Source organism: Phoca vitulina, unplaced genomic scaffold (assembly GCF_004348235.1).
Source record: "Phoca vitulina isolate PV1807 unplaced genomic scaffold, GSC_HSeal_1.0 scaffold67, whole genome shotgun sequence".
NCBI classification, from domain to species: Eukaryota; Metazoa; Chordata; class Mammalia; order Carnivora; family Phocidae; genus Phoca; species Phoca vitulina.
In genome coordinates this window covers 7,411,130-7,515,391 of record NW_022589770.1, presented here as the reverse complement: position 1 = coordinate 7,515,391, position 104,262 = coordinate 7,411,130, and the positions used below count along the sequence as shown (strand labels likewise).

General features: G+C 37.4%; 1 protein-coding gene across 1 annotated transcript; it reads left to right on the top strand.

The window, feature by feature from the left end:
- The first annotated feature begins 40,583 nt into the window (after positions 1–40,583).
- Positions 40,584–90,393, top strand: LURAP1L (leucine rich adaptor protein 1 like). Its single transcript, XM_032392437.1, has 2 exons — positions 40,584–41,855; positions 89,403–90,393. The coding sequence occupies exons 1-2, from the start codon at positions 41,553–41,555 to the stop codon at positions 89,775–89,777; spliced, it is 678 nt and encodes a 225-aa protein (XP_032248328.1). The 5' UTR covers positions 40,584–41,552; the 3' UTR covers positions 89,778–90,393.
- The last annotated feature ends 13,869 nt before the right edge of the window (positions 90,394–104,262 follow it).

Here is a 104,262-nt window from a genome sequence, read left to right as displayed (position 1 = left end):
GTTAAAAGATAAGCTGAAGCGTATTCAAAATTTTAAGAGTTTGACCAAAAATCTATTGTATTCAGGGAGTGCCAGACCCGAAGTGGTTAAGAGCACTCTGCAGGCAGGAACCAGGGAAAGGACTTACGTAAACAAAGTATGGAAGCAAAGAAAGGAAATTATTTGATTGGTTACGGCCTAAAGCTTAGTTGGCTGTGAATGATCGGTTGTCCTTAGTGCTTTGATTTCACCACCTTGAGGCATTTAAGGGCCTCGGTAAATGTGTATATATAGACCACCACAGCACCGGAGCTACAGCAAGCCTCCTAGTTTAATCAATTTAACAAGTTGAAAGAATCAAAGTGCTTTTGTGTTTCAGCAGACTGCCTGGGCTGGAATCTATTTTAACCACTTTTTTGATGTGTAGTCACCTAAGCCTCATTTTTCTCAGCTATAAAATGGACCTTAAGGAACTCTCTGCCTTGTTTGATTCTTAGGGGGATTGACTTAGTTGCTAGTCTAATCCTAAACCAAGAGTCAGTTACTCAACAGACTGAGCCACCCAGGTGCCCCCCATATGATATTTATAGATATTTTCTCAAGGGCTGCCTGCCTGGCTTGGTCAGCAGAGCATGTGACTCCTTTGTTTTTGTTTATTTATTTTTAATTTATTTATTTGACAGAGACACAGCAAGAGAGGGAACACAAGCAGGGGGAGTGGGAGAGGGAGAAGCAGGTTTCCTGCAGAGCAGGGAGCCCGATGTGGGGCTCGATCCCAGGACCCTGGGATCATGACCTGAGCCGAAGGCAGACGCTTAACCACTGAGCCACCCAGGCGCCCTTTTACTAGCCTAATCCTAAGAGTGGAACAAGAGTCGTAGAAGCATAGGATGTGGCAAGAGCTCTATTTATTTGCCCAAAGCTCTACCCATTAGTCCCAAATCAGGATCCAAACCTCACCTTTCAGTTCAGAATGCTGATCCCACTAATGGTTCTGGATTCAAAAATAATGTTTAGGATCTTTCAATGGGGTTTAAAAATAAAACAATGTATATTTTGTAACCTCTCTTATCTGCAAGGTGTCCTTTCTCTTTAAGGAAGCAAAGCCCTTTTGCCTCATCTGTATATTTACATGGCAAATGGCAAATGCCATCCCACAGATGCTGTCTTAATTCCTATCTGGTGCCTCCACTCCTTGAGTGTGATAACAATGTCATTGTCACCGATAATATTTTATTTGGGAGTTCTGCCCTTCCTTAACCAAGTTTAGGCACTTATTTCTTAAATATCAGGCAGCCACAGAAGGAACAGAAGAAACCTGGCATCTAAAATAAAAACACAGGAAATTAATTTTAAAACTTTTAAACATGTTAATATTTAACATTTAATGTTATTTTAAATAATATTTTTAATATCCCTAATTAGTCACCAGTGCCCACTTGGCTGTTGGCGAGGCTAAGCATACAGACTGCCTACCATTTCCATGATTGGAACACAAAAGCCTGGGGAAGTGACTATTGGAGTGAATATCTCCCTCAGTAACTAGTTAATTCCTAAAATTCCATAGTTAAGATTCATTCTTTGGACTTAAAACCTTTGACCGCTGGTAAACACATCCAAGGGCAGATGACTCTTGAAGTCTTATCAAATATTTGCATCTAAATATGAGTGATCTTATCAGATCCCTTCTGCCTTGAGCAAGCTTTGAAAAGGTAAAGGTTGAGGAAGCATAAAGGCTCCAAAACCTGGAGGGCAAGGGGGTGGCTGTTTGGGGTACACTAACTCCGTGATTTTAAATACTCCTAACCGTGCGGTGAAGTTTGTATTTTTAAGATATTTATTGACATTTTACAGATAAAATGAAGCTCAGAGAAGCCATGTAACATCAAGTAGCAGAACTTGTATTCAGATGAAAATCTGTATCTCTAAATTATAAATATCCAAAGTTCAGACTATGAGACCGAGACAAGACTGACTTTATCGATGCCAACAGTTCTGTGTTGGATTCACTGCCTCTCCCATCTCATTTTGCCAGAAGGCTGCTAGGGTATGGACTGTTCAAGGAAAAGGAACTCTCTAAATAAGGAACCTTTGTTAAAATAGCAATCTCAGGAGTGCCTGGGTGGCTCAGTCAGTTAAGCGTGATTTCAGCTCAGATCGTATCTGAGGGTCATGAGATGGAGCCAACCCCCTCCTCCATCAGGCTCCACACTGAGCAAGGAATCTGAGATTCTCTTTCATTCTCTCTCTCTCTCTCTCTCTCTCTCTCTGTCTCTGCCCCTCCCCCCTTTACGCACCCTCTCTCTCTCAAAATTAATAAATAAAATCCATAAAAAAAATGGCAACCTCAACTTTACAGATCTTACCCATACATCTAGATCTTTCTCCCTTGTCCTTCCACATACATTATTAAGTTTAATTTAATATATGTAAGAAACTTGAAGAATATGTTTCAAGTTCTAGGCTGTCTTCCGGTCACTATGAGGGTTCACAGAAAATGTCATAACTAGAAGTTACTTTATGAACTATTCTCCACAACCAAAAATTATTTCACTTGCTCTCCATCTTTTTCTTCCCCAACCTAAAACAACTACAATTATACGAGATGTTGTAAGGGAACCTAAAATGATACTACACTGCCTTCCTTCACAAAATTAAATATAGATGTTGACACTGACCTCTGTTAAGACTCTTTCCACAGGTGACTATCACAGCTTGACAGAACTAAACGGCATTCGGCAAAAGTGATGGTGCTATTCTCAGGTTGTCAGCATTTCGGTCACTGTCTTGTTTTACACATGGTAACATATTTCTACCAGTAAAAGAACAAAAGTGAATTCACCAAAACTTGTGTAAGTAAATAATATTTATTAGTACAATGTGAGATCAGATCTCATATAACACCTTTAAAAACCAACCACTTGGGGCGCCTGGGTGGCTCAGTCGTTAAGCGTCTGCCTTCGGCTCAGGTCATAATCCCAGGGTCCTGGGATCGATCCCCGCATCGGGCTCCCAGCTCTGCGGGGAGCCTGCTTCTCCCTCTCCCACACCCCCTGCTTGTGTTCCCTCTCTTGTTGTGTCTCTTTCTGTCAAATAAATAAATAAAATCTTAAAAGAAAAAAAATCACTTTGTTGAAATTCAACAATGATACAAGGCATATTTAATAATCATGATCCATGGTGCAATTTTCTTATTTTTCTATGAATGTGGTTTCCTAACATGCTTTCTTCAGTTGACTAATCAAAGCAACTGGAAAAAAGTTTTTCCAATTAAAGAATCTATAAGATGTGGCAAAGATTTCATTTATTTGCTCATTGGTTCATTCAACAAGTAATGAATTGCAAGCCTACTGGTCATATAGCACTGAGTTTACAAATATGTGTAAGGCAAGTATCAGTTTGATGTATTCAGTCAAAAGAGGAGATCCAATTTAAATAGCTTAAACAACATTAGGTGGGTTATTAAAGTTTACATAATTGGTTAAAATCCACAGGTAGGACACTGTTCAGCTGTGGTTCAATCAAAGCTAAGGCTCCATTTCTCTGAGATCCTTTTGGCCCTGGTTTTCTCAAAGGATCTGCTTAGTCCTTTGGCTGGTGAAGAAATGACAGCAGCAGTTCTGAGCCTGACGTCAAAACATAACAACAACCAGAAGCACAGAAACTACCTCTTTTAGTGCCCCCAGCAAATGTCCTATTATGTCCCATATACTGATTTATGAACCATTTCTTGTGGTGGGTGGAAAACCATTGATAGGTTAGTATAGCGCAGTGTTTCTGAATTAACCACTGGAAATAGAAAGTGGATTTATCCTAAGACTAACAAGGCTCAACTTCAGGACAGGAGTAGGAAAGTATTAGCCCTGAAGCCATAGAGCAGAGGTGGATAATGAAATGCAAATCAAAAATTGTTGAGAACGGGAAAATAGACTAGATAAGCAACCAATGATCTTCACTACAATAAATAACAATGCAACAAACACTTTTAGAAAAGGAAAGGTAGAGAGGTGGAAAGGTGGTTGGATGTAAAAATTATGTCCTTAGAATTCATTCCAAGCAAAGGAGATATTTCTGAATGTGGGTTTTTTTGTTTTTTGTTTTTTTTTTTTTTTTTTGGTTTGTGTTTTTTATGCAATGCCGAGTGGCTAACTAGAATTGCAAAACCAATTTATACTCCTTCTATCACTGTCTCAGTTCCAGAAAGAAAGGGTTATTTGCTTGTCACAAAAGTGACTGATACTTGGATAGATTAGAAACTTAGGCTGGGCTGAACTATGGATATCCTTAAAATGTAAGAATGAGGAATTTTTTTTTTTACATGCTATTTTTTTTCTTAAAAGAGTTTTGAAAGGGCTTAAAGGACAAATGTACAATAACTTTAATTAACTAGTTAATTAATTAATGTAGGAGAATGAGAAGACAAGCCACAAACTGGGAGAAAATATTTGCAAAAAAAACACATCTGATAAAGGACAGTTATCCAAAATATACAAAGAACTCTTAAAACAACAAGCAACCTGATTGAAAAATGGAAAAAATGACTTTAACAGACATTTCACCAAAGCAGATATACAGACGGCAAGTAAGCACATGAAAAGATGTTTAACACCATGTCATTAGGGGACTGAAAATTAAAACAAAATACCACTACATACCTAATAGAATGGCCAAATCCAGAGCACTGACAACATCAAATGCTAATAAGGTTGTAGAGCAACGGGAACTCACATTCATTGCTGATAGGAATGCAAAATGGTACAGCCATTTTGGAAGACAGTCTGGTGGTTTCTTACAAAACTAAATATAAATATACTCTTACCATACAATCCAGCAATGGTGCTCCTTGGCATTTACACGAATGAGTCTGTATATGGATGTTTATATCAGCTTATTTATAAACACCAAAATTTGGAAGCAACCAAGATATCTTTCAATAAGTGAATGACTAAATAAACTGTGGTCTATGCAGAAAATGAAATACTATTCAGCTAAAAAGAAATGAGGTGTAAAGACATGGAGGAAACTTAAATGTATCTTACTAAGTGAAGGAAGCCAATCTGAAAAGGCTACATACTGTATGATTCCAACTGTATGACATTTTGGAAAAGGCAAAACTACAGAGACAATAAAAGAGATTAATGGTTGCCCGGGGCTTTGGGGTAGGGAGGGATGACTAGGCAGAGCACAGAGGATTTTTAGATCAGTGAAAATACTATGTATGATGGTATAATGGTGGATACAGGATCATTATATGTTTGTCAAAACCCATAGCCAGTGAGTACAACACCAAGAATGAACCCTAATAAAACTATGGACTTTGGATGACAATGATGTTTCAACATAGGTTCAGTTGTAACAAATGTACCACTAGTGGTTTGATAATTGGGGAAGTTACCTATGTGTGGTGACGGGGGGTATATGGGAACTCCCTCTACTTTCTGCTCAATTTTGCTATGAATTTAAAACTGCTCTAAAAAATAAAGTATTATACACACACACACTCACACAGCTTTTTCTGCAACAGGGAATGGCACATGCTTTTGAAGATTAAACCTGCAGTATTGTTGAGGAAGAACTGAAAAGTAAATGAAACTGGTGGAGAGAGACAGGTAGAAAGCTGTTGTAATTGTCCAGACAAGAAGTCATAAAATTCTAAAGTAGGATAGTGTCAGTAGACTACGATAGGCTACACATGGGAAGTAGAAGAAACAATGAGATTTGCCACCTGATTGCATGCTGACCTGTTTGGGGCAAGTTCCAACTAAATATTCGTGGAGTTTGAGGAAAACTGAATCTGATTCCATAATCATCTGTTGGTGGAAAGTCACTTGGAGCTAACCTTTGTCTACCTTTTCTTCCTCATATCCTGTAACTTCTCATTTATATTTTTACTCAAGCACACTGAATTATGTATAATTCCCAAACAATACCATATTCTTTCATGCCTCCGTACCTTGCACAATCTATTCCACGAGACTGAAGTATCCTGTCCTGACAGAGTGAGGTTAAAATATCTGCCATGTATTGGTTGTGTGACCTTGGGCAAGTTAATTCTGTTTTTGAGTCTCCCTTGCTTTATCCATGAAATTGAGGTAAGAAAATAAAAATACGTACCTTACAGGATTGTCGAGGTAATTAATTAAGATAATACAATATGCCAAGCTGAGTGACAGGAACATACTCAATGTAAAATATTTTTTCTTCTTCTCCCTTTTCAGTAACTCCTCAGAGCACACACACACAAGCTGGCCCCAATAACTTCATTTACTCTCTATCCAGCTCCTTTTAAACACACACACACACACACACACACACACGTGCGTGCACATACACACACGCTGACTCCAATAACCTCATTTACTCTTTGTCAGCTCCTTTACATGCTATCAGGTAAAGACCTGATAAAGTGATTTACCGAGTTACAGAAGCTTTAAGCCCCCCAAAAATCTTTGTGAAATTTAAGCATCAGATGATAACTGCAAAAGATATATTCTCAGACAGGGGATCTTTTCTAAAGTTCTTTAAATGCTCTCCACTCCCTGCTATTCACCTCCTCCCAAAGTCACTCCAACAGCAAATTCTTCCTTTTTTTATTTTATTTATTTACTTATTTAACAGAGAGAGACACAGCGAGAGAGGGAACACAAGCAGGGGGAGTGGGAGAGAGAGAAACAGGCCTCCCACTGAGCAGGGAGCCCGACTAGGGGCTCGATCCCAGGACCCTGGGATCATGACCTGAGCCGAAGGTAGACGCTTAACGACTGAGCCACCCAGGCGCCCCAGCAAATTCTTCCTTAATACCATGAAGCTTTCAAGCACTCACTGCCTGGTGTGTGTGGCAGAAATCATTGCTATTGTTTGTATGTATTTCTTCCCTACCAGCCTGTGAGCTACTTGAAGGAAAAGACTTAGTTTCTAAATTTGCAACCTGGAGCCTTGTGGGGAAACTAGAAACCTATAGAATTAATATTTATTGAATGAATGATAAAGAAAATATCGATAGCAAAGCAGTGGTCATTTTATGGATTTAGTGCAAGAGATTTCTGACTCCTTCTCTCCTGGAGGCCCTAACTGTGAACATAAACGTTCAGGGACTACATTGGAATTGCCATGGATACTTTCTGAACGATTTCATGGCTTCTTTCTCGAGATGAGACATGATCCTCTTTCTTTCCCCAAGCACATTACACCCCAACTTTTATCTTCAAACTTGAGAGTGAGAAGGTGGTGCTGCTTGTGGACTACTGAGTGAGACCCAAGTTTCTCTTTTATCTATCTTTATTCTATACATTTCATTTCATATTTTTTTCTTTTACATATATTTTATTTTATATTTTTACTTCATTTCCTTTCTGTTCATTTCATTCATGTTATTGTTTCTGAAGATCTACTCTGTCAGAGGCAGGTCTCCCTCAGAGAAACGAACTTTGTCGTAAAGAGTCAAATGGGTAATATAGTGAAATAAGAATGGCTCCCAACAATACGTCTGTATACTTATCCCAAGAATATGTGAACATTGTCTTATTTGGGGAAAATAAAAAGGCTTTTACAGATATAATAAGTTAGGGATTTTAAGGTGAGGAGACTCTCCTGGATTATCTGGGTGGCTCTAAATGCCATGACAAGGCTCCCTATAAGACAGGCAGAAGGAGATTAGACACACACAGAAGAGAAGGTGATGTGAAGATGGAGGCAGAAATTGGAGTGATGTCTACAACCACCAGAAGATGAAAGAGGCATGGCATGGAATCTTCCCCAGAGCCTTTAGAGGGACCATGACCCTGCTGACACCCCTGACTCTGGCCTCCTGAATTGTGAGATAATAAGCTTCTTTGGTTTTAAGCCCCCAAGTTTGTGGTCATTTCTTACAGCAGCTACAGGAAACTAATATTAATAGGAACGGACCTGAAGCAGCCAAGCGATCAATGATCTGGGCAGCTTCAGAGATTGCTAACTTCCCTCTATTTTTCTTATGCAAGTGCCCTGATTTTTCTAATTCCTGCTCTCCTCTTTTTGTCAATGGAGTTTTTCTCCTCTATCTAGTCTCCACTTACTCTGAGCTTGTGTTACCTCATAATTTTAGCTTCCCATTATTTCTCATGTAATTGACTCTACATCATGGAATCACTCTTTTCATCTTTCTGTGTTAATTCCTGTCCCCAGCTGCCAAGTAATTTCATCAATTTCTAGTTCAAATCCTAAAAGGGTGAAAATAATTGGCCCAGCATATCATAGGTTCCTTTGGATTTGTTTCTCTTGGGTCAGATCTCAGCTCTAGCTTGGGTCTCATGGTACCAACATGGCTGCCTATGGCTAGTCCTTCAGTAAGGATCCCATAAGTATATAATTACTCTTAAATATGGCTGTGGGTGTGACCTTCTGTAACAGACAACCTACCATATTTCTTATGTTCGGAAAGTTATAAGCATGGGGAAGGATGTATAATCCAGCCACCATCATGAGCACTCTACATGACCTTTCTCTTACTACTGGGAAAGCCAAATGGATATTTTGTAGCCTCATGCTATCATAATGAAGTACATTTTCTTCGACCTTAGGGCAAGAATTTTGCATGTGCATCACTGCAGTAGTTTTAACGATAAAATAACATTGCTTTGGCAAATCTGTTCTGAGTAGCTTTGAGCATCCTTAAAAAGTAAACGGACATATCTGGTCAGCTTACAAACAGACTTAAGTGTGATACATGAAAGACTCATAGTTACTGTGAAAATAAAACGGCTGAATACCTATTGGTAGCTACATATTTAATCACAATCTTACATTGTTAAGCTTTCATGAGGCCATTTTAAAGACTGAACAAGCAGCAAACCTATCTGGGTCAGGACAGGATAAGAAGAGGTCCTAAGGATTCTTCTTTTCTCAAGATAGCCTAAGTAAAATTGCACTCAGGATGTAGGAAGTTACAAAAATACTTTTGGGGGATTTCCTGAAGACGGTTATTGAGACCCAATTTTAATTTAAAAAGCAGAGCCTTTGGCACAGGAGGACGAGAGCAACAGGATATAATGCTATACACAAAAGCTCAGGCACATTCAATAGCACTAAATATGGGCAATGGAACAAAGACCATTGTTCTTCCTTTCCAACTCCATCTGCTTATGCTCAGAAGGTCATTTGAAATGCCTTACATATGATACCTGCCGGCAACAAAGACAATGAAGCAAGGATGGAAAATATAAGATTATTTAAAATTTAATTTCCCCAGTGTTTTGGTCACATTCCCAAACCTGCACATTTAATCACCAGTTGTTAAATATGTAAACACATCTTTTCCTGTGACATATCATTCATTGCTGTTTAACTTTGTCATAAATAAATCGTGCATCAGAAAAGCTATAAGCACCATAGTAAATTATTTTTAAAATCTATCAACATAAGAATAGATGATCAGAAATTATATACAAATAATGAAATATTAATGGTTTCTTTGAAAAAATATTAACATTTCCCTTCCATATTTACTCTGCTAAACTAAGTTAATCCAAGTTGTCTTTTTTGTGTGGGCATGTGGGTGTGAGGCTACTCTGGATCTTTGTTAACCTTTAGGTAGGTGGTCTGGTCATGAGGTTGAACTTTGATTTGATGTAAGTACATCTGCAGCTCCAAAGTGTAGAAACAAGCTCTGTGCAGCCCTGGAACTTTAGAATCACAGGAGCTGATCTGACCTCCCAGTCTCCTTATTAAGGGAATGAAATTAGACACTCACCTCCCAAGAAGCTTTCTTCTAGACATCTTGGCACCTCCACGGTTAAGACTGAGAATTAGACATTCCCCTAGAACTCCCATTAGAGCTTTCCATCTCACATCTGGTTTCCCATCTGAATAAACCATTCCTACCAGGTGATTGTCCCAGCAAGGACCTCATTTTGAAGGTGAGCCCCCAACACTTTCATAGGCGGGCATCACATTGTGATTCAGGCATAATCTTATATATTTGCAGCCTAACTCAGCACACCTGTGGTCTCACTCATTCAGGTGGCAGAGCAGCTGGAAGTGATGGATATTTTAACAATACTCCACAGAACATTTATACATGGTTAAAATAAGCAAATGTATTGTTTCACTCTAAATGAGTTGCAACCTCGCAACAGATATGTGGTAGCAGACGTTAAAGGTCTGAAAAACTCAGGAGAAAAATCCAAAGTTAAGAAAAATCTATACATGAATTTACTATATTATTTCCCTGAGTATAAGACTCCTGTTGCAGAATTTTATTTCAAGGAACACAAGTACTAAATGTGAACACAGAGTGTGAATAACTACAATTCAATAAACACAGTGTGACACACATGGTAATGTGGGCTGAAAGTGTGGCATCTGTGAGATTCACTGAGATATTACAGAAGAGAAAGTTGTCTTTTGTCCATAAGGACACTGAATATGGATCTATCTTACAAAACATTTTTTTTTTCCTCAGCCTCAAAGTTGGACCCCAAATCTACTACCCAATGAAATCTAGTTCATCTGTTTGGCTTTCGTAAAATGAGGCCCTACCACCCTATTTAGAGACATTACACAATGGTGCCATGCAGAAAATGTGTGGTAATTAGGATAATAGGAACTGTTGAGTCTCAAGATACAAAGCCTCTTCAGTTCAGTTGAAGCCATAGAGCTTGACGGGATTTTGAAGGAAAGGTGTGGCCAGGGTAAATCAGTTTGATAATTCTGATAATGGAAACATTACAACTAGTTTTATTATATTATTATTAGGATGAAATGTATTAGTCCGCATTAATGCGCTCATTTTTTTTTATTTTTTTAACATTTTTAAAAAGATTTTATTTATTTATTTGATAGAGAGAAATAGCGAGAGCAGGAACACGAGCAGGGGGAGTGGGAGAGGGAGAAGCAGGCTTCCTGCCGAGCAGGGAGCCCGATGTGGGGCTCGATCCCAGGACGCTGGGGTCATGACCTGAGCTGAAGACAGACGCTTAATGACTGAGCCACCCAGGCACCCCTAATGCGCTCATTTTTAAGTGAATCTGGACTCTCTTCCCCCTAGAGATCCTTTAAGAATCTTAACCATGTGGTTACACATAGGTAAGTGGCACCTGCTGCTCATTTTTACATCTTTGTAATGGGGTTTTTCCAGCTCTTAACAATAGAATAAGATCATTTCTGGGCACCTAGCTGGCTCAGTCAGCTGAGTCTGACTCTTGGTTTTGGCTCAGGTCATGATCTCAGAGTTGTGAGATTAAGCCATGCGTCAGGCCCAGCCTGGAGCCTGCTAAAGATTCTCTCTCTCCCTATGCCTTTCCCTTCCCCCAGTTCCTCTCTTTAAAAAAGAAAAAAAAAAAAAAGATCATCTCATTTGTAGCTTTGGTCTTCAATAAGACTCTTTAAAAAAGAATGTTTGAAAGTATTCTTGGGGCACCCACTCTGGGTGGCTCAGTCGGATAAGCATCTGCCTTCAGCTCAGGTCATGTTCCCAGGGTCCTGGGATCAAGTCCTGCTTCGGGCTCCTTGCTCAGCGGGGAGTCTGCTTCTCCCTCTCCCTCTGCCCCTCCCTCCACTTGTGCTGTCTCATTCTTACTCTCTCTCTCTCCAATAAATAAATAAAATCTTCTTTTAAAAAGTACTCGAACTATTTGTTTTATTTAAAAAAAAGACTGCCGCTCTGCCTCATATTCAGGTATGAGCTGAATGAGGAATGTCATGAACCAATTTGGGGATAATGTCATTGTCTTTTCAGGTAGTAGTTTGGGGGTTCATCTTCTCACAAAGTCTGTGAAGAAAGAGGAGAGCCCTTTTATTTCAGGACTGCCATAGGTCTTTTTAAAATTACGTTTATCACAGGGAGAATATTCTGAAGCAAGACCAACTTGCTGGAAAGCTGTGCTCCCCCCAGGTCACTGCCCTGTCTCTGGCCACCCTGGCCTCACACACACCTGGATGAGGAAAGGCTGGTGCCGCATGACCGTTATTGCTGGGCTTGCAATGTTTCCTGCAAGTGTGGTCCACAGAAACCTGCATCAGAATCACTTGGGGGTGCTTGCTAAAAATATAAAGTATTGGCTTTCAACCAATTCAGTTCTCCTGAGTCAGTCTCTGAGAGTGCTTCCCAGGAATCTACTTTTTGCAAGGCTCCCAAGTGAATCTTACAAGCATTCATTTGAGAACAGTGGAGAAAAAGTAGGTTGATAATATTACAGCCCAGAGATACACTAGTTATCTAAACGTGGTGTCTAGTGGTCCTTAGGAGACAAACTTGGAGTGAAAATAAATTTAAATGGAGAGGGTTTTATATTTCTCTCTGTGGGTTTAGAAACTCTCTACCTCAATGAAAGCCATGTCTTCATAGTAGATTTAAATCTAGCAGACTGAGTACCGGTCCATCTGAGTTTTATGATTTCAGTGCTCCCATTTAAAAATGACATCAGTTCAACTGCATCAGAAATCTATGAGAGCATTCAATGTCCAACTATAACATTAAATCTGTTGTGTAACAGGACAGCCAATAGGAACATCTGGGATCGAAGCTCTATTACAAGTCAAGTTTTAAGTCTGTTGGCATTGGCATCAAGGAACTAGTTTTATGCTGCTCTAGGAGGCTATGAGAAAAACGTGAGTAGAAAGGATGCTTTAGTGGTGATACATGATTATGTGCGTGTTTTATAGCTTTCAGTACAATTACTTGATTATTTGTGGGGAATGACACTACTTTTGCTTAGCAACCATTTTTCTTGTTTGGTCATTTTCATGTTAATAAAATGCAGCTGGTTAAATATTTCTTTAACTACCAGTAAAAAATAAACACTTGATACAGTGAGATTATAGCCTGGATAAATTAAAGAGAGAGCAGGAAGGCATGAGAAAGAGAATGAATGGACTAGACCTCTCTTTGGACACTTGGCTCGGAAATCTGGTCTCCCACCCCATTTCAAAGGCACTGGACCACAGGACAAGACACTAGTCCATTAAAACTACTCTGCTACTATTTGTGTGATTAGATAAATAGTTTAAACCTCTCACTTACCATTTCCTTTTCTATAATATAAAGGAATTAAACCAAAGTACCTCAAGGATTCCTTTAATTTCTAACTTTCCAGTACTAAATATAAAAAATTTTATCCTCTTCAGTAGAAAGGTAAAATATATGACAAGAATGAATTAAGTTAATTTTATTAATTTGTAACAATATGGAACAGTGGTTTAAAACTTTTAATGGATGGGAAGCTCTTTTGTTAAAGATAACACTATGAATCCCATGTGATAGTATTTTTATTTGGGTTATAGATTGATTAAAAACAATTTCAAGTTCTACTAGAAATCCAGGAATATACTTAAATGAATTTTTATTTTATTAGTCATAACATCATCTACATACTCTTGAAAAACAGCAGCCACATACACAAAATAGAACCGATTGGATGTAAAAGCAATTTTTAGTTTATATAAAGATTCTGGGATCCCTTGCAATAACTCCAAAAATAACTCCCAAAATATTTGGGAAACTACTGAAATAAGAGTATGAAAAGAGAAACTTGAGCATCCCTAAATAGAAGCTAGATCTTATTCATCTAAAGGAGATAACATAAAGCATTAGAACAGAAAAAAACTGGGCACACATTGCTGGGGAGAGAGCATTCCAGAGAGCATGGCCTGTGAAAGCCTGAAAGGCAGAGCAGGCTGGACTTGGGTGGCATGGCTTCAGCAAGGTTAGATGTGTGCTGGAGACTCTTCCAATTGATCTAAAGAGTGTGGATTAAGGCTAAGCACAAGGAGAGAACAATGAAAGATTTTAAGCAAGGTAGGGACATAATGCAGCTACATTTTGAGAAAAATCACTGCTGCTGTTACATAGGTAACAGACTGGAATAGGGAGAGAAACAATAATAAGACAAGTAAAGAGACTTGTGCAGTGGTCCAGGCACAAGATGATGATGGACTGGAATAAAGGCAAAGACAGTAGATGGAGATGGAAGAATGTGAGAACATTTAGAATTACCAAGACAACGATGGGTTGAATACCTGGGGTAAGGGAAATTGGGCAGCTAGAAATTAGTCCAAGTTTTCTGGCTTGTATAACTGTGTAGCTGATAATTCTGAGATACAGGAGACTATGAATTAGGAAATAAGTGGGATGGGGGAAAATACATGAATGATACTGACAATTTTCTAAAAAGTTGTCTACGCAATCTATTACTTGGGAAATAAGAGAATGAGTGGGAAATACTAGATGTTAAAGGAAATTTGACTGCAATATCTTTTCTTTTTTCAGGTTAAAAGCATTCTGTAACATTTCTATTAGCTTTCTATTAACTTGGCCATGTTAGTCTTTAGTGAAAACCTTCTTCCTACGGTTTGTTAGCAGAATCTTCAACTTTAACTGTCCATACTGGCCTGATTCTTGTCCTTCCACTTGAAGTCTGTGTTCCCAGTGGGGACTTGTGTTTTGCTTAACTGCCAGTCCTAAGCCCTGAGGCAGCATGCTGGAATGTGGAGTGACAAGAGGCTGCTTATTAACTAGTCATGACAATATCCACCCACCCTGTGACTTCATTTCTGGGTAAGGAAGGGTAAGTGGGTGGATATGGCTCTAGAGCTGTCTGCCTAAGAATTGTGAGACTCAATTAGTATTCTCAACCTACCATATGCTGGAAAAATGTGCGAAGTAATATTTTCCACATTTTTATTATGAAAATGTTCAGTATACAGCAAAATTGAAAAAATTTACAGTGAACACCTATACATCATTCACCACCTAAATTCTATCAGTAATATTTTAGAAAAGGTGCTTTATAATGTATCTATCCACTTATGCATCCCTCTATCCATCCCTTAATTCATCTTAATTTTGGATGCATTTCAAACTAAGCTGTCAATAGTACACTTCCCACCATGCATACTTTGGCATGCATATCATTAAATAGGATTAATATTTGGGTTTTTTTCATTTGTGAAAAAGAATTATATGTGTAATGTGCAATTCTTAAGGGAGCATTCACTGAATTTTGACAAATCTTTGCATCTATGGAAGCCAAAACCTCTTAAAATAGATATTATCATCATCCCAGAAATATTTTCATATTTCTTTCCATATAATCTATTTCCACTTCCCCAGAGTCAACCAATATTCTGATTTCTTCCATTCTAGAACTTAATAGAAATGAATTTATATAGCACATACTCTTCTGTGTGCATTTTAACTCAGCTAAGTGTTTTTGAAATTCATCCATATTGCTGTGTGTATCAGTATTTCATTCCTTTTTTATTGATGAGTAGTATTCCAACGTATGGATGCACCATTATTTTTTTACCCATTCTTGTGCTGATGGATTCCTGAACTGTTCCAGTTTTTGCTATTATGAATAAAATTGCTATGAATATTCTTAAACATCTTTTATAGATATATATTTTTTTTATTCTCTTGGGTACATATCTAAGAGTAGAATCACAGGGTCATAATGTAGGTTCCTGTTTAGATTTATTAGTAACTTCCAGAAGTTTTTCCAAATTAGTTGTACCATTTTATCTTCCAACCAGTAAGAGTTCCAGTTGCTCCACTCTCTTACCAACATTAGGTTTATCTGTTTAAAAAATTCTGGACTTATCAGTGAGTGTATAATTGTATTTCATTGTAGTTTTAGTTTGAATTTCCCTGATGACTAATGATGTTGATTATTTTTTCCTGTGTTTATTACTTTCTTGTAACTTCGTTTTATAAAACATCTGTTCAAATATTGTGCCTATTTTCAAATTGAGTTGTTTGTGTTTTTATTATTGAGTTGTAAGAGTTTCTTATACATTTTTAACACCAGTCCTTTGTCAGATATATGTCTTACAGATACTTTTTTCAAACCGGTGACTATTTTTCTAATGATGTCTGCTAATAACCAGAAGTTTTACATTTCAACAAAGTCTAATTTATCTTGTTTTTTCTTTCCTGGTTATTATTTTCTATGACACAAATAACCTTTGCTTACCACTGAATCAAAAATATTCCTCTGTGTTTTCCTCCAAAAGTTCTATAGTTTTAGCTTTAGATTGTGAATTTATTTGGGGGCATGGAGTAAGGCAAAGATCAAGGTTCTTTCTTCAAAAAAAAAAAAATGGATATCCAGTTTTTTGTTACCATTTGTTGAAAAGATTTTCCTTCCCTGAGCAAGCAATTACCTTCCCACTATGTATTGCTTACTTAGAACTGTACTTCTTTAAGATATATATATATATATTTTTGGTGGCCAATTTTATGCACCTATTTATTTTTTTATTTATTTTTAAAGTAGGCTCCGTGCCCAGCATGGAGCCCAAACTGGGCTCAAACTTACAACCATGAGATCAAGACCTGAGCTGAGATCAAGAGCCCAACACTCAACCTGCTAAGCCTCTGAGACACCCTTGCACTTATTTATTTTTAAGAGAAATGTAGAGTAAGCAGTTTTTACTTTGTATCGATGCTATAAAACCTGCCTCATCCTCCACAGCAAAAGCCAGTCATAATAAACTGGGTGAGTCTGGCCCAAGTTTGCATTTCCCTCTCATTGACAAAGGCTGTTTATTACGTGGAATAAGGAAACTCTGTAACACTCGGATGATTCAGAGGTCCAGGAAAATGATGAGTTAGCTTTGATTCATATGGCAATTCCTTTAGTGCTGCTTACTAGATGTGGTCTGTGGCTCCTCTCCTACATAATTTCTTGACAGACACTCTGTCCTCGACAATTCTGAAATACCTATTCCCAGAAAAGCCCAGGCTTTCCTCACTTCCATAGATCTGCATATGCTATGATCCTTGCTCATAATGCCCTTCTCCTGATGTCTGAGAAACTATTCATCTCAGAGGAGACTTGACTCGGTCTCCTCATAGGTGTTTAATATCCCCTCCTAAATGTTCCCATGGCACATTGGTCATAAATGTATTACATCACTATCCGTATTCCTCTAATTATTCAACCTATATTTTTCTCTCCTCCTTGCACACAGGCTCCTTAACATAAGCCTCTGGAAAGCATCAATATAGTCTTTCTCTGCACCTCAGTAAGGTAAAACAACAAACACAACAATAGATTTTCTGAATGAAAGAATTTGAATTTTATGATGTAGTTCAAATTTCAAATCTCTTCCACCTTATGCAGAAGTATATTTATATTTTATTATTTTATGTTTTTTACAAGATCTCACAGCCTAATCATTTGCTTTGGAAACTTCAACCTTCTTCCTATATCATATAATGGAGGAAAACAACTCCCTTGAAAGAATGACAAACATCTGTAATTTCACCTAGTGTATATGCTGAAGTTTCCTTTTATACGGAGATTGAAATAATGATTGTACTAGGACATTTGAGGTATATCATCTCAAAGAAGTTTATTATGTGTTTTCTAAATTAAATTTCTTCTAGCATGCTATTTGAGATTCTGGAAAGAAAGTAAACTAATAAGTCAGTGGAGTCCCAATTCTGCGAATTAGTAGCTGTGTGAAAGTATCAGGGAGGACAGGCTGGAGTAATAGTGATCTTGAAAATTGCAGTGGTCTTACTCACATTACAAGACTCATCCTGGATCGGCCACAGCCCTATTTGATGTTGTCATCGTTCTGGGAATCAGGTTAGTGAAATAGCCTGTATTTGGAACATTGCCAATCATTGAGACAAAGAGAAAAGAGACGTGTCAAACCATACCCTGACTCTTGAAGCTTCTTCCTCTGAATATTACCCACATTACTGATGGTCACTCCTGAGTTTATCAGAGCAGAATGCATAATCTTCAATTAGGAAGAGAATCTGGAATAGTGTTTGGCAAAAGTAATTCGATCTACCAAATAAGGGGTAATCTTGAGGAAAACATATAGTCTGTCTGTATCTCAGTTTCCTCATCTATAAAATGATAATGCAGTGATAATAGTGATTACTACAGAGGGTTATATGGATTAATGGAAATAATGATACAAAACACTTAGCATAGTACCTGGCATATAATTATTACTCAACAAATGTTTGTTTATAAAATTGAAAAGAAAGAACCTCAGTTTCTCTGTAAAATAAGTAATAGACTAATAGAGCTCCATGATATCTGGAGTTTTACCTGGATGGTTTGAATAGCTAGAGATGACTGGGATGATGGCTTAATTTGGGACATATGCTTAGGGTCCTAGTGGAGTTTTCGGGCTAAAATATGCAAGATAACTCCTTCACTCACATGTCTAAACCTAGGCTAGGACAGCTGTAACTTCTCGGGGCTGGTCACCATCACCCTCTAGCCACACATGGTAAACTCAAGTAGCCTTACAAGTTAGGTGACAGCTGGCTTCTCACTGAACAAAAATGACAAAAGTGTATATTTTAGATTCAGTTTATCTAAAGGTACAAAAACCATGTTGGTATTTTGATTTGTATTGCGTTAAAACTATAAATCAATCTGGGAAGAATTGGTATCTTAACTATGTTGAATATTCTAATCCATGAACCATAAATGTCTCCCTATTTATTTGGGTGGGGTTTTTTTCTTCTTTTTAAAAATCAGTATTTTGTAGTTTTTGGCATACAGGTCCTGCACATTTTGTTAGATTTATCCTTGAGTATTTTCCTACTTGGAGATACCACATAAGGTATTTTTTATTGTAATTGTCAATTATTCATTGACAGTTATAAAGAAATATGATTGATTTTTTTATGTTGACAGTGCATAATAAGACTTGTTAAATTTGGGGCACCTGGGTGGCTCAGATGGTTAAGGGTCTGCCTTTGGCTCAGGTCATGATCTCAGGGTCCTGGGATCGAGTCCCGCATCAGGGTCCCTGCTCCTTGGGAGCCTGCTTCTCCCTCTGCCTCTCTCTCTCTCTCTCTGTCTCTCATGAATAAATAAATAAAATCTTTAAAAAAAAAGACTTGTTAAATTCACTTATTAGTTCCAGGAGTTTTATTGTGGATTCTTTGGGATTTTCTATGTAGACCATCATGAAAAGAAGAACTATTTTAATTTTCCCTTCCTGTGTGCATCTTTCTTTTTCTTTTTCTTTTTTTCTTTCTTTCTTTCTTTCTTTTTTCTTTCTTTCTTTCTTTCTTTCTTTCTTTCTTTCTTTCTTTCTTTCTTCCTCTCTTTGTTTCTTGTCCCAATGCACTAGCTAAGACTTCTGGCACAATGCTAAACAGCCACGGAAAGGGTGGACATCCTACCTTGTTCAATATCTAAGTAATTTGGCCTTTCATCATGAAGTTAGCCAAGGGCTTTTTTTAATAGATGCCCTTTATTAGCTTAAAGAAGTTCCTTTCTGGGGCACCTGGGTGGCTCATTCAGTTGAGAGTCAACTCTTGATTTCAGATCAGGTCATGATCTTGGAGTCCTGAGATTGAGCCCCATATCAAGCTCCGTGCCTAGGGGGGGTCTGTTTCAGATTCTCTTTCTCCCTCTCCCTCTGCCCCCTCCTGCTCCAGAGCTTGCTCTTTCTCTCTAAAGTAGGTAATAAATCTTTTTTAAAAAAAAGAAGTTCCAGGGGCACCTGGCTGGCTCAGATGGTTAAGTGTTTGCCTTCACCTCAGGTCATGATCTCAGGGTCCTGGGATTGAGCCCTGCATTGGGCTCCCTGCTCAGCAGGGAGCCCCCTTCTCCATCTCCCTCTGCCCTTCCCCTCGCTCCTGCCTTCTCTCTCTCTCAAATAAGTAAGTAATCTTAAAAAAAAAAGTTCCCTTCTTTTCCTAGTTTCCTCAGTTTTTTTCATGAATACATGTTAAATTTTGTCAAATGCTGTTTCTGCATGACAAATAGTTATAAACGTGTGGTTTACCTCTTTAGTCTATTAATATGGTTAATTACATAAAATGTTTTTCAAATGTTGAATTAGTCTTAGATCCCAGGATAAAGCTCACTTGGTTGTTACCTACTATTCTTTTTATATGTGCTAAATTTGAATTGCTAATATTGTAAGGATTTTTGTGACTAAGTTCAAGAGGGAAATGGGTCTCTAGTTTTCTTTTTTTATACTGTCTTTTGGCGTCAGGGTAATTCTGTCCTCATAAAATAAGTTGGGAAGTATTTCCTCTTCCTTAATTTCCTAGAAAATACTGTTGTAGAATTGGTGCTATTCTTTCTTCAGAAGTTTGGTAGAATTCACCACTGAAACCATCCGGGACTGGAGATTTCCCTTTTGGAAAATGTTATACCATAAATTCAATTTCTCTAATAGACATAGATTTATTCGTGTTATCTACTTTGTTGGTGAATTCAGTGTTTTCTGGCTTTCAAGGAATTGATCCACTTCATCCTCATTGTTGAATGTATGTTCTTGGTATTTCCTTATTACCATTTTAATGTCTGTAATAACATTCCTCTTTTTGTTGCTGATAGTGATAATTTTGTCTCTTTTCTTACTGGGTCATTTCAGATGGAGGTTTAACAACTTTCTTAATCCTTTATAAGAAACAGCTTTTGATTTCATTGATCTTCCTCTATATTTTTTTGTTTTCTATTTATTTATTTCTGACCTTACCTTTATTATTTATTTCTTTATGATTTCTTTGGACTAATATTGCTCTTCATTTTCTACTTTTTTAAGGTTAAACTTAAATTGTTGACTAAAGACTTTTCTTCTTTTTTAATATAAGCATTTATTGCTATAAATTTCCTTCAGAGTACTTGATATAGCTTCATTCCATACATTTTCACCTATAATATTTACATTTTAGTTCAGGCCAAAACATTTTCTAATTTCCGTTAAGCCTTCATCTTTGATCTCATGAATTATTTATAAGAATGTTTTTGTTTGGGGATTTTCCAGATTTTCTGTTATTGATCTCTAGTTTAATCATATTGTCAGAGTATATACCCTGTATGAATTCAATCCTTTAACATTTGTTAAGGTTTATTTTATGACATGGGCTTTGGTCTACCTTGATGAATGTTTCATGGACACTTAAAAAAAGAACGTATATTCTAATGTTGGGTAGAACATCATGACTATCGAGTACCTCCAACTGGATGATTGCATTGTTCAGTTTTTTATACTTGCTGATTTACTGTTAACTTTTTTCATCAAACACTGAGAAAAGTATTGAAATCTTGGATTTGTCTATTTCTTGTTTCAGTTCTATCAGTTTTTGCCTCGTGTATCTGTAAGTTTTATTAAGACCATACACATTTAGAACTGTTAGGCCTTCTTGGTGAATTGACCCTTTTATCATTACATCATACCCCTCTTTATTCTTGGCACTTTTCCTTGCTCTGAAGCCTATTTCGTCTGATATAATATATCCCCTCCAGCTTTTTTTATTGGTGTTTGAATTGCATCTTTCTCTCTCCTTTTACTTTTAACCTATATTATCTGCTTAAGTCCGCTGGAGAATGTTGATTTGTTGCAGTTGTTTGTGCTGTTGTTTAATAGACCAGCTAGATTCTTTGCATATTTTTACTCACATTCTGTGGACTATGGTTCCAATATCAGTTCACCATCCAAAACCTTTACCATGCCATCTATACTTTTCCTGTGACACCATCACCCAGGAGCCACTCTGGGACCTGGGTTATTGTCTACCCTGTAAGTTTAGTTCTCAAAGTATTTGATATGCTGTTTAGGATCAAATCCATGCCTGGTTTAGGATTGAACCCAAGAGTTCATATCCATTTTATGGGATTGTTTTCACAGGCTGTCTCCTCCATTCAGTCTCTGCACTGCTCTCCTGCTCTCAGAGGCACTCCTCTCTGGTCTTGTGCCTACAGAGTCAGGGCTGGACTTCCCCTGCTCTACTGCACACTTCCCACGACTGAGTCAGTTGTCAGGACCTGGTTCTTTGAAATACACACACACACACACACACACACACACACACACACATTACATCATTTTCTTTTTTCTTTCTTTGTATTTTTTTTTTTTTTTGGATGAGTGCCCCCTTATAATCATCAACTTTGTGTCACCAGGGATCCAAAGAGTATTAAGAATCTTCTATCAGAGACAACATAGAATAGAGGCAGGAACACAGACAGAGACTTCTTCCTGGCTCAACTGTCCATGTAGCTTTAGACAAGTTGTCTTTCTAGGCTCCCCGTTTCTCTTCTGGAAGACCTGAAAATCTCCGATTCTGTGGTTCCGATACTTTACCTATTTTCAGTCTTCTCTGTCCAAACTAGGACCTGTAGCCAATCCTTTGAACCTTACTTTTGCCAATACTCCTAACTTCTTTACTTATTTCTTGAAATTTAATCCCACCAAACAGGCAAAACATCAAACTAACCATCCTTGTTCCTCACTCAACTTTACTTCTACCGAGGCTGTTAGATAAAGTCACCCAAACTCCTAGATCTGTGCTTCATGGTCTCCCACTCAATTCCACCCTCACTGTCTCTTCGGGATTTATTAAATGTTTCCTCTTTCCATTTCTCACTCCAGAAATGTCCAAACAAGACAAGACATTTCTCTCCTGGCCCAGTGACTATTCTTTATCTATTATCTATCTATCTTCTGACAATAGTGATTATTGTCTAACTATGCTTTGATCTTGCTTTCTAAATCAAGTTCATCAGAGGAAAATGACTTAAACACTCAACTGGACAGCCTTTCACCTTTTCATAAACAGTGAGCTATGTTATTCTTTGTCCACATTATAACTGAAGAGCCCACCATCTGAATACTAGAACTGGTCTGGTCCTAAATCAGTGTTTAAGTAGAAGATGTATCTTCAGTTGCCTGGCTCACTCTGCCTCTGAGGGCAGGTCCTCTTCCTGTCCTCTTCAACACTTAGTTCAAGCTATTTAACTGACCAGAATTCTCAGATCCTCGGGTTGTGGGCTCTCTTGCATTAGTGGGTGGGGGGTCATTAGGAAAAATGAAATCATACTGAACTGCTAAAGTCATTCTCCTTCAGGGAGCATTCGCATTTAAATAAGCTTGTCAAAACAGGTTGCTCCTTTATCTTAATTCTAGATTTTCTAGCATGCTGACACTTGAAAGGAAGGACTAGTATGAGGCAGAGGCACCCCTAAGAAAATCCCTTCTGCTAATATAAAGGACTGAAAGTGAGACAGTATTTTGTCTTAATTGGGGAAGGGGCCTGCATGAGTGTGTGACAGACAAAATTTGTACATTTTGTTGCTGTCCACATATTTTAAGCTTCAAGCTGCTTATAAAATCAGAGAAATGAGTGACAAAAGATTTATTACAAAAAAAGATTTATTACATTTCCTTAAAATGCATCTCTGATTTACCTACTCAAACTGAATACACAGAAACTCTACACAAACTGTGTGTAATGATAATATAATAATGATATTCAATATTTTGTAAAACATTTCCTATTCTTCAGTCATATTAATAGTCTTACAAGTACACAGAAAAGATCCATTTCACCCACATATAGCAATCATAACTGATTACATATGAGTGTTATACATTTTTACTTCAACTTTAGAAAAGTATTTCACAAAGTGTTTTATGTACAATAATAGTCTTACAAAGGTTTCTTTTATTTAATTTTTTGTTGTTATGTTAATCACCATACATTACATCATTAGTTTTTGATGTAGTGTTCCATGATTCATTGTTTGTGCAGAACACCCAGTGCTCCATGCAGAACGTGCCCTCTTTAATACCCATCACCAGGCTAACCCATCCCCCCAACCCCCTCCCCTCAAGAACCCTCAGTTTGTTTTTCAGAAAAGAGAGCCCATGGTGATATAAGTTTAGGAAAAGCTATAAACTATATCCCCCTTGGAAATTTAAAATGTATTTAACCACATAAAAGGCTCTGAGTAGCTCTGCAGTAAGGAAATCTAACTATTTTAAGCAAAATTTTCCCCAAATTGAGTAGACTACTAAACTCTTCTTTTCACATAATACCCATTAATATTGTGAGCTAGTGTACTGCACAGCATATTTTGGGAAACATTTTAGTGGATTCTTGTCAGTTGGGAGAGATATATTCTGTAGCTTTTATAAATCCTCACATACACGAATACCATTGTATCATATAATTTCTGTCATAAAATGCACAAACATTGATCCTTATTGTAAAAGGCACTGGAAGAGTTTGTTGAATCATTTTTCCTGTTCCTGTGAGGAGTACATGGTAAATTCATTTGTGTCATAAATTCCAAATACCTTCCACAGAATTAGGCTTTAAACTGCATTTACCTCAAACTTTTTTTGTTTAAAAACACCACTTTTTAAAACTCCTTTATTCTTTTCTTCACTTCTATCACAAGGATAGCAGAGGATAATTTTGGGGACAATTTCTGTCTCTCTCCATCCTCTGTTCACACACATACATACACACAATTTTTGTGTTTTTATTTTGTTTTGTATTCTGTGGAGTAATAAAGAGTGGAATAAACTGTGGCCTTACATACTACATGTATATAAGCAGAAAAAATATGTAAGCAAATATATATAATCAGCCTTACTCTTTAAGCAATATGACCTACCCATAAAACAGGAATTTGGGGGAACCATTTGTGTCATATTTGAGATGGTTTTGGATTCAAACAGAACTGGTTGGATTCTAGGTGACCCTCTTCAAGTTACTTTATCTCTCTGGGATGTGCTGTTCCCATTTGTTAAACGGTATTATAATAACTATTTGAAGAACAATTGGGATAAGATATGTAAATGTCTGGAACCTTGTAAGTTATCATAAGGCAGTAGCAATCATGTGAGGAAAAGCCTCATGGCAGAAATGTCATTAAAATCTAAGTCTTTAAAAAATACACGTATGCCGTGTATATAGAAATCAAGGCTAAGAGCACATTTGATTTTTTTTAAGATCTTTTTTTTTATTATTATGTTATGTTAATCACCATACATTACATCATTAGTTTTTGACATAGTGTTCCATGATTCATTGTTTGCGTATAACACCCAGTGCTCCATGCAGAACGTGCCCTCTTTAATACCCATCACCAGGCTAACCCATCCCCCACCCCCCTCCCCTCTAGAACCCTCAGTTTGTTTCTCAGAGTCCATAGTCTCTCATGGTTCGTCTCCCCCTCCGATTTCCCCCTCTTCATTCTTCCCCTCCTGCTATCTTCTTCTTTTTTTTTTTTTTGTACCTCTGAAACAAATAATACGTTAAATGTTAAAAAAAAAAAAGCACGTTTGATTTTGTCAATATGTTTTGCAAGCTAGTTCAGATTTATGCTTATTGAAGATTCAATAAAAATCTACTGGAACACTCTTTTCCATCCCTAAATAGAGAAGATTATATTCTTTGACACAAATTCTGGAAGCAAATAACCTCCCATACCAGTCTTCCTTTCTGAAACATGACTTTTCTGAGTAGCTGCAAATTGGACACTAATTTTATTTATTTATTATTTATTGATTTATTTACTTTATCTATCTATCTTTCTATCTAATTGAGAGACAGAGAGGGAGAGAGTACGAGTGGTGGGGGTGGGGAGGCAGAGGGAGAAGGAGAGAGAATCTTAAGCAGGCTCCACACTGAGGGCAGACCTGAGATCATGACCTGAGCTGAAATCAAGAATAGGATGCTTAACCGAATGAGCCACTCAGACCCACTGGACACTGATTTTACATACATCTCCGTAGCTTGTATTTCTCCAGGATTTAGTAATCTTTTTCTTTGCAAAGATACTCAGATGCCAACTTTTCTACCTATTCCTCTTCAGGTCAGCACTCAGTATATTTTTAGTAAAGAAATGAATAATAGATAAAATTACTAACTATAAAGAGCAAGGATGACTGACTGAGGAAGAAAAAAATCATACCCATATACCCATTTTCCTAAATACAAGTTATTCTTTTTTTTTTCTTTTCATATCCTCTATTTTACCTCTCAAACACTCTCTATATAACCTGAAACAAAACAAGGTGTGAATTAAAGCATGATAGTAGAAAACCTTCATATTTAATCTCCTTCTGTTTAATTTCCCAATCCTGTGGCAGTGAAATGGGACGGAATCTCTCTGACGCAGTGTCACAAACGGCCGAAATATAATGCTTAATGCACTATCATTTCTCTCAGTCTTACACACACATACACACGGAAACTCATCACATGGTAGATAGTGGTTCGTCTGACTGAAATCAAACAAAACACAAACAGTGGCTAGATTACTATGACAACAGAGTTCATGCCATGGTTTCTGAGAACCTTTGGCAACTGTCTTCAATTTTAAGTATTTGCTCTGCTACCTTATATCATGTTATCAGCTCTATGGGACTCAGACTGTGTGCCTTGCCCATTTAAAGAAGTTTCATTCATTCTGTGTGTTTCTAAAAATACAGAAATAAGACCAGAGCAAATGAGTCATATTATGAGCGAGCCACTTCCCAAACCTCACTCAAAGAGAACCTAGAAGTTCTTCTTATTGTCCTTTACATTGTGGAAAAACTGCAGTGGTGAGACTGTGTTTGTCATATTTTTTTTAAAATTAATTACCACAGAATTCCTAATTTCAGAGGGGTACAGTGGGGGTTTTACGTGTTATTATCTTTTCTTTCATGGAGAAAAAACATTCTGATATGACATAAGAAGTCACCTTTCTTAAACAAGATCATTAAGTAAAATCAATTTAACTCTCCAAACAATCCTATAAGGTAGGTATTATTAGCTTGATTTTATGAATAATGAAAATTGGATTCAGAGATGTTAAAAAATTTGTAACAAACCCACAGTTTAAAAACAAGAGAGCCTAAGTTAAAACACAGTTACTCTGAAATCCTATTCGATTCTTTCCAATTTGGATCTTTCTCTTCCTTTTACTGTGTTCGTGAGCATTGCTCAGACAATAACGTTTCAGGACCATCTTTGCCTAAGAAATATTTAATGAAGGCAAACAGTGCAACCAAGAATAGCGCTATTGTTTTCAGCCTCCACTAGGTCTGCGTGTATATGTGAGGAGGAAAAAAAAAAAATTCAGTGAATGCTTTTGAAAGCTGATAGATGTATTTAAAAAACAAATAATAATCTTTTTTCACAGACATCTCCAAAGAATCTTAATGGAAAATAGGAAGATGTGAGTGTTTTGATCCTAGGTCACATTGAGAATTCTTCTAACATTACCAAATGATAGTTGATAGGTTATTTTATTCATTTACCCATTGGTCGTCCCAACTGTACACTCAAAATTGTACAACTTGGGTGAGATGTAAAAAGAATGAGTAACTCGGTGGTGATAAACTTAATTTCACAATATTATTGCCTGTATAATACAATGCTTATACACAATCTACTTTCAATCCTTTATTGCCCAAGTTATTCTATATGCTGTAGGAGATATTAACAAACACAGGACACACACACCATCCTGGAGGAGCCTACCAGGAAGTTGGTGAGTCAGAATTCACAGACATAAAGGAATTAGAATGCCCTGGAAGACAATACAGAATCAAATGATATGAAACATCTTGCTCCCATCGAGCTACTATTGTCCGTCGCATTTTTTTTTTCAAAACAAACAAACAAACTGAAGCCCCATTTATTCTGTGAAGTCTTCCCTGAATTTTCTTTTTTTTAATTTTTTAATTTTTTAAAAAACAATTTTTAAAGATTTTATTTATTTACTTGACAGAGAGAGAGAGAGAACACAAGCAGGGGGAGGAGCAGAGAGAGAGGGAGAAGTAGGCTTCCCACTGAGCAGGGAGCGCAACCATGCAGGGCTCGATCCCAGGACCCCAGGATCATGACTCCAGCCAAAGACAGACACTCAACCGACTGAGCCACCCAGGCACCCCCTTCCCGAATTTTCTAGCCCATAGTTTCCTCCCTTGATCACTTTTAATTTGAGTCACATTTTGTCAATTATCATATATATGTTTGAATTTCAAAATTTGTTAAGATATTACCTGCTTTCCCAAATAAATTGTCAGTGATCAGGAATGATCAGGAATCATATGTGATTCTCTCTTAGATTTTCAAAGCCAGACACTTTGTTTTGCACAAATGGACAATCAGTTTAGATTCAGCTGTGATAATGTAACCATGGAATGATTTGTTTTCCTGATTATCATTAAAATTATGACAATCGTTAGTGGAGTATGAATTCACAGAATGGAGCAACCACAGGGCAACACTTGTATGAGGCTATGGTGCAGGCATTCTGGATGCACTTGACTATGAGTTCCTTAAGCACAAGGATTATGTCTTTTTCACATATGCCCCTTGTGTTTGTCCTAGCATGATACCTAACACAGAAATAGCAATGTTTGATGAAGGAAAGTAGAAAAGGAAGGTGAATTGAAAGGAGGGAGGGATGGCTCTAGATATTGAAGAATGGACTCATATATAAGAAAAAAGTGGGGAATTCTAGACAAGAAGGGCATCATCAGCAAAGGCAGAGTGGTTGAAATTGGTGGTGTGTGAGTATGTGTATGTGTGTGAAACTATGTGGAAGCTATTCTAACTGGAACAAGAAATTTGCTTTACGATGGCACAAGACATTATGTTGAATAGGAAAGATATTTTTCATGCTGTGGAGGTCATAGTGTGAAAAGTTAGAATGAATAATTTAGAATCGGGATGGAAGCAATGGAGCCATTTCAGGTTCCTAAGATGATGAAAAGCATTTTTAGGAAAACTACTTGGAAAGAGCATCATGCAAGGCAGATGAGAAAGGAAACATAAGGAAAATCAGTTTAGATTCAACTGTGATAATGTAACCATGGAATGATGAATCCTAACAATATAGCAGTTTTACCAAAATACAACATATTTTTATTGAAAAAAAAAATCGGTGGGCTTTGATGATTAACTTAACTTAGAAGTGAAAAAGATAGAGGCATAGTAAATATTCCTAAACTTCTAACTAGTGAGGGAGGTTGACCTTACAAGTTGTGGTGCCATAAATTAAAATAAGGAAGTACGGAAAATAGCTATTTGAGGAAAATGTCAAATTTAATTTTAGACATGATTTTATGTAGCATGAAGTTGTAAAAAGAACCTTATATTGGAGATAAGCAAACCTTGAGTTCTATTCAGAGCATAGGAAAGGTACTTAAGATGTTGAATTATTATTTTCTTTTTTCTTTTAAGATTTTATTTATTTATTTGACAGAGAGAGACACAGCGAGAGAGGGAACACAAGCAGGGGGAGTGGGAGGGGTAGAAGCAGGCTTCCCACCGAGCAGGGAGCCCGATGCGGGGCTCGATTCCAGGACCCTAGGACCATGGCCTGAGCCGAAGGCAGACGCTTAATGACTGAGCCACCTAGGCGCCCGAATTATTATTTTCATTAAGTCCCTTAACATCTTTAGGTACTTAGGTTTCCTAAATGCTAAAAGGGCACATAAACTCCTGGTATAATTACTACCACATTGTGAGAATAAAATAAGATGGTGGTTGTTAGAATTTTTGGTTATTGTCAAATCTTACATTAAGTTATAAATTGGCGATCAGAGGCAGAGGTATACATTTTTGCCTGATCCATATAGAGGTGGTTTATCTGCTCGTTTTAGGATCTTACAGAAGACTAGGGGAAGATTACCTATATCCACTTTCACATGGATGGAAGATAACAAAACTGGAGAGAACAGAGGATTTAATTTCTGAAAAATAAATCCTAGGATTGGCTGAGCTTTCTTCTGTCAATGAAGAACCTCTATTTTCCTTACTATAAAATAAGAATAAGACATCCCCTATTTGATTTAACTGATTTGTTCTACAAGCTTCAGCAAACACAAGAGCAGGACTCTGAATAGGTAGAAAAGGGAGAAAGTCATGCTGAGTGACAAGGATATATGGCTCTCTGGATTATAGCAGATCAGCAAAGAGCTAGAACCAAGTAGAAGGAAAGGACCTGATCACAGGGACTTTAATTGGGGGCGGGGGGGAGAAAATATTTGATAATGATTAAGCATCTGGACTCCAGGGTCAGACAGAAAAGTGTTTATCTTGAGATAAAACACAACTCCTAGCTGTGTGGCCATGGGAAAATTGCTGAAGTTAGCTAAGCCACAAATTGTAATATGAGCACGTTGAGAGGACCCACCTCCTAGAGTTGTGAAGACATGATGACATGCAGAGTAAGTACTCAGTGAGCGCTAGCTAACATTATTTTATTTTATTTTATTTTAGCTAACATTATTAAAAGGAAGCAGCGTTAAATCTACTTTAGTCAGCACAAGGACACCACTCATTTCTAGAACAAAAAAAAGAGAGAGATAGAAAATGGAGGAAGGGAAGGGAAGAGAGAAAATGGAGGAAGGGAAGCAGCAAAAATAGTTCAAGAAGGAGAAATGGGACAAAAATGAAGGGAAAAAGTGATAGGAAAAAATTTGTTAGAAGAGTGATGGCAAAGGGAACAGGGAAAGGATTCTTAAAATTAATACTTACGTCTGAAATTTCCATATATTGTTCCTTTATCATTGAAATAGAAGCAGAACAAAATAAAATACAATTCTGAATGGAACTGGAAACAAATGTGCACAGGAAACTCATTGGAAAGCTTAGTTGGAGAGCAGAAGTGTAAGGAAGGAAGGAGCCCTGGTGTTGGACAGAGAGAGATGGAATAAAAGCATGAAATATGACTTTATCTAATCCTTTTCTGTGTCTTGTTTTTCTTATTTCTGTAGCTATATATAAAAATGCTCGTTTAAATGACGTGCAACGTCAGCCTTCTTAGTCAAATATGGCTTGGCCTTTATACACTGTTTTAAACAAATTACGCTTATATAATTAGGAATGGTGCTATAATACAAAGCAAAGATACTGCATTACACGAGGTAACTTAAGTTCTATAAAACGGAGGCTACATTCCAGCCAACTAGCAAACCTTTTTTTATAATCCCTATTCATACCCAGTTCAGAATGATGTAATGCCAGGTAATATCAACTAAACCTTTCTTTTACTGAATCTCTGACCCCAAATGCCTGAAAAATCTGTCTGGCATTATGGCATGTTGAAGAAATGAATTAACTCTGTGGTCTATCTATTATATATCACTATAGTTCTTACACAAGGACCAAAAATAATCCAATTTAAGATGCTCTTATAATGCTTAGGAAATGAATATTAACAAGGGATACAAGTTCACTGAGTTAGGACTTAATGCAATTTTCTTGTGGGTTAAGAAATCCTTCATACAAACTGGAATATCGAGATTTAGTCACCAAGAGATTTTTGGCAAAATTTTCATGTGTAAGACATGTACATTTAGGGTTGACCACAGGGAAAATTATGTAGTACCTGCAGTTATATTTAATGATCCACCACCTCTAAACCTTGTCTCCCTCCCACACATACACAAGCCCAGATACACATAGCCAGAGACTCGTCTCTCCCTACACAGGGCTTCCAACTGAGTCCCTACACTCTAGCTTTGGCTTTGACCCCTTCCCATAATACTGTCTTTTATCTCAGTACCCCTACCCAGTTATTTGCGATCCAACATGGCATAACACAAATCAGGCTAAAGTGTTCCTGAACATTCATCTATTGAATTCTTTTCTAGTTAATATATTTGAAATTGAAAGGTAAAGTTTAAAAAATAAAGAAGTTCAGCAGTAGTGCTGTGGAGAAGATAATTTTGCTAGATCATTTATGAAAAATATAGAGGACTCATTTCATAAAAGTCACATGTAGTTTGCTTTGACTATTTTATTCCACGTTGCATCAAGCAATAATTCTGCCCAGTCTTTAGAGTTAGTCTTTGCTCTCTGCTTAAAGGCATTATTCTAAAATTATATGTGCCACATACTTCATTATGGGGGAAGTATAACACAAATCTGCCACAAGTTAGCCAGAGAATGATAATATTATGGGCATTATATAGAGATTATATAGGTTTTAATATTTAGTATTCACAAAGGCTCCTTAGAAAATTCCCTATAATGAAGATACAGACATACTCAGTAAATGACGTTTTTACTTCTTAAAACATCCAGGATTCTGCTTCAAAAATATTCTTAATTTCTTTCTTTAGGGTTAAAAAGACCCTACTTGTTATAAATAGTTTGCATAAACAGTTAAGAATAAAATGGAAAGTACTGAAATTTTAAAAGCAATATTCTGAGTTATTTTTATAATTAATTAAGGTTAATAGAAATGCATAGACATTAAATTAAAACCCCTCACAATCTCATTCCACAGTATAGCTTCATCATTTGATAATTATACATATATATTTTATAACTAGTATATATATATATCTATACATGTATATGCATGCATATGTATATACATATATGTGTATATACAAATATTTTTTTGCTGAAACCTGCATTTTTTAGCTTATTTTTTTCAGTTAACAATATATTGGCAATATTACCCTCTCCACTAAGTATTCTTCTATCACCTCTCTTTTATTGATTGCGGAGTTGTCCAAGCATGGCTATACATAATTTATTTAACTAGTTCCTTATCACCAGACTTTTATGTAGCATCTTTTGCTTGCTTGGTTGTTTTCTCTTTGGATTTTGTATTGAACATAATTATAAATAAATCTTTCCACATATTGCTGATTACCTTTTTAGAGATAAATTCCTAGAAAATTAATTGCTGAGTCTAATGTATGCCTAATTTTAAAACGTCATCACTGGCCCTCTAAAATGTTACCAATTCACAGATACGCCAACAGGATATTGAATTCACCCCAGATGTAATCACATCAGGTGTTTTGAAATTTGAGGTAAGTTAGTAAAGGAACACTTTGCTTTCTGTTTTTCTTGCAAAGGAGTTGTAACAACCTGCATAGAAATGATCAAAATTCATCTTTTCAGGATCCCACTATTCCCACAAATCATCACTAGCACAAAACCAAAATGGACCGAGAAAATGAGAATGAGAATAAGAGGTGTTTCTGCTCCAAATTTCTACACAGCTGTCAAGTGAAATTGCTGTTTAGCAGTGACCACACCCGTCTGGGTATGCTCTTGCATCTCAGATATTTACGATCACATCTCTTCAACTGACCCCTCAGAGCCAGCATCGACTCACAAACTCAAAACAAACATGGAAGGTTTCTCATAGAACATGATGAAATTTAAGTAGAATTAGCAATGTCCTTAAAACACACACTGAAGTGTTTGAACTACCACAGCCAAAGGTTATTATGGAACTGCGGGTCAGCTACCATGAAATCAGCTCTCACACATGCTTGGGTATAGGAAAATCACAAAAAGAGAGAAGAGGTTGCGCAATTGCACTTTCAGCCCAGCTGCTTTTTATCTTCTGGAATGGCAGGTTGCGTTGGGCTTTTTGCCCCAGTGAATTTGCCATGCCCTTGGCACTGGCATGGAGCAGTCTCACTGGCCAAGAGGTCATAAACCTTTCTGCCCAGCCCTGATTATTGCACAAACTTTCATACAGCCCCCTTTCGTGACTGCTTTGCTCCCCCATTTCCACTATGTTTTTTAGAACCATCACCTTGTGAACCAAAGAATAAATTTCCACTTCTTTTCAGATCTGGGCTCCACCAAGGGCCAGATTCGGTCTCAAATACCGGCCCCATGCTGGAGGGGAGTGATAATTCACACGAAACCAAAGGCAGAGAATGGGACCTGCCTTCTAGAACATCCTAATGTCCCTTGATGATTTATTGTGAATGAATCCTCCTTGAATGCATTTATCTTCTTTTTTTAAAAAAAGAAAAACCTCTATTTTATTTTTTTATCACTACCTCACTTGCAGTTGAATTTCCCAAAAACATCAGAAGCAGTAACTCAGTGTTGGCTTATCAAAAATATATGTTCTTCAGTGAAAACTCTTAACAGCCCATCTATAAGTATGAAACAATAGGACTTGGGGGCAAAATATAACTCCCTCTCTCTCTATATCATATATATATATAATATAATATATATAACATATAACATATAACATATATAATATATAATATATAACACATGTAATATGTAATATATAACATATATAATATATGATATTATAATGTTATATAACTGTATAACTATAACTATATGAATATATATGTGAATATATAACTATAACTGGCAAACCCCAGGTTCCCCACTTGATGCCAGCAGAACATTAGGCAAACAGCTTCACTTCTTGGAGCTTCAAATTAATCCCGTGAGAGCAGGACCAGTAACATTTGTTTCTCTGGGCTGTTATGAGGATTCAGTGATATAAAACATGTAAAGAATCCGTCATAAAATAATGTTTAATACATAACAGGTCCCCTTGTAGCCAGCGTTTTCAGAGTTTCCCCCACTTTATTTTATCACTCTGATTTGTGCTGTTCTGATTTAAAAGTGTTTTTCTGTTTCAAAAGTGTTCTTGCTGATTCATCAAATGGATATAATAACCAGTAACTATCTGCCTTAATATTCTGAGGACATCATTATAGTATTTATCTTTTATATAAGGTGCACATACTCAATATGTCTCATTATGGTCACAAAAGTATTCTTATGGAGTCATACCTACTTCTGAAAGAAAATCACATTCTCAATCTCTCTCTTCCACTCTCTCTCTCTCCAATGCAGCAATGCTAGTTATTAGCTTAAGAAGGCTAACTTTCAACTGTACAGTAATGCTCTTAAGTCATAAGATTAAGATCTACAATTCTAATAAGGGCAGTTCTTGAGTTTTAATGCCCAAATAATGCTAACTAATTCATGTGTGCCTTTACATAGAATCTTTGTGATCTTTTTAAAATTAAAAAACATATAAAAACTTTCCTTCCTCATTCTCTGCCTCCCAAGACTTCTGAAAGGCAGTTCAACCTTTCCTTCTATACCTATAACACCAAGAATAAGGAGGAATTAGAAGCCTAACATATGGACAGGAAAGGAGCTATTCATAAGACATCACCAGAAATGGGCATTGATCACGAAGCCATGATATTCAGGTGGGAATCCTACAGCATATGCTATATCTGTCTGTCAAAACCCTTGTGGAAAATCACAGTTCTCTCTATCCTCCTTAGGTACTATCTTCTCTGTGAGTCTTCAACCTTGCTTTCCCCTACCCTCACTGGGGTTATAGTTCAATATGCTTGGTTTCCACGCTGTCTAAAAACTAATACTTCAAGTAAAATCTGTCAGATCCTCTTCAAAGCAAATTCTAAGATTACCTCTAAACCAAGACATAGAAATAGCATATTCCTTTGGGCTTTTCATGTTTGTCTTAATGTTATATATAGATAGATAGATAGATAGATAGATAGATAGATAGACAGATAGATAGATAGATAGACAGGGCAATCTACATGGCATACACATGTAAAAGTTTCTCTAGTTGGTAACAAACTAGATGATTTTACTTAGTAAAATAGATCCAACCCACCTACAAAATTATAGGTGAATTAAATGACTATAAACAGTATATATATATATATACACACTATATATCATTAGAACCCACCACAAATTCAATTTTAGAAATCATCAGGATATTTGGTGAAAGATATCAAAGGTTGATTATATGAATTATGTCCATGACTATGCCCCTGGATTGCAGGATAAGGGTGTTTCTGTGATCAAAGTTTTCTAGGCTATAAAAACATACTTTAAAAAAAAAAAAAGCTAACATCTAGTATCATATAACTCACAGGTGATTATTAATAAAGGGGTAAACTAGACTGTCATTTTTAATACATGTTGTCTGATTGAGACAGTCTGTTGTCTATTTCTTCCCTGTGGCTTTAAGCCTTCAAGCTTACCTCTATAGCTCACTGTTAAATATAAAAAGAGTAACAACCAAAAAGAAGATGCCAATTCTCTCCTTTTATTCACAGCCTCATGTCTGGGTGAGCCCCCAAGACCGAACACCAGTCCACAATGTTATGAGTTGAATTGTCCCTATGCAGAAAGATATGTTGAAATCCTAACTCTATGCTCCCTCAGAATGTGACTTCATTTGGGAATGGGGTTCTTGTTGTTTTAATATGTTAAGTTAAACTATATTGGAGTAGGGATGGCCTTAACATAATACGACTACTGTCCTTAGGAGAAGAGGAAAATCTGAACTCAGACACAGAGGGAAGACAGCCATGTGAGGACACAAGCAGAGGCTGGAACTATGCTGCCACAAGCCAAGGAACACTTGGGCAACGAAAGCTGGAAGGGGTAAGGCAGGATCCTTCCCTAAGGCTTTCGAGAGAGCTTGGCCCTGTCAACATCTTGATTTTGGACTTCTCATCTTCAGAACTGCATTTCTGTTGTTTTAAGTCACTCAGTTTGTGGTATTTTGTTATGACGGCCCCCAGAAAATGACCACACACTTTCATGAGTTCCCTAATCTTCCTGCTTCTGACTTTGGAACTCATTTCCCCAAGCATCACTTTGCCCAACCTTTAGACCTTAACCTGCATGCTTTTTCTGACTTTGAATTTTTTGTTTCCTTTCTTAACTATAATTAATGATCATCCTCCAATATTTTATGAACCAGACATGCACTGGAAGCATCCCATACCAGTTTGCAGGAGCAGATTGTTAAATTCTTAGGAATTTCGCAACTTGATTGCTAGACACAGCCATTATTTCAAAAACTACACTGTATAAGCTTTAAATTAGGTAACTTACTCTAAAACAAAGGCAATAAGTAATCAAAATGCATCACTCCCTAATTATTTGACTACATTTTACTACGATCTGTGCTCTTGAAGCTACTTATGTCTAATGTATCTATATGGTGGGAATACTGTTATAATGCTGGGCTAGTGCCCATCCTTTCTCAACTCATACTGGAAATTTGAAATCAGCCATGGTGGGAATATTTACACCATGAAAACTGTCAAAAGCTATAAATCAGTTATTTTTATGTTTTCAGAGAGGCAGTTGCAAACAAGTACCAGCACACCATTGAAATAACCTCTAAGTCCATTCCATGAGCCAAACTGGAATGGCTACAGAGGAACTGACCAAGGTTAACTTCACCTAAGAGATCACTTTTCTGAGCCTTGCTCTGCACCTTTCAGTAGGAATTCAGAAAAGCAAGTAAAAGCAAATAAAGGACTCTATTACAAATAATGAAGACAGAGAGATTTGACAGGGATTGTGAAGAGGGGATAAGGCAGACTTAGATGCTGGTGACCTACTTTTAGTATTGTCTACTAAATCTCCCAGGGAAGTGTTTAGCTGTGATTATAAATATTAATTAGATTCCAATCAGGGTACTATTTAAAGGATCTGTGCTCCTTAGGGAGAGACATTTCAGATAGATAGATGATAGATGAATAGATAGATAGATAGATAGATAGATAGATAGATAGATAGACAGATAGATAGATAGGGCAATCTACACGGCATACACATGTAAATGTTTCTCTAGTTGGTAACAAACTAGATGATTTTACTTAGTAAAACAGATCCAACCCACCTACAAAATTATGGGTGAATTAAATGACTATACACAGGCAGGGTAAAGTCTTCCTAGCTTTAGCACATCTATAATTCTACTCTGTATGGATAGGATCAACATTCTTTAGTTTTGCGATGACATCGTTCTTGTCAAGCAGTTCATCAGATGAACAAAAACATTTATAGGAACAGCAGCTCTACACATTTAAAACGCAAATTCAAAGAATCTGATACCCATGAAATAGTTACTTCCTAAAATTCTTAGGCGTAATTTGAGGCTGTGAGCTGCTTGCTATTATTCTGCACTGTGGGAAGTGCAGTCTCAGATTAGAGACTCTGCCCTCGTGCTTGAACTCTCTGCCCGCCAGAGTTGGGAATGCTGCAAACTTTCAACCAGGGCCAGAGGGAAGGTGGAAGGCCTTTCTTCTTTTAACCACAATGCCAGCAGCAGATTAAGCAGTGGCATGACTCACGCCACACAGAGTCTTGCTGAGTCTACTTTTGCTGAAAGTACTGTATCTCATACCAGGAAGCGTTCTAAGGGTGGAATGTGTGAAGTGTGCATCACATCAACTGTTTCTGCGACTGAGGCATTCTTTTCAAACCTGTCATCTGAGTCCAACCATGTTCCTGTTTAATTAGCCACTATGTTTCTTTTTTAGTTTTGTTTTGTTTTTTGTAATGATAAGTAAGAGGCTCTCTTGCCTTTTCTGTGAACACAGTCCAACTGGGAAGGAAAATCAGTCTCTTATTCTCCATAGTTGAACACTCATGCTTAGATTTCTTAGGCATTCTAAATAGAAAAATAAAAGGCAAATCCAGTTCACAGTTGAGGCAGTCAGAAAAGGAAGCAGATAATAAAGTAGTCTGGATCTAAAAAGTTATAGCACAAACAAATAATATAAGAACTATTTTTTATAGTTTTACTTTTCAATAGGTTAGTCTTGGGGAAACAGGAGGTGTTTGGAGATGGACAAGAAGGGTAGGAGCAGGGAGGGAATGCTGTTAAGAGTGAGAGCTGGGGAAATAGGAAAAGGTTATTGAGAAGAGTTTTTCCCTATTTCTCTCTGTTCTTCCTCTTTCTTATTTGTGATGACCTCACTCTCACCCCAGACCCCCATCTTAAACCCACTACTACAAGTTCTTGACAGCTAATTTCCCAAATCAAGATGTGTAATTAATATAAAGGCTAACATACAAGGTTAGCAAGCGGTTAAATCTCTCACACTTTTTTTTTTTTTTTTTAAATGACAGGAGAAGTATTCTCAAGACTCAAAGGTAAAAAACAATAGACCCTTATTTTTTAACATTTTGGGTAAGGAATGTCCTAGACCAGACCATATAAAGCATTAATGACAGAGTTAACACAATCTATAAGAAGCCTAATAACAGTTCTGTGATTCTAATATGTTTTGAAAATTAACATTTGGCATTCAAAATGTCTCTACTTTATTTTTTAAAGATTTTATTGATTGATTGATTGACTGATTGATTTGAGAGAGAGAGAGAGAAATAGCATGAGCAGGTCCAGGGGGTGGGGGGTGGGGATGGGCAGAGGGAGAGGGAGAAGCCATGTCGGGCTCAATCCCAGGACCCTGAGATCATGACCTGAGCCGAAGGCAGAACTTAACCAAACTGAGCCACCCAGGTGCCCCCAAATGTCTCTACTTTTAAATGACATAAACCATTAAACTGAGAAATTTTGAAAGGCTCAACATAACAGTTTTTCTTAAAATTTTTGCATTTGTTTTATATTGCACTGGCACAAAGTGTTACTTTACATACAGGCCTTTTTCTTAATGAGACCAGATCTATTTTGTAAACAAGAATCAAAAAGGAGGGTGACTAAGGAAAGAAATTTCATGTTTTATAAACTATAGGAAATATTTATGTTTCATAAATTACAAGAAAACTCCAGCCTACCTTTGTGAGTTATCAGATTCTGGTCCTGCTCTTCGTCTTTGAGGGTTTTTATCTATCTGTAAACTGGATCCTGCTGCCTTTCATATTTTGTCGGTCCTTACCAAAGTTTCAATTCTTCCAGTTCCTCCAGTATCTGGCTCTAACTCTCCAAATCAATGTTTTCAATTTTTCTCCCACCCTCCTGCCTTCAAGGTACTGAGAACAAAAAGCTGACCACCCAGATCCTTAAGGGCATTCTAGGTTATCTTGAATCTAACAAAGCCCTGTAAGCTGACGCTGGATACATTGGGGCTTTATTTTTATTTTCTGAGGAGTTTTCTCAGCAGACATTCAAAATGAAAAAAAAAAAAAACTTTTATATTTTTGAGTTCTCAACTTCAGTATCAAGTACTAACTTTACTGTCTGTGACTCACAGCAAAGGAGGTATTCCCTTTTTAGACATTTATACTGATAATTTGACAATACGCTTTTTTTTTATTGACCAAGTGCAAGCCAGCTATTGTGTTTGTGAGCTCCTCTTCTCAGCCAGCCCTATGCTGAACTTTGTAAGGGTTTAAAACACACACACACACACACACACACACACACACACACACACACAACCTGCTCTTGACTGAAATGCAAGCCTTCCATGTTATATGTCACAGAGTGATTCTTATCCAATGAGTTTGTGGTTTTTCCAAATTTAGGACAAAGCATGTTTTATCAGTGAGTTGAGATTAAAATGGGCCACTTAATTTACAACTATTTTCTTCATTAATTTCTAAGAGTGAGAAATAACACACAAATTTCTGGCATGTTGATAAGAGAACTTTAGCAATTTTCTCCCTGACATGAAACATTTCATTCTGAAGGCCTATATTCTCTATCCTTATAATTCTTAGATGAGGCTATACTAAGAACAGACTCTGAAATGTATTTGCCCATGTGCTCAGTATAAAACCTGAGTGATGTTTGGGAATGGAGCCGAGGAAGGAACAAGAACACAAATATTTATTTGTCCCAAAAATAGAGGAGCCCGTATTTTCAAACATTACAATGGAACCCCAAAATGAGAGTTTACTGAATTGAAAACAGTATCCTCTACTTGAAGATTATTAACACAAATTCAATGTTGAGTCAAACCTATAATCCGTGTAGCTCATAGTAACTTACTTGGTAAAAGTATCTCATAAATTGTATGCTTTAAGTCTCTTCCAAATAGTTAAAAAATATATAGATAAATTATCAAAGACAACTTTTTCACTAGCTCCGTTCAATATTTTTTCTCCATAATGAAAAGTAGTTCAGCAACTTCCTTCCTTTAAAACCCACTCCTACCTCAGTAGTCATATAAATTATTCTGACTATATAATTCTTCACTTCTTGCAGTGAAGTACTGTAACATTTGGTAAGATAATTCATTCTAGCTATACATTACTACTGAACTTTTGGTGAAATAATTTCATTTTTTACTAGTGTAAAAGTTGGAAAGCCTTCTAAAGCTAGACTTTTGCTTTATAGGAAGATAGGGGGTGGGGAATGACACTACATTTAAAGTCAATCTTCTTCCTCCAACTTCTGTTCACTGTTTTAAAGGTTGTGGCTATCATTGGGCAATTTCGCTGGGAAAACTGAAACTCTATCACCCATATTAGCGTACTTCCAACTAAAGCAGTTCGCCGAACTGGGCTAGCAACAGGGTGGGAAAATTTCTGTTGCTCTTCTTTCCTATGACATACGGTAGAAGGGTTGGCCCTGGTTTGGTCCACCTGCCAGCGGAGTTTAAAGTTTCCAAGGCTCGGAGGAACACAATGACTTGGATCAAACTGCCTAAATGAGAAGAAGGGCATTTCTGCTACAACAAGGAAGCCGTTAAACTCCTGCTAAGCTAACCATCTCTTTTATGCGTCCATGCACACGACCGACCTCCTCTATCACTGACCAGGGATTATTTTTGACAATCCAGAATATTCCGAAAGCTTGGAGACATATGGCTGGAAAATGAAACGACCCTGGAGTGTGGCCACATCATTACTTTGTGTGGCGTGGTACCAGATGGGCAACCAGTGAATGATGCAGAGATGTGAACGGACAGTTTTATAGTGTGAATTTTCCCCCCATAAAGCCAAAGCAGACTTCATTTCCCTCTCTTTTCTTTTGGTTTGTAATACTCGGATTTTGTCCTCTCTGCAGTATCAATTAACTCCGTTTGGCAGTGGGGTAGCCAAAAAGGAAGAGGATGAAGCGATCTCTAAAATCTTAATAAGTGTCGAAGGAGCCACAGCACCCAGGAAACTGCGGCTGTGAGCCGCCTCGTCCTGCGCGGATTTCAGGGTTGAGAACAGCGCAAGCGGTAATGGAGCGGACGGTGCACTCCATCCGCCGAGAATAGAGACCCCGGCGCCGGGAGGGGTCCGCTCATTTCGCCGCAGCCTTGGAGGCCGCGGCTGCCTCTCATCCGCTGCGTCTCATTACCATTATCCTCGTTCTTGAAAAGTCATGGAAGACGGCCCGCTGCCAGACCTCAGAGACATCGAGCTGAAGCTGGGGCGCAAAGTACCCGAAAGCCTAGTGCGCTCGCTCCGTGGGGAGGAGCCGGTTCCCCTGGAAAGGGACAGGGACCCCTGCGGGGGGAGCGGCGGCGGTGGAGGCGGCTGCAGTGGTAGCAGCAGCAGCTGCAGCTTCCCTCCCTCCTTGTCGTCCTCCTCTTCGTCCTCTCCAACCTCAGGCTCCCCACGTCGTAGCCACTGCAGCGCCCTGGAGAGGCTGGAAACCAAGCTGCACTTCCTCAGGCAAGAAATGGTGAGTGCGGTGCGCCCGCTGTGGGAATGAGGGCCCTGCCGAAAGGTGGGGCGATCGGAAGATGGTCCCGCAGAGACAGGGCGGCTGAGGCTGCAGAGCTGAGAGCGGGGCGCGTGGGAAATGCGGGGTAGGGAAAGCGCGCGTCTGGAGGCTGCTTTACCCCGGACTTTGCTCGGTCAGGGTTTGCCAGGATAGCAGAGCCTGTTTTACTCTGTGTACTTTCTGATAGCGCCGACTCGGTGCTTCCGACTCTGACCATTTAGCTGCCAGCCCGCAGCCCCCCCCTCCCCCCCCGCCCGGGCACCCTGTCCGCCGAGGGTTTGCAGTCAGTAAGCCCATCTGGGGCCTGCTGTGTGCCGTTCACACTTTCGGTTCAAAAGGCGGCTCAGTCCTTTGCACTTAAGCAGAACTACTTCCTGGTTTGCCGAGAGGTGGCGAGGCAGGGTCCCTGCCAGCGATCCTTCCTAGCTCACTCTTCCACCACTACCGCCCCCGCCCCTTGGTGCAGCCGCCGCAGCTGTTCCGAGGCCACTCTTAGGCTGATTCTCCACAGCTGGTTCTGAAAACAATGGCCCACTCGTCCTTGAGGTCCTTAGGAATAGCTGGTTTCAGTATTTTGATCCTAGCGAGCAGGTGACCCCCAGGCCCAGGGATTTGCTAATGACCACTTCCTACCCTTCCCCCCTCAGTCCTCAATCTGCAATTGTTTTCTGTGTCGCTGGTAAACATTACCTTAAGGGTAGGACAATGAGACTAGTACAGGGTCTGAGAATCCTTGTTATTCCGGATGTACTTAAACGGAAAAACTTATTTACTGGCCATGAGTTCTGGGGCAAGTCACTTGGCCTCTGTGAACCTCAGTTTATTTGCACAGTGAACTAGGGGGAGGAAATAATTCCTTCCTAAATCCTTTGAAGAAACTCACCACAAAGCACCAGGATTTTCAACCGCCTGGAGCAGAGGAAAGTTGCAACGGTGGTCTCAGACAACCCAGAGGATGGTGAGGATTTTCTACATACTAAAGGACCCTGTCTACTAGGGTTTTGCATTAAAAAGAAGTAACCAGAGGTGTTTCCCTAGTTCCCCTCTTTCTGCATTTGGAACACTTGGGAGGTAAATTCCACAGCATAATCTTGGCAAATATGTAAGTGTAAAAAACCGGTCTTCAGTGATCATGTCCTGTGTTCAGAATTTTCACTGTGTTATCTACATAAAGGTCCCAGGATATCACCCTAAAAAACCTATCTCAAGATCTTTAAAGTTGGTCTACCTAAGGACTTTAGTTTTATATCTCAAGGATCTATTTTCTTCCTACTTGGAATGTTCAGATGTTAAAAGCAAATTACACACACATAGCACCTCTACATGTATGGGTCTATATATACGTGTGCACATGTGCATTTGTGTGTATATATTCATGCACCGTGTATATTGCAAATTATTTTATTCATGTTTCACTGTCTAAATACACACAGGTTATATATCTTAGTTATTCAAAAAGTACTTATTAAGCATTTACTATGGGTGCTGAAAATACAAAATGAAAAAGGCAAGAAGTTTGTCTGTTTAGGGCTCTCCAGTCTCTTGCACTCATTTGCCATTTATTATTTGTAGTAAATCAAACCAAGTGTGTTGAAGAACTCCATGGCGGGGGGTGGAAACTGGTTCTTTTCAACTAAGGACACTTTCTAGACTTATCTGTTTTTCTTAATGAAAATATCATAGACGTAATAAAACTCTGTCTCCCCTAGCCAGATCTTGCTGTGTGTGATTAGGGCATATTAATAAATACATTTTTAAAAAACAAACAGAAACCCCAACAACAGCAGCCGCAAATTGCTAAATTGACTGTTTGTTATATCTTCTATATGAAGCATCAGTAGCTCCAGGAGAATTTATGCCAGAACAGATGTTTTGTATTACAACTTTGTGCTCCACTGAAGGTCTCCAGGAAGAAAATAAGAACATTAGCCATGAGACATTAGAGAAGAGATGAAGACAGGTATATTCCCCTGCCAGTGAGACCCGTTTACCCCATTTTACACAACTCTTTCGGGTGCTAAAACCCCCAGCTTCAGCATGACTGGGAAGCAACAGATTTGTTTTTATGTAGACTTGGCAGTTTTGTTATAAACACTGAACAGATGCAGTTCTTCCTGTCCCCTCCTCGGCTCCCCATGTAGAGAAGTAAGAGAACCAGAGTGGAATAGGACTTCTTCATTGTGAGTTTCCTGTTCTTCTCTGCCCTATACTATGGGCACTGAGTTAACCTCCTCTGTATTATGCATGACCCCACATTTCATGTTTATTACTTTTAGTTGTCCACAGATTGTTCTTCTGGATTGTCTGGAATTACCAGGCTTTGGGCCTGCCCTCGGAACTCCTTCCTAAGAAACACCTGAGCCAGGCACAAACCTTTCTAGAGACTTCCAGGAATTAAGCCTCCCTTCTTTTCCTCTGAGATGGATGTGTATACCATTGACACAGGATTGCATAGACTTGCAGGGAGGCAGTCTTAACACAAACTTCTTTACATACACACGATTTCATCATTGTCTCTCATCTCCTTTTATGCCTTCATGGAGAATTCCCTTCACTCTTTTTTTTTTCCCCCTCCCTACTATCTTCTTCTTTTTTTTTTTTTTTTAACATATAATGTATTATTTGTTTCAGAGGCACAGGTCTGTGATTCATCAGTCTTACACAATTCACAGCACTCACCATAGCACATACCCTCCCCAATGTCTATCACCCTGCCACCCCATCCCTCCCACCCCTTCACTCTTATTTGTGATGTTACAATCAGTGCTCTTAGAGGTCTGAGAGATGCAGTTGTAAAAAAGGCAACTTGAAAGAGATTGAAGAGTGGGGAGAAACTGTTTCTGTTGCCAGACGTCTTAATGGTGAAACCCTTATTAACAACATAAATAGCACCACGCATAATAAAGCTTGTGGGAGGGAAAATATTAGAAAAGACAATTTGCAGGCATGCATTTGGTACAGGAGGCCAATTTAAGGTAATGATCAGGATGTTTGGGGGAGGAGGCCGATTTTCCCAGTATGTAAGCATTTTTATTTTGAATTTAGAGATAAGGAAATTTGATAATACAATAAACAGACACAGAGATGTACATATGAAATTTATAATGAAATCAGAAAGAGATGTCAGGCCTTTTGTGCAAAGTCTGCCCAGTACGTGTTCACTACTTTTCTGTTCAGAGTGTTTTAATAACTGTCATCATTTGAGTCTAAAGTCACACTGGGAAAGAGGAAGTATTTTCATCTACGTTTTGCAAATGAGATCATTGTGGCTTAGCCGGCCAAGGTCACGCAGCTAATTAGTGAATAGAATCACAACTTGAACTCTTATCTGACTCCCTGTACTGTATTTTCCCCCTCATTCCAGTCTGCATATGAGCTGTGATAGCTCAGCACCCCCTAGAGTACTAAGGGATGAAGAAAGGAAGTCCTCAGGATGCATGTGAGGGGTTGTTTCAGATATAGGTTCGTTCAATAATCAGTGATATATTGAGTACCTACAATATGCCAGATCTATCTCCAGACCTTGGTAATATACAACAAAATGGCTACTTTAAAAGTCAATTTTTTTATCCCATGTTCCCAATAGCTTTCATCCATGCAAAGACTCCTTTTACAAATGTTCTTAAGAATGGGACTTTCAGCATTGCTTATGAAAAATTACTCTAAGTTTTCTAATATCTCCAAAATATATCCAAAATATCCAAATATTTTCCAATAAATGTAAATAATCTCTGTCAAAACCATTTAGTAATAGTTTTACACTGCACTTTTACAAGATGTTCAAAGAGTTTTACTGTTATATCAGTATATCTGTGAAAATTATTTTCATCAGTTTTTCTCTGAGAGAAATTTCAAACTTGCCTAAGACAGAAGCAATCACTAAAGAATCAAAATCTGGAATTGGAAGGGGTCTAATGCACCCTCTCTAGTTTGCCTTCCCAGATAATTATTGTTCAAAAAATCAAAGAGTAGTTTGGAATGAAGTACATACTACCTGTCGATGCCACATTGTGGTTCCAATCAGTTCTGTATTATGTCGGGATGATTACTAATCTTTAGGTAATACAATGCCATTATGAAAACTACCATGGAAATACTATGTTCTGATTTCCATATTTTTGGCAATTGTTTGCACAGAAGCTGTATAATATATCTAATAGAATAAACAATCTCAAGCTAGTTACTCATCCTTTCTTACTATTAATGCATTCAAATACCCCACCCTGTTCCTCAACTCTTGCTTTAAAAAAGTTTTCTAGGCAATTCCCAAGATGAGACACAAACACACATACCCTCAGACAAGTACGTATATGACACTAACAACATAAATCAAAATGTCACAGTTTTATGAGTGGTAGATTTATACTTGGTTTTTGGTACTTTCTCTCATTGATCTTTTCTATATTTTGCCCCCATGTTAAATGGCTTGCTGACTTTGTAATAAAAATAAAAGTTATTTTAAATTCCCTCAAAAAATAATTTTAACTTCATAGTTGCTTTGGATATGCTTCAGAATAGGCTAGGAGATTTCTATCACTTGTTCTATCATTCATTCATTTTTCATAACTAGATATACTAGAATATATACTAGAATAATATTTTTACTATTTTATCATTTAGCGATTTCTTTTTAAGTTGGACAAAAATCTAAGAAAAACCCTTAGGCATATAATTGAGAAGCTATAAAGCGGAAAGTACCTTCTTTGATGAGTTCACAAGATAGTGGAAAAGATAAAATGGGAATATAATTTGGCCAGAGAAAGATTACAAACTAACACATCAGCAGGTGCGCAATGTCGTAGCAGAGATCAGACATCAGTGTTGAGACGAACAGGTAAAGCTGAGGAAATTTTTGACAGCGCCCTGGACAAGGACTTAAAAGTGCTGATAATGATGCAAAGTAAGAGCTTAATATTAGTGATAAAGACATCAAGGAGATGAGGAAACGGATTCCTAATAATGGTTTCTTCTGTTATTACACACATGGAGTGTTATTATGCTTACTTAAATCTGACAAAAATCTTGTTGAAACAGGTTTCCTTGCACAGTGGCTCAAGAATTGGGGGTAGTGCACACAAAGGTAGTAATGTCATTTTGCTAGAAGCACAGAGACACAATTTAAGAATTTATACCTAACTTGAAAACAGTGACATTTCCAAAACCTTATGGAGCCCTGCCCTGTACCTAGGAATGTACATTGAACTATCGTATCGGTACATACTTGAAGAACACTTCTTGACCAAAAAGAATTCCCTTCCATTCCAGTCAAGTTGCACAACCATGCTGGCCTGATCTTGAGAGGCCACAAATATTGTGAGACTTTTTTAGACTGATTATGTTCATTTCCATGACAGCACAAAAAAACATATCTTTAACCTTCCATTTTGTAGATAATAAATCACAATTAAACGAATTTGTCACATGTTAAGACTTTAGGTTTTGTTTGTTTGTTTGTTTTTAATACTACTTCTGAAACTGGGATTTATGGCTAGAGTCTCTGGAGTCCCTGAGAACTTGTTATTTTTTGTTGTTGTTGTTTTTCTTTGAAGGATGGTCCTTTTGTTCTTCTTTAAAGGTTATTCTTCACTACTCAAGGGGCAGGCTTCTGGTTTGGTGGAACCTTCATGGGTTTGGAGCTAGACAAGCTGAGATTCCAGTCAGGTCTAGAGCAAGTCAAGATACAAACCAGCAGGGCCCGGTGCCCCCTCCCTATGGAGACTCTTAGCCCACCTTCCTGACAGGAGGCCTACCTGGCTCTCAGTGGCCCTCTTTCTAATCTTGGCTCCTTCACTCCCCACTGTCTGGCATTGAGCAAGTTATATAACTGCTCTAGGACTCAGCTTTCTTGTTAACATAGGGATACAAGCATCTCTATTAAGGCATTGTAAGCATTCAGTGAAATTATATAAGAAAATCGACTATTACATGGGCATTCAGAAATAGTAAGGACAATGGCAATAAGAGGTGTTATGTCAATGACATGGCTGTTCTTTGATCTTACACGAGTAGCCACAGATGGGCAATGTGGTTTTGGGACTGATTCAGATTTAAGCATTTCCTCTTCTTGACTATCCTAGCACCTCCCGTGTGATCACATGTTCTACAGAGACTATGTTTCTATACAAAAGTAAAAAAGAAATATTCATGGGCTTTGCCTAGCTTCAGTGCAACTGGAAATCTTGATTTTGATTTCAGGCTTCGCATTTATGAAGCAGATACTATGAGCTAAGCATTCTGCAGAGTATAGTAGCCTAGATTAAAGAGCTGTGGAACCAAATTTTGGGTTTAGCCTAGGAAGTCTGCCAACTGAGACTAGTATTTAGGTGTCTTTTTTTTTTTTTTTTTTTTTTTTACAATGAAAGATTTCTATGGGAAAAGCACTATGTTAGTTAAACATTTCAGTGCATTATCCTACTGAAACCTTAAAATAATCTTAACTAAATATAATTTTAATATCTCCTTTATAGATAAAACATTGCAGGTTATTGTTAATGCTCAAGACTACCTACACAGTAAGGGCATGAGCGAAGTTGAAGTCAGAATCTGAGCTTTCAACCATGACTGTACAATTACTTCTCATGCTTTAGAATATCTTGATGCACATGTTGACACCCAAGATTAAAGGTATATATCTGCTCTTCCAGATTTTCAAAACATTAAACATGTTAAACTGTATGTTTATTTACTATAAACCCTCCAGGAGGAAAAGTATCTAAAGACAATCTCTGTCTTAGGAACACTCAAGATGTGAATGAACGTATCCAAAAGTCACCTGGTCCCCAGCAACTGTACCCTTTCTTTTTTGCCACTGTCATCAAGATCTTCATAAATACTGGCCGCCTGGGTGGCTCAGTCATTAAGTGTCTGCCTTCAGCTCAGGTCATGATCCCGGGGTCCTGGGATCAAGCCCCGCTCCCCGCTCAGCGGGAAGCCTGCTTCTCCCTCTCCCACTCCCCCTGCTTGTGTTCCTTCTCTCGCTTTGTCTCTCTCTGTCAAATAAAAAATAATAATAAAGATCTTCATAAATACTTTTTCCCACTCCACAAAAGCTGCTGATGAAGGATTCTCTGCCCAGACCGGCTCAAGGCTCAGAACTCAGTACTGGAGCTCAGTAGTGTTCATGACCCAGAGTTTTACAAGCTTGCAACTGGTAGCATTTTGTTCCCTGAGAAATTCTGTTCCAGATAAGCTTGGAACTTAGATAACTCATAGAACTGGAAAACTGGGAATCTGACACCATCTTGTATCCATTTTAACAGCACCTTCAAGTTGCCGTTCTTCTAACAAAAGCTCTATTATCTTATTTTTCGGTGCTGATACCAGTTGCATAGTACTGTGCTGGGACTTCCCAGATTGTGTGGTTGAAACACATTGATTCAAATTGAGCCCAATGTAAATTGTATTTCTCGAATTCACAAAAAAATTTAAATTTTCAAACATACATTTCAAACATCTCAGTCTAAGCATTAAAAATAAAATCTCAATAATTCATTATTTTTAAAGATTTTATTTATTTGACAGAGAGAGAGAGAGACAGAGAGGGAACACAAGCAGGGGGAGTGGGAGAGGGAGAAGCAGGCTTCCCGCTGAGCAGGGAGCCCGATGTGAGGCTCGATCCCAGGACCCTGGGATCGTGACCTGAGCCAAAGGCAGACGCTCAACGACTGAGCCACCCAGGCACCCCTAATTCATTTTTTAAAGGGATTAAACAAGGGCGCCTGGGTGGCTCAGTTGTTAAGCGTCTGCCTTTGGCTCAGGTCATGATCCCGGGGTCCTGGGATCAAGCCCCGCATCGGGCTCCCTTCTTCTCCCTCTCCCACTCCCCCTGCTTGTGTTCCCTCTCTCACTGTCTCTCTCTGTCAAATAAATAAATAAAATCTTTAAAAAAAATAAAATAAAGGAATTAAACATTGAGCTAGATTTTTATACATAGCTATTATTTTGTTCATCTTACAGATAAGAAAACTATGGCTTATAGGGGTTAGATAATTTGACTGTCTCTGTAAGTGGTTTCCCAACTATTCATTCAAACAACAACTTCTGTGAGCCTGGCTATATGCTGGATCCAATTCACTCCCAAACCGTACTACATGGACATACCATGGGGCATACCCAGTTATTATGAATGAACATTTTTACAGTAATTTCATCACACTTACCAATGGATCTTTTGGTATTCCTTTAAAAACGTTATTGTTTTCTTTTTAGAAGTTAAACATATGCTTTCTCATTATAAAACTTGCAGAAATGTAGACCTACTATAAAAAGAAAAACAAAAGTCCCCCTTCACCTACTCCTGACACCACCCCTGCTCCATATTACTCCGTACCCCAAAGGACTCATTTGCTGACAGTTTGGTGTGAATCCTGTGAGGTCTTTTGCTGCATTTTGCTGGCCTATATATGGCACATACACATTTACGTAAATTGGGCATGTTTGGATTTCATTTTCCTTATTTTACACAATAACATTTTATTTGTTACCTGACAATTATTAGATTGTCATGCCAGTTAGTATCCTAAACAGTTTTCATGTATTACTTCTTTCTCCCTCCTCACCCACTTATGACATAGGCGCTATGGGATGTTGGGTTATATAAACAGATTCCTGATATATCTTGAGAAATGTTTACCTAGTCCATTTTTATCTTATTCTGTCACTTTTCCTATGTGCAGCCTAATTAGTTACCAATTAAAAAGAAAGGTGATTACTTCACTTTTCATAATAAGAGATTGTCCAACTTTTAACAGTTCTTTTAGAAAGTAAATTCTGTTCATAAATATTGGACTTAATCAGACCATTCTTCAATTCAAGAAATAACTAAGTCTTCAAATTGGAATATGCTCTTCCTCATTCACATACCACTTTAACATAATCTTCTTATTGAGTTTTTTTTTTTTCTGGTAATAATAATATAAATAAAAACGGAAAGTTGGACCAAAAGGCTAACATGGCACAAGGTGATCCATGCCATGTGGAGAAGGCAGAATGGCACCCCACGGATTTAGTGTGCCTTCAGTCTTCATGGCTCAAAAACATCTTAGATTTTCAGATTTTGGAATGCTCATGATAACAAAACAGCTTCTGTTCCTAGAGATTAGATGTAATCAGATTGTTTGAGCTTTCAATTAAAGAAATATTATCTTCCAAATCGACTCGTACAAGAAAACGATGTATAAAAGTAGAACTATAATATATCACTGACGAATAAGCCCTCTCTCTGTGGGTCTATGCAGTGGGAAGCTAGAAGACTGGAGAAGCAAGGAATCAGGACAGGAGTGAGATGAGAATTTGATTGTGTCGTGGTTCTGCTGGACCCAGCGCTTCATTTGGCAGCTTCCGGACAGCGTCCTCTTTTAACTGCCTTAGTTGCGTCGACCAGCATGGCCATTGCAGTTCAGCCTATGTTCTGATACATTTTATTATTCAAAATGTTAATTCCTTTCAATCAGGAGGGAGTCATATTGGACTGATTTTAGGGTATGAGTTCTCAACCTGACCTCTGATGTCTTATAATTGACTTCAGATTTTTAGAGAATGATCATTTCCCTCATTTCTAAGTTCTAGGTGGCATGTCACATTCACAGGCATGTCCCCACCCCTCTACCATCAGCGTAGCATTGCTTTTGTAGAATAATTTTTATTTATTTATTTTTAAAGATTTTATTTATTTGAGAGTGAGAGAGAGAGGGAGCATGAGCGGGTGTGGGGGGGTGGGCAGAGGGAGAAGCAGGGAGCCTGACATGGGACTTGAACCCAGGACCCCGGGATCATGATCTGAGCCAAAGGCAGGCACTTAACCCACTGAGCCACCCAGGTGCCCTGTAGAATTATTTTGAATTAAAACATTTTTGCTAGATAATATGGCTTGCTCATGTGTGAACTAAAACTTACTAGCATTACTACTTTTTTTTAAGATTGATTGATTGATTGATTGATTGATTGATTTAACAGACAGAGAGAGATAGCACAGGCAGGGGGAGCGGCAGAAGAAGAAGCACGCTCCCCATGGAGCAGGGAGCCAGATGCGGGACTTGATCCCAGGACCCTGTGATCACGACCTGAGCCAAAAGCAGACCCTTAACCGACTGAGCCACCCAGGCGCCCCAGCATTACTACTTGTAATTAAAATTATGGAATGTTCTTTTTTTCCTTTGTATTTTAAATTAGGCCACCTGAAGTGAGCTAGAATTAAGTCTTTGACTTTCCATATATTTGATGAGCAGAATAAAATTATTGCTATATTAATACCCAACCATCAGTAAATTCATAAAAATATTGTAATACCAGCATCCCAAACAGTGAGCTATGTCTGTTACAACTCTGATTTCTGGCACAGGCTATTATTCTAACAGGTTCCCTGATCTTCTTCTGTTGCAAAACTTGTCTACATCATTGTTGTTTTAGTGTCAACTAAACAAAGCTTGAGATCAAAGTTGAGAAGGAAATTTCTCTCCTCATGGTGATGAAGTTCAACTTTCAAGGCTGCTTAATTCAGAGAGCTACCTCCCCTTTGCCAATTTTCACTCCCTAAAGATGACTACTATGAATATTTTATGTATCCTAAGAATTTTCTCAACATATGCGAGCATACCTAGAGTTTCTTTAATACCTTTAGCTGTAACTATAGACATATATTTGGAAAATGTGTGTAGAATTTTAAAATTGAGACTCTTAGGAGCTCATGTTGCAGCTAGTTTTCTAGATACAGCATTGGTATATATATATATATATGTACTATATATGATACATTGATATATCTATGTACTATATATGATATATATATAATATATATGTATACACACAAACACACACACACACACACACACACACTGCTTGAAAGGACAATTTACTGTGCTGCCACTTTGGACGGATTACTGGCAAAGACAGAAGTTAGAGTTACTCTATTTGTATAAAAAGATGGCTGTTGATGAGGTAGAGGCAAAGTCAATAATCTCTAGAAATAGAAGAGAGCATCGTAGCATCCTAGGGTGGGAAGAAACTTCAGAGGTCCTCTGGACCAATTCCAGATGTCCTCCTAGCTAGCTGATCATGCATCCTTTGCTTAAATTTCCTCAGCGGTGCGTCCTTCACTGGATCCCAAGGCAGAACATTCCATTTTCAGACATGTCTATTCATTTATATTTGTTAATTGACAATTCCAGTTATTCATCAAAAGACACACTCTATAATCATTCACCATGGGGAGAAATGCACCAGCATGTCTGCCTACAAGCCATGGATTTATAATTTAAGATGAAAGCTCTATCAGGTATGAAGTACAATAAAAGGTCAGTGGATTTCTCATAGGTTTATATGCATGTGGCTAAAATAAAAGACTTTCTTGCCTTTCTTGCAAAATGAAAAATCAGCAATGCAGAGCATTGGTGAGGCAGGAGAGAAACGGGACTCTCTTGCATGGCAGGTGGGAGTGGATGTTGAAGGAACCTTTAGAGGTAAACTTGATGCCATATTAAAAGAAGAAGAAAACAGATTCTTCTTGACATGGCAGTTCTGATGCCGGTAATACTTAGGATAGATATAGAAATCTACTGCAAGGAAACAATGAATTTGTACAAAAATTTAAGTTTATACATTTGGTATTATGTATGACTGAAAAAACTGGAATAATCAGAATGACAAATAATGACGGGTTATTTATGTGCGAATGATAGAACTTTTTGTAGCTTCAAAATTATGTTGCAAAAATATTTACGGAAGAGAGAAAATGGTTATGGATATATTCACGTATGGAACAAAAGGCTGAAATAAAAAAAAATAACACAGTGTTAACAGTGGTATCATATGATAGTAGGGTTATACGTGGCTTTTTCTGTTTCTCTGTTGAGATCTTTTGTTTTATCCAGTTTCTCTGCACGAAGTATATATTGTGTTTTGATAAGAAAAAAATTATAGGTAGATTGAACTTTTTAAAAACTAAAAGTCAAAGAGTATGGGCTTTAGAATAAGGTAGAGCTGAATTCAAGGAATCACAGATCTTCCTTTAACCAGCATTGTGTCTTTAAGCACATAATAAGTTTAATATATGGAAACTAGTTGGGATTCTGCCTGCTAAATAGTAGGCACTTGTTAAACATTGATTTTTTTTTTTGTCCTTCCATTTGATTAATGACTTAACTCTTTGATTCTTTGAGGAAAGGATGAGACTAGAATTTTTCCTGCTATTCATCATTCTTTTTCTTCCTTTTATTCTATTTCATAGAAGAAGGAACATGGCAATATGTAAAATATCTTCTTATCTTGCATATACTATATCCGAGTTGCTAAATTTGGCATTAGCCATCCCTGCACAGAAATAATACTCAGAATGATTAGTGCCCATGTAAGAACCGGCCACTTCAAACTCTGGAACATCCTCTCTGCAGAGTAAGGTGAATTACTAACCAACTGATGGCTAATCATGGACAAGTCCACATTAAGAAGGTAATGGAATTGACAGCTCCTTTCAGAAATATTCGCAAAGCATTCCACAGTCTCTTCATATGAGCTTACAGGAATTTTATGCTTCTTGCCAGAAATAAGTGGGTAGCACTCAGATGTTCACATAGGTTTTCAGAGAGCCAAATTGTCCAGAATGCAGAAAAGGATGAGAAATAACTGATTATAGACAAAGACCTTTTTAGGATTTCACAGGAACCACAGGCAAGAACCTGAAACCATACTTTAATCTTCTACCATTCAAAAATCTGATGAGGGGACCTGGGTGGCTCAGTCGATTTAAGTGTCTGCCTTCGGCTCAGGTTATAATCCTGGGGTCCTGGGATCTAGTCCCGTATCGGGCTCCCTGCTCTGCAGGGAGCCGCTTCTCCCTCTCCCTCTGCCTGCCTCTTTCTCTGTCTCTCATGAATAAATGAGGGAAATCTTTAAAAAAAAATCTGATGATAAAATTGTGAGGAAATAATACAAAAGGAGCCACCAAGTATAACTTAATTTAATCACTTAGATCAGTGATTTTTAGGCATACTATAAAACTTAATGATTTAATGGTAGACTAAATATTGTGCATTGACAAAAATCTTTCTGTAGTGAAAGCACACTATTATTTAAAATGTATTTATACAAAATAAAATATATTTCTAAGTCTCTGGGGCTAAAGATTTCCAAGGGTGAAAGTTTTGACAAAATTCTATATACATGACTTCACTTGTCACTTTCCTAAACTTTAGGCTTTATATTTCAACTTGGTTAATACTATTGTTCACTGTCTTTTTCCCCCTCACTATAATCACCATGTGAACAGAGACTCTGACTCATCAATGCTTGTATTTCCCTAATGTCCAGCCAATTATTTAGGGACCCCCATTTGTTAAATGTGTGAATTAAAGTACACTTTAGGCCTGCTTCTAATTTTTGTGTTTGGAATGCACTAGCAACCTTTCCTTCTTGGACTTGAACATAGGACCTCAATCCCTCCTCTGCATCCCAACAGCCAAACCCAGTCACATGGAATGTAGGTTCTTGGTTAAAAAAAAAAGATTAAAATACTTTTCTTCAATCTGTTATTGTGACACTTGACTAAAAAAAAGAATTTTCTGCCTGCTTAGAGATGGAACAGCAAAATTTCTTCTTGGTTGCAGGAAGATATCTTAGATATAGTCAGTCTCAGGAAACATTGTTCCCAGGAGTGCCAGCAGAACATAAAAATAAAAAGAGTTGTTTTTCTTCTCTGATAAGTTAACAAAGGACGTACGCATTTTAGGTTTTGTCATCCTCTTTTCCTGCTCTAGAGTGAGATTTTGAAGTTTCAGAGTGAAAAGAAAGAACTTAAAAAAAAAGACATTATCATAACATTGTAGTATAGTATTTTATGTATACTGTATTGATATATGGTATGGTCCTATATGGTTTTGGTTGAAAATAATAATCTTTGAATTTGGCAGCCTAATTTAGTACATGGATAGCATTAATCACTAGGGCATTAACTCTCTATCCTTGGCGCAGCCCTTCATATAGCCTCGAAAACTTATGAGTACAATGTGACTTGTATCTACGGTGTTTAATCCAGATTGGTACTGTCCAGATGGATAAACTGGATGAACAGAATGAGGAAGACTAGGTTTCTTGAGTATCCTTATAAGATTCTAGAATTGAAAGGAATTTCAAGGAACCGACCCATTTTTCTATTTTTAATTTGGAACTAGAATCAAAAGATAAAAAATGGCCACCAAATATTCTGGCATTGCTACTAAATCAGCAACTAGATGGATGGGTTTTCTTTTGGATTGTTGTGTCCTTACAAGAACTTTTCAAATATTCTCGTCCTGGGGCACCTGGGTGGCTCCGTCAGTTAAGTATCTGCCTTCCCCTCAGGTCATGATCTCAGGGTCCTGGGATTGAGCCTGGTGGTGGTGGTGGTGGTGGTGGCAGCGGGCGGAGTCAGCTCCCTCTTCCTCGGCCCTCTGCCTCTCTGCACCCCCCCCCCGCCCACCGCCACCCCTGCTTGGGCTCTCTCTCACTCACTTTCTCTCTCAAATAAATAAAATCTTTAAAAAATAAAAAAAATAATTAAATAAAATACTCTCCCCAAAGGTATTCGTTTTATCACCTTCCAAGAAGCTACACTACATGAGCTTTTGCTGCTTTTAAGCTTGGTCTTTCTTATTTATATCATCCACAGCAGGAGTTCCAAATATGTGGCAAGCATTTTTTAAAAACTTTTTATTTCAAAATAATTGGAGGGGTGCCTGGGTGTCTCAATCCTTAAGTGTCTGCCTTGGACTCAGGTCATGATCCCGGGTCCTGGGATTGAACCCCACATTGGGCTCCCTGCTCCGCGGGAAGCCTGCTTCTCCCTCTCCCACTCCCCCTACTTGCATTCCCTCTCTCGCTGTGTCTCTCTCTTTCAAATAAATAAATAAAATCTTTAAAAAAATAAAACAAATAAAATAATTGGAGACTTTGCATAAAAGCTACAAAAATCACTATATACCCCTCACCCAGATTCTCCCACATGTTAATATCTTACATGTCTTTTCATTCACTCTTCCTCCCCTCTCCTTCTTCTTCCCCTCCCCTCCCTGCTGTCTCTCCACACACATATTCTTAAACATTCTTAATTTAGAAGTTGCAGAAATGATATTACTTTACTTCTAAATACTTCAGTGACCATTTCTCAAAATCAAGAACAGTTGTGGGGCTTAAGTGGTAGCCTTCCTCCCTCCTGTATACGGTGTAGTCATAATAACTGACATCACTGCTGAGTTCAGACATGTCCTGAGAATATTTTCCAACAGAACCCTGTAAGTGGCCACTCCGCATCAGTCGGAAACCTGCCAGAGGCTAGCACTCAGTTAGACCATAGAAGTGGCTTTACCAGAAGCAGAGCAGGAGCAATCAGAAGAGCATGCCCTCAATTTCTCACTTTCCTATTGACTTAATGCTAGAAATCCTGTTCTCACAAAATCGTCTTTCAGCCAGAGCTCTGGATCCATATGAAAATATGAAGTAATAAGCGGAAGATTTGGGACTAGAGGTGGTATTTAGTAAATATATTTTAAATGTTGGATGTAGTTATAATACGATTGCCTTTTATTTAAACTGTGTGCAAGTAAGGATTTGAGAGCCAGGTTTTTTAAGTAAGGAAAAAGAGAAGGACACAGGAGAAGGAGATAATATTTGGGCATTTTTGTCTAAGAAGATATTTCTCCTGTGAGTGATTATCTTGCACTGTACACCATTGTTTACAAAGCATTTGCATATATGCTATCCTCAGGACTGGGGTTATGAGGTTACGGTGATAACGCGTCGGTATAGCATTTGCCGTATATGTTTCAATACAGTGTTTATAGTAATATTTTCTAGAATACAGTATTTGCCCAATAAATGTGACTATTAATAGTAGCCACCTGGGGCGCCTGGGTGGCTCAGTCGTTAAGCGTCTGCCTTCGGCTCAGGTCATGATCCCAGAGTCCTGGGATCGAGTCCCACATCGGGCTCCTTGCTCAGTGGGGAGCCTGCTTCTCCCTCTCCCACTCCTCCTGCTTGTGCTCTCTCTCTCTCTCTCTCTGACAAATAAATAAATAAAAATCTTTAAAAAAAAAAAATAGTAGCCTCCTGCCTGATATTATAGTTACTCGGCCAAGGACGTAATGAATCAAGCTATACTATTACCATGTGCTGTATTAAATTCAGTTTAAAAAACTCAGACAAACTCCTTTTGGGGATTATATTTAATAGTAAAATCCATATGTTGAATTAACTCGTGAAAAATACCCACTTCTTTTCTTTTAGTCTGGCTATGTTCAGAATTTGCCAGGATCTATGACCTGGACAACCCTGATGAAATGAAGTAGAATTTTAACTTTTCTATTCTGCCTCTAAACTTTGAGTTTATTTACTTCATTTTTAAAATTCATTGTGTGTGTGTGTGTGTGTGTGTGTGTGTGTGTGTGTATGTTTTGGTAATGTAATACTTGTTTCAATTATTCCTTATTTGGAAGTTTCAAAAATTAGTTTGGAAATGCCAGAGTAAATATGGGAGAGGAAAGTCTGGATAAGTAAGAGATTTATGGTGTTCTCTATATGTGTGTTTTTGTCAGAGGGGGAAAATGAACTAGTATGTGACAAGGATTATTTTAGTATACATTGGACGCATGATGAATCCAGATTACATGTTATTTTATTTTATTTTATTTTAAAGATTTTATTCATTTGTCAGAGAGAGAGCACAAGCAGGGGGAGCAGAGGCAGAGGGAGAAGCAGGCTTCCCACCGAGCAAGGAGCCCAATGTGGGACTCGATCCCAGGACCCTGGGATCATGACCTGAGCTGAAGGCAGACGCTTAACTGGCTGAGCCACCCAGGCGTCCCTATGTGTTATTTTAATAAGGAACAAATTTAAGGACTTAGAAATGGATCTTGAAATTTCCCCCACTCTGTCTAGTTCCCCTTCCTCTTATCACCATCCACCAGTAGGCTGGAAATTATATAAATTACCACTGTGTGTACCAGCATGCATCCTGCTGGAAGGTTAGTCTAGTGCCATGGGGAAATAAAATCTGGATTCTCCACACAGTATGCTTAATAAAAAATGAAACAGTTTTCTTAGATGTTCATTTTGGTATCATTTCTTTGGGTTGTCAATCAAGTTGATTTTTATCAGCATATGTATTTGCTGTCTATGACCTTGATCTGTACTTTGGAGGAGAGTTAGACTGATGAACATCCTATATGTTCTGCTAGACAGTTTTTAAACGTGTTTGGTTACTCAATGACAGTACTTTTTAATTGCCTTTCTTTTCCAACCATGTTATAATTAACATAAGTTGGATTTAGAGATTAATTTTATAGAAGCAACTACTTCCACTCTGTGAAATTGAAATCTTAAATGGATTCATATATGATAAGATCAGGAATTTTGAGATGCTCTTAATGGTTGTCATGTATTGTATTGATATATACTATAACTTTAAAAGACAGTTTAAAAGACAGAGTGAAAAAGCTTCTTCAAGCAGTGTTCCTTCCAGTTATGATACAAAGCAATCTTTAGTGAACCATATCTTTACTTGGCACCAAACATAGAAAATCAATATGCTTTGAAGGGCAGTACCAGAACAAGGAGCTGCCCAAACATTTTGACTTAATTAGTAAATAAAATGAGTTCGGAATATGGTTATTAGCCATCAGTAAATAAATAACAAGGCTGAACTCATAAGTGGATACTACTTTCTGTGTTGGAGACTTTTAAATAATCGTAGCTAACCATCTTACCTTATTGGCATTAGTAAGCAAGTGGGTTGAAACGATTATTGTTGGAGTCTGTATACTGTTTTATTCAAAACCCTAACCATTAATTAGGCCTCCTAGGAGCACTATCAAATGCTCACAGTGCTGAGTTGGAAATGGAGATATAGAGACTGAATGATTTACAGTAGATCAAGACAAGGCCAGATTTACCCCTTTCCAAACTGGTTGTTCAGGATACCATGGAGCGGCCACTGTAAACAGGGGAAATGCATTTCCAGTTCAACTTTAATTCCAAACTTTAAAAATCCAGACATCATTACTGAGAATGCTCAGCAATTTCATAACATTAAGTGTTAGGTTATTTTTGTTTGCTTTCAGTCTTAAGACAAATTGATTCTATTTCAATTTCACCCAAAATTCTTTAAGGAGAAAAACACTTTTACTTTTTTTTTTTTAACATCATTGAGTTGATTTTGTGCAATAGGATCAAATAACTTGAAAAACTTATCCTCTACATGGAAATAACCCAATGCCTTTTTGTAAGCAGAATTCGGTGCTGCTCAAATGTTCTAACTCTTTTGAGAACAAATAAAATAAGTTAAATATACACTAAGAATGTCACATTGATTCACACACTTGGAAATGAGTCTAATAAGAATCTATTTGCCATCTCTTGACCTTACACATAAATTAAATTTGCTTTATCAAAAGTCTTGGTTGCTTGAATTAAATACTGATGATGAATAAATACAAGCGTCCAAATCCTCACTCCTTGTTGGGCCTTAAAGACAAATGGAAACTCTCAGCTGCACACTATTTGACTATGTAAATATCCACCCTGGACAGTGCTTCAGGGGAGCACTGTCCTTCATTCTTCAAGAAATATTTCTTTCAAAGGAATGAAGTAAATGCAACACATAATTTTAAGAATCATCTATATCCCATTCCTGTATAAGCTCCAGAAGAAATACAGATGAAGTTGAAGACATGGATCTCAGGTTATTGACAAACACATCAGGTAAGGCATGAGATTACTACTAAAACAGTAATACGTAACCTCCATGGTATTGAAAATTGTGGTTTAATCCCAAAGTTCCATAACCTTAATAAAATGTAATTTTTATAAGAAACAAATTATATCATAACTATTTAATACTGTGCCTAGGAACTGCTCATCTACATCTTGATGTACAAACCCAGCCCCATTTCAGATGTGTCTTGTATGTATTATTGACTCTCAACATGTATACATGCTATTCCTTTTGCCTCTATCTTTCTTCCTTTCCCACCCCTATGCCTCACATCTCATCCAGTTAGCTCTACCTTGAGATCCTTCAAGTCATCCATTGATAACATAGTATTTTGTTTTCGCTTTTTATTGTTTACTCTTTTATATCCCTCACTAGACTATATGTTCTCTCCTGGGTAGAATCATGTCCAACATATATCCTCTCTAGAATTTAGCAGAGTGTAAGCGCTCGGTATTGGAGGAATAAATTAATAAAGCTATCTAGGAAGTGACCTTCAAAGAAGTGATTAGAGAGGGGGGAAACAGTAGGTAGAGATAATAGCTTGAGCAAATTTGGGGATACTGTAAGCACTTACTGCCTAGGAAACCATAATGAGAATGATTGAAGTAGATGGAGGGTTATGTTGGAGTTAATGAAAATAAGATTGAAAAGGTAAAATAATCCCAATTAATGAGAATACTAAGCTGAGAAATTTGAGTATGGTTTGATAGGCAATAAGGACCAATTGTAGTTATTATTTTAGGGAAGTTATGTAATGAAAGCTGTTATATTTTCATACACTTAACATATTTTTTTCTTACAATTCTCTTCTTGAGAACTAAACAGTTTCCATGTGTTTTATATTATGGGATCCTTAAAGTATGTTGTACTTTTGAAATGCTTATAAACAAGAAAGCTCACTGAAAACTCACTGATTGCTGAGGAGTGAAAGTTTGCAATAGAATAAAAATGATAAAAATATTTTTGGAACAAGGAATGAAAGATTATACTGGTACAAGATATAAATATTTCAATAATGTTTGTTTTCTTCCTATCAGGTATAATTCCATAATTACATAGGTATTATTGATTACAAAATATGCCCTCAATAAATTTAGGTTGCCTTTGTTAGTATGGTGACATTTTCTAAATGAAAAAAATTTAAATGTTTTAATCATCCAAATGACATTTATCCATGATTGGCTATTTATATAATTCTGTTTATGACTCTTTGATTTATTTTGTAATTAATGGTTTTCTGATTATAACATACGCTCCTGAATGATATTTTAGAAAGTACATAAAATATAAGGAAGGAGGGGGACAAAAAACATGATTACATCACTCTGAGGCTATTATTATAACATTTTTGTCTTATTTTATTCAAATATTTTTCTTCTGTAATTTTTCCTTTACATTGTTGAAGTTATAATACATACTTTATATCTTTTTGTAGTATCTTTTTGCTTGACACTATATCATAAATCTTTTCCTATATGATTTTCCTAAACCTAATTTGCACTGCATGAGAAATACTCTTTTATGTTCATTTCCTTAATATTGGGTAACTTGTTTCTTATATTTTTGTTGTGATGTTATAGTATTTAAGGTTATTTCTTTAATAATTCTTAAGTTGGGGGGATAAGTGTCTTTCCTTTTGCAACATGATTTTCCAACTCTTGATCTCTTTTTCCTTTGTCACACTGAATATTTGAGTAGTTTGGGTTTTTTTAAAGAGGTGCATGAATGCTGGGTTTTTGAGCTCTTGCATAGGGAAAAGGAAGCAGGTAAGCACGTGGGCTTCAGAGCCAGAGAGATCTAAGTCTGAATCCCAGCTCCATCACTTTCTAATTGTATGATGCTGGGAAGTTATAGATCCTCTCTGGGTTGCAATTTGAAGATAGTAATATTTGCCATTTAGAGTTTTTATGAAGACTAGGTGAAAAAATACATATAGGATACTTATCATGGTATCTGGAACTAGTGCTTTATTAAAGGCTAGCTCTTACCATTTTTGTTATCATTATTGTTGGTATTCTTTGTTGTCACTTTGGAAGTTAACAAGTTAATGGGTTTAAATTTCTATGTGGGATTACAAAAATAATAAGAAAATATTCAAAATAACAAATGCATTATCAACAACAAAAACCTACACTACCTTGAAACTACATTGCTCCCGGGACTCTTCCTATTTCTGCCTTCAACCAGAGGGCTTTACTTAAGGGTACCATGCTTATTTCCCAGAATTCAACATACTACCTCCACCTGCTCTTTATCCTACTTCCTGAGCAATGAATTCTGATAATTGCAAAACTAGCCTAAAAAGATGCTATTGCTACTACTGAAGAGTGGCAATGGGAATCACACTCAGATTAATTCATAAAAGCAGCACATATAGAGTGTTAGGAGGGACCCATTACAAGTTTCAGTTGATTGCAAAAATTACGTTTCTGAATGAGGAAATAGACAGTGGGGAAGGAAAACAGCCCTTTTTTCATGACTTTTAGAGGAGCCTAGGTACAACATAGATTATATCTTTAAGTTGCATCTTTGAGGATTTTAGTTAGTAGAAAATAATCTCAAATTCTAGTGATAGTTTGAAAGTTTAAGCTTTTATTGTGGTAATGTTGTCTTTTTTTCTGTATAACAATTTAGGATGAGGTTTTGAGTTTTGTATGAATTTCAGAAAATTCCTTAGGGATTTTATTTGAATGAGAACTATATATTTTCTTTAATATATTTCAAATCCAATCCAAACATAGCCTTATTTAGAAAATTCACACTCAAAGAAAAATATGACTTGGCATCATCTTTGCTACTTATACAGCAAACAGCTATATCTATTAAAATCCATCTATTTTTTGGTATAACCTGCATGAATATACTTTTTTTCTTTTTTAACATTGGAGTTCATGAATTATATTTATGAAACCAACTCCAAAAGGATAAAGGAATATCAAAGTTTTATCATAAGCATCATTCTTATTTCTAATTTATAATGAAAAGCATGCATAATTATAAAATTATAAATTATTCACATGAAATTTTTAGTGTAATGTTAGGATAAAGTGTCATGTGAGCAAAAATAGTAAAAAAAAAAAAAAAACCTGGTATGATTATGAAACTGAGTGCTGGGACATATCCTGATGAATTCATCATGTACCATCTGCTCCAATAATTCTTGCCACTAGCAGCCATATTTTGCCAGTGGGTATTGTAGGTCCTTACTATATTTGCTTGACTCTCTATTATGGATTTTTCTACATGGTTATTATAACAGTACTATGACATGAAACTTACTAGCAAACTGCAAGTCCTGTATTTTAATAGGACACTAAAAAACCATAGGAAAATTAGGACCTAATTAAGTCTATATTGTTTTGATTATTTCTTCTCCATCCTTTTTACCTTATGTGATAAGAATTGAGAAAAGTGAACCATCCTATTCCCAGTAGCTCTTTTTAAATGTTGTGACCCATCTGTTGCCATATGCCAGGCATCTGCTTTTATCACTCTCATTTGTGGTCCTTCGGTGCTAGAAGTGATGAATTAACTTTGAATTTATGCTAATTTTTACTACAAGAGAACAGCTTATTTGCAAACCGTTTAATCTGGCAGCAGTGATTTTCAGATGTAAGTGAATACAAGAAGATAAAAATAGGAATCAGCAATGTATACTTATTCCCAGCTACCTTTTTTGAATAGGTGTATAACTTTTAGGTAATTGTAATACCTCTAGAGCTCCATTTCTTTAATAAAAAATGTGAGGAGTGATCCTTGATTATAAAATATGTATTGCATTTACATCAAAGAAAATATGACATCAGATATAACAGGTTAGAATTGTTCATGGATGCTTATTCAGTTCAGTGCGTGTTTAATCCAAGTTGTTGAATTCTTTCTTTTTTTTCTTTTTTAAAGATTATTTACTTTTATCCAATCCTAAACTATTATCAGAAAATGGTGATGTAATATTAAAGGCTGATACCACACTGATAGATCTTAATGTAATATTTCTCAATTCTTTAGTTTTGTGGAAATATCAGTGAATTGGAATCAGACAAGGTGTCAGTCCTCTTTCTTCCACTAAGTAGTGATAAACTTGGGGCAAGTCATCAATCCTGAGTCTGCATGTCTCATAGAATGGTCACCTGACTTGGTTATTAACTATGTTATCTTTTAGCACTAACAATTCTTATGCCTGTCTTTAGGACATATATTTCTTTATTGAATGGAATTAATCACATATGAATTCATCCATCTAGTTTTTCATGTATACACTTAATTCTGAATGCAATAGATAGGATATCAATGATATTAGATATTTAGATTAAAATGGCATTATCTTTAAAAGATGAAAATAAATAGGTTGGCTGGGTGGCTCAGTCAGTTAAGCATCCAAGTCTTGATTTTGACTCAGGTCACAATCTCAGGGTCATGAGATTGAGCCACGCCCAGCATGGAGCCTGCTTAGGATTCTCTCTCTCCCTTTCCCTCTGTCCCTCCCTGGCCACCCTCCCCACCGCCATCACCACTCATGCACTCTCTCTCTCTCTCTCTCTCTCAAATAAAAATGACTTAACTAATGTGTATTGTGCAGGTTTTCTAAGCAGAATCCAACATATAAATAATCTTTTTAAACAAGGGAACAACCAGACTTACTAGAAACCAATTCAGTTTCATTGGTCTGCTTAATTACATTGAATTTTAGAATCATCTAATGGGGCAGGCGTTTTTTTTGTTGTTGTTGTTTTTCTTTTAATTTAGGTTATTTATTTATTTTTTTTTACTTTGTATTTTTTTTGTTGTTGAGAAATAATTGACATACACCGCTGTATAAGTCATACAGCATGATTGTTTGATTCACATAATATATTATGAAATGGTTACCACAATAGGTTCAGCTAATAACCATCTTCTCGTATAGATACAATAAAAAAAAGAAAAGAAAGGAGGAAGGAAAAAAGGAAAAACATTTTCTCCTTGTGATAAGAACTCTTAGGATTTACTCTAGCAACTTCCTATATATTATACAGCAGTGTTCACTCTAGTCATCAGCTTATACATTATTCCCTAGCATTTATTTATCTTATGACTGGAAGTTTGTACCATCTTTGGGCCACCTTCCTCCAGTTCCCCTTCCTACCACCCTCCAACTCTGGTAACATAACTCTGATCTCTTTTTCTGTGAGTTTGGGGTTTTTTGTTTGTTTGGTTATTTATTTGTTTAAGATTCCACATCGAAGTAAGATCATACAGTATTTTTCTTTCTCTCTCTGATTTATTTCACTTAGCATTATGCCTTCAAGTTCCATTCATGTTGTTGCAAATGGCAGGATTTCCTTGTTTATTTTTATGGCTTATTCACAGCATATTATAATATTCTAATATATATATTTCAACTTCTTTATCCACTCATCCATCAGTGGACACTTAGGTTGTTTCCAAGTCTTGGCTAAGTTATACTGCTGTGAATAAGGGGGTTAAATATCTTTTGAGTTGGTGTATTCATTATTTTGGGATATATTTATTTCCAAAAGTGGAAATGCTGGATCATATGGTAGTTCTATTTTTGATTTTTCAAGGATCCTCCATACTATTTTCCATAGTGGCTATACTAATTTGCATTCCCACCAATAGTGAACAAGGGTTCTCTTTTCTCCCCATCCACACTAGCATTTGTTATCTCTTGTCGTTTTGATAATGGCCATTCCAGATGGCCAGATGTGAAGTGATATCTCATTGTAGTTTAATTTGCCTTTCCGTAATGACTAGTGATATATTTCATCTTTTCATGTGCTTGTTGCACTGTCATATTTCTTTTTTGGAGAAATGTCTCTTCAGATCCTTTGTTCATTTTTTTTTTAATTGGGTCATTTTATTTTATTTGCTAATGAGTTGTATGAGTTCTTTATATGTTTTGGACATTAACCCCTTATCAGATACATGGTTTGCAAATACTTTTTTTCCCATTCCATAGATTGTCTTTGTTGTTGTCTTCCTTTGCTCTGTAGGTTTTTAGTTTCATTTAGTCTCACCTTCAGTTTTTTATTTTGTTGCTTGTGCTCACGGTGTCATAGCCAAGAAATCATTACCAGGACCCATGTCAGGGAGCTTTGTTCCTTTGTTTTCTTCTAGGAGTTTCATGTTTTCAGGCCTTATGTTTAAGTCTTTAATCCATTTCAAGTTACTTTCCATGAGCGTTATAAGATATGGGTGGGTCCAGTTTCATTCTTTTATATGTGAATATCCAATATACCAACACCATTTATTGAAAAGACTGTCCTTTCTCCATGAGTATTCTTGGCTCTCTTGTCAAATAGTAGTTGACTCTATATGCTTGGGTTTATTTCTGGTCCCTCAATTCTGTTCCATTGATCTATTTCTCTGTTTTTATGCCAGTACTATACTGTTTGATTGCTATAGTTTTATTGTATAGTTTAAAATCAGGAAGTGTGATACCTCCTGCTTGTTCTTTCTCAGGATTTCTTCGGCTTTTTGGGGTCTTTTGTGGTTCCATATAAATTTTAGGAGTGTTTTTTTCTATTTCTGTAAAAAATGCCATCGAAATGTGGATTGCATTGAATCTATAGATGGCTTTTGGTAATATTGATACTTTAACAATATTAATTCTTTTGTTCCTTAAACATGGGGTGTCTTTCCATTTAGTTATTTTCTTTGGTTTCTTTCACTGATGTCTTACAGTTTTCAATGTAGTGATCATTCACCTCCTTAGTTAAGTTTATTCCTAAGTATTGTTTTTAATGCTATTGTAGAGGGATCTATTTCTTTATTTCTTTTTCAGAATATTTGTCATTAGTGTATTGAAACGCTACTGATTTTTTGTGTTAATTTTGTATCTCACGACTTTCTGAATTTATTGATTAGATCTAACAACCTTTTAGTTGAGTCCTTAGGAATATATATATAAAATCATGGGTATTTTAACATTAGTAAGTCTTGCAATCCATAAACACAGACTGTCTTTTCATTTATTTGTTTCTTCTTCAATTTCTTCCAACCTTTTTTAAGGTTTTCAGTGTACAAGTCTTTTACCTCTTTGGTTAAGTTTATTCCTAAGTATTTTATCCTTTTTCATGCCACTATAAATGGAGTTGTTTTTTTAGTTTCATTTCAGATTGTTCATTGTTACTGTATAAAAATGCAACTGATTTTTGCATGTTGATTTTGTATCCTTTGACTTTGCTGAATTTATTAGTTCTAACAGGATTTTATTTTTGTAGAATTTTTAGAGTTTTCTACATGTAAGATTATGTCATCTGTGAGTGGAGATATTTTACTTCTTCCTTTCCAATTGAGATGTCTTTTCTTTCTTTTAATTGCTCTGGCTAGAACCTTCAGTACTGTGCTGAATAGAAATGGTGATACAGAAGGCATCCTCCCCTTGTTCTTGATCTGAAAGGGAAAGCTTTCAGCTTTTTAGTACTATGAGGTGGGCTTTTCATTTATAGCCTTTATTACATTGAGGTAATTTTCTTCTCATCCTAGTTTGTTGAGTGTTTTTATCATGAAACGGTGTTAAATTTTGTCAAATGCCTTTTCTGCATCAATTGAGATGATCAAGTGGTTTTTGACCTTCAATCTGTAATGTGGTATATTTGATTGGTTTTCCTGTCAAACTATCCTTGCATTCCAGGAATAATTCCTACTTGGTCCTTTTGAATGCATTTTTGAATCTATTTGATAGTATTTAATTGAGGATTTTTGCATCAGTAATCAGAGTTAGTAGTTTATAATTTTATTTTCCTGTAGTATCTTTGATTTTGGTATCAGGGTAATGCTGTCTCATAAAATGACTCTGGAAGTGTTCCCTCCTCTTCAATTTTTTGGAAGAGTTGAAAAGAATTGGTGTTAATTCTTTTTCAAATGTTTGGGACAATTCTTCAGTGAAGCCATTTATTCCTGGACTTTCTTGTTTTGGGGAGGTTTCTGATCGCTGATTGAAATTTTCTAATAGTTCTAGGTATAGGGGAAGAAAAAGTTTTCCTCAACACTCTTACATCCCCAGCTGTGTCTGAAAATTATATTGACAAAAACATATTTACAGGAGTAAAGCATACAAATTTATCTACCATAAGCTTTGCATGACATGGGAGCCTACATAAAGAAATGGGAAGAGCTGAAGAAATGGCTAAACCTGAGTATTTTTATTGTTAGGTTTGATGAAGAGTGGACAGTCATGGAGAAATATGACAGGTCAAAGGGTATGACCTAAGTGTAATAAACTGGGGAAACCTAACAAGGCCTGTTTGTTCAGATTCTTCTCAGCGTTCCCTTGTCTTTGGAGATAAGAATGCTTTCCTCTGGAGACAGGGAGGGCACCTCTCACATGAAAGTTTATGACCTGTTTCAGGAGAAGAATGAAGGAAGGTGAACAGAGTGACCTTTCTGCTTCTGCTGTTTTCTCAAACTAACTTCTTCAGCTTAAAATATTCAATAAACCAAGGTGCCGGGTTGGGGGGCAGCCTGTCCTAAATGCCATCATAGGTCTGTTCACATTTTTTCTTTCTTTTTTTTTTTAAATTTTATTGTATTATGTTATGTTAATCACCATACATTACATCATTAGTTTTTGATGTAGTGTTCCCTACTTCATTGTTTGCGTATAACACCCAGTCCTACATTCAATATGTGCCCTCTTTAATACCCATCACCAGGCTAACCCATCCCCCCACCCCCTCCCCTCTAGAACCCTCAGTTTGTTTCTCAGAGTCCATAGTCTCTCATGGTTCATCTCCCCCTCTGATTCCGCCCCCCTTCATTTTTCCCTTATTTCATTATGATCCAGTCTTGGTGGGTTTTGTGTTTCTAGAAGTTTGCCCATTCCATGCAGATTATCCAATTTGTTGGTATCTAATTATTCACAGTAGCCTCTTACAATCCTTTTTATTTCTGCAGTATCAGTTGTAATATCACCTCTTTAATATCTGATTTTTGATATTTAAGTTTTTTTTCTTTTTTCCTTAGCCCTGCCAATGGTTTGTTACCTTTTTTTTTTTTATCTTTTCAGAAAACCAACTATTAGTTTCATTGATTTTATTTTCTATTCTCTATTTCATATATTTCTGTTCTTTTTTCAAATGCCCTCTTTTCTGCTAACTTTTGATTTGTTTTTCTTTTTCTAGTTCCTTGAGTTATACAATTAGGTTGTTGATTTGAAATCCTTTTTCCTCCTCTGATGTAGGTGTTTTTACTGCTATAAACCTCAGGGGTAAACTGAATTTTATTGAGCACCTTTGAGCCAGGCTTTATGCTATACGTATATACTTTATCTCATACAGTTGTTCCAACCATACTACCCTACTAATTGAGTAGATAATAAACACTATTTTATGGATTCGAAAATTGATGTAGAGAAAATATTAAGTTATATGTCCAACTGATCAAAATACAAATTAAGGGAAGAATTATATTTTATCCCTTGTCTTTTTTTTTTTAAGATTTTATTTATTTGACAGAGGGAGAGAGAGGGAGAGTGCACAAGCTGGGAGAGCACCAGGCAGAGGGAGAGAGAGAAGCAGCCTCCCTGCTGAGCAAGGAGCAGATGTGGGACTTGATCCCAGGACTCTGGGATCATGACCTGAGCCGAAGGCAGACACTTAACTGACTGAGACACCCAGGCACCCCTTATCCCTTGTCTTTCAAGATGAAACCCATGTTCTCTCTAGGGTACCAATCTGTCTGGGAGACCATTTTCCTACAGTGTGTCATTTGGAACTTCATAAGGATATAACAAAGAAATTCCCAAACATGCCCAAAGGAAAAAAAATACACAAAATAAAACAAAATCTATTGTTCCTTAGTTGATTTTAGAGAAAGCATATAGGTAAAATCTTTCTATAAAGTGGTGTAATCAATGTGTGAGCAACAATCTGTTAAAATCATCTGAATGGCTGATTCTTTGTAATTTTTACAATGGAAAAGAAATAGTGTCTCTCTTCACAAGCTAAAACAGAAACTGGTACCACTAATTTTCTTTTAGACTAGGCATAAAATTAATTGGGAAACTTAAGGGGTGAAGGGAACTGAAAATATTTAGGGCTTTTACATAATAAGAATCACATTCTTATTCTTGGTACAAAAATATTCTCCCCAGGAGTTGCATAAGCTGAGATGTGATGTCCTAATTATAATAATCACATGGTAGTTCCACATAGCCCCTTTCATCCAAGAATATCTTTGATCCAAGAACATCTAATCACTCCACAGTCTATAACTAATTGAGTTTAGCTACATCTCTCTGAAGTAGAATCAGGATGTTATTTTAAAGGTGGTTAAGTATATTAATGATGGCTAAAGCTGTTAAGAAACCTGCTTCTGGTGAAGTGAATTAGGAATTATTGGAAGTATTTCTTAGAAATCTGTGTTCTTGTTCCTTAGAATGGAGCAGCAGGCTTTTTTTTTTTTTTTTTTCGAAAAGGAAACATGAGATTTTCAAATCATCTATCATTTTAAGAAATTTTTACTACATTAACTTCATTAAACTGATAATAAGGATATAATTTAAAAAGGAAATCCTGCTTTAACATTTTTGAATAGACTCATTCAAAACAAAGTGTGTTCAGTAATTAAGTTAGGAACATTTAATGTTACTGCCCTGGAAAGGCATGTAACAAATTTCCTTTGTGTCCATCTAAAAAAAAAGGCAGAATAAACACACACTTTAGAAAAACTTAAGTATGTCCCCAGATAGGGAGAACAAGTCAAAACTCAAGAGGAAAAACATATTTGTCATGAGAATTTTAAAAACAGTAAGACTGAGTTTATGGGTGGAAATGAGAGATCAGAAGAAGAATTTGGAGTCAAGACCTCTGGGCCTTTCTGTGTCATATACTTGAAAAGCACTTCACTCTATCTTTGCTTCTGATTGAAAAAAATGCAAAGCAGCCTTGCTTCACATATACAGATGAACTCTGAATTCTCATCCCGATTCCCCCTAAAACTGAATCTATCACTTTGGATTCAGGAGAATGAAATAGTACTTCAGCCAAATTAATCCATTCCACGAAGAGCTGAACATAAAGTTGGCCTGATGTCAAGAACATGTACTCCTTATCTAACTTCACTATACAGTCAAGTTATGTTTTCTTTAATATTCTTTGCTGTTTGCAATTAATAAATTTTTGCCCACACTAAAGAACAGGCCCAAGATGCTCATGAAACCCCTTCAGGTTCTTTGGAGGGCAGCTCAAAGTCAGTACCCACAGCACAGCAATGAGGTAACCGTCTCATCAAGAGCTTCCGTTCAAGACTATGGGATGGACTGTCACAGCATTTCTCAGACTTATCCTTGCTCAGCATTCCAACCAGAATTTGCCTCCAAATTACCTCTCCACCTTCACCTCCCACCACATTCTAGGCCCTCAGCCCTTCTGATTGGTTTGCCACTTCCTGAGCATGAAATGAACTTTTACATCTCTAGATCTTTCCTTATTTTTCCCCATCACAGGCTCAGATTATAACATCCTTCTTGGTATAGCCCACCTATACCCATCTCTCTATATCCAAACTATCTTATTTTTTTGTTATTTAACTGGCATATCTTCCCAAAAGCAAATTAATCCATACTCATTCTCTGCCACATTATCATATATGTACGTCCCTGTTTTTTTTCCCTTTCATAAATTTTCTCATTCAATGTGTTCATTGATTTGCCACATACTGATAAGCAGTTAGAAATTAGGATTAATGGACAGGATAGACCCATTGCACTGGAGGAGTTCATGCTTACTACTTCTTTGTTATTTTTCTATTCTGTTGCCACGGATGTGTTTGTTTCTCCCATATCTTGAAAAATTCTCTATCTTGAAAAATCCACTTGTTAATGTGTAAACTCTTTCTACCAATGCAGCCATCTCCCAGACTCAAACTGAGATCATTCCAACAGTACTCTATTGGGCATCATGGAGGAGCCTTCACCTTTCCTTGCAAACTGTATACTCATCATACACTATATTGGAGGGACGCCTGGATGGCTCAGTCAGTTGAGTATCTGACTCTTGATTTCAGCTCAGGTGTTGATCTCAGGGTCCTGAGTTCAAGCCCCATGTTGGGCTCCACGCTGGGCATAGAGGCTACTTTAAAAAAAAAAAAAAAATGCACTGTATGGAGAATCAGGACATTTTAGGGCTGGAAGGAATTTTAAAGATAGTCTCCAATATTCTCATCTAACAGACAGGAAAATGGAGACATGGGAAGGCTAGGTTACTTGTTACAAATCACAGGTTATTAAGGGAACCAAGACTTGAACAGAAGTTTTAGGGATCCTTGCCATTGTCACTAACACATGCCATCAATGGGTAATTAGGTCAGAGGGCATCATAGATGTGAATAAAAAACAAATCAGCCATCACCTCTTTGTTAAATTTTTTTGTATATAATTTTTGCTGGAAATGGATCGGTGTAGATATAAACATGACAAATTACATCACATTCAAAGGAGAACAAAGTCTCAAATATCCAGGTGAAATCATCCACATTAATTAGCGTAAAATTCTAGGAGAAGCCTACATTGGATAAATGAGCACATTTTAGGCGACATTATTTCAATGACTGTAACTAATCTCATTTAAAATAAATGAAACAATTTTTCAGAGTGGTATCATGCAAAGGGACAATTTAAATCCTATAATTTCTGAAAGACTAAAGTTAGAAGTACATAAATTTAGTTACTGGTAATCTGCTGTGCCAGAGATATCATTAAACTAATTGTAGAAAATAAAATGAACAGCTCAGTAAGATTCTGAGCACTAAATCATCACAATACTTGGTGCATGCTGAATCAAAGATAATCAGATAATTCCATTGGAAATAAAGAGCAAATCCATTCCTTCTTCATGGAATTCACCTTGGTTCACACTGAAAAGACAAAGATTATTTAGTCTAATTTGAAGTATTAAATTCAGGGTATGAGTGTTCTCTTATGCAATAAGGGTAACTTTTTTCCTAATAAATAGGAGATAAGAAGTGATTAAATAAAAGTAAAAAGGAGTTGAAAACCTAGGGATGGATATTTAACAGAAACTTGCTCACACAGAGTCACATTTTTAAGTTGCTTTGCATTTATCTGCATTATCTGTACTGTTTGGGACCCATCTGTATTTATGCCAGTTCTAACAAGATTTCTGTCTGTGGCGCTGTTATTTGATTCTTTCCAAGTACACTTTTCAGGAAAAAAAGTAAAAAAAAAAAAAAAAATGACTCATACCAATACAAAACAAGCATATGGCAAAGATTTATTTAACTCTTTAATGAGGAGAACCATCACGATGGATAAGGTGGATAAACAGAGGAGCAGAAAAGGCAAATAGTCCATTCGGAAAGATATGCTGAGTTAGATTCACCAGGAATTGTCTTTTTTTTTTTTTTTTTACTACCTGTAATACTGGGACCCTGACCACCCACTGCCTAAATTCAGCTTGCCTGTTTTTGTAAAACTGACTGGAACCCAGGCACGCCCACTCACTTATATGGCTACTGTCCAACGGGCTTTATTTAAGGCAACGGCCCCGGGGCCTCTGCAGAGACCCCCCAAGAATAGCTTGGGTATAAAATACATCTCAAATTTTTCCCTTTGAATTTAGGTTCTTCTTTTGGGAAGGCAAAATTAAAAGGGTTTAAGTTTCATTAGAATAGATTATTTGATTAAAACACTATCACCTGTGCCTAGAAACAATAAATGGTTATAGTTTGGAATAAGAATACAACACAATTCTAAGTAACTCCCTTGTTATTGGGTCAAGGACGTGCCAAAGTCAACACAAAGTACAGAAATTTTTCAGGTTAGATAAGGAATCTCTACTATCTGAGCAGATTACATAGAAGAATAACCTTTTACAATTTCTTGGTAAGAGCAAACTAAATTCCTTCCTACTAATTTTTCATTCCAACAGAGGAAAAAAAAACAAAATTAGTTCTAGCTTTGCATTAATATGATAAGCAGTAATTTATTTACAAGCTCTTTCCAAAATTTATCTTCTAATGAATCCATTCAAAACTCAGCAAAGTTTACCAACATTTTACACATTTTACTGCTTTTCGGAATCATTCTTTGTAGATGATATAATTCAGGGCAAATAAAGAGGGTTTTTTTTGTTGTTGTTGTTTTTGTATTTGACATCAGTTTTCTATATCAAGGTAAGTTCTATCCTTCACTATTTCCTGTCACATTCTGGAACAAATAATTTTGACAAGAAAAATATTCCCCTCTTTAAAAAACAAAACCACATTTTAGTTACAGTTCTTTGCCATGATTATTTCTAGAGTAGTCTCAACCATCCATATAAGCCATAATTTTTAATCAAATTTACTAATCTTTTAGAGAAAACTGGAAAGAGAGTGATCACTGCTTGCCATAAACAAGCATTTTAGTAGATGAGCAAAGCTTACACAACTACATTATAAAATCTCCACAGCAAAAAACATAACCTTTCACACCTTTGTAGGATCGCAAAATTAATACGTTCATTAAAATGACACCAAAATATAGTCGCTTTATTACTGTTAAAATGAAAAGCAGATGGGGCGCCTGGGTGGCTCAGATGTTTAAGCGTCTTGCCTTCGGCTCAGGTCATGATCCCTGGAGCCTGGGATCGAGTCCCACATCGGGATCCCTGCTCAGCGGGGAAGCCTGCTTCTCCCTCTCCCTCTACTGTGCCCCCTGCTTGTGCTGTCTCTCTCTGTCAAATAAATATAGAAAATCTTAATAAATAAATAAAAAGCAGATATTCATAACAATTGGTGACCCATCTTTCATTTTCTGTCTTCCTTACAAATTATACAGATGTTAAAATTTTTATTAATTTGATTTAATATTAGTCTAAGTTCTAAAATTAGTAAATATCTTGCAAATTATGTTCAAGATGACGCAGAAGGAATATAATTACAGTTGAATTAAAACTATTAAGAATTCTAGGGGTGCCTGGGTTGCTCAGTCGGTTAAATGTCTGACCCTTGATTTCGACTCAGGTCATGATCTCAGGGTCCTGAGATTGAGCCGAACATCAGGCTCCATGCTAGGCATGGAGCCTGCTTAAGATTCTCTCTCCCTTTCCCTCTGCCCCTTCGTGTCCCCCATTGTGTCCACTCTCTCTCTCTTTCTTTCTCTCAAAAAAAAAAAAAAATCAAGAATTCTAATTTAATATAGAAAATATACAATATTTTCTTAAACAATATATGGAAGAAACATTAGCCTATCTCATCAATAAACCAGTACAACAGATTTAGGAAGTTATTAACCTAGTCTCTTTGACTAGAAAATAATTCAAATCTTAAAAAATTAAATTAAATTACAGTTGACCCTTGAACAACACAGATTTGAACTGCAGAGGTCTATTTAATATGCAGAGTTTTTACAGGACAGTACTGTAAATGTATTTTGTCTTCCTTATCATTTTCCTAATAACATTTTCTTTTCTCTAGCTGACTTTATTGTAAGAATACGGTATATATTACATACGTATAATATGTGTTAATTGTGTTACCAACAAGGCTTCTCAATAGTAGGCTATGCATAGTTAAGTTTTTGGGGAGTCAATGTATACATGAATTTCCAACTGTGCAGGAGTCAACACCCCCAAACCCCCGCACTGTTCGGGGGTCAACTATATATGTTTATTCTCCGTACTGACAAAAGCAAGGAAAAGAAATTTATCTATTTATGACCTAAAATTACCAAACCAGTTAGTGTCTAAATCACTTGGATTCTGCTATAAATATGCTCCTGAGTTAGCAGTATCTATGAGAGATGTTTTTGTTTGGTGGTTTTTCTCCCTTAAAAAGGTCAGTACAGGGGCACCTGGGTGGCTCAGTTGTTGGGCGTCTGCCTTCGGCTCGGGTCATGGTCCTGGGGTCCTGGGATCGAGCCCCGTGTCGGGCTCCCTGCACGGTGGGGGGCCTGCTTCTCCCTCTCCCACTCACACACTGTTCCCTCTCTAGCTGTCTCTCTCTGTCAAATGAATAAATAAAAAAAAAAATCTAAAAAAAAAAAAAAAGGTCAGTACATTCAGTGTATCAGAGTTCAGTTTCTTTATTTCCCTGAAATTCTGGGAATATTAAATTTTTGCAAGTATTTATTAGCCTCTGTATTTAGAAAAGTCTCCTTTTTCTTAAGGGACTTTAAAATAATCAATATACTCTAGAAATGGGAAAATACATTATTTTCTTATCAACAAGCAGTAAAATGGTTTTTTCTCAATTAGATGCACAGCCTCCCACAGGACTTGAAACTTCAATTCTACCACCTCAGGCACAGAGCATGTTTTAGAAAACACAGAACACCCATTCTCAAAGGGTTATCTTTCTCTTCAGTGGAAATGGAGTATCTTCTACATGGATTTGAGCACACCAATAGACAAACAATATAGCCCAGCCATATTCTGTGTTGTCTCTCATCCAACAGAGAACAGATTCACATCATCCTAATAGAGATCACCTAGTGATCCCATCATGAAATCAGGTTGCCCATTATTGCCACCCCAAATGGGGAATAACTTATAGATTATGTGACCTTGACTGACCTAGTGGTTCAGTACCCATCAGTCCCTGGAACTGGCTGTTTGCACACATTTTATACATGAGGATTCAGTATCCAGTTGTGGAAATGGACATGACTTAAGCAATGAATTAAACAAAACTCATAACTATTGGCTAAGGATCTGAAACAACAGCAACAACAAAGCAAACAAACCAGAGCAGAAAGTACCAAATCAGAAGAAGAAAACAGAGTCAGAAAAGGTAAAGTTCTATTGCTATTTGTGACTGACTCCGGAAGCCTGGGCAACTTCATTTAACTAGTTCTAGCAGGTAAGCCCCTCGGCCTCCAAATCTATCAAAGTATAATTTTCAAGGAATTTTAAACATGGCTCTCATATAAACATGGAACACATGTTGAAGATTTATTTAGCTCATTTAATGAGAGAACCAGCAAGATGATATCAACTGTCTCAAAAGAATTGTGGGAATGGTTCACCAATTTTCTCAGAAAAGACATGAAATCATTTTAAGTTAGAGACAAATTGTTTAATGTCCAGTAGGACAATAAAACCATAACCTTTGAATTTTTTTTCAACTGGAGAGAAGTCATTTTCATGTCTTCCAGACACAAGTCTACAAGTCAGCTAACAACTTTATGAGTCTGGGCCAAAGTAGTAGTAAATACCAGGTCACACAAGGTGTATCCACATAGATAATTAAATAATGCTTTGGCTATGATTCAGCATATCTTTGAAGAGCCATTCAAACTGTTTATATATCTTCAAGTTTACTGACTCTTTCCTTGGCTTTGTCCAGTCTACTGATAAATTCATCAAAGGCTTTCTTTACTTATATCGCAGTGTTTTTGATTTACACCATTTTCCTTTGATTCTTCCTTCAAGTTTTCATTTCTCTGCTTACATTACCTGCCTGTTCTTGCATGATGTCCACTTTTTTCAGTAGACCCCTTAGCATATTAATCATAGTTATTTTAAATTCCCAGTCTAATAATTCCAAAACCTGTATCATATCTGAGTCTGGTTCTGATACTCTCTTTGTCTCTTCAGACTTTGCTTTTGCTTTTTAGTATGCCTTGTAATTCTTTGTTGAAAGCTGAATATGATGTAAAGTAACTGGAATAGGTAGGCCTTTAGGGTGAGGTGTTATATTTATCTGACTAGGAGTTAGACTGTTTATTGTTTGCTGTAGCAGTAGGTGTCAGAGACTAAAATTTTCTCTAGTATCTTTGTTTTTGTCTATTCTGCTATCTTTGGGTTTTCCTAGAGACTCCTGAAGTAGAGTCTGAAGCCTGTGATACTTCCAGCTGAAATCCCCTGTTAGTACCCAGGAGCCCTATGACGTGGTAAGTTGTGGGGAAGGAGAAGCCTTCTATCGTCCATGATTAGGTCTCAATTAATGGGTATTTCCCTTCCCCCACAGAGGTTAGGCTCTGGTAAAATAGTTTCCCTTGATGACAGGCCTCGTTAAGGGAACAGGAAGCTCTGGGCATATTTCAGAATGGTAACTTGTCCCCTTCCCCTGTCAGAAGCATAGGGGACAGTGAGAACCTGATGGGGCTCCTGAAGGTGACACTCATGAACATGTAGGAGTTCCCCCTGAAACTGGGCCTTTTGGAGTTTTTAACTCTCAGTCCAGTCTATACTGAACCTCCAGCAATTCATCAGAGTTCAAAGTGTTTCTACTGATACCAGTTCCACCTGGGGCCTTCTGATTCCGGACTTAGGATCTTAGTAAGCCATGAGTCTCTGTATCTACCTGTTTATCTCCCAGGGGCAGCAGTTTGCCCCATGACCTCAGTTGTTTGCTGAATCTAAGAAGAGTTGTTGATTTTCAGTTTGTTCAGCTTTTTTTCTTATTGTGAAGATAGGAATGATAATTTCCAAGTACTTAACATGTCAGACTGGAACCATAATGAGAATAATCGGCCTCATCATATATTTGTTGTAACAATGACATTAAATTTATTAGACACATTAATGTGTAAGGCCATGGCACATAGAAAGCATTCAATAAATGGCAGATGTGTCTAATTCTTAAAACTAATGAAGCAAAATTAGTGAGACAAAATAAATCCCTAGACAATCCCTGACTGCAGTGTATCGTCAGCAAATGTTGAAATAGTGGCAGGTGTTTCTCACTGGCCACTCTTTAGGATGTGCGATCACTGCTCTAACCGGTCATCTGGAAAGCCCCACCCAAAGTTCCCCAAATGAAAATAGTCAGTGTTTAAGCATCATTTACAAAACAAAATGATCTTCAGCATCATGAAGTGAAACATTTCAAACATTACCAAATTATCAATGTTGGTTAAAAATGAATGATTGTAACAAAATGCAGTGTCTCAGTTATGTTTCCTACACAAAAGAACCTTTCTACAGAAGACCTTTTCTTTTTTTTTTTTAAGATTTTATTTATCTATTTGAGAGAGAGAGAGCATGAGTGGGGTGAGGGGCAGAGACAGAGGGGGGAGCAGGCTCCCCACTGAGCAGGGAGCCCGACACAGGGCTTAATCACAGGACCCCAGGATCATGACCTGAGCCAAAGGCAGACACTTAACCAACTGAGCCACCCAGGCGCCCCCAGAAGACTCTTTCTAAAGAAAATTGGGTTAATGTGTGAAAAACAAAATCTGGCTCATAGGAGGCACTGAATAAATCGACTTTAATCCCTACCCTAATCTCCTCCTCCTGGCTTTCCTCTGGGGAGGCCAAATTAAAGGGAATTCTTCAATTTAAATGGAGAATTATGAAAAGCAAGATTACTACTTGGTAGATACCTCGGTATTGAAAATTCAGTGATACCAGCTTCGTTAATCTCTTATTATATTCTAAACTCTTAAAATTATATCTGAATGCTATTATGTAAGTTTAGTTGATTATTTTATCATTGTATACACTACTTTTTATGACCCTCAAGTTATAAGAAATATATTTATAAGTACCTCCATTGAAAGCATCATGTGTCACATACCAGAGGTATGAAATGTTGTTCTCCTTCAAAGTAATAAATCACCTTTTCTTTTGGGAAAAAGGGTTATCCTGTGGGAGTTGCAGATGGCCCTCTCTTGAAGACCTTAACTTCCTTGGACATTTTCTGTCTCCATCAATAAATATTTAGCTACTCTGCTTTTTTTTTTCAAACTATAAAACTGAATCAGTAGAGTAGCATTCCACGGACACTGTGGTCCAGCATCCATCACCCAAAATCATCCACAAGTAGAAAGATCTGTAGGCCCTTGCTACTCAAAGTGGCCATAATCCCAGCAGCACTGGTGTATTAGTTGGTTCATGCTGAATAATAAATACCCCGAAACTTAGCAATGTGAACAACAGACATGTTTTATGTCACAGCTTCTGTGAGTCAGAAGCCTGGGCACGGATGAACTGAGTGTCTGTGGCTCAGGCTCCCCTCACAAGTCTGCAACCAACATGTTGGCTGGGGATGTGGTCATCTCAGGGCTCAATTCGGGGAAGATCTATGTCAATCATATCTCAAAAAACCTTAAATTACGCATAGAAACCTACAAATTAAGAAGTTATATGAAAAAACGAAGATTATAAATGCTCAAAACTCATCACTTTTTATTTTACTATATTTTACTATTAATAATTTTCTTGGGGCGCCTGGGTGGCTCAGATGGTTAAGCGTCTGCCTTCGGCTCAGGTCATGATACCAGGGTCCTGGGATCGAGCCCCACATCGGGCTTCTGGCTCAGCGAGGAGCCTGCTTCTCCCTCTCCCTCTGCCTCTCTCCTTGCTCATGCTTTCTCTCTTTCTCTGTATCTCTGTGTCTCAGTGAATAAGTAAAATCTTAAAAAAAATAATTTTCTTGAGGTTATTTAAAATATGTACTGTATCCCTAGGGTGACAATGTTACATAATGCTGGGCTACTGAGCATCTCTTCTCAAACTCAGGTTTAGTGGCATCACATTGGTAGCTTGAAATTAGCCATGGTAAGAGTATTTACAGCACAGAAATTAGAAAACGCTGTAAATCAGAGCTTGATTTTTATTTTGTTGACTGTCTTAAGACAGTGATGGAGAAAATGTTAATATTGCAGATTAAATTTAAAAGTGTGTCATGGGGCCCCTGGGTGACTCAGTCGGTTAAGAGTCTGAATCTTGATTTTGGCTCAGGTCATGATCTCAGGGTGGTGGGCTCAGGCCCCCGAGTTGGGGGAGATCCTCTCTCTCCCTCTGCCTCTCCCCGCTGTGCTCTCTCTTTCTCTCTCAAATAAATAAATCTTTAAAAAAAAAAGAATTCAGCAAAAATGAACAAAGAGCATTCTCTGAGGGCACCTGGGTGGCTCAGTCGTTAAGCGTCTGCCTTCAGCTCAGGTCATGATCCCAGGGTCCTGGGATCGAGTCCCACATCGGGCTCCCTGCTCGGCGGGAAGCCTGCTTCTCCTTCTTCCGCGCCCCCTGCTTGTGTTCCCTCTCTCACTATCTCTCTCTCTGTCAAATAAATAAATAAAATCTTTAATAAAAAAAAAGAGCATTCTCTGAGAATCAATGAGTTATATAAAATTTATAATAAAAGGTAACATGTATTTTAGTATTTGCAAGGTGTGTACTACACATCTATCAGCACGATTCCTATTGCATGTATGTGTGTGTGTGCGTGTATAGTGTTCCCAGGGAACTGGTTGTTAAACATGTATCAGCACGCCACCCTGCATCCCCTGCCTTCCCAGCATAAACACAGCTACTACATACCACAGAGGAGCGCATCATCATACCCTCATCTTCCGTATAAAAATCCCACCTTAAGCTCTAAATTGGAAAAATGTACATGCAGAAAGAATATTCGTTATAACTTAGTGGAAACACTTCTTGTCGGGTCTTTGTTCTCTTCATGTGATCTGCCCTCCTACAAATGTCTGAAGTCCATGCTTTTGTTCAGTCTTTCCAAATGCATTTCTCCTCAGGTCATTTATAGTCTCTTGCGTTAGCCAGTGACCCTTGGCATATACATACCGAGAGCTCTCAGGGAGACGATTTTCACCGTATTAGAGTGCGGACAAGAAACTGCCATCACAGGCCTGAGTACCGACTGGACCAGCACCTGTGGGATGGGACTGAAAAGCTCCCCGGTCTTATTTTGGCCATCAGAGGAGTCATCAGCAGGAACTGCGTCGAACCCAGGGGCAGGCGTGGTGGCAAGAATTTATGTCTAAGATTCAGGGGAGTCACCTGTGCCCCTTTCAAATAAACCAGGTGCAGCTTTCTAATTTATCAAGACATCAGTTAGCTGTGCTGATGCCAGTGTTTTTATGTATGGAGCTCGGTCTTGGGGGAAATTACTCTTCTAGCTATAAGTTTTGGGAAAAGAGAGAACTGTTGTCTTCGTTATTGTTCAGTTCCACATATAAACAATACAAATGGAGGAAGACAAAGCTGACTGATAGAAAAATGGAATCCTCTGTTGCCCAATTAGAAAGAAATTTTGTTGTAAATTTTGAGCTGCCTGAGAAAGCAGAGACAAGCTCTGGCCGAACAGCACTTGTAACGGGCCACAGGCTTTTCTCCAGAAGCATTTGAAACCAAGAGCAGTGGGTGGAAATGTTGTACCATGTCTTCTCTGACTGCAAAGGGACAATAATATCCTTATGGATCCTCTGAGAATATAGTGAGAGAAGTGCTTTATAAATACAGCTCTTAATAAAACTGCTGGAAATTTTAAGGATGGGTGGGCAGAAAATCTGTATCATCAGATTGAGGATGTGGTGAATTTGGACAGGGAGCAGATTTGGACTCAATTCAGTTATGCAAAAGGAACACACAAATAAACTGGGATAAACTGCTAGAAAAACAATATTCCAAGCATTGTTATAGCAGCCTTTTAAGAAGGTGTAAGTTGATATGTTAATTTATTTGTAAATTTGGAAATAAATAATGACTAGAAAAAAAAGGCTTTCCATCAATTACAAATTTGAAAAATTTGTCCCTCTGAATTAGGAACTAGGATTAGAGCCTCACATTAAAAGGCAAATCTAGGGATGCCTGGGTGGTTCAGTCGTTAAGCGTCTGCCTTCAGCTCAGGTCATGATCCCAGGGTCCTGGGATCAAGTCCTGCATCGGGCTCCCTGCTCAGCAGGGAGCCTGCTTCTCCCTCGGCCTACCACTCCTCCTGCTTGTGCTCTCTGTTCCTGACAAATAAATAAATAAAATCTTTAAAAAAAAAACAAAAAAGGCAAATCTAATCTGTTTTCCTTCATGTACATGATTATGGATTTATAAAGTAGTCTTTCTCCCTTCTAATTCATATTATAGCTTGCTGGACATTTGGGATTTAGGTCATGGATATTGTGGATTTTACATTAGAAGTACATAATAACTAGGAGATGGCTGGCATTTATCTGACTAGTTGATTCTCTTAAACAAAAGGATAAAAATAGTGAAGGAGAGGTTTATGAGAGACAAGAGTACATGGTGCTGTCCAAGCTTCCCGTATGCCAAGATAGAGTGAACACTGCCCCTATTTGGAAGATACATTCCGCAGCTCATGTACACATTTCAGTTAATAAATAGGCATATGAATGATGATGCGTATGTTTATCCCGGAGCAGAACACAAATAAGATTTTATGTAAACCCAAATAGCAAGAGCCAAAATTAAAAATTACCATTACCACACAATTTCCAATAAGAAGATTAAAATTCACAAAGAGCTCAAAGTGCTGGCTTTGGCCATGAGATTTTCCTAGCTAAAGATTTTGCTGGAGCTGTTGAGTAGCAAAATTGATTGTTCTGTCTCATCTATATATAGCCCACATGGTTTTCTCAAAGCAGAGACAATTTGGTAATCAAACGGTCACCAGAATGACGAAAGAATCAGAGACTATGTCAAAGTGGAGGGAAATCCTGAGCCAATCTGATCTGCAGATTCTTTGCATCAAATAACATCCTAAATAAATCCTCAGTATGAAAAGCAGACAGAAGTGATAGGAGGTCCCTCAGTCGAATTAAATCTTCAATACTGGAAGAAATGAGCCTTTGTTCACAGACTGCTTTACCACCTCCACTGAGGCCTGTGGTTCACTGGAGCGGAGAATAAAACCTCATCCTTTGTCTTCATGAATGCAGAGGCAGAGATCCCGTGTGCCAAACCACTTTGCCAAAGGTCACACAGGTAGACAGTGACAGTGGCAGGCTAGAACCCTGTACCATGTTCCTCGGACAGCGCTACAAAAAAAGTTGACTTGTTCAACAACTCCCTGATTAATTGAAAATTTGACCACCTCCTCTCCTTCCTGGATTCCATTGTGCTAATTTATAATGTTTGTCTTCTTTCAGCATTAAAATGATAGCCAGGAGGAAAACACAGATCTGGGAAAGTTTATTATTAAGATTATTTGCTCTTTCAGGATCCCTCATTTCCATTTCTGCCACAGACCCAGTTCACTACTTGTCCAAAAATGATAGGAAATTTCAGCATTTACCAAGTCTGGAGACCTGTGTTACAATCCTAAAGCATGAGAGACCTCAGTTGAGTATGAAGGTGAACCACATTGCAATAATGCAAGGACCGGAGTGGGGGGTGGGACGGGTAGGGTGAGGTAGGGGAAAAGAGGGAAGGGCATTCACATCTCTTTCGATCAATCTGTGCAAAACTTTTTTTTTTTTTCTTCCTTTCTTTCTTTTCTTTCTTTTTCTTTCTTTCTTTCTTCCTTCTTTCCTTCCTTCCTTCCCTCCTTCCTTTTCTTTCCTTTCTTTTTTCTTTTCCTTTTCTTTTCTTTTTTTTTTTAATGTCCTGTTTGTTTGTTCCCTTTGTTTAAATCATTTCATCGAGTATTTACAGAACCCTGTGCCTGTGCTAAGACCAGAACCAGTTATCACCTCGGAACAAACAGAATAATGTTTGGAGTATGATTCACACCTTGAAGTCCATTTCCTTTCAGAGATACTATCTCGATAATCTGTACATTCAAGCTAGGAATACCGTGTTTGAATCCTGTGAATCAATCAGAACGGGTTGCATGCTGGCAATGCTCCAGCTCTGAAATGCTCTTTCCAGAGCCTTTCCAAGCTGCCGCTTTCTTCCTCTCAAGTCACATATCACTGACCCACCGCAAAGCCCAAGGGAGGGTGTTCTTGACAGATGGTGCAATCTGAAACAATCAGTCAGCCCTTGAAGAAATACGAATTGAGCCCCTACTATGTGCCAAGCACTCTTGCAGGCCTTGGGCACAGAGTGGTGAACAGAATAGACCAAATCCCGTGCATTCTGTGGTGCTTACATGCTTATGAGGAACACAAAAAGTACACACACGAACAATAAGCAGGATGATTTCCACTAGCCATAAATACCAAGAAGGGAACAAAAAAAACAGAAATGTAGTATTCAACTAGGCATGGAGACTGGATACCATGATGGATCAGGAAGGAGTTCTCCAAGAACGGGAACTTAAACTCAGACCATGAAAAGGGCCTCCCAACTCTCTATAGCTTTAAAGTCACAAGACTTTGTAAGACTTTAGGTGAAAGAACCGGACACTTTCCTACCGACGGGGTAGGCGACTGTCTCCTTAATAGATGGCCCCACTTCAAATGCAAGCTGGTGCAGCCACTCTGGAAAACAGTATGGAGGTTCCTCAAAAAGTTGAAAATAGAGCTACCATATGATCCAGCAATTGCACTACTGGGTATTTACCCCAAAGATACAAAAGTAGGGACCCGAAAGGCTACGTGCACCCCGATGTTTATAGCAGCAATGTCCACAATAGCCAAACTGTGGAAAGAGCCAAGATGTCCATCAACAGATGAATGGCTAAAGAAGATGTGGTATATATATACAATGGAATATTATGCAGCCATCAAAAGGAATCAGATCTTGCCATTTGCAACGACGTGGATGGAACTGGAGGGTATTATGCTGAGCGAAATAAGTCAAACAGAGAAAGACATGTATCATATGACCTCACTGATATGAGGAATTCTTAATCTCAGGAAACAAACTGAGGGTTGCTGGAGTGGGGGGTGGGGTGGGAGGGATGGGGTGACTGGGTGATGGACACTGGGGAGGGTATGTGTTCTGGTAAGCGCTGTGAATTGTGCAAGACTGTTGAATCTCAGATCTGTACCTCTGAAACAAATAATGCAATATATGTTAAGAAAGAAAAAAAGAAGAAGAAGAATGTAGCAGGAGGGGAAGAATGAAGGGGGGGAAATCGGAGGGGGAGAAGAACCATGAGAGACGATGGACTCTGAAAAACAAACTGAGGGTTCTAGAGGGGAGGGGGTTGGGAGGATGGGTTAGCCTGGTGATGGGTATTGAGGAGGGCACGTTCTGCATGGAGCACTGGGTGTTATGCACAAACAATGAATCATGGAACACTATATCTAAAACTAATGATGTAATGTATGGGGATTAACATAACAATAAAAAAAAATTAAAAAAAAAAAAAAATAGATGGCCCCACTTCATAAACACTGACATGAATAACAGGGAGGAAAGGCGGGGCAGCAACCTGAGACAGAAGCAACATTGTGATTTCATCCTGTGGTGGATTGCTCAGACTTTCAGGGTTCATTGGCAACAGCATAACCACACTTCAGTTCCAGGAGCGAGCGGTGTGGGGCAGCCTGGAGCACCAGGTATGGGACAGGCAGCCATGTGAACGGGCGGCCCTGCGCTCCCACAGAGCAGCTGTTTACTTTCTCCCCAGCAAGACAGAGTTAGAAGTTAGGTCTGTCATCATTAGCAGCCAGATCAACGCGTTCTAACTGACTCGCTTTCGTCATTTTCCCCCCCAGCGGTGGTTCAATGGCCTGTGAATGTTTGCCTTCAGAAGAAAAAGATGGTTTCTAAATAAATCATTTCATGGTCAAAGGAAGCTTTTGTTACTTCATAGTCTATTCCTCTGATTTGCATTGCTCAATAAGATTGAAAAAATTGTGTTTGAGGCAGCCATGGTGTAACTCAGACAAAAATTGCCAGAAAAAATTTGTCCTGAGTATGTTTTAACCGCAGAGTGACACAGTCGTTGGGAGTGTGCATTATTACTGCCTTAAGAGCTGAACGTCCACAGATCTAAATTTATGCCAGTTAAAAAAAAAAAAAAAAAAATCAATCAGTGCTTACCTAGGTCAGGCCTTAAGATATGGAAAAATTGTAAGACATTTTGTACATGGGCCAGCAGAGGAGGCTGGAATCAGCAAGTAGTGCTTAGAGGACTTTAGGAATGGGGGGGAGTGTTGAAGAGGAAGAGAGAAGTATTTCAAGTGAGGAGACTAACAGGGAACACACCCACAGCTGGGCGCAGACCAGAATGTTTTCATGCGACAGGGCGGGGATGTGAACAAATGCAGCTGTGGTTCATTTGGGGCGCTGACAGGAAATGGTCCCATTTATATGGCACCAGGCCGACAATGGGCACAGCATGTCTCATCGGCTACGGACGCCTCACGGAAGAATTTTGTAAGACTTTGGCTCATATTGATTTTCTAGGCTCTTCAGTGGACCAGGACAAGTTGTTGATTTATAAATATTTGTTGTATTACATGTAACCTGAACAGTATGTTGATGGCTCATGGGGTGTGGGGGTGAATTTGAACATAAAGACTGCCAGAAAGCCTCCTTTCTCAATGCAACATCACTGCAAGGTCACTGAGACACTGTGTAACTGAAAAACATCTCAAAACTTAATAAGTTAACATTTTTCTGTTCACGGACACCCCAGAGACAAATGATTTTCACAGTTACCTTGTATACAGTTTGTTTTTGGTGCTTTCCTCAGAGAAGATAAGGAAGTCGCTCATGTCACTTTATGTGATAGCCTAGCAAAATTAAGAGTTTTAAAATCATACCTTATGCTTTTTTAATGTGTATTCATACATGACCTGTAATCTTACATCTTTGAAGTCATTGGTAGAAATTCCATCTTCTCCTACTGTTTGTTCATCACATTCACTCAACCCAAAGTTCACCTTTGGTTATGGATTAACTCCTAACCAGGAAATATTTTTATAATATGAATGCATACATTTGAAGACAATAGCTCCTTTCTCCTTAAAGGCTTGAGTCATTCATGACTGAATGCCTTTAATAATTCTAGAAACCCACAAATCTGAATTAGCCTTGGATCTTAAAGAAACAATTAGCAAGGCCCAGCCTCTTGGGTTAAAGACCCCAACTGAAAAAAAAAAAAAAAAAAAGGAAATCTATTTCAAACCATAACGAATGTGACCTCTGGTGGCCAAATGTATCCCTGACTCCCAGTCCAGGTGCTAGAAGCTTTATAGGAGCCACATCTCTTCACTTACAACAAGAACGTGGGCAGTCACGAGAGTTCGTGCAGCCTGCCTCTCTCCACCTTCCACAGAAACACCACACGCTTGATGTTAGCAAACGTTCCCATTTAACTATAGGACCTACAAAGAAATTCTGCTTTGTGCTGTGAGGACAGGTTTCTTTGAAGTAATTTAGAACTATCAGAAGGACTACACACCTAGAAGGTATCTGAGGGAGTTCTAGAACTTTCTCAGAGTTCTATATACCAATTTTGATTGAGGCTTCCCCTGACCTATCTGAGGCAAATAATCAGATCTATAGAAGACATCTGAATGCTTCATCTTGTAAAGTGGATGGCATCCTTTTGGATTCAAGGAATTGTAAAGCAATTTGATTCTTAAAAATAAAAGCATTATTTAGAACTAGATATATTTCCATATAGTCATAGAGAGTGCAGACCTCTTCCATACTCCTTTCTGTGGATTTCAGTTTCTTCACCTGTATAATGGGGATAAAAGTAATACCCATGGTCCAAGGTTGCTACAATATAATGAAGGTTGGAATTTGCATAATGATGTCTGGTACATCATCACTCAAAAACTAGGAGCAGCTACAATGATGGTGATGCTGATAATTGCTTAATTACCACACGTTTCTCTTCTCCCCACCTCACAGCATCTACATGCATATTCCCAAGTAAACATGGATTAACTATTAATCTGGCCAGAGAGAGAATGCATTTCTTAGCAGAGAACCTGACAGTCAATATGTTATTTCCAGGCAGCTGAGTTAGGGTCAGGGATGCAGTGCGAGTTTTACTGTCCCCTTTGGAGCCTGATGCATGGAGGGCAGGAAGTGAGTTGGTTGACTCTGCCTTTTGCCATTGGCCAGCAGTTTTCAAAAGGTCATGAGATCAAGTGAATTTATATTTTATTCTGTGCATATAAAGTTATGGCCTGCAGAAGACAGAACCCAAATGAATTTTGAGTCTTTCAAAAATGTAGAATAACCGGCATGTCTTTGCTCTTTCCGCCCTCCGCACAGGTTAACCTCCGAGCCACAGACGTCAGGCTCATGCGCCAGCTGCTTGTTATCAATGAGAGCATCGAGTCCATCAAGTGGATGATTGAAGAGAAAGCCACCATCACCAGCCGAGGCAGCAGTCTCAGTGGCAGCCTGTGCAGTTTATTGGAGAGTCAGAGCACCTCCTTACGTGGCAGCTACAATAGTCTTCATGATGGCAGCGATGGGCTGGATGGCATATCCGTGGGGAGCTTTCTGGACACTTTGGCGGATGATGTCCCAGGCCATCAGACCCCATCGGACTTGGACCAATTCAGCGACAGCTCCATAATAGAGGACTCACAAGCCCTGCACAAGCACCCCAAACTGGATTCTGAATACTACTGCTTTGGCTAATGACCCAGTTTTTTGCATGGGATTGGTGTGCAATTAACTTGTATTTATCCTTCTCCGCTGCTATATTTTTGGTGTGATTTTTTTTTTTTTTATATGACAACCTTTTTAAAAGAAGCTTATTTTGAAACTGCTTAATGATAATTCTGTTGCTCCTAATCTTTCTTATCTGGACTGATTTATCTTTCTCTCTTACATCTCTATTTTTATTTATTACAGTGATTTTTCTCCCCTCTTTTACAGTGGAACGAATAAAGTAGGGGGAAAAAGAATAAGCAATAATCATGTTTTTGCTTTTGTTTTCAGAGCAAGGGGTCAGGGATTACCAAAAAAAAAAAAAAATCTTTGCTAAATTTTACAATAAACCAAAGTCTGATAACAGTACATTTTGTTGTTTGTATTCTTAAATGATTCAAAGTTTCACTTTCCAGAAGATACTGAGGTTTATTATGGTTTGTATAGTAGGTTGAACGAAATAGTTGCAACAGACTTAGGCATTATTTCTAGGCAAAAATTCCTGGTGTAAAGTCAACAGTACTGTTAGTCACACACTTCTACATGACTATTATTTGGAAGCCACAACTATATGCAATCTGCTCACTTCAACTTTGAGGTCATACTTTAGATCGTACTTTTGTCATTAGTGATTCTAACTCAAATTTTATAGGGTTAGTTGTGTGATAATATATATGATTCTCCCAAATTTCAAAGAATAACTGAAATTAGGTATATATAGGTGATTAGAGGTTAAGGTCTCCTAAATTGTATTTTGAGATTTTGTTGATATTTATTTGTAGATATTTATAATTCTGATATGACATATAAACACATAAATGCATATATACAGATGATGGATGGATGGATGGATGGATGGATGGATGGATGGATGGGGTGGAAAGTAGAATCACTATTCATTTATGAAGTCTAACATGATATCCTTTCATCCTGGGGTAGATAAATAATCTCTTAGTTCTTTGAAATGACGTCTGACAATATAACTCTTATAGTAAATAAACATTTCATTTTGATGTGATATTATTAATCCTCCACATTTCTTTTACTTTAATGATTCCTGGTGAGTGAATCTATTGAGCTTTCAAACCATTCTTTGTAACTGATATATGTTTCTGCACTAAACACTTTACAATATGAATCAAAAAGTCTTCCTATTTATAACTGAAAAATTTCCACACCCAAGAAATGGTTTCCCCAATATTTCCTTCGTTAATATATACCTGTTACACTCTTGTCAAATGTATTGTTTGTTTCCAGAACATATGTTATTCAATTTCCAATTAAAATCTACAGGGTCTGTATTTTACACTAGTCTTTTTTTCATGAATTGCTTGCTATAATACACATCACAACAATTTCATGATGTGAGGATTGTCTCCCTTCTGTGTTTGAGGAAACTGAGGCACATGGAATGTAGGTAGCTGGATCAAATCTCCCAGTAAGTGTCAAAACTGGGATTTGAACTTGGGTCTGTCTTATCCATAACATTAACACTCAATATCCCCTTTGGTACATATTGAAATTAAAAAATGAAGTATAGATAAAAAAGCAAATGTAAGCCCATTACCAAAAAAAAAAAAAAAAAAGTGACTAATATTTTCCTTCCAATCAGTGAGAATCCACATTTCCCAATATTGAGCTTTCCAAGCCCTTTCCTGAATTCACATGTCCAGAGTCAGTTTTGTGCCTATAGATGAACTGGGGTGTTGGCCACTTGCCAACTGTCATTAATATATTTCCCCCTTTCTGTTTATTTTTACTTTCAAGTTAGTAAAGGCTAGTTGGTTGGCTATTTTGTCACTTTTGATCTAGAATTAAGCCAAGCAATTTTTAGCACAGATCATTTACCACCTTAAAATCTAAGAGTGTGCAGAGAAAACATCTGTAAGAGAAAACATCTGTAGAACCAAGATGGATGGATTTCAAGCAGAAGATAATGAAATATGTAATTATATGTCTACAGCACTGCAAAAAGAACATCCTCAGTGAGAGGGAAGGAGGCAGACAGCAAGAGCATAAGAGGTATCAGGGGCAAATTCTCACCCCATCAAAACCCGACATTTGCCTAGAACAAGCCAGGTACATGAATGATGATTTCTGTCCTCAGATCACAGTTAAAGGCTGTAAATTCAATGTAGCAAACTTCTTTCACATTCTCCCTTTCCTAATCAGCCTTCCCTGCTATTTGTCAATCCCTTGCCAACTATAACTGTCCCATCTGTAAAAAGGAAATAAAAAAGCAAAAGAGTGTAATACGGGAGAAGCCTGTGGAATAGTTTTTATTTATGCATTGTATTTTAAGGAATCTAATGAACATTGGCAGAATACTTCAGAGTTTTATTGGCTCTATGAGTTTCAATATTCTATGTGCTTTACAGTTATTCCTATTTATTTTATCTAGTTTTTGCACAATATACCAGGTATAAACTCTGTGATTTAGATATTAGAGTCATATATAAGCCAACAATGTTTTGATAGTTGATTTTACTAAAAGGAAGGGAATATGCAGTTAAACAACACTAATTACTAACATATTTATTGGTCTCAAAAGAATGAATGCACTTTCAACTAAAGAATCCCCATAACTAATCTCTGACCTGGAACATTTGATATTTGACCTCTGTCAGCACCATGAAGAAATGGGGTAAAAAGTTAAAGCAAAAGTGCCTTTCAAACTATTCTGCCTGCACTCAGTTGTTGCTGTCCCAGAAAAATGGAAATTGTCCTAGTTATATAAATCTCTCCATTTTATGGACTCATCGGTCTTATAATGGAAAGGAGATTAATTGAAGTTAGGGAATTTAGTAAGTTTAAAGCTTACACATTTTAAGGGTATTGCAAATAGAGATATGCTAGATGACCAACTTAGAAACCTTTTTTAAAATTTTTTAAGTTATCTCTACACCCAACATGGGGCTCGAACTCGTGACCCCAAGATCAAAAGTCACATGCTATACCGGCTGAGACAGCCAGGCATCATGACCAACTTAGAAATTTTAATTAAACTCCAAAAAACTCCAATAATTGTACTACCAGTCAGCCCCAAATCACATAACATAAAGTTTTAAGTACTTGTCAACATTTAGAAATACAACAAGGATCCTCTTCTGTTGCGTGAATATAAAGGCACTTGAAGCTCCATGAATAACTTCAATTAGGCATTCGTATTCCCAGCTCTATCAAAACACAATCATGTTAAAAAATGGCTATTTTGAGGTCCTCATCTTACACCTCAGCAGCAGCTGACACATTTGATTACTCCTTACTTGAAAATTTGTCTTCATTTCATCAAGACAGGACATCACTCTGTCTTGGATCCTATCATTCTTCACTTGCCTGCTTGTTAGCGCACTCTGTTGCTGGTATCTCTTCACAGTCCTGACCTCCAAACAGAAGAATACCTCTTTGCTCAATTCTGGTGCCACCTCTTTTCTAAAATGGCTCCCCTGGGGATTTCATCCAGTTCTACAGCTTTAAATGGCATCCACATGCTGATTCCCAAAAGCGTAACTTTTGCCCCAATTCCTCCCCTGAACGCCAGTCTCCCCATGTCTATCCACAGCATTTTGACTTAATGTCTGATGAACATCAATCTAAACATATACAAAACTGAAAGTTTGTCCTTGTTTTATAATCGTCTCCAATTCAGTAAACAGTGCCTCCACTCATCAGATGCTCAGCCTCATCCAAGAAAGATAATTGCTTTCTTTCTCTCAGACCATAGCCAATCCATCATGCAAATCATACAAGCCTGATCTTTTTTTTAAAGTATGTTCAATTAGCCAACATATAGTACATCATTAGTTTTTGACACAGTGTTCAATAATTCATTAGTTGCCTGTAACACCCAGTGCTCATCACAACACGTGCCCTCCTTAATACTCATCACCCAGTTACCCCATACCCCACCCCCTCCCTTCTGTAACCCTCAGTTTGTTTCCCGGAGTCCAGAGGCTCTCATTGTTTGTCTCCCTCTCTGATTTCTTCCCATTCAGTTTTCCCTCCCTTCCCCTGAGTTCCTCCACACTATTCCTTATGTTCCACATATGAGTGAAACCATATGATAATTGTCTTTCTCTGCTTGACTTATTTCACTTAGCATAATACCCTCCATTTCCATCCACATCGATGCAAATGGTGGATATTCATCTTTTTGATGGCTGAGTAATATTCCATTGTATATATGAACCACATCTTCTTTATCCACTCATCTGTTGAAGGACATCTTTGCTCCTTCCACAGTTTGGCTATTGTGGACGTTGCTGCTATGAACATTGGGGTTCATGTGCCCCTTATTTTCACTACATCTGTATCTTTGACCCCATCTTAAAAATATGTCCAGAATGAGCTACAAATTCTTACCCCTACCACTGCTACCAAATTAATCCAGGTCACCATCACGTCTCTGTCTGGTTTTCTTGCTTCCTCCATTAACCTTCCCACAGCTGGTATTCAACATAGCAGCCAGACTAGTCTTTTAAGATATAAGTCAGATATTTGCCAGCCTCTGTTCCAACCCATAATGTACCTCCATCTCTCTCTGAGTATAATCCAAATCTTCACCACAGACTACAAAATCCTATGCATTCTGTCATCTGTCTACCTGTCTGACTTCATCTTATACCATTCTCTCCCTCTTTCATTGTAAGGCTCATTTGCATCCTTACTATTCCTTAAAAATCTCAAAATCCAAGCATGTTCCTAACTCAATCTTTGCACATATCATTTCATCTTTCTAAAATATTCTTATCCCAAATATTCGTAAACCTGGTTCCCCAGTTCTTTTTAGTCTTTAGTCAAATGGCACCCTGTCTAAGAGGACTTCTTACATAGCACAACTAGCACATTCTGTCTCTATCCTGGTTTGTTTTTCTTCATAGCATCACCTAATACAGGTTTTTGGTGTGTACTTTCTGCTTCCCCACACTAGAATGTACGGTCTATAAAAACTAGAACCGTGTTTTGTTCACCACCATTTCTCCCAGCACCTAGAAGAGTGTCTGTCGCATAGCAAATACAAAATACTTTTTTTCTCAATCAAAGCAATTATTAAACATTTGCTGAGTGCTTTCTAGGTGCCAGGCAATGAATGTGCTAGGTTCTGATAATGCAGAAAGGAGAAGGGTATGAACTTTGATCTCAAGGAACTCATTTTTATAGTATCTTTCCCTGGTATGAAAAGTAATGCCCCATCCTCCTAAAGATGTCCATGTCCTAATCCCTAGAACCTGTGAATGCCTTACATGGTAAAAGGGACTTTGCAGATGTAATTAAGTTAAGCATATTGAGATGGAAAGATGACCCTAGATTATCTGGGTGGACCCGATCTCGTTATAAGAGTCCTTATGGGAGTGAGGCAGAAGTGTCAGTGGGAGAGGTATAAGTATGTCATACTTCTGGCTGTGAGAGTAGAAGAGCCATGAGAAAAGAAGTCTTGCACTTCTAGAAGCTGAGAAAGGCAAAAGAATAGATATCCCTTAGAGGCTTATTGACATCGTAGCCATGTAAGACTTATTTTGAATGTCTGCTCTTCAGAATTGTAAGATAATAAATTAGTGTTTTAAGCCACGACATTTGCAGTCATTTATTAAAGTACCAATAGGAAATTAATACAAAGCTTGGTACCTGGAAGTGGAAGGCCCCTATAACAAATGGCTAAAACTGTGGAGGTGGCTTTGGAATTAAATAAAGAGTAGATACTGGAGCATCCTGAGGAGCATGAGAGGAAAAGCCTAGACTCCTTTGAATAGACTGTGAGTAAAAAGATGGATTTTAATGACTCTGCTCATAAGGACTCAGAAGGAAGGAACACAGTAGAGAAAACCTATATTGTTTTAGAGAATACTTAAATCATCATTAAGCTGACGAATGGTAGAAAGGATAGTAAATGCACTGCTGGTAAGGGCTCAAAAGGAAATGAGAAACCTATTATTGGAAACTGGAAGAAAGAGAATTCTTGTTATATAGTGGTAGAAAGTTTAGTGGAACTGTGTCCTACAGTTACATGGAACACAGAATTTGTAAGTGATGAACTTGGATTTTTCTGAGGAAATTCTCAAAGTGTGGAAAATGTGGCTTGGTTTCTTCTTGCTTCTTAAAATAAATGCAAGGGGAAAGAGATAAGGAAGGGGGAACTACTTAATCAAAAAGGAACTGGGACTTGATGAAATGGGAAATGCTCAGCTACCCAGATTGCAGAAGACTCTAAAACCACAGGATTCACTGTCAAGAGTGTTCTGGAAAGGCAGCCAAGAGTGTGACTGGACAACCATCTTCTAATGCCTCAGAAGGGACAAAAGGTCAGTGTATTTAGTCACAAAGACAGGTCTCTTTGAAGAGATTAAGACTGAGACTCATGGATCCCCTCAACCATTTCAGTGGAAGCCAAAAATAGACATGAGGTTATCTAAGGAAGGCCTGTGAAGGGGCTTCTTTTCTAATGGAGTGAATCCTTGTACATACATAGGAGACTCATAAAGTTTGTGGTGATTTTATGCCAGCAGAAACACTGCCAATTTGGACTAAAAGGGATAAAGAGGTCAAAATGAAAGAAAGGCTGTAGGGCCCCCAGAATTCCATAGGGAAAAGACAGGCTGGTAAAACTATTCAGCTGCAAATACATGTTATACCCAAGATAAGAAAAAAAGGGGGGGGGGGGAGATTACTCCAAGCGTGGAGATTCAACTTCAGAGGAATGAGTTCTAAGTCCAGAGGGCAGAGCTGAAAGCTATAGAGGACTATTCCAGGCCTTGAAACCTAATGTTGGTGTCTCAACTGCATTTTGAAATTTCTTGGGACTCTGACCCGTTTTCCTTCCCTCTTCTCTCTTTTTGAACTGAGATGTCTGTTCCTGATCGCTATGCCTCTCCCACCATTGTATTTTGGGAGCAGATAACCTGTTTCTTGAATTTCACAGATTTCAACATGGAGAGAAACTGTGTCTCAGAATGGATAATACCCAGAACCTCACCCTTACCTGATTTAGATTATTTAGATGAAGAAATGTGAGACTTTGGAGGTGATGAGATTTCAATGAGACTTTGTATTTGTTACAGTTAAATGTATGACTCTTGATTTTGGCGCAGGTCATGATCTCTCCCCACCCCAGTTCATGTAGTCTCTCTCTCTCTCTCTCTCTCTCTCTCTCTCTTTCTAAAATAAGCAAAAAAAAAGTACTTCTAGATATTAGTTTCAACAAAATGCATTTTTAACCAGTAACACTGCTTCCTTTTCTCCCTATTTTAAATAACACCTGAACCACAGGCAAAATATCAAAAATTTTCTAAAATACTTTTAGTCGTTTATTTTGAAGAGACTTACAATCTAAGGAAGAATGAAAATAATTATAATACAATATGATAGTTGCTATGATAGAGTAAGAAGCATGGTTTAATGTGGAAAGAGGTATTACTGAATTAGGGCAAAATCACTGCGTAAGTGCTGACAATACAGCCTCCGTATCCGGGCCCCCATCTTGTTTGTGCTCCCTCAAGACCTCTCTTAGGGTTACGTGTTTCCGGGCTGCATGGAGATTAATATTCATACTTCAGAAATGCCCACCAAGAGATGCCTGCTAGAATGAAGGGAAGCTTGTTTTGGCCTCCCACGGATCTATTAGAGATAACATAGTCTTTCTCCTTCTTGACCCAGAGGTGGTCCCGCCACAAGACCTAATTAAAGGTTAGCTGTCAGGTGCATGCAGACCCTCTGAGGTGTATGTAAGCCCTTTGATATCACTACAATACCCTTCTGTGTGTCCCCTTGCTCTATAAAATCTGTGGACTAAACTCTGGACTTTGAGGAGAATAACCATGCAGAGGCCATGATCATCTTCCACCTGATCCACATCTGCCTCCCCCATCAGCAAGCTATCCTGAACAAAACTGTAAATTGTATGGAGTCTCCTGCTTTGTTTTCTGGTCTCAATTTACCTTCTCAGTTTGAGGGATACTTTATTGTCCCACTCACCTTCTAACAATCAGTAAACTATATCCTTGAGAAATGCTAAAACCATATCTTAAGGGGGTTTATTTTATTAGTTATTTAATTATTAAGATACATACTTTAATAAATTATCTCTGCATAAATCCTACCATCATTAATTTGTGTTCTAATCAGGGATAATTTTCTGAGAGAACTATTTAAGATAATGCTAATAAATTGATGACTTAGAGTTTGTTAATAGATTCCTTGCTAAGATAGCACAGATTTGTTACCTATTCCAAAGGATGTATTTATTGACTACAACAATATAAGGACAAAAGTGAATAAAAAATAGCTATTTCCTTGATTAATATCAGATTCTGAATACCAAAAACTGCATTACATGGAATTGAGAACACTATTCTGCTAGAGGAGTCTGATGACCTCAGGGATAGTGGCAAATCTGTGCTATTTCTATCCTAAATTTCAAAGTAAATTACTCAGGTTTATTCAAATAGTAATGGTCAGATTTCAGATTCTAACTTAAGCTTTGCAGACTCCAAAACTTCTTACAGCATGCAGATTATAGCACAAAAATATTATACTCAACTCACAGTGTCTTTTCTTGGCCTGAGATGAACCAAGAGAAAACTTGTCAGCATGTAGTCATATTTATAACCAACATACTTTTGCAGTGGTTCAATGTCATGCTATCTAAGTGCAGTTTTGAAAAGCAGAAGAAGGATTTCTCTGGGTAAGTGTGGAGATACAGTAGAAGTACCGTAGAAGGAGAGAGAAGGAAGTAGACAGAATTGGTTTTGCACAAGGTTTGAACTCCCTGCACAGCAAGATATAGTTTCTATTTGGATGTTATTGACTAGAGCATCAATCTTACACTATTTCTATGTAATCACTGTTATCATTGTCTAAATGTTTAGGAGAGCATTCCCTTTAAACACAAACAATACTCTTTCAAATCTTCTCACCTATCATTCTGGATTATTGTTGCATAGCATGCTTAACCCAACGTCTGGTTGAATCAAGCCAAAGCCGGTGTTGGGATCACATCTACCTGTATTTATGAGTGCTAGTTAAATTCCAAACATTGCCCAAAGTTGGCATTCTTTCAAGTCATTAACATCATGCACAGGGCCTGTTTGTCCAGTGTGGGAGGAAGAATTGTCAGAGCCTGCATTATTTCATTCCTTACTAATGAGGGATCATGTACCGATAATGCTGCATTCTTGATGATTTTAGATTATCCTTAGAATAATTTACTGCAATCATTTTTACATCAGCCAAATCCACCTATAAATCAAATATAGTTCTAGTTATCAGCTCTGCATTTTTTTCCTTTCATGCAAAGGAATATATGTGAAAAGTCATAATATCTCTTATTCCTTTAGTGTTGATGCATTCCAGCTTGTCACTTTGCCTTCCCCTCAAAGCATTATCTTTGCATTTTTTATTGAAGATTCTTTGCAAACTTATTAGCAATGACTCTCTTAAGCAATCAGAAAATTCGGTCCACCATAAAAAATAGGCTGTGCTGGACCCTAAAAGATCTAAATTTTTTAAATTCAGAGATTATATGGTATTAGGTTTTTAAGATCTGCTAAAGGACATGTAGAATAATCCATCATTCTGCAAATAAGAAAAATGAGACATTCTTGGGCAACTTGTACTATATGATAAACAATGCAGCCAAGTTGTCTTTCTAAATTATGTTTCAGAAAATGACCTGATGCACACTTGCATATTGAGTGAACAGCTCGTTTTTTGATGCAAAACAAACAAAAATAATGAATTCCATCTGAAATATAAATAATGCAATATAAAAAAGAAAAAGAAAGACAGTGAGACGTGAAATGTCATAGCCATTAACCTATAACTGAGGGGTGGTATAAAGTGTAATGTCACTTGTTTCAGAGTGTCTCTGTTCTGCCTGTTAGTAGATGCATAAACTTGAAATCAGTAACTTTACTTCTTGGTGTCTTAGTTTTCTCATTTGTAAAATGAGTGTAATGAAACCTGCCTTGTAGAATTGTTGAAGAATTAACGAATATTTGGAAAGTGCTTGAAATACTACCTAGTACGGGGAAATGCTTAATAAATAATGTAACTATCATTACAATAAATAATTAAGTAAGGGAATCTGTTTTATATCTAAGAAGGAAGAAATGAAGACTGGCCCATCATTGTGCATATAATTTAGGTATATGTACAGTTGAATGACCAATCCAATAGTTATTTCTAGCCATCTTCTCTATTGTTTATCTCCTCTAAAGAGGCTGTAGAAGTTAGTTACGTTTGAAGCCACTCTTGTAGTTAGCCATGGTTAGGAAACAAAATTTGGGCCAATAAACTGTAAGTAGAAATCTGACAAGGGTTTCTGGAAAACCTTTTGCTGACTCTGAGCTGTTTATATAAACCATTCCTGAACTCAGAATATTTTGAGCCTCTCACATCCTTATTTCCTATGGCAGTTGTAAAACTCTTGAAAGAAAAGGCATTAAAAGTACAACTTGCATTTTAGGACTGTTAGGACACAGTGCCAGAAGTGAATTAAATAAACTAAACACAGTTGTTTTTCTTCTGTCCTCAGGGTCACCATAATATAGCTAATAAATCTGGGGATTTTTTTAAAGCAAAACAAGTTTTTGTCTTTACAGTACATGCTTTAGAATAATAGTCATATCTTCAGAATAATGCGAAGATGCTAAGTTCAGATTCTGTCTTCTCAAATTTAGTGTCTGGAAACCAGCATAGGTGCATAAAGAATTCTTCAGACGTCAAGACTTTCTAAAACATTGTTAATTTGCTGTTTCAAATTTCACTTGGAGCTACGTTTAAAATAATGGGAAAAAATATGTATATAATATGGCTCTTTCTTCTTTTAGGTTGCTTACAGATACAATACCAGATAAATGACTTACTTTGGTAGATTTATTACAGACTGAAAAACAAAGCCAATGTAAAAAAAGAGTTGAGTTAAAAATGTAGCTATACATGACCTACTTTTCCTACTAGGTTTGTGAAATCAGTGAGAACATAATAGGTGACAAAATGATGGCTGGTGATATCATTTATTATGACAGATACCATTTAACACAGACATCATTTTAATTCAATAGAAGTTTACCAAATAATTTATCAAAAATCCATCATGACTCTACCTTCTTCCAAATTTTTGCTACTTATGGAACTTTGGAACATTAAAATTCTTGTGGATTTTCACTGGCATGATTCTAGGCTTAAATATTTGCCAGCAGAGCAAATTGTTGTTTGAAGGAATATATTTGCCAGCAGTTAGAGTGAAAGACCTCATCAAATTGATGACTAAGGGCTTCCTCTTGAGTTTATGATAGTCACAATGCAAATCCTGCAAATTCCAAACAACTGGCAGGTCTATGAAAATGGCTGAAATCTCATATAGTGCATTCTAAGAAGGCTGACTAATTAGGAAATATAAAACCTGAGTCTCTCAAAGAATTTGCAAAGTTAGACAAGTTGGGCCTGCTGAATGTTATTTTGGAAAAATGAAAATATCACCGTAAAAAAAGTCTTTCTTTTTCTATTTTAGGTACTATGTTTGATGAGTAACATATATGAACTCCACAGGTTTTGAAAGCCTGAAGAATTCAATTTCAAGGTTTTGCTCAGGAATTTGGAAATGAAAAACAAACAATATGTACTTTTCTCTACAAGATTATATCTCAAGTGTGCTACAGTGAAATCCACATTATTAATTACTGTTGTCATTGTGATTTGGTAACTGGGAATTACTGGGTTTGTTTTAAGTTAAACAAATCACTTTTAAATAAATACTGTGATCCATTCTTTCTTTTAGTGATGCAAATGCTTCCACATTCTTACAGAGGCTTGTGTTCCTAATTATAAAAGTCTACCCTATTTCACATCTCACACAGCTTCATTTTGAACAAATAACTGTAAAACATTTTTTATTTAAAACTTCATTTCATCATTGTTACTCTGTAATTCTGTACTTTAATATACTCCCTTCAAGAGCCTTCTATTGCAGAATTACTTCCTTATTTTGGCATTCAAACCTAGAGCTTTATCTGCCTGATATTAGCTTCACAATATAAGAGCATTCTTTCTTCCCAATGGGAGGAACAAAAAGACTAAAAATATCATGAAGATCTAAAGATAAACCAGATGATAAAATCTTCACTAAAGATCTTCTTAACAATAAAATTCAATAATAAAGCCAATGATAAAAAATTGCGAGAAATTATTCTCAACAGCCAAGGTCTAGAGGCCAGGGAGATCAATAGAAAGAGACACATTAGAGAGTTAATCTAGATACAAAGCTAACAGTATTAGCTCTAGAGAGCTAATCAAGATACAGTGCAAACTTTTGACAAAAGGAAACCAGTGAGAGAGGTTTGGGTTCAGATGGGTAAACTCTCATCCACTATCAAAGACATTAGGCAGTTCTAAAGACCAGCAAAGGCATGGCTCATGGGTTAGTCAGCTAAATAAATGAGCCAGGGAAAAGCAAACAAACCCCCATTCTCTCCTTGAACATGAATCTGCCTATTTCCAGATGCTTTGAGAATATTATATTCATGTCTTTCCTTTTTATTTTTCGTGTTCAAGAATGCCTTTCCCAAAAGACAGTCTCTTCAACAAATGGTGTTGGGAAAACTGGACAGAAGAATTAAACTGGACTACTTTCTTACATCATACACAAACATAAACTCAAAATGGATGAAAGACCTAAGTGTGAGACAGGAATCTATCAAAATCCTGGAGAAGAACACAGGCAGCAACCTCTTTGACCTCAGCCACAGCAACTTCTTGCTAGACACATCTCCAGAGGCAAGGAAAATGAAAGCAAAAATGAACTTTTGGGACTTCATCAGGATAAAATCTTTTGCACAGCAAAGGAAACAATCAACAAAACTAAAAGGCAACCTATGGAATGGGAGAAGATATTCGCAAATGGCATATAAGATAAAGGGCTAGTATCCGAAATCTATAAAGAACTTATCAAACTCAGCACCCCAAAAAACAAAAAATCTGTTCAAGAAATGGGCAGAAGACATGAACAGACATTTCTCCAAGGAAGACATACAAATGGCTAACAGACACATGAAAAAATGCTCCACATCACTCATCATCAAGGAAATCCAAATCAAAACCACAATGAGATACCACCTCACACCAGTCAGAATGGCTAATATTAACAACTCAGGAAACAACAGATGTTGGCGAGGACACGGAGTAATGGGAACCCTCTTACACTGTTGGTGGGAATGCAAACTGGTGCAGTCACTCTGAAAAAAGTATGGAAGTTCCCCCAAAAGTTAAAAATAGAATACCCTATGACTCAGCATTGCACTCCTAGGTATTTATCTAAAGGATACAAACATAGTGATTCAAAGAGGCACATACACCCCAATGTTTATAGCAACAATGTCCACAGTAGCCAAAGTATGGAAAGAGCTCAGATGTCCATCAACAGATGAATGGACAAACAAGAAGTGGAATATTATTCAGCCATCAAAAAAGAATGAAATCTAGCCATTTGCAATGACGTGGATGGAACTAGAGGGTATAATGCTAAATGAAATAAGTCAGTCAGAGAAAGACAAATACCACATGATTTTGGTCATATGTGGAATTTAAGAAATGAAACAGATGAACATAGGGGAAGGGAAGGAAAAATAAAATAGGATAAAAACAGAGAGGGAGGCAAACCATTAAGAGACTCGTAACCATAAGAAACAAACTGAGGGTTACTGAAGGGGACATAGGTGTGGGGATGGAATAATTGGGTGACGGGCATTAAGGAGGGCACATGATGTAATAAGCACTGGGTGGTATACACAACTGATGAATCATAAATTCTACCCCTAAAACTAATAATACACTATATGTTAACTAAATTGAATTTAAATAAAAAAATTTAAAAAAGAATATCTTTCCCTCTGTTCTCTACCCATCCAAATCCATTCATCTTTGCTTACTTGTTTATTTATTTTTATTCTTTAAGTAGTCTCTACATCCAACCTGGGGCTCGAACTCACAACCCCAAGATCAAGAGTTGTATGCTCTACCAACTAAGCTAGCCAGGTGCCCCCAAATCCATTCATCTTTGAAGATCTATCTTCTCCAGGTAGTAGTCAGCTTTTCTGTAAACCTGTAGCATTCATTGACCATACTACATGTTTTGGTACTTAAGAATTTCTTGTAATATGATGCGAGTATATGTATGTATAAGTAATTTAAAGGGGGAAACACAAATGTTCAATTCCTTATTGCTTATAATGTTATATATTTCATAATATTCTTTCTCAGTAAGTGTTCAACAGATAGTTCTAGAAGCAAACTAGTTGAATTTCATTTTAAGCCCTGCCAAATAAATAAAAGTAATTTCACAGCCATTAAAATCAATAGAAAAAAAGTATTCATACCATCAACATACCATTATCATTACTATTCATACCACCAACATATTACAATAGTAATATTGAGGTTAGAAAAACGAAAACTGGGGCACCTGGGTGGCTCAGTCGGTTAA

Coding starts and splice junctions, on each gene's coding strand:
- LURAP1L (XM_032392437.1), top strand. CDS start 41,553: ATGGAAGACGGCCCGCTGCCAGACCTCAGAGACATCGAGCTGAAGCTG. Junction 41,856..89,402: donor ACTTCCTCAGGCAAGAAATG/GTGAGTGCGGTG, acceptor CCCTCCGCACAG/GTTAACCTCCGAGCCACAGA.